The sequence below is a fragment of the Perognathus longimembris genome, chromosome 17 (genome assembly GCF_023159225.1).
Source record: "Perognathus longimembris pacificus isolate PPM17 chromosome 17, ASM2315922v1, whole genome shotgun sequence".
In the NCBI taxonomy this organism is placed as follows: Eukaryota; Metazoa; Chordata; class Mammalia; order Rodentia; family Heteromyidae; genus Perognathus; species Perognathus longimembris.
In genome coordinates, this window is record NC_063177.1 from 36,779,370 (window position 1) to 36,918,582 (window position 139,213).

The following is a 139,213-nucleotide window of genomic DNA, read 5'->3' on the forward strand; positions in this document are numbered from 1 at the left end:
ACAGTGCTCAGGCCCTGAGTCCAAGGCACAGGACTGGCAAAAAAAAGAAATGTATTCACTGCCTTATTATGTAATTGTATCCCCTTTGCACAACACCTTGTCAATAAAATTTAATTAAAAAATATGGATCAAGTGAATGAATAAATAAACAAGTAACTTTCAGAGCCTCACTTTCCTCATCTGGGAAATGGGGGGATGGCGCCTCACCAATCGGCTGTGATCTTCTAGGGAAAATTGTCTCACACAAATCCCCTTAAGCTGCTCAAATGCACACTCTGATTTTGTAGAATGGGCAGGTGGGTCTGAGTCATGCACTTCCAATGAATCCTAGGGAAGAAGCCCGAGTTTCCTGTCTGGGCACACTAGGAATTTCTTCTTCAGCTAGGAGAGTGTGAGGGTTGCTTCAAGATAGCATGTCCCCTCATTCTCTGGGGTCAAGGAGCCTCTTGCGATGCAGGGATTTCAGACTTCACACCAGGAGAGTTCTGGACCAGCCAGAACAATTTGGTTACCCTGATGGGAAAGAAAGGAAGGCTGTGTGAATTGAAAACCAAGCGAAGGTTTCGCTGAGTTCCCACTTTAGATCAATCAGCGTCAAGGTAACACCTCCCATTTCACAGAGGCACAAACAGGCCCAGGGAAGTTCAGTGACTTGGCCCATGTCACACAGTGACTCGTAGGCACTGCTGGAGTCAAAGCTCCTGCCTTCTGACTCTCCATTCAGCTCAGGACCTGCTCTGCAGTCCATATTGCCTTTTCCAACACATTTCTCTTTATTTGGCAAATGCAACGTGTTTATTTATAAACTGGCTCATTTTGAGCCTGAAATTTGGCTTCGCTGGTTTTGGCTGTGAGGAGTTCACATTTTTCTTCTATTTGTTTTGGTTTGTAAACCCATGTTTTGCGAGTTAAAAAAAAAAAAGCAATAAAAGCCCAAGGAAGCTGCTAAAGTTGTTCAAATGCAAAGCATCCAGAAATGTGACAGCATGAACTTAACTCTGATTTATTTTGTATCTCTAGATAGTAGATTAAAAATGCATGAGATTGCCTTCTAGGGATTTACAAGCCCAAGATAAGTCCACAGCTGGGGTTGCTTCCCTGGGTGTGGGGGGGTTCTTGTGGAGCTGGAGCAGGAGGTTTGGGGAGCCCCCTTGCTGAACCAGTATGGGGGTCCTTCCCCCTCCCAAGGACAGGTGATGACTTCAGAAAGTTGTCATCAGGACCAAGGCGTGTGCACCCCTGAATCCTTTGCTTTTTACTATACTCATAGCTGAGTACTCATAAAAGACTTGTTTCTTGTTTATTATTACCTCCGAACACTGACACAAACTATGGGCTTTATGTTTTAGCGAGGACAGCTAGAGTCTTGAAATCGCCAGATCCTTCCAGATGTGCTGGAGGTTCGGATAGGTTTCTGAAGATAAAGAGTGTCTTCCATCGGTGACATGAATTCTTCTGGTGTAAACTTTCATAGCCAGGGCATCCTGGTGCAGCCCCTTCACATTGCTTTGTGCCAGTCTGTGAGTCTGTTCTAGACCGAGGGAAGCGTCTTAGCCCTGCCCACAGTCAGGTGAATCGTTACCTCAAGTGGTGAACACCCTGCTTTTTAGAACAATATGGTTTGGCTGGCAACTTTTTCCCTTGTCTTTTAACAATCTAAGTTAATGACTGAGCACAGCTACAGTCTTTTCCAAGTGTTTTAGTGATCAAAGGCTACATATGTATGTATGTGTATACAGTAACATACAGGGACCCAGGACACAGAAGAACCTGGTAAAACATACACATTTAAAAATATGGTCTTTATAGGTTCACCAAGAATCTCTCCACATGACGGAAGTGCATTTTCAAGCTCAGGCTCCAGCCCAGATCTGAACAAGTGGCCTCTAGAGTCATAGGGCCTACTGGGGCTCATAGGGACATCTGATTATGGCCAAAGGGAGGCGGCCACCATTAAGTTCTCAAGTCAAGCTTGGCGAGCCTGTCTGTTGTGCCTAGGGTATTCCTGGATGACAGGGTTGACAGCTGGGCTCATGATGGTGGCAGAATCAGAAACCCCAGGGGCCTTACACAAAACCACAAATCTAGGAGGGATTAAATGAAGGAAACTGATTCAAGGTGTCCCCTTGTACTCAGTCTCTGCATTCTTCTTTATATTTCTGTTGTTTAGTTCTCAGAGCTTTCCCAAGACCTCTGTCTCTGAACAACAGAGAAAACTTCCCAGTTAGATTTCACAGAACTAAAGCTTCCTTCCCCCAGTGGTAACCTCCTCCCCCCAGAGAACGGAAAGGCCTGGAAGTCTAGTTGATGATACACAGTATGTGGGTATTTTTAGCCAGGCACAGAGGGACCCTCAGACCTGTGTCTCCAGATAGTTACACTTTTTTTCTTTTGTCTCAGGCCTGGGTGCTGTCTCTGAGCTCTTTTGCTAAGGCTAGTCCTCTACCACACTGAGACACAGTGCCACTTCCATTTTTCTTGTGGTTAATTGGAGATAAGAGTCTCATGGATTTTCCTGCTCCGGCTCGCTTTGAACTGTGATCCTTAGATCTCAGCCTCCTGAGTAGCTAGGATTGTGGGTGTGAGCTACCAGTGCCCACACTAGTCTTTTTTTTTTTTTTTTGGCTAGTCCTGGGGCTTGAACTCAGGACCTAGGCACTATCCCTGAGCTTTTTTTGCTTGACTAGTGCTCTGTCACTTGAGTCACAGGGCCACTTCCAGCTTTTTCTGTTTATGTAGTACAGAGGAATCGAACCCAGGGTTTCATGCATGCTAGGCAAGCACTCTACCACTAAGCCACATTCTCGGCCAGGGCTAGTCACTCTTTTTTTTTTTTCTGGCCTTTTTTTTTTTTTTTTTGCCAGTCCTGGCACTTGAGCTCAGGGCCTCAGCACTGTCCCTGGCTTCTTTTTGCTCAAGGCTAGCACTTCCGGCTTTTTCTATGTATGTGGTGCTGAGGAATTGAACCCAGGGCTTCATGTAGATGAGGCAAGCACTTTACCACTAGGCCATATTCCCAGCCCCTGCTAGTCACTCTTGAAGTACATCATTCACCATTGCTTCCCATCTGACCTGTTCTAAATCTTGGGGGTCAAACTCCAGATCTGTGAAGAAATACTTGTGTCACCAGAGAACCTAAGGATAATCAGGAACCAGAACTAACTACAAGATGCTTGGCTCTGTTTCTTGGGGAACTTCCCCATGGGCCATCTTAGACACAGGGGCCCTCCCTGTAGACTATGTTAGTTGGACTCCAGCAAAGATAGTGAGGGTTGGGTGTTTATCAAGCCCTTCCAGACTGTCTGTCTTCTGATGCTTGCAAAAATTCTATTCTGTTGCAGTGTCTGTTTTCTTTCCCGATCCTTCTTCCCCCTACCCCCAGCTCCGGTCCCCTAGCTGTCTCTTCTCTACTTAGCATCCCCACACAGATAAACTGCAGAGTGGCTGCCAAGCTGTCAGTCAAGGTTTGGGATGTGTCTGAGTATTTGAAGGCTGCCTTCTTGTCCTCAGACTAACTTTTCCTTTGCCGGTCCCTCATGACATGCACAAACGGGTGTGACTAAGTATAGAGACAGTGACTTGACATTTATTTGCTGCTGATATATTTTACTTGAAATGAAATGAACTCTAGATCTTAATTTTCAGTACCCTTCAGAAGCAGTCCTGGTTCAACAGCACTGGAACAGACAGAAGTTCCGTAAAACCAGGCTCGGTGTGGGAGCCCCGAACTTCCCCGCTTCCAATACTTCTTTCAGAGCTAGGGAGATAGAGGTGATGTTCTAGGTCAAGGTTGTGCGTAGAAAGTCCTTGCTTCCCATGCAAGCTTCCTCCGTCCCTACCTTTCTGGCAGGTATGCCTTAACAGGATCCGGCTGAAGCTCTCTGCTGGAGAGGGTCTCAGTGTGCCTTCTTGGTCTTTAATGACTAAAAAAAAAAATAATCCAGTTTGGTGGAGGAAAAATATGAACCAGGCAAGCTCTGCCTTTCAGAGATACCTACGGATGTCAACACCAGACTAGGCCAGTGAGTAAATCAGAGCCAGACAAGTCACCGGAGTCAGGAGCCCACGTCGTACGCATGGGTGCGCAGGGCCCAGATGACCAGGCAGAGGCTGGGCCGGAGGCAGGCCACATGTTACACATGATCCGCCCAACGGCTGGGAGCTTCCCAGATAAAAGGAACCCCTTCTTCAGCTTTCCAGAGCTGCAGGGGTTAGGGGCTAAGTAGGCCAATGCCATGGCCATGAGGACCAGCTCTTAAGTCCATAGATCTGGAGTGTAGCAGCCTTGACTTCAGTTAGCCAGTTAGTAACCCATGAGGGAGGCCTCCAGAGACCAGGAAGGGCATGAGGCCATCTCTAGAGAGAGGAGGCTGTGGAATGGCTATGGAGTAGATCACTGAAAGCCTTGGAAGGAAGGACCCTTGACATCCACATAGGAGATGAGGTGGTTACTATTCCTTTAAGAAACCCACATGGCTGCTTTTCTGTTGTACCCGCTTTGTCTGGGGTAGGAGGACTGGACTGTGGGTCTGGCACCATGAGCTGCTGTCTCATCTTCCTGGCCCAGGGCAAGCGAGAGGATGCCAGGAGAAGTCCCTTTTCCGCATGGCTGTGACTCATCTTTCTTGTCCGTCCCTGGGTCTCCTTGCTTGGTACTCTCAGCACTGCTCTGCCTCCACAAAGCCCTCCTTCTCGTGGCCGGAGGGCTCCACCTCTGTGTATGTGGAGTGGTTGGGGTGGTTGCGGAACTTCATGGCTGGCCAATGGTGAGGTCTCCGCTGCTGGGGGCACAGAGGCAAAGTCAGTGGACATGACTTTCCCATGGGGACCTCATCCCTGAGGGAAGGTACCCAAACTTTCTCTTACAAGGGTCCTAAGGCACTGGGGACTCACTAGTAGCCAACTAACAGGGCCAATGTCCTCCAAAAGACTTTCTACCCTCGTCGCTCAATCACTAGGGGAAAGCTGCCGGGAGCCAGGGTTTGGGAGGAATTTGTGTGGTCTGCAGGACTCAGCTAGATGCTTCAACAACAAAGAAGAGGCCTGAAACTCTGGAAAGAGAGTCAGCCAGTGATGGCTGAAATGATCTATGAAGCTCTGCAAATGCCAAGATAACCATCCAGAATGCAGATTCCAGGGTCCACTTGAAACCTCCCCCATCAGAATCTCTGGGTTTGAGGATCTGTAGCTCCTAGTTGATACCCAGGTAGGCTGTTTTTTTGTTTGTTTGTTTTTAACCTATGACAAGGACATATGCTCTGATACCTGTGCCATATAGGTGTTGTCAAGAAATTCACTTAGGTCAAGCGGCAGTGGCTCACACCTGTAATCCTAACTACTCAGGAGGCTGAGATCTGAGGATCCTTGTTCAAAGCCAGCCTGGGCAGGAAAGTCCATGAGACTCTTAGCTCCAGTACTGTATACCACTTAGAAGAAGCCAGAAGTGGGACTGGTGGCTTATGCCTATAATCCTTGCTACTCAGGAGGCTGAGACCTGAGGATTGGGGAAAGTCCATAAGACTGTTATCTCCAATTAACCACCAGAAAAGTGAACATGGAGCTGTAGCTTAAAGTGGTAGAGCACTAGCCTTGAGTGAAAAAGCTCAGGGACAGCGCCCAGGCCCTGAGTTCAAGCCCCATGACCTACCAAAAAAAAAAAAAACCACCCCAAAACAGAATATAACCCTCATTATCATTTTGACTTGTTGTCTGTCATCTTCTGAATAAGTCCTGAGCCTGAAAATTGGGCATGAGAGACCATAAATCTCTAAGGGATGGCTTCTTGTTGGTACTTGATAATGGTACTTTAGGCTTTTTCCCCCCTCCTTGGGATTTTCTAATTTTGTAAATCGGGGAAGGAAAACAACCTGTTCTACTGGGACAGGAGGATAATGTGCCCAAATCTCGAGAGACATGCCAGGATGGAGTTGGTGATGGCTTCTCAGGGATGTGATGGCTAAGGGAGGCGATGGGGAGAGGCGGGTACTGCCTGCAAAAGCAAGGCAGCAGCCGAGCTGAGGCCACATTTCACACGGACCTCAATAAAGAAGAGTGCAGCGTTGGAGTTGGGGTGGCCATTGATGTAGATCCCAGCCAGGATGATGGCTGCCACTAAGAGGACAGCCAGCACAATGCCCACAGTGGTGCCCAGGTGCACAGGGGGACCCTTTGTCTTGGGATCCAGGTTGTCCTGAAGGCCTGTGGAGACACCAGTAAGGCAGAAATGGGAGAGCGCAGAGGGATGGGCCACAGAATCTTAGATTCTGACAAAGTCCCGGAGATAAAAACCCACAGCACTTTTTGGGTCAACTTACCAAGTACATGGAAACATTGGGGTAGGAGTTGTGGAAATCATTATTCGTTTGGCACCTACCAGGTGTTTTCCAAAAATCAAAAATTAAAAGTTGCCCCAAGCCAGGCATCGGTGGCTCATGTCTGTAATCCTAGCTACTCAGGAGGCTGAGATCTGAGGGTCGTGGCAGTTCAAAGCCAGCCTGGGCAGGAAAGTCTGTGAGACTCTGATCTCCAATTAACCACTGGAAAACAGGAAGTGGTGCTGTGGCTCATGTGGTAGCTAGCCTTGAGCTGAAAGGCTCAGGGACAGCGCCCAGGCCCAGAGTTCAAGCCCCCCGACCAAACAAAAAGAAAATAAAAAAGTTGTCCAAAAGTCCAATAAGAATCCTCAGGAAAGCTCTCTCTGATACCTGGGCCACATAAATGCTTTTGAGGACTTCACAAAGGGCATTTGATGGTTAAGAATTTGGGACTTGGCCTGGGAATATGGCCTAGTGGCAGAGTGCTTGCTTTGCTCATACCCATAAAACCCTGGGTTCGATTCCCCAGCACCACATATATAGAAAATGGCCAGAAGTGGCGCTGTGGCTCAAGTGGCAGAGTGCTAGCCTTGAGCAAAAAGAAGCCAGGGACAGCACTCAGGCCCTGAGTTCAAGTCCCAGAACTGGCCAAAAAAAAAAAAAAAAAAAAGATTTTGGGATCTATGCCTAGCACCAGTGCCTCACTCCTGTAATCCTAGCAACTCAGGAGGCTGAGATTTGAGGATTATAGTTTGAATACAGCCTGGGTAGAAGTCTCACAGACTTTAGCCAGCAAAAATGCTGGAAGTGGAGGTGTGGCACAAGTGGCAGAGTCAGTCTTTTTTTTTTTTTTTTTTTCCCACACCAGGAGTTGAACCCTGGGTCGCCTGGGTGAAAACCAGGAATCCTAACCAGAGTCAGTCTTGAGTGAAAAAGCCAAGGGAGAGCACAAGGGTCTGAGTTCAAGCTCTAGTACTTGCATGCATACGCATGGGAGCGAGTGCACGCACACACACACACACGCGCACACACACACACACACACACACACACACAATTCGGAGCCTAGCAGCTGGCTATTTGGATTCAAATCTATATTCTGCCACTTCCTGGCTCTGTGACCTTGAACAAATCAACTTCTCTGGGTCTCTGTTAGTACTTCTGTAGAACAAGAATATTAATAATAACAACTACCTAAAGAGGAGTTATTGAAAGGGTTAAAATAAGACAAATCATGTCAATAAATATAAAAAAAAAACCCGGACATCTTGAAACTAACTCATCAATAAGTGTTAGCTCTTATGATAACAAATGACCACACTATAACTTGTCACTGTCCACCCTTGAGATTGAGACCTCCCGGAGGGGGCAGCAATGTCTTCCTCATCACGTCTTCAGATCTTAGAAAAAACAGGGAGTTCAGTGTTGGTCCTCACCTTGAATTCTAGGTCTTCTGGAAGTTCTTCAGTCAGCAGGCATTCTTTTTTTTTTTTTTTTTCCAGTTCTGGGGCTTGAACTCAAGGCCTAGGCACTGTCCCTGAGCTTCTTTTTGCTCAAGGCCAGCGCTCTATCGCTTGAGCCACAGTGCCCCTTCCGGCTCTTTCTGTATATGTGGTGCTGAAGAATCAAATCCAAGGCTTCGTGCATGCTAGGCAAGCACTCTACCACTGAACCAGGTTCCCAGCCCAGCATGCATTCTTGAGCACCCCAGAAGGAGACGGAATAGTCCTATAGTCTAGAGCTGGAAGCTCATCTATTTCCACACATAACTTGAATGAGGTAGTAGTGGACGCCCAGAAAGTTTAGGCTCAAGGACATACAAATTCAGTGCCAGCCTCCAAAAAGCCTAGGTCCCTGATATACTTGGGTGTGGCCATTGGCTTATTCCCTCTAACAGGAAGAAATGTGGGCAAAATAAAATAAACACCATAGATGTGCATGTCAGCAGCAGAAATACTGAATCCTTTTTATACAGCTAGTTAAATAGAAGGGGAGGCAACAGAGGGTAGGCACAAAAAATAGGACGTAGTATACATCAAAATTATTGTCCTCCCCATCCCTTTTCTCTTCTGGACACTCTGTAAGCAGAGGAAACTCAGAACAGAAACTATCCAGGGCACTCGAGTGCCTGGCTCGTACCTCCAATTGCCAAACAGTGAGAGGGCTGGGGTGATATTCCCCGGGCTAGCTTCCCTAGCCACCAGCCTGCTGTGACCCTGCAGATCTGAGGGGCAGGGCTGTGGCTGATGAGAAGGAAGGTAAGAAAAAGGGGCGCACAGCCTGGCTCCCCATCTCCAACCACACACACTCACGTCGCTCTCCAGGAAAGCCATGGCCCCACCTTCACTGGGAGATACACCAGACGTTAATAATTCGCCACTCCCACTGCACCCCTGAGAACATCCCGCCTGAAGCTGGAATGTGTTTCCACATCCACCCTTGACCATGGCCGCACAAAGGCCAAGCTGACTCTTGGCAAAGGGCGGGGACTTGGGGGGTGACAAGAGGGGCCCCTCCCCTGTCCAGAGAGATCATCCTCCCACACTGTCCAGAGACTGGGAGCATCCCACATCTGGTGATCCGCAAATCATGTATTCTTTGCGAACCCAGGGACGCTTCATGATGCCAAGGAGGAAGAAGGAGAGGCCATGGCCACACCCCTTACCCAAAGGCCTTGGCTCAGCCAAGTGAACACAGAGGGCTACAATCAGAAATGTATAGGGTCATGGTTCTTCAACCTAGGGACCTGTGCCAGGAGCCTCCATGCCCTCCCCCTGCTCACCCACCTTCCCCAGGGTGGGCCAAAGGCAGGAGTCTAATGAAGAATGGCCTGCAGTTCAGTACTCACCATCTCCTCCTGCATAGGGATTCAACTTGGTGTCATCTTCAAAGAGACAGATAAGAGGAACAAGATTAGTGGACTGGGTATAGTCTCTGTTACCCTGAGTGGGTCTGGAATTTAAGGAGTTTCAGTCCAACCTTTTTCTTCTTGTGCATGTCGATCCCAGGGCTTGAACTTGGGGCCTGGATGCTTAGCTTTTTTTTTTTTTTTTTGCTCAAGGCTGACATTCTACCACTTGAACCACAGCTCTATTTGGGGCTTTTTTTTTTTTTTTTTTTTTTTTTGGTGGTTAACTGGAGACAAAAGTCTCATGGATTTTTTTCCTGCCTGGGTTGACTTCAAACCATGATCCTCAGATCTCAGCCTACTAAGTAGCTAGGATTACAGGCATGAACCACCAGCACCCAGCTTCATTTTCCTTTCTTTCAGCATAGAGAAAGGCAGCAGGGTGTTGGGGAAAGATAGCTACTTTTGGTCTTCGCTATGTGAGCTTAGGCAAGTACTCCACCCCCTAAGTCTTGGTATTTTCATTATAAAATGGGTATAACTGTATCAAACCCCAAGATTGTTAGGAGAACTGGATGTTAATGCATGCGTGACTTTGCACTCCACCTGGCACAGACTCAGTTCCTCCATGCTGCTAGCTCTTTCCATCATTTGCTCATTCTCTAGGACTCCCTTTCCCATCAAAGCCACAGCCAGCCCCTGCTCTAGTCCTACATTTCCTTAGGGAATGTTCAGGCCAGGGACACCTCATGTAGCCCTGAGTACTAGAAGGGCTGGATCCAGCCCACAGAGTATCTATTTGCTCAAAACCTTCTTCCACTTCTCCCTGGCCAGTGAGCTAAGGCTCTCTGAGCTTGAGTCCCTCCTAGGAACAAGGGCAAGCAATACCAGTCCAGTGTCCCTGTGAGAACAGAGGGCCCCAGGCAGTAGCTCTTCCCAGGCCTCTCCCAGCCCCAAGGCTTATTAGGCCTTACCTTCTGTAGTGAGGCTGTCCAGGAGGAGAGAGGAGGAAGTAGAAGTGAGGTCCCTGTCAAAGGGGCTGAAGGAGCTGTCGGGGGAGGCTGAGTAGTGATCCTCATCCTGGAAGTCCTCGCATGTCCTTCCCTCTGCCTGCAAGAGAGACCTCAGCACTGCTCTCCAGACAGAGCTGGGCCCTGAATGCATTCAAAACTTCTACTTAGCTCCAGCAATTCAGGAGGATGATGTGGGAGGATTGATTGGCCCAGGAATTAAAGGTCAGCTTGAGCAATATGAGACTTCATCTTAACCACTCCCCCCCTCAAATTGAAAACAAAACAATAATTTACAGCTGGGTGCTGGTGGCTTGTGTTTGCAATCCTAGCTACTCAGGAGGCTGAGATCTGAGCGCCACAGTTCAAAGCCAGTCTGGGCAGTAAAGTCTGTGAGAGCCTTATCTCTAATTAAACACCAAAAAGAAGCTAGAAGTAAAGCTGTGGATCAAGTAGTAGAGTGCTAGCCTTGAGCAAAAAAAGCTCAGGGACAGTGCCCAGGCCCTAAGTTCAAGCCCCAAGACCAGCACACACACACACACACACACACACACACACACACACACACACACACACACACACCCCAAGATAAAATAAAAACAAGTATAGATTACACAGTGATATGTTTAGCACATATTATGTGCTTGTATTACAAGAAGAGAGAGCTGGAGCACAGTGGTAAACACCTGTAATCCTAGCACTCAGGAGCCTGAGGCAGGACCAAGCAGTACAGATGTTATAGATCCTTCTCAAAACTGTAACAGTCGGGGCTGGGAATATGGCCTAGTGGTAGACTGCTCGCCTCGCGTACATGAAGCTGTGGGTTTGATTCCTCAGCATTACATATATAGAAAAAAGCCAGAAGTGGCACTGTGGCTCAAATGGTGGAGTGCTAGCCTTGAGTAAAAGAAGCTCAGCGCCCAGGCCCTGAGTTCAAGCCCCAGGACTGGAGATGGAGACCCAAAGAATTGAGGTTTGAGGCCAGTTAGTGAGATGTCACCTCAATCAATATGCCAGGCCAAAGTATGAAGCTAGAGGATGCTCTTCATCCAGAATCAAAGTATTAAGTCTTTGGGACAATTCTAGTTGTTGATTTGTATGAGCCACTAAATGGGAGGTACCTGGAATAAGCCTCACCCTTAGAATGAACTCTTCCCTCAAAAACCAGAGAGTGAGAGTTGGAGCCTTGGCAGGGGCTTCATTGACAAGAGGCCCTATGCCCTCTGCAGAGACCAGAGGAATTCCTGGGAGTTGTTGGTTTGAGGCCAGTTGCTGGTGACACTAGTCTCAGGGACCCTCAGAGCCCCCAGAAAACCCTCCAAAGTGGGCTGATTGGCTTAGAGGAGTCTGAAAAATAAGGTCATTCAAGGCTAAAGACAACTTGAGAAGAGCTAACCATGGGAGGACTGCTGGTAGCCCTCTTCCCCTGCCTGGCATAGGAGCTGCCAAAGATCATGTGTGCATCTTACCTCCTGGGCACAGCCATAGGACAGCCATTCCTGGCGGTAGCGATCAAAGCCACTGGAGCACCTGCAGGGGGACCAAAAGGTTAAACATGTGAGGAACTTGGCAGTGCAGGGTAGTGGCACCAGGCAGCTCTGGCAACTGAGGTGGACCTTCCTGTCCTTCAGTCCTTCCTGGAAGAAGGAGAAGGTATTGGTGGCACCTGGCTACCAGACCAAGGCTTCATCTGCCCAGCTGTGTGTGTTCTGGCGACCTCTATCTGGGGGCTGACCTCTATCTGGGTCAGCACGTTCAGTCATTGTCTCCCAGTATGGTCACTACAGGCCAGAGGCTGGGAGACTAAAATGAGCTAATACGTGTCTCTGGAAAGGACTCTGCATCTTGGCTGCTCTGGAAGACACCAAGTGCCTATTTAGGGACAAGGTAGGGTACAGAATGTTCTCCAAGGCATCATATTCAAATTTCCATTCTTCCCTCTTCAAGGCTGGGGGAAGCCACCAAACTCTACTCAAGCTCAGGGGCATCTGCACTGGAAGAATAACAGCCCGAGCCTCCAAGGCAAGGGATAAATGAATTCTTAGCAAGTTAACTCAGCACCAGCAACCACCAGCTTACCTGCTGAGACCCAAGGGTACCTCTTTTGGGGGGCTCTCAGTCTGCTCTGAAAGGGCCTCTGCAGGCTCCGAGCTGTGTTTTCTGCTGCAGGGTGGCCAACGTGGGCCAGCCACAGGTTCCTTCTCAGGTCTTCTGTGCTCATGATTTTGGGGCCAATGGAGGATTTGGAAGCTGGGACTCAAGCTCTTTTTAGGTCAAGCCAATGGGTTAAAGATTGAGCCTTCAGGGCTGGGAATATGGCCTTGTGGTAGAGCGCTTGCCTCCTGTACATGAAGCCCTGGGTTCAATTCCTCAGCACCCCATATATATAAAAGGCCACAAGTGGCGATGTGGCTCAAGTGGTACAGTGCTAGCCTTGAGCAAAAGAAGCTCAGTGTCCAGGCCCTGAGTTCAAGCCCCAGGACTTACAAAAAAAAAAAAAAAAAAGATTGAGCCTTCAGTATAGGCCTGGTAGCATTACCTGTCAGGGCCCCAGCCAGTTGGCCCAAAGTGAAAGAAAAACATGAGAAAGGGCATAGCCTAAGGGTCTCCTGAATGTTCCAGCACCATCCTCATGGAACCTCACAGTGACACCAGGAGAGGCAGGATTGTGATCATCATTTCCTGAACTAACCCTGAGGCTAAGGTCACCCTTAGACTTTACAGTTGGCTCTGTGTGTGTATGTGTGTATGAGAGAGAGGTGGGGGGCAATATAGAATGACATGAAACCACCTTCCATGGTAAGTGAAATGGTCTAAATCAGACTTAGCACCAGAGCAGGGGAAGGACATCCCAAGAAGTTTCAGTGGAGAGGGATGGGGAGGAGAAGGGAAAGGGAGGAAGTACGGGAGGGGAAGAGAACTATGGGATACCACTGAACTCGTCCTGCTCTTTGGCTTTCTGGGGACTTGGAGTCAACTCTCATGTCGAGGAGACCTGGCCAGGAAAGGCATGGGCTGAAGTGAGTCCACAGGTGTGCGGGGGCAGGGGGTTCCTCCCCGAGTCAGCCTTGCCCCCTCTGATGGAGCATCCTTGTGCTGAGCTGACGGCTTCAGCAGGGGCCACCAGCCAGGCCCGGCCTTTCTCTAGCCAGGCTCTTCCTGTGGAAGGACTCTGTCCCCCATCACACTATCAGAGTGTCTGAGTTGGGGCATAGCCATTAACTAGGAGTGGTGGTGAATCAAGGGCTAGCATTCACTTGACCCATTTTCAGTTCCTATGGCTCAGTGACTCACGCTGTGGCAGCCAGCCCCAATATGTCAGGGCTCATCTGAGGCCATCTCAAGAATCTCCTCATTGTTAAGATAACGGGTTCTCAACTTGGAAAGCACGTGAGATGAAGCACTCCAAAACTCACACTCTTAGGGTGCTGTTGGTCCCAGGGACATGTTCTGTGGATATGTGTGTGTGTGTGTGTGTGTGTGTGCACACGTGTGCACGCATATGTGTACTGGGGCTTGAACTCAGCTTTAGCTTTGTTGTTCACTGCCAGCTGGCACGCTACAACTCTGAAGTATGACTCCAGTTCTGGCTTTTTACTGGTTCATTGGAGATTGAGGAGTCCCTGGGATTTGTCAGCCAGGGCTGGCTTTGAACCATGAGCCTTAGCTCTCAGCCTCCTGAGTAGCTAGAATTACAGGCATGAGCCACAGCTGGTGATTCTGAGAATCTCAGAGTCCACAATTGGCAGAACTCCATTCCAGAAAGAGCCAGCCCAGGGTCTACTTTGCCAACCCATTCAACAGCCCCTGCAGGCTTTGTTTAAATGCTATTTGGCATTTGAAGAGTTCAATTAACAGGGTGTTCCTCACCCACGTCTTCCTGAATCACATGGCCCCTGTCCGTTCTACAGAGTCAACCAACTGAGGTCCCAAGAGAGTGAGTACAAGCACAGCTGGTGGGAAGCACACCTGGGAGGCATATGAAGCCCCCCCCTAGCCCCCCCCCACCTTCCTGGCTACCAGTCCTATGTGCCTGCACTTCTATTTCTTCTCCCTGGCTTGGAAAGCAGCAAAGGAAACACTGACAGCTGCAGAACAGCTGCATGGGAGCGCGGAGCCTGTAATTTTGCAATTTGCCGGAAAGCTCTCAGCATTCTTAGGGCTTCCCATCCTCACGAGGGCACTAGTCCCCACAGGAATCCCTTTCTCTCCCGCTCCTGCCATTTGTTTATCTTGGACTGGAGAACAGAGCTTGCATTATGAGTCTAATCTGTGAGGAAATGATTTCAGAACAAGGAGTGGAAGATGAGTCGGGTTTAAGAACTTTATTCCTAACACTGGATGTCTCCCAGAATTCTCCGTGCTTCCACACTGAGCAAACACAGCTTTGTAGCCTCCCTTGTTTCCATGGTTACCTACCACATACACACTCCTGGTTTTCAGGAAACCTTGTTTCAGCCTGGGAAAGAGCTTGAGGCTGTGTTCTGGGGTCCGTGGCAATGGGTCTTTGCATCTCCCAGTGTTGCTAAGCTGGCAGTTCTCACACTGGCTTGCAAATGAGACACCCACAGTAAAAGGCAGGCCCAGGGGGCTCTCCAGACCCCAGTATCTACATGTCTATAAGAGCCCCTGTGGTTCTAGGATGCCCACAGCTGTGGCCTGCTGTTTATGAAGCCCTGCTCATAAAGGTTGGATTAGCCTTGGATTTACAGAGGCAGCTACAACATCTAGAGTCTTCCAGAATCTTCGCACCAACTAAAGCCCCACCCTATCACATGGACACCTTAATCAGGCAGAAGCCTCAGGGAGAAACTCACTTCGGTGACATCCCTACCCTAATCAGAGATAGCCTAATACTGACAGACTATGGGCAATGCGTGGGCCCTTGCTGCCTTCAGGCCCGTGGTTTGCCACTGGGACTCAGTGCAGAACCTGGGTACAGACCTCTGCAGGACATGGCACCAGCTGCAGTTGAAGGTCAGGTCCGAGGACATGCAGGCATCACAGCTCTGATGTTGTAGACAGGCTGCAAGAGAGGAAACAGCGGCCACTCAGCACCAGGAACTCTCCATGGTTCCAAAGAGAGAGGCTCCAGAATTCTGGGTTCTGGAACTATGGAGTCCCTGACTTAGCCAGGGGCTGTTGAGATTGTTACTGCCATCCTCACTTGAAGAGCAGAACTAAATTCCTTCCTTCTTTCCTTCTTTCCTTCCTCTCATCCTTCTTCCATCACAAAGGGGCCATCCCGGAGTTGGTGCTGGGGATCCCACCATTATGACCTGGTCCCTGCCCTCTGGGGCTTACAGTCATATGGGGAGACAGACATTAACCAGCTAATCAAGCAAAAACAACCCTAGAGTTCTGTGTCATGCAACCTCTGAAGAAAAATCACAGGGCCTGTGAAGGTGGGAAGTCAGAGAAGTCATGCTTCCGGATCGACTCCTACACACAGGTAGAAAGTGGCAGAAGCTGTTCATTTATGTCCAGGCCATGCTAGCTGGGAGTCCCTACTGTCCACTCCCGACATTGGGCCTCAGAAAAGGATTGCCACCAGAGTCCTGCTTGGGCTCGGTACCTCCTCTAGGGAAGTCTGGGCAAAGGGGGCATAGAGTGTCTCATTCCTTACTTCTAGCTCTCCTCTGGAAAATGAAGTACTCCTAAGGCACAGGGGTCATCATTGTTAGCATTTCCCTAGCCTCAGGTCCTCAGCTCCTCCCACTAGCCCCCAGATCCACCCATACCTAATGAGCCACCCCTACTCACTACCTAACTTCTTCCCCTTTACCCCCAGAGAGAGAGAAGCTGCCACCTGGATTAGGTGCAGACGCCATGTAGCTCCCTCTCCCATGGGAACTATGGCCCCACTAATAAACCTTATGAACCTTCTTCTCCTGCCTGTGATTATTTCCGCCTGGTCCTCTGGGATGGCCGATACCTATGCTTTCAGTCATGACCTCTGCTCTGCTGGAGTCTGACTTGGAAGGTTCTATCATCCCGCAGCTACCTCAGTAACTCATTAGTGAATAAGGGAGTATGCTAGCACCTGCCCTGGAGACTCACCTGTCATGAGTATAAAGTAAGGAGATAGGAAAGAACGCATGGTAAGTGCTCCTTGTTATAGATGGATTCATTTCTCTCAATAACCCTCAGAAGGTGGGCTGGGGATATAGCCTAGTGGGCTGGGGATATAGCCTAGTGGCAAGAGTGCCTGCCTCAGATACACGAGGCCCTAGGTTCGATTCCCCAGCACCACATATACAGAAAACGGCCAGAAGCGGCGCTGTGGCTCAAGTGGCAGAGTGCTAGCCTTGAGCGGGAAGAAGCCAGGGACGGTGCTTGGGCCCTGAGTCCAAGGCCCAGGACTGGCCAAAAAAAAATAAATAAATAACCCTCAGAAGGATTCCTTTTCCTGTTCGTTCATTGAACAAATACTGCTGGGTATGGTGGTGCGTGCCTGAAATCCTAGCACTTGGGAGGCAGAGGCAGGAGGGTTGAGAGTTTAAGGTCACCCTAGGGTACACAGTGAATTCTAGGCCATCCTGAGCTACAGCATAAGTCCGTATCTCAAAGAAGCAAAAACTGAACTGGCAGCCAGTGGCTCATGCCTGTAATCCTTGGATCCAGGTTCGATGAAGCCTGGGCAGGCAAGTCCATGAGACTCTTAATCTCCAATTAACCAGCAAAAAAAAAAATTATAATAATAATAAAAAGCTGGGAGTGGCTGCCATTTCCATGCTCAATTCGACCTAACAAGGCTGCCCTGGCCACAGTTTTGGAAGGGAGGTGGCATGAGGCCCAGGTTACAGATGAGAAATGGAGGCTTAGACCTGTGATTTGACCCCAGTGTGACTCCACTGTGTGTTCCAGAATAGCAGAATGCCCTTCCCTGGCAGGAAATCCCCTACTCACTTGGCAATGGGGTGAACTCTACGGCAGATGTGCTGGTGATCTTGCTGGAGTCCAGCTCCACACGGTGGTATTCAAAGATGGTCCTGCGCCGAGACTCTGAAACAGAAGCAGAACTTGTCATCAGGCGCAGGTCACAGCCAGGGGGCTCCGAGATCTGTACCCAGAGAGTATTATAATCTTCAACCTGTGCGACCACAGCACGAAGGCTGCAAGGGAGATCGGAGGACAGGAGGTGACCTGAGAGAACAGCATTCTCTGATGAGCAGGCTGAAATCCTCAGTGCAGAGGCCTGACTGCTCCTGGCTTCAGGACAGCGAGCATTTTCTGCCTTTTCATACCTCTGAGCCATCACAGCTGCTGTTTTCTTGATCTCCATGTTCTCCCACCTTTCTCTCCTTGTCTGATGCAGACAGGCTGAAGATCTAGCTGCAGTTCTACATCTTTTGATCGTCTCCCCTCAGCTAGCTCCTGGCTGTCCCCCTACTCAGTGCAGGTGCCCTCTGCCCATTGTATTCACCATACTGGCTCTGCACCAGGCTTTGCTAGGAGCGGGGTGGTGAGCACTTGGTCTTGAACCTGACCCACAAGGAGTGCTCTGCAGGTATCTGCAGACAGACAGACTGCCACCTGCGCATTCCTGACACGTTCCAGCTCTATTTTCCTTATGGAGGACCGGGCAAGGTTCAGGGCTGGGAGTCAACCTTAAGTCCTGCCTCAATCTCTGCAGAAACTTCCCTGGGGACCTCAGAATTGGGAAATCCTAGAATGGAGCCAAGTTCTGCCCCTGATTTGCTGGATAACCTTAGGCAAGGCTTTGGAGCCTCTGTGTCTTGTCTGTGAAATGGAAAGACAGAAACAATCTGCCACAAAAACACTGGCACTGTAGATGAAAGGGCTTGTCCTAAAATGGCACTCTCACGGGCTTCAATATTTCCGATTATCCCACCACACCCACCCAAGAACCATGACTCAGGTTGGTTTCCTTTGGCACAGAAAGGCAAGCAGCTGGCAGCTGGCTTTTGCCAATGAGTTTCCTCATAAGAGGAAAGGGCCACTTAGTGTGTGGTCTACCCAACAGCCCTTCCTTCTTCTGGAAAGAGTGTTCCCTTTGGGGGAACTGTGCCCAGTCTATTTCTACATGTAGACTCCTCTGGAGCTACCCTTTTCCCTGTTCCTGTCTCACAGTGATTGGTTTAGGGCTAGACAAATCAGAGAGCTTCCTTGAGATGTTCCAACTAGGATCCAGAAGCAATTTTACTCTCCTGTAACAGAGTTGAGAAGATGTAAGCTCAGAGCCTATAGTTCCAAGCTGAAGGGAAAAGCCAGGATGAGGCCATTTTGTAGAGATTAGCAGCAAGTGCTAGTGCTATTCCTTGTCTTCCCAGGTGGTTAGCTCTTCCTTTAACTCTTTGGGTTACTTCAGCATTCTCCCATGCTCTCTATACCCCTCTGTTTAAACTAGTTTCAGTTAGATTTTTTGACACACACACAAAAAAAACGTGGATTGGGCTGGGAATATGGCCTAGTGGCAAGAGTGCTTGCCTCCTACACATGAAGCTCTTGGTTCGATTCCCCAGCACCACATATATGGAAAATGGCCAGAAGGGGCGCTGTGGCTCAGGTGGCAGAGTGCTAGCCTTGAGCAAAAAAGAAGCCAGGGACAGTGCTCAGGCCCTGAGTCCAAGGCCCAGGACTGGCAAAAACAAAACAAAACAAAAAAACGTGGATTAAGCTGGGTGCCTGTGGCTCACACCTGTAATCCTTACTACTCAGGAGGCTGAGATCCAAAGTTCACAGTTCAAAGCCACCTTGGGCAGGAAAGCCCATGAGACTCTTATCTCCAATTAACTACCAAAAAAAAAAAAAAAAGCCAGAAGTGGGAGCTGTGGATCAAGTGGTAGAGCCTTGAGCACAAAAGCCCCCAGGCCCTGAATTCAAGCCCCAGAACCAGCACAAAAAGAAAGAAGGAAAGAAAGAGAGAGAGAGAGAGAAAGAAAGAAAGAAAGAAAGAAAGAAAGAAAGAAAGAAAGAAAGAAAGAAAGAAAGAAAGAAAGAAAGAAGAAAGAAAGAAAGAAAAGAAAAGAAAAGAAACAGGAAGTAGTAGATGGGGAAATAAGTTTCTCACTCAGCTGAAAGTTTGGAGAGAAATGTCCTAAGGTGTCAGCAGAAGTTAGCAGGGCATCCATGTAAGTGGTGGTGGTGTATGTGTGTGGCGGCGGGGGGGGGGGGGGTGTTCCTGTGTAACTGCTGGCTTCCCATCCCCCATCCCCCTCCACTGCTTAACGGAGTATCTCAGTTGTGGTCCGTCATGCACTTCTTCTCAACCTTGAAATTGTTCCCCCTACTTAACCCAAGGTTGAATCCCAGTTTGGTCTGGGCCCAAAGAATGCTATTTCTCACTGGATATTGTATATATGCTTACCTGAACTAGGGAAGGGATAGTAAAATGAGGGAGGATGTAATAAATATGACAAGAAATGTACTCACTACCTTATGTAACTGTACCCCCTCTATACAATACCTTGTCAGTAAAATTTAATTTAAGAAAACAGAATGCTGTTTCTCTGCCATGCCACACTGTTCTGCTTCAGGGTGGCAGTGGACAGACACCTCAGTCCCCCCCCCCACACCCAACATTCAAATCTACAGAATATTATTCCATACGCTGAGAAGGAAGCTTCTCTGTCCTGGAACAGGTCTTCTGGGGCTTAAAATGCCAGTGCTGCCTACTTTCTCGTCACTAGAGGTAGCTGGGAGCTCATGCCTATGATCCTACCCAGGAGGCTGAGGTCTGAAGATTTTGGTTTGAAGCCAGCCCCAGCAGATAAATTCACCAACAAAAAGCCAAAAGTGAAGGTGCTATTTAAGGGATAGGGTGTCAGCCATGAGGAAAAAGTTAAGCAAGAGTACAAGGCTCAGAGTTTGAGCTTCTGTATGAGAGAGAGAGAGAAAGAGAGAGAGAGAGAGAGACAGACAGAGACAGAGACAGAGAGAAAGAAGGAAGGAAGGAAGGAAGGAAGGAAGGAAGGAAGGAAGGAAGGAAGGAAGGAAGGAAGGAAGGAGAGAAGGAAGGAAGGAAGAAAGAAAGGAGCAAGCCAAGTGCTGGGGGCTCACGCCTATAACCCTAGCTATTCAGGAGGCTGAGATCTGAGAATCACAGTTCAAAGCTAGCCTGAGCAGAAAAGTCTGTGAGATTCTTATCTCCAACTAACCAGCAAAAAGTCAGAAGTAGAACTGTGGTTCAAGTGGTGGAATGCTAGTCTTGAGTGAAAAAAACAACAACTCAGGGATAGCACCAGGTCCTGAGTTCAAGACCCCAGAAGTGGTACAAAAAGAAAGGGAGGAGAGGAGGGGAGGGGAGGGGAAAAGAAAGGAGGGAAGAGGAGAAGAGGGGAGGAGAGGAGAGAGAGAAACTCTCAGTATCTATTTCTTGCTTTCCATGGGACCCAGTCTAATATCAACCTTTCTTCCCTGTTCTGTTTCCACCTTCAAGGTTCATTGTTCCCATTGTTGGGCAGAGCCAGTTGGTCCTCTTCTGAGCACCACAACCCCTGTGTAGTTTCCAGGGTCACCTGTCTAACTGCTAAGTCAACATCTAGTTTCCTGTCCAATCTCCCCCTTCTCCCCTACACACACACACACACACACACACACACACACACACACACACACACACACACACACCAGACTTGGAGCCCCTGAGGGATAGAACGCACAGACACAGTCCACCTGGTGCGTGGCTCTGCCCCCACAGCTCCTGGCACCGGGCCTTGAACAGGGTTTCAAGAAATGGCTGTAAATAAAAGAATGGGTTACAGATTCCTAAGAACCCCAGCAACCTATTCGAATGTGGGCCACAGCCCAGAGAGAGCACACCCTTCCTCCTCTCTCACCACACATGGGCCACAGAAAGCCAGCCAGACCTCTTTCTAAAGCTGGCTTTCGAGAGTTCTCCACCTGCAAGGATGCAGCCCTGAGCTCATCCTCCGTCCAAGGGAAGGTAGAATGCTAGGGACCAGGGACTGAAGTGCCTAAGGAGACATGTATTTGTCAGGGAAGTTGAGTGGTAGGAGAGAGATGTTGGCAGTCGGGGAAGAGAGGACTCCTGGGAGCCTCCTGCAAGGATCTAGGGTGGGGGCAGAGCTGGGACTATGCCCCAGGCATGGGTCTAAGCCAAAGATGGCCAGATGTTCCCAGAAAATAACCACGGGGCAGGGCAGATGAACGGTGGCCGGAAGCGGGGTGAGGCTGAGTATGTGGAATCTGTCTCTAATTAAAACTATTGGCTCACGTCAACTACCAACTTGTACTAGTTTGAGTATATGGCTTTGTCATGTTTTTATTGTTCCTAAACAGACTCCTCAATATCCCTGCTTCAGTTCTTTGCCTTTGGGTTATTTCAACAACATGTGGGGCTCACTCAGGGACAATGGCCTCCATCTGCACAGCCAGGAGATCTTTTCCAGATGTGGGACTAGAGCTGTCCCCAAGTTACATCTCTGGCAGTTTGAGATGCTGTTTTATCTCTATGCCCAGCCACCCAATATTCACAAACACTAAGGCCCAGAGAAGGAAAACCTGCTGGTCCAATGTATGAGGGCCATCTGAAGCCATTCTGGGGCCAACAAAGAGCAGCTTACAAGCTGGAACCCTTGATAATCAAATCCTCACTATCCAATTCTAATGCAGAATCTGTCAGTGTTGATGTTGGTTATGCTCAAGTTCCTTTTGTAGGGTGGGTGAAATGAAGAGTTTCTTAAGCTGATGACTAGAGGAAATGAGACTGATTTCTGGTGGGTTCTCCAGCCATATAAAGAGCAGTGAGGCCACCCATGTGTTAAGCAGACGATGCTAACTGTGCGTGGCTTTCTCTGCACACCGCTCAAAGCATGCATCATAACAGTTTCCATAAGGCAATGCTTAAGAAAACCTGATTGTTTTCAGCTCCTCTTCCCTCAACCCATGAAGTGTGAGAGGAGGAGGTGGGAGGAGCCTGGGAGAAGACAGAGCCTCCCCCCCTGCCCCCCCCAAAGGATTCTCTGGCTAGGAGAGTATCTTCACCAGTTGTGAGGAACCAAACTCTACTTCTCACGTCTCCTCAGGTAGGGAGGAGTCCCACTTGGATACAAGGGTACAGAGGATACCTAGTTCTGGGTTCCGTGTATCTCCTTGGTGATAAGAGGGTCTTCTCTCTGAGCTTCTCATTTAAGTCATGGTTATTTGGGGTTGACTGGTATTTGCAACTCAGCTTAATCCAAACAAATTCTCTGCTTGCTGGGTAGAAGAATATCAGACTAGAGGACTCTGACCCCTCCTGTAAGCAAGTCACAGCCCATTTTCTCCTATTTTATTTTTCCTATCCTAGAGATTAACCCCCAGGTCTTGCATACACAGTGTGATGCCATTTTAAAACCTAGTAAAGGCGGGAGATTCTATCCCACAAAAATGCATGAATTACATGTATGGTATTATTTATTCCATTTACAATGTCAAAGTTCCCAGATCTCTGCCGTTCCCTGGCCTAGTTGTCCAAGCTAAAACTTCTGACACAAAAGCATAGTTTCCAAAATACTCCCTTGCTGGGCACTGTTGGCTCACACCTGAAATCCTAGCTGGGCAGGAAAATCTATGAGACTCTTATCACAATAAACTACTCAAAAAGCCCGAAGTGGCACTGTGGCTCAAGTGGTAGAGTGCTAGCCTTGAACGCAAAAAGCTCAGGGATAGTGCCCAGACCTTCTGAGTTCAAGCCCCAGGACTGGCATTCACGCGCATGTGCGCGCACACGCATGCGCACACACACACATGCACGCACACACACACATCCCTCCCAAACTCAAGTGGTTCCAGGCTCTTGTTTTTACACTGAGTCAGAAGGAAGCAGAGGATGGGTCTCTGCTGTTCCTTTTGGTAGCATCCTGAACTCTATGATTGGATCCAGATCCTTGTACTAACATTCAGGACCCAAAGAACCCCCAGGGGATTCCCAACTCCACTGGGGTAGAGGCAGCTGAGGGTAGGAGATGCCAGCACCATGCTAGGGGGAGAGAAGAGGAAATAATTTTGCACTGGTTGATACACAGTTTGAGTTTGAGCCCTGGTCCTGGGGCTTGACCTCAGGGCCTGGGTACTGTCCCTGAGCTTTTTGCTCAAGGCTAGCACACCACCACTTGAGCCGCAGCACCATTTATGGCTTTTTCTGTTGATGTGGTATTGAGGAATTGAACCCAGGGCTTCATGCATGCTATGCAAATACTCTACCACTGAGCCCCATTCCCAGCCCCATGATATAGAGCTCTGAGCCTGCCCAATCAATCTCAGTGGTTAAACAGGAAACAAAGAGGAATGGGAGAGGAGAGGGATTTCCATCAGGGAACTATGTCACCAGGATATGGTCAGCCCTTGGCAGGTTGGGAGAACAGAGGGATACCTACACCAGGACTTGTACAGGCAGACAGGCTGCTGAAGGAAGGGTTTTGGTTTTGTTGTTGTTGTTTAATTGTGTCGGTACTGGACTTGAATTCAGGGTCTCAAGCTCTCTTTTCTCTCTCCTCTCTCTCTCTCTCTCTCTCTCTCTCTCTCTCTCTCTCTCTCTCTCTCTCTGCTGGCATTCAGATAGAGTCTCACAGATTTTTCTGCCTCAACTGGCTTTCAACTGCACTCCTGAATAGCTGGGATTATAAGTGTGAGCCACTGGCACTTGATGTAAAGGCAGGATTTAGATGCTGTGAAGTGTGAAGGGTCTCGAACACCACATAAAGATTTTGTCTGGATCCTGGAAAGCACTGACGAGCCAGAGAGGAACACCTCTGATCTTACAGAAGTGGAGGTTATGGAGGTTAAGAGGACTAGAGGCAGGAAGCCACAAGGTAGTGTCTGCCATTAGGCACAGACCTTTGTCAGCAGGTGGACTCAGCAGTACTTCTGTCCTCTGGATAGAAACACTGTAGGAGGACTGTCCCCAGGATGGGGCTATCTGCCCCATTGCATCTCAACTGGTCTGATGCACAGGACTTAGACTTTGGATCCTAGATAAATATGACATTTTCCTTAGTCCTATATTGCACAGAATGGTACCTGCCCCTCAGAAGGAGTCTTAGGGACTCTCATGCTTGTCCCCATCATGCCTGGCATGGCTAGGGAGGAGTTCAGAATGTCCCCAACCCAGCCGGGCACAAGTACGAGGGAGACAAGCAGACAAGGGCTTTTTCTCAGTCCTGAGTGATGTCCCCTAGATCACCTGATGGAATTTTTGCACATCCAGCTCCACAGAGATGGGAAGCCACAGGTGGCATGCTGGCAACCTTCCCAGAGGGGAGGCTCAAACACTGGGGGGCATGAGGTGGGGTTCTAAAGCAAAAGAAGGAAAGACTTGGGGTTCCTAAGTCATCAATGCAGGAGGAGGACTTTAGAGGAAGAAGTATCTCCAGCTACTACCTCCAGCTACTCCACCACTTTATAGCAGCCACTGAGACTGATTTACTGCAGGACAGAGTTCATGGCACGGCTGAGGCTAGACTGTAAGTCTCCTGACAGCCTGGGTGAGGGCCACTATGTTTACATTTTGGAAGACACATTATTATCCCTCACCTGACACCTTTGGAAGTTTTTTTTTTTCTCTTGTTTTGTCAATCATGAGGCTTGAACTCTGGACCTGGACGCTGTCCCTGAGGTCTTCAGCTCAAGGCTAGCGCTCTACCACTTGAGCCACAGCGCCACTTCCAGTTTTCTGGTGATTAATTAGAGATAAAAATCTTACCGATTCAAAGCCCAGGCAGGCTTTGAACTGTGATGCCCAGATCTCAGTCTCCTGAGTAGCTAGGATTACAGATGTGAGCCACCAGCGTCTGTCTGGAACTTTTCTAAATAGACCAAGTGCCGAGTGCAAGGACTCCAGCTGCCTTTCCCCTAAAACCAGTCCAGTGCTTCCCACTGAACACACTGGGGAAAATGGTGCTTCAGTGATCAAAAGGAAACTGGATGCTCCTAGCCCACTTCCTCCCTCAGCCCCCCTCCCCAGCCCACTGCCGTCCTCACTCTCCTGGGCTCTGGTGGAACTGGGTCTTCCCCTTGCACACTCACCTGGCACATCTGGAGATGGGTTGAGAATCATGAAGGCGTCTGACAGGCCTGCTTTCACAGGGTGCTGGGAAGAGCTGATTTCCAGGACAGCCATGGGGATCTACAACAGGAGAAGAGGCTCCGTGCACCCAGCAGCCTCTGCGGCCAGCCTACCTTCCCCTTGGAGCACCAGTTCCATGTGCCCTGCTTAGCTATGGAGGAGTACATTCTTTCCCAGGTCCAAGCCTTCCCCACACCTCCTTCCCCACATTTTCAACTCAGTGAACTGTACCTCCATGCAGACTAGAAACCCAGTCATTCTTGACCTCTTCCTTTCTTTCCTCTCTTTTCTCTCATTGCATACATCTCCAAATCCTTTTATTAGCCCAACGGCTCTCAAGTCTGTCTTTGCTTAAGCTGCCTCATCTTTCCTCTAAATAATTTTCTAGCCCTAAACCATCTGTTCTCTGCTCTGAAGCCAGAGTGGCCATTTTCATTTATTTGCATTTATTTATGCTCAGTTTATTCCCGTGCCATAAGTTTTTTGGTTTTTTTTTTCAGTTTCTTCTCCACAACTTCCTCTTCTGGTTTAGGAACAATTTGCTCTTTTCAGTGAGGACCATCTCTATGTAGCAGGGGAACTCATGTACCGGTTAATCGACTCATCTTGGGTACTTTGTTCACGTGGATGTGTTCTATGACCAAGGCGTCTACGTCTGAACCCTTCAGTTCAGCACGACTCTCTGCATTCTTAAGCATGTGCAGCAGAAATTCAGCACTCTTTTTGGGGCCACCAACCCTGTATCCAGCCCCACTGTTTGGCCTGGACACACCTGCCAACTCCACCATTGTAACACCAGAATGGCACACACTGCTTCTTTCAGATACTTGGTAACTTTTCAGATGTGCATACCCTTGATGGCCGGGGCTGTTTCTCTGGTCTTAAAGTGAACACGAAGATTTGAACTCCTTGACTTGCATGATTTTGTGGTGTTTTCTGGGTCAAGAGAGTAGCAAACCACTTTCACAGGTCACCCCAGGTCGCTTACAGGAAGAGCTAGAGTGGCCTTTTTCAAAGGCACACCTGCCTGTCTCTGGCGTCCTCCTGCCCCACCCCATCTCTCCAGCCATTCTTCCTCCAGTGATTTAAACTAGCCACACTCCATCCTGTCACTGGACTTTGTATGCACTGTTCTCTCTCCTGGAAATACTTATTTTCCTCTTTGCTTTCTTGACTTAGTCATTCTGTAGATCTCATTTTAAAAAAAAATTATTTCATTTCGTGCTAGTCCTGAGGCTGGAGCTCAGGGCCTATGCCCTGTCCCAGAGCTTTTTGCTCACTCTAACCACTTGAGCCAAAGTCCATTTATGGCTTTGGGGGGGTGGTTAATTGGAGATACAAATCTCACTGACTTTCCTGCCCAAGTTGGTTTTGAATTGCAATCTTTGGTTCTGTTTTTTGTGTTTTATTTGTTTGTTTTTGGCCAGTCCTGGAGCTTGGACTCAGGGCCTGAGCACTGTCCCTGGCTTCTTTCTGCTCAAGGCTAGCACTCTGCCACTTGAGCCACAGCGCCACTTCTAGCCGTTTTCTATATATGTGGTACTGGGGAATCGAACCCAGGGCTTCACATATACGAGGCAAGCACTCTTGCCACTAGGCCATATTCTCAGCCCTTGAATTGCAATCTTTGGATCTCAGCTTCCTGAGTAGCTAGGATTATTAGGTGGGAGCCATCAGTGTCTAGCTATGTTTGTTTTTGGTTTGGGGAGGTGTGTGTGTGTGTGTGTGTGTGTGTGTGTGTGTGTGTGTAATGGGACTTGTGTTCTGGCTTGGCCTTTTCATTTACACACTGCTGCTATACTACCACCTGAGCCACATCTACTCTGGCTTTTTTTTTTTTTTTTTTTGGCCAGTCCTGGGGCTTGAACTTAGGACCTGGGCACTGTCCTTGAGCTCTTTTTGCTCAAGGCTAGCGCTCTACCACTTGAGCCACAGTGCCACTTCTGGCTTTTTCTGTGTATGTGGTACCAAGGAGTCGAACTCGGGGCTTTATGCCTGCTAGGCAAGCACTCCACTTCTAGGCCAAACTCCTGCCCCTATTCTGGCTTTTTGATGGCCAACTGGAGATAAGAGTCCTTCAGATTTGTCTGCCCTGAGCTGGCTTCAAACTGTGATCTAGATTTCAGCCTCCTAAGTAGTTGGGATTACAGGTATGAGTCACAGGTGCTTGGCTCCGCTTTCAATTCTTTTCCTCAGATAAAACTCCTGGCCTCTGATAAGGAGTCCTACAACAGGCTCTGCTACCACCAGGTACCTCTACTTGGGAGCATTTGTCTCTGTCTGCCCCTGTAATTACTGTCCTCTAGACTTATGACTCTCCAAGAACAGGGCCTACAGGTAGGGCCTGCGGTTGTCTTCACACCAAGTCCTATGCCCTCACATTGCGGATTCTCTATATAAGTATTTGCTGACTAAAGGAAAAACTCTAAGGCTCAATTATCTCTGCAGCCAGCCCCCCTCACCTCTTTGTAGCCAAAGACAATGCGGCCACCGCGGTGCAGAGCCACCTGGAATGTGAAGCTGCCCTTGTCCTCCCGGCCTTGCAGGTAGACACGGTCCCACTGAACCACAAAGACAGTCCCTGAGGAGAAAAGCAGAGAGGGGCGGGGAGGTAGAGCAGGGAGCAGGACCCTGCAAAAATGGCAGCCAGAGAGGACTGGCTCTGGGTCAGGTCTATTCTGGATGATGGAAGTCGTTTGCAAATTTGAGACTGCAGTTGCTGTGCAGCTTGAAGACACTGCCTGGACCCAGAGCCAGAAGAGCCTGCTTCTGCACCAAGATCCCATACACCCCCCACACCCCTCTCTTTCTTACTGGTCCTGGGGCTTGACCTCAGGGCCTGGGCACTGTCCCTGAGCCTTTGTGCTCAAGGCTAGCACTCTCCTGAGTCTCTAAGATTACAGGTGTGAGCCACAGGTGCCCAGCTCTTATCTCTTGTTCTGCCCTTCCTCCTTGTATCCCCTGACCCCCACTAGAGATAAAAAGGAGGACAAACAAGGAGAACTGTGCAGTAACAGTTTCCATTTCATGTCTCATTAGACTCTGCTAGGCAGCAGGACATGCCATCCCCATCTTACTCATAAGTGGCTGTGTGCAAGTCCTTTGCCTTCCCTGGGCCTTGGGTACCGATTAAGGGATCAGACCACGGATCCCCTGTGCTGGGTTAACTTTCACACCGAAGCATGGTCTCACCATTGTCAAAGTATGTGACTGTGGAGTTGTCAGAGTAGCCGGGGTTGAAGTTGGCCATCAAGGGAGCCACGTACTGAGTAGCTGTGAGCATTCGATGGATCACGTCGCCCATGAAGATGAAGCCTAGGGTGAGAGATGTTCAGAGCAGTGACTACACGTGGCCTCTAGGGATGGCTTCTAGGCTTTTCCTCAAGGGTTCCCTTATCCCCCAACCCCACCTGCTTCTGGGCTCTGAGTCTGATGTATATGTACTTAAAGGGCCCTAGATTCAAGAAGGTTCTGGTGCCTCTAGGAAGGCACAGACTATAGAGGGAGGGGTGGGAAGAGGAGGTAACTCCCACCTCCCCCAGCCTTGGGAAAGTGGGACATGGGAATCAAACATGAACCCTGATATGGATGGGATCTCAAATTCCCAATGCTACCCCTCTGTCACCCCCTCTTTTAGAGAAATGCAGGAACCATGGGGTGTCCACACTGGCCAGGCTGGCCCAGAGAGACACATGTGGGTCTGATGATGTGATGGGAGTGGCCAGATATTCCCTGATTGAGAATGGGGCTCCCAAAAGAACCAAGTGTAGGTCCCTTCCCAGTCCACCTCTCTCCCCAGAACATCCCCTAAAGTGCAGGCTGAGATCTGCAACCTGCCTCCTTGCCAATTCTACCTCACCTCCTGTTGCTATGGTGATCTGCCGCAGAGGATGGCCATAGAACGGGAAATCAAAGGAGAGGACCACTCTCTGTAGGGAATAGGAAAGAGTTACCCAGGCTGAGCTGAAAGCCAAGAGCTGTTTGCCCACAGAGCTTCCTGCTTGTCTGAACACAGTAGGGGGTGGGGGTGGGGGAAAACATGTCCAGAGCAGGTCCCAAGGCCTCTAGAACAATTAGTAAGTACCCCCACTCTAGCCAAGAATCCCCCTGCCCCCACCAAGTTCCAGACCTCAGGCCACACTATGCCTGTTCCCAGACAGGATGGGCTAGTCCAGCCTCTAGCCTGGACCACCCTGCCCGGGACAGGAACACTCACCGAAGCCTGCCGGTGGGTGTTGGAGAGGATCCTGTGCACCTTCACTTGGCTCTGGTTTGCTGTGGTCACATCCACCCACAGCTCCCGGCTGCGGGGCTCATTGGGGCCATAGACACGGGACACGTAGTAGCTGTGGTTGTCTTCCTGTGGGCACAGAGGCAGCCCAAAGAGGTGTGAGGCAACGGTCAAGGCCAGGAGGCCCCCTCTGCCGCACCCCACCCAAATTTCTGCATACAAAAATACCCCTCTTTATTCCAGGGTGCTGGACCTGGGGCTCAGACAGTTGGCCTGTCCCCAACCACATCCACAGCCCTTACACTTGTCCTCCATCCTGCCACACCTACACACACCAGGAGGCTTATCCTGCAGCTGCTGAATGTGTCCAAGCATGACCAAGACCAGATGCAGCTTGGACCATGAGGGAGACATAGAACAGCCTCATGCAGAACCGTTGTTGTCTTCTTTTTGTGTCAGGCATGAGGCTTGAACTCAGGACCTGGGCGTGCTGTCATTGAGTTCTGGCACTCTACCACTTGGAACCACAGCACCACTTCTGGCTTTCTGGTGGTTCATTGGAGATAAGAGTCCCATGGACTTTCCTGCCCAGGCTGGCTTTGAACCATGATCCTCAGATCTCAGCCTCCTGAGTAGCTAGGATTACAGGTGTGAGCCACTGGCACCTGGCTTGGGAGCCTTTTATTTAAGAGAAAAAAACACATGGATCTTAAAATCCACCAGTCTAAAGAAGGAGGATGGGGCTGGGGATATGGCCTAGTGGCAAGAGTGCCTGCCTCATATACATGAGGCCCTGGGTTCAATTCCCCAGCACCACATATACAGAAAACAACCAGAAGTGGCGCTGTGGCTCAAGTGGCAGAGTGCTAGCCTTGAGCAAAAAGAAGCCAGGGACAGTGCTCAGGCCCTGAGTCCAAGCCCCAGGACTGACCCAAAAAAAAAAAAAAAGGAGGATGCCCCTCAACCTCTGAGATTTGCTCGTGTGAGGTAGGAGGCAGGGCATACTTGGATAGGCCATACCACAGAGACTCACAAGTGCAGCGTGGCAGAGCCCATGTGGTAGCCGCCGTGGGACTGGGAAGCGGCAAGTCCTATCCGTGCATACTTTTCTTCCTTACAGACATGATGGGGTCACAGTGGGCTGGGGTTTGTTCAGCAGTGTCTCCCGCAGAGGAGAATCTGGGGCCAGAGTTTCAAGGAGACTGGATACATGGTTGGCAGAAAGAACAGCAGAGAGAAGGAGAGGCTTTCTGGAGGCCTGGGGGTGGCAGCAGGGAGGCAGGGCCACAGGCTGGCTTGGCAGAGATGCCCTGGGCATCCTGGGTCATTAATCAGGCTTCCCAGTGGCAATAGCTGCAGACACAGCAAACCATGTTCTCCCTGCCAGGATGCCAGCTGTCCAGCCAGCCCTCGCCCTGGACCCAGCAGGAGCAGGGACAGGAGCTTCTGTTCTCCTCTGCCAGAAGGCAGGCTCTGTATTTCTGACAGGTGACACTTTCTTGGGACCGGAGGTCGGGGGGGGGACTGGGGGGAGGTGAGTGAAGAAACACAGGAGCTGAGTACCAGTGGCTCGCTCACACGTGTCATCTCAGCTACTCTGAAGCAGTTGAGATCTGAGGATTGAGATTCAAAGCCAATCCCTGGCCAGACAAATCCACAAGACTCTTACCTCCAGTGAACCAGCAAAAAGCTGGAATGGGAGGCATATCTCAAGTGGTAGAGCGTCAGTAGAGAGAGTACAAGGCCCTGAGTTTATGCACTGGTATCAGTGCATGTACACACACGCAGAGGAGGGTGAATTGCTCTGTGGCTCTGCCCCTGGTGCTGAATCAGCTGAGCTGATGCTTGGTGCCCACAGTCTCTGCCCTGCCCTGCCCTGCCCTGCCCTGCACTCCACAGGAGAGAGATACCAGTCTTTTCCTTCTTGAGCTCTGCTTCTTTTATCCCCTACCCATCCCTTATAGGGAGTCGTCCTTAACTAAAAACAAATAAGCAAAACAACTGTCAAGGCCTGTGCACACTGATCTATGCAGATAGGTGGACAAAGGCAGAGCTGCTGGCCCTCCTGGGATTTGCAAGTGAGCAGCTTTTATTCCATCTCCGAGCAGGGAGAAGCTATAGGGGGCCCTAAACAACATGCACAATGGGGCAGTCTGGACACCCCAACTTGGAAGCCCATATAGATTCTTCTGGAACCAACTGCTACGGCTGTGGCTAACCCTTGCCTCCTGCAACCCTCCATTTCAAACATGGTGGTCTGGATCTCCCCAGGACCTCCTCCTCGCTCCCTGTGCTCGGTGTTTCTTTAAGTTCCAGAAATCACGTAAGCATTTGTCTGCCTCTGGGCCTTTGTGCCTCTTGTCCTTAAAAATCTCTTCCCTCATCCTGTTCAGAGATCTCCAACTTCTTACCCATCAGGCCTCAGGATGAGGGTCACTACAAGGGGAGATGTCTCCCCAACCCCTCCCCACGATCACTGTCCTCTAATCATATCCTGAGTTCCCCCTGCCATGTCTTACACTCAGGACGACTGACTTGACTTTTATACCTGTTTCCTCTGTGTCTGTCTGTCCGTCCATTTGTCCTACAAGACTACAAGTTCCCCAAGAGCAGGGATGGCCTTTCCCTAGGGAGCTGGGGTAGGGGTGGGGTGGGGTGGGGGGATGACTTGGAATATTCTCTGCTCGCCCTGTTGGTTGGCTTGCTCTTTGCTCTTCCTCTGGTTGTTTTACTGCCACCTCCACACATTGTGGCTGCAGGATCCGGATCACTTTATGAAACAGCAGGCCACGGGAGGGTGTGGGGGGGGAGTGGAATAGATGCTCTCAGGGGCTCCGAGAACCCACGAGGCCCCTCCCACGGGGGTGCCTGAGCAGGGCAGTGCTGAAGAGAGCTATGTGAGGCTGGGGACGGGTGGGCTGTCCTCGGCTGCTTCTCAGCATTCCTGTGGCATGTGACAGAAGGCATGCTCTGCAGCTCTGACGCCCAAACAGACGCCGATGCATCTCTCCCTGCCTCAGCTCCAACGGCCTGGGCCAAGGGGGCTGGGAAGGAATGGAGCCAAGCCCACTGCTCTGAGTCCTGTGCACCACAAGGAGACAAAGGCTCTGCACCGTGCCCCTGCCAGCCTGGCTCTGCTGCCCATTTGACTGCCCAGTGCTGAGGTCCAAGGATGGGGGTGGGGGGGACTCATTCTTGGAGTTCTCAAGGGGCCCTGCAATGGCACCTCTTAGCTGACACAGGTTTGTGTCCCTTTGAACTCAAGGAGATTTAGAAAGGAGCTGTCCCCTCTAACAGTCTCGGGCCATTCCTGTGTCAACAATACACCAGTGCCAGCTGTGGTGGTTGAACACGAAGTTTGTTTTAGCCCATGGTTTTGCCCAAGTTTGATGGGCTACATTTCACAGTGGCCTTCTTGCTGGCAGAGCCCTGAGGGGACACAAGGAATGACAAAATCAATTCAAGGAACACGCTCATGTGTACATGACTGTGTGTCCATATTCCCTGGTCACATCCTCCTCTCTTAAAGCTACCAGGATTGACTCCTAAGGGCTCCAACCCATGAGATTAGCTTATCACAGTCGCCTCCCAGCCCCATTTTTCCCCCCAGTGCCGGGTCTTGAACTCTAGGCCAGGGCACTGTCTCTGAGCTCCTTTTACTCAAAGCAAGCACTCTTATCACTTGAGCCACAGCATCACTGCCAGCTTTTGTCTGTGATTAATAGGAGATAAGAGTCTCACAGACTTTCTTGCCTGGGCTGGCTTCAAACCATGATCTTCAGCCTCCTGAGTAACTAGGATTACAGGGGTGAGCCACTGGCCCATGGCCCAGCCCTACATTTTCATAGTGGGATTAGCTCTACACCCTCCCCACACTTCACAGTGGCGGTTCAAACCACATCCAAACCATAGCGAATCCCTGAAATCTGTACTAGCGTATCTCTTAAAAGATTGGGTCATGCATGATGAGTCACACCTATAACCCCAGCTACTTTGGAGGCTGAGGCAGGAGGATTTTGAGATTGAGACCAGTCTGGGCAACTTACTGAGAACCTATTTTAAAAGAAAAAGAAGGAAACGGTAGGAAGCCAGGTGTCAGTGGCTCATGTCTGTAATCCTAGCTACTCAGAAACTTGAGATCTGAGAACCTCCAATTAACTAGCAAAAGTTTGAAAGTAGAGGTGTAGCTCCAGGGGTAGAGTGCCAGTCCCAGGTGAAAAAACTAAGCAAAAGCTCAAGGCCCTGACTTCAAGGCTCCCATACTGGCAAACTTGCCTAGCTTACATGAGGCCCTGAGTTCCATCCCCAGTATCATACACACAATAATAATATAGTAATAATAATAATAGGAGGAGGAGGAGGAGACCATGCCTGGTGGTAAATCAGTCCCAGAAATTTCTCACAATCTGCTAACCCACCACAGAAACAGTGACAATAGTGGCTAAGGTTTCAGAGCATCCGCAGGATCTAGACAACTGGGTATATCTACTGGGTAATCCACATTCATTTTTCAGAAGCTACAAGATGTGAATTGCAAAGATTTTTGTCCATGAAATCCTTTCTACCAACAAATCTTCCATGGTAGCTCAGTATATAAATCATACCAAAGAAAAGTCACTCTCAGGGAAGGATTGAGCAGGGCCTGGGGCCCAATCTGCTTCTTTATCAATCTCCTTCCACCCCATAGAAGGCCATGAAGCATCTCTGGGAATCCCTACGGGTTCCATGGAACACCATTTGAAAACCACCACTCCCAGATCAGGCTAGGGTGGGCTATGGTGTCAGCCAGACCCAAGTTTAAACTCTGGCTCCCTTTCACAGTAGTTAGTATCAAGCATCCCTCCTTGGTCATCCATTCCCCCGCCCCGCCCGCACCCCCCCCCCACCTCGACAATCGGTAACCTTCCTTGCTGCATGCTTGAAAGGATTAGACAAAACAGATCAGCAGAAAGCTCATGGCCCAGTGCCTGGCCCACAGCGGGAATTATTACGATAATTTTGTTGGCCCTTCCTGGAAAAGTTCTTGATTATGGAGGTCTGCTTCCTCCAGACAACCCCAGCTCCATCCTAAACATCTGCGTGGAAATGTCTCTTCTGCCTCAATTATTCATGCCCTGAGACCCCGCAGGCCCTTGGTTTCTGACAGCAGGGCTGCATTTACCTTGGCTGAGCTCAGGCTGTTTCTGGGCAGGAACTCCAGCTAAGCTGTCACAATCAGCCTGTCACCTGCCAGCCAACTGGCAGGTGGAGATGCTGGCAAGAAACCAAGAGAGCCTTGCAGGCCCCACCAGAGAGTGTGCTGGCCAGGCTGGTCAGGATAGCACTGCAGACAGCTGAGTCCAAGCCAGGAAGCAGGAAGGGGGCAGAGGCACCCCAGCCTCTGCTGCCCCATTCCTTGGAAACCTTACAAGGCCAATGAGAACGTGCTGGAGGAGCAGAATCCCTAGTCCTCCAAGTGTGTTCCAGGGCTGGCTTGCAGCATCAGCACCCCTGAGGGGCTTGAAGGGGTCCCCAAGATCTCCAGGGCTGCTTTGGCTGAGAAAGTTTGAGAACCATGAACCTCAAAGAGCTCAGATTCTAAAGGCAGACAGACCTGGTTCTTGTCTGAGCTCTACCATTCAGTAGCTATGTGACCTTGGGTAGATGGCTTCACCTCTCTGTTCTGATGAAGTAGACTATTGGAACAGCTGCCTCACAGAGCAGCTGCTATAAAGCCCTAGAACAAGGTTGGCCCTCAGGAAGGGCTATAGTCACACCATCCATCCATCCATACTCTTTTCTCTCATCTCAAGCATCTGCATGTGATGGTTGGCCTTTTTGAGAAGCCCTATAGAGGGCTGGGAATGTGGCTTAGTGGTAAGAGTGTTTGCCTAGCATGCATGAAGCCCTGGGTTTGATTCCTCAGTACCACATAAATGGAAAAAGCCAGAAGTGGTGCAGTGGCTCAAGAGGTGGAGTGCTAGCCTTGAGCAAAAGAAGCTCAGGGACAGTGCCCAGACCCTGAGTTCAAGCCCCAGGACTGACAAAAAAAGAAGTCCTGTGGAAATTTGTTTCCCCATATAACAGTGTTGGGAGAGTGGTGGAACTTTTGTCAGGTGATCAGGTCATTGGGAGAGAGAATGCAGCTACTGTAGGCCTGGATTCCTTACCACAGAGCAGGTTGTTAGAAAGCAAGGCCATACCTTGTGCTTTCTTTCTTCTGCACACAGCTGATTGTTCTTCTGTGCTTTTTGTTTTTCTGCCATGTTATAATACAGCCCAAGACCCTCAGTGAATGCTGGGTCATGGCCTTCCAGCCCACAGAATTGTGAGCTAAGTAAACCTACATTCTTTATTCATTACTCAGCTTCAAGTATTCTATTACAGTAACAGAAAACAGATTATAACACCTCACACTAACTCCTAGGTGCTCTCTTCCAAACCTCAGGTTGAGCTAAAACCACACACAGGTTTGGGAGTATGGCCTAGTGGCAAGAGTGCTTGCCTCATATACATGAAGCCCTGGGTTCAATTCCCCAGCACCATATATATAGAAATGGCCAGAAGTGGCGCTGTAGCTCAAGTGGCAGAGTGCTAGCCTTGAGCAAAAAGAAGCCAGGGACTGTGCTCAGGCCCTGAGTCCAAGCCCCAGGACTGGTAGGAAAAAAAAAAAAAAGAAAGGCTAACTTATTTATGATTCCCACTCTAGCTAGGATGATAGACACATGTCATGCCTGGCTTTTTAAGAAAAAAAAAATAAAAATAAAACAAAAATAAAACCACATACAACACCTGAAACAAATTGCACAAATTGTCACAAAAGGCATTCATGGTACATTTGTGTGTATTTCTGTGTGTGTACCCCAGTACTAAGGCTTGAACTCAGGACCTCATGTTCTTGCTTGGTTTTTCTGCTCAAGACTGGCACTCTTTTGCCATACCTCTACTTCTGGCTTTGGTTGGTTAATTGGAGATGAGTCTCACAGACTTTCCTGCCCACGCTAGCTTCAAACCATATTCCTCAGATCCCATCCTCCTGAATAGCTAGGATTACAGGCGTGAGCCACCCGTACTGGGCTCACAACTTTCTTAACTATTTCCCTTTTCCTGGTCATTTGTGTAGTTTGCATTTTGTTGTTGTTGTTTTTAATACAGAGTCTCACTTTGTAGCCTTGAACTCAAGATCTTCCTGCCTCAGCCTCCCAAATGCCCGGATTATGGGTCAGTTTTCAGTCTTTTATAAATAATTCTGTGATAAACACATTGATGCATTTTCTGTATCCTGGATCATTGCTCCTACTTGAAAGCCTTTGGTAGAAAGCTTTGCTTCTCACTGTTGAGTACGATTATTAATTACGTGGGACTCAGACCTGATTCTGCAGGTCTGACAAGCTTTCAGGGGCTGCCAGTTGCCGCTGGCCCAGCCACACCAAGAGCACAGGAAGGACAGAGCCAGTGGCTGCCCAGCTAGGGTGCTTGCTTTCGTTACTGAGATCCTACCTCTGCACTTTCAGGTAAGATCGCAGAGGGACCTTTGTGGTCTATTTTCTCAAGCAATGAGCTTGGGAAAATTCTAAAGCATTATTTGCCCCCAAAGTTTCTGATGTGGAAACTGATTTGAGCCTGTTTAGGCTCCTATTTTTAAAAAGAAGGTACCTTAGGCAGAGTGACTAATCAATAAGAGAAATGTGTTGCCCATGGTTCTGCAGGCTGGACGGCAGATTCAGTGTGTGGTGAGGGTTTTACAGATGGCACTTGGTTAATGGGTTTTCACACAGCAAAGGAGCAGATAAGTTTTCTCAAAGCCAGTTGGTACTGGAGCTTGAACTCCAGGCCTGGGCGCTCCCCTTTAGCTTTTTCCCTTGAGGATTCTACCACTTGAGCCACAGCTCCACTTCTGGCTTTTGCTGGCTAATTGGAGATAAGAGTCTTATGGAACTGGGCACCAGTGGCTCACACCTGTCTTCCTAGCTACTCAGGAGGCTGAGAGCTGAGGATCGCTGTTCAAAGCCAGCCGGAGCAGAAAAGTCCCCATGAGACTCTTACCTCCAATCAACCACTCAAAAACTGGAAGTGGCGCTGTGGCTCAGAGTGGTAAAGTGCTAGCCTTGAACACAAAAAGACAGAGACTTATAGGCTGGCTTTAACTATGTTCCTCATATCCCAGCCTTCTGAGTAGCTAGGATTACAGGGGTGAGCCACCAGCATCCCACTTTCAACCCTCTTTTACAAGGGCATTCATCCCACTCCTGGGAGTTCTAGCTTACGATCCAATCACCTTCTGAATCTCTACCCCTAAATATGATTCCATTAGGGATTCCATTTTAACATATACAACTTGTGAGGGGACACAAGCTTTCAGAACATATGGGATGCATCCGATCTTACCTGGGGCCCACTTGGGTTTCAACTGGAGCTTAGAGCTATCCCCAGATACTGGCTATTCAGCACTAAACCCAAGACCGTTGTAGGCAAACCAGAATGGTTTGTCACCATGGATCAGAGCCTAACTCAGAGTCAGCCAGTGTTTATCAACCCTGGGCAAGGCACTTCATATGCATTACTGTACAACATCTTTACAGGAACGTGTAGGTAACAGCATCACCTGTTGACAGGAAAGACGTGGGCTCGGCTCAGAAGATCTAAGGAATGTTCCCAAGACAGATATCCCAGTTTTAAAATGAACAAAGATAAATAAATAGGCGAAGGATTTGAGGAAACTTTTCTCCAAAGAAGTTACACAGCCAACACATGCAGGGAAAGATCCCCAACATCATTATTCATAGGGGAAATGCAAATCAAAACCACAATGCAGTACCACTCACAAGCCACTAGGATGGTGAGGAAAAAAATACATTTAAAATAAAATACAAAAATAAATAAATAATAAAATACATTCACAGCCGGTGCTGGTGCTCACGCCTATAATCCTAGCTACTTAAGAGGTTGAGATCTGAGGGTCACAGTTTGAAGCCAGCCTGGACAGGAAAGCCCATGAGACTCTTTTTAAAAATTTTTTTATTTTATTTATGTGGTACCATGGAATCTAATGCAGGGCCTCATGCACGCTAGGCAAGCACATACCCAGCCTCAAAAGTCTTTTATCTCCAATTAATCAGCAAAAAGCCAGAAGTAGAGCTGTGGCTCAAGTGGTAGAACACTAACCTTGAGCAAAAAAGCTCAGAGAAGGTGCTCAGGCCCTGAGTTCAAGCCCAAGGATTAGAACCAAAAACAAACCAAAAACCAAACAATTACATATAGGTATATAACAGGACTATTCACAATAGCGAAAAGGTGGAAACAGCCCAAATGTCCATCAATAAATGAATGATTAAGTTATGGTATATCCATACAATGGAATATTACTTAGCCATAAAATGGATGAGACTCTTATCTGTAATTCCAGAACTCAAGAGGCTGAAGCAGGAGTATTGCAAATTTGAGGACAACTTGGACTTCATAGCCTGGGCTCAAAAACCCAGAAACAAAGCAGGGTACCAGTGACTAACCTCTGAGATTAGAAGGACTGTTCTTGATACCAGTCTGGGCAGAAAAGTTCACAAGACCTGAACCCAGTTGTGTGTGCTTGTCATCCCAGCTATGACAAGAAGCTTAAAACAGATGGATTACAGCCCAGGTGCATGCCCAGGCAGGAAGCAAGACACTCTCAGACATAAACAGGACCAGGTGCTGGTGGCTCACACCTATAATCCTAGCTATGCAGGAAGCTGAGATCTGAGGATAGTGGGTTTGACTCTTATTTCCAATTAATAACAGAAAAAGTCAGAAGCGGCTCTGTGGTTCAAGTGGTAGAGTGCTAGTCTTGAGCAAAAGGATCTCAGGAACAGTGATTGCCCAGGCCCAGAGGTCAAGCCTCAGGACCAGGGAAAAAAAGGGGTGGGCAGGGGGAAGCTGGAGGTATAGCTCTGTGGTAGAGTACCTGCCTAGCAGGCATAAAGTTCTGAATTAAAACCCCAGTACTCTTAAAACAGAACACAATCATACTAAGTGAAAGAAACCAGACACAAAAGGTTTGAACATATATTGTATGATACTTATTTATGTCCTACAAATAATGTTTGAGTACCAGTGACTGGTTCTGCATACAAATTTTGGGAAGACAGAAACATTCAGACTGATAAGTCCACAAAAATAGACTATGGATAGCCAAGTACTCCTGTAATCCTAGCTACTCAGGAAGCTAGCTATGGTCTGAGAACCACAGTTTGAAGCCAACCCAACAGGAAAGTCCATGAGCCTTTTTTTTGTTTTGTTTTTTTGTCAATCATGGGGCTTAAATTCAGGGTCTGGGTGTTCTCCCTGAGGTCTTTTTTTGCTCAAGGCTAGTGCTCTATCACTTTGAGCAATAGCACCACTTCTGATTTTCTGGTGGTTAAATGGAGATAAGACTTCCAAGGGCTTTCCTGCTGGGGTTTGCTTTGAACTGCAATCCTCAGATCTCAACCTCCTGAGTTGGTAAGATTATAGGTGTGAGACACCAGTGCCCAGCTTCCCTGAGACTCTTCTCTCTCTCTTTTTTTTTTCCAGTCCTGGACTTGAACTTAGGGTCTAAGCACTGTCCCTGGCTTCCTTTTGCTCAAGGCTAGCACTCTATCACTTGAGCCACAGTGCCACTTACGACTTTTTCTGTTTATGTGATGTGAGGTATCAAACCCAGGGCTTCATGCATGCTAGGCAAGCACTCTACCGCTAAGCCACATTCCCAGCCTCCCCGAGAGCCTTGTCTCATTGGTTAACAAAAGCCAGAAGTGGAAATGTGAGCACCAGCCTTGAGTGAAAAAAGACACAAACATGCATGTGTGCATACACACACACATACATGAAATAGAACAGAGACAGGGAAGGGCTAACAAAGAGGGCAAATGAGGATGAATGTGGTCATTATAGTTTGCTAGCATGTATGAATATGAAACAATGAAACCTATTGAAATTGCTTTCAGAAAGAAGAACGGAGGGCTGGGAATATGGCCTAATGGCAAGAGTGCTTGCCTTGTATACATGAAGCCCTAGGTTCGATTCCTCAGCACCACATATATAGAAAAAGCCAGAAGTGGCGCTGTGGCTCAAGTGGCAGAGTGCTAGCCTTGAGCAAAAAAGAAGTCAGGGACAGTGCTCAGGCCCTGAATCCAGCCCCAGGACTGCCAAAAACCAAAACAAAACACCCAGAAAGGAGAACGGAGTGGAGATAGTGCAGAGAGGGTGAAGTATATCAGGATACATTATATGCATGTGTGGAAATGTCACAATGAAACCCCCTCGCATAACTAATGCATGCTAATAAAGAAAAGAAAAAGGAACTACAACAGATTGGTAATCATCAGGGCCCACATGCGGGGTTGAGGGATGGAGAACCGCTTAATGCATACAGGGAATCCTTTCTGTGATGAAAATGTTTCGGAACTAGACAGATGTTGGCCACACAGCATTATGACTGTGTTAAATGTCAATGGATTGTTCACTTTAAAATGGTTCATTTTAGGGCTGGGAATGTGGCTTAGTAGTACAGTGCTTGCTTAGCACACATGAAGTCCTGGGTTTGATTCCTCAGTACCCCATGAACAGAAAAAGCTGGAAGCGGCGCAGTGGCTCAAATGGTAGAGCACTAGCCTTGAGCAAAAGAAGCTCAGGGACAGTGCCCAGGCCCTGAGTTCAAGCCCCAGGACTGGCAAAACAAAAACAAACAAACAAACAAAAAAACCCTGGGTTCCATCCCTAGCACCACCAAAAACAAATGATCGACAACAACATAATAATATTAATAATAATAAATAATAATGTGGATAATCTTAAGTTAGGCAGTGGCACACTTATAGTTCTAAATTCAGGAGACTGAGACAGAGGATTGATTAAGGCTAGGAATCTAGTTCACTTCACGTCATGTGAATCTCATTTCTATTTTTTCTTTTTTTTTTTTTTTTTTCCGGCCAGTCCTGGGGCTTGGACTCTGGGCCTGAGCACTGTCCCTGGCTTCTTTTTGCTCAAGGCTAGCACTCTGCCACTTGAGCCACTTCTGACCATTTTCTGTATATGTGGTGCTGGGGAATCGAACCCAGGGCCTCATGTATATGAGGCAGGCACTCTTGCCACTAGGCCATATCCCCAACCCATGTGAATCTCATTTCAACAAGAGTTCTGGAGGAAGGGAAGAATGGGAAAAGAAAGGGAGGAAAGGAAGGAAGAGTGGGAAGGGACCAACCCGCCCAAATTAAAAAGGAAAGAATCTACAGGAGGGACTAGAATGGGAGAGAAACCCAGCCTAAGCAGCTGGGCATGAAGGGAGGGGAGCACCACAGGGCTACTGGGAAGGAGGGGGCATCACTGGAATCATGAGCCCCCTGCCTCACATTTTGCTCTTCAGACTCAACCTGGATAAGTCCATATCTCCAACCCTCAGCTGAGAATTTTGTTGTTGTCTGTTTAGTTCCTTCCACTCTCCCTCCTTCTCCCTCCCTCCCTCCCTCCCTCCCTCCCTCCCTCCCTTCCTCCCTCCTCCCTCCCTTCCTCCCTTCCTCCCTTCTTCCCTTCCTCCCTCCCTTCCTTACTCCTTCCCTCCCTCCCTCCCTTCCTTATTTCTTCTGCTGGTCCTGGGGATGGAATTCAGGGCCTAGGTGCTGTCCCTGAGTTTCTTTGTGCTCAAGGCTAGCCTCTACCACTTGAGTCACAGCCCCACTTCTGGGTTTTCTGAGTAGTTATTTGAGGATAAGAGTGTCACAGACTTTCCTACCCGGGCTGGCTTTGAACTGCGATCCTCAGATCTTGGCCTCCTGAGAAGCTAGGATTACAGACGTGAGCCACCGGCGCCCAGCAACCCTGGAACTCTTGATCCTACTGCCTCAGACCTCTTAAGTGCTGGGATTACAGATATGTACCACCATGCTGGGCAGTGCATATTGGAAAAGTGAAGGGAGCAGGGGCTCCTAATGTCAGATTCATGAACTTAGGGGTTAAGTGTCCAGTCTGAGGCCGTGCAGCTGGGACATATCAGGATCAAGACAGAGAGCCAGGATTTCCAGATAGAGCTGGAGACCAAACATCTGGACTCCACCCTCCCCCTACCCCCTTGTTTCCCAAAAATTTGTCTTTATCTTCTCTCCAAAATTTGGATCTCGACTTTCCCCTCCCTCCTCCCACTCACACAGTTCCTTTAGGAATTGCCTTCTTTGGAAGGTTGTAGAAACCAAGCAGGCCTCATATTCACTATCTCCCCACCCCACCCCCACTGCTCTGGATAAGTGGCATCCTCCTGGCCATCGTGTCCCTTGCCATTCCTGCAGCCTGCCATGATATCTGAGCTCAGAAGCCATGCTTGAACCAGAGAGGAGAGGGGACTTCAGGGAAGCTGGGCTGGGAGAAGATTGGGGTGGGAGGCAGGGAGCCTTTCTATTATGAAGTTGAATTCGAACTGCCTTTCGCTGGGCTCCTCCCAAATCCTGGCCCCAGACCTGCACCAAGGAACCAAGCCCACCACTGGGCTGGAGTGTGGAGTGTGAGGTTGTGGTATGGCAGACTGCGTGTGGGGATGAACTCAGAGGCGGCGGCTCTGGCCAAGGGCCTCCAGGGGGTGCAGTTACGTACAAGCTGGATGCTGTAAGGGCTCCATAGCAAGGGGATCTCAGCCGGGGGAGCTTGTTTGCAGTAAGGTGGTCAGGTGAGGGGACTGGGCAGAGGGACTGGGCCTAAAGGATGCCTGTCAGCCAGGAGGGTGTCCTAAGGAACAACAGATAAAGTGGAGGGGGACCCTGAGGTGGGCTAAGGGTACAGAAAGAAGAAGGCAAGAGATGGATGCTCATCTGCCAGGCCCTTGTCTCCTTGAGATGGCCCCAGGGACAGAGGTCACTGAGTGTGGTTGGTATGGTACAAACCAGGCTGTGATACAAATGGACCATGAAATGTCTTCCTATGGAAACATTAGACAAGTCTGGAGCTGACCAAATTGAGCTTGTGTGTGAGCTTTCTGATTACACCTCATCTTGCCTCCTTCTTGCCACTAAGAGTTCTTAGGGCCCCAGGAGGCTGGCACAACCTGAATGGAGAACTCCCTCTGTCCCCTGTTGCCCCTGGAGAAGGGGCACCTGACATGGTCGGGCACCTGCCATGGTCTGGCACCTCACCGCAGCCTGGGCTCTCCGGGGGCTCCAGGAAAGAGCATACAAATACATACATCGTGCAGGAGGTGACACGTGATGTGGAAAAAAATTGGGTCTCTTCCCCCTGCCCCAGCTGCATCCCTGCAGCTATTAGAACCTTCAGCATTAGATCCCTGCAGCATCCAGAACCTTCTCTATACCAGGAAGTGGCCTAAATGCCTTCTGCCATCTCTCATGTCTCTTCACCATCCTGTTTCGGCCCCCTGGACAACTCTGGTCTTGGAGATAACCACCTCAAAATGGGACATGAGCCAAGAAACAGCCTGCAAAATCCCCAGAGACCTGGCCCGGCCCCCAGATTGTCACAGGTTGCCATGAACGCACCACTTCCCCATTTCAGTCCTTGGCAGCGGCTCCATGTGCCTGACTCATCCCAGCCCACGAGCAGTGAGGAGCCCGGAGTCTCTTTTCTCTGCAATGCTACTAACCTGCAGCTCTCCAAACTTAGCCTAGGATTCACAATTATCCAAGGTAGCTTCATCCTGTTTCCTCTGTGAGGAACTTTTTCTTTTTCCTAAATGGTATTAGACCTTGAAGTCAGGGCCTCATACTTGAGTTCTCTACCACTTGAGTCAAACCCCAGTCCTTTTGCTTTTAGGCTTTTCCTATTTTCTGCCTCCCAAGTAGCTGGGACTACAGGCATGTGCTTCCAAGCCCAGTTTATTTAAAAAAAATAAATAAGGTCTCAATAACTTTTGTGGGACTTGCCTCAAACGTTGATCCTATCTCACCACCTACCACACAGCTGGGATTATAAGCATGCATCGCTACACCTGACCCCACATGGGGAATTTCCACAGAAACAAATTCTCAGCCTCCATCTTCAGTACTTCTGAACTAGTCTATTCAGGGTGCAGGGAAAACCAAAATACGTGCTGTTGTTTTCGAAGCTCTGGTGTTATTGAATCCATGCTTATTCTCAATGGCCCCCACCGTCCTTCCTGAACACCCACAGACAATTGCTTCCAGAAGTTGTGTGTCTCTGTGGCTGTCTTCTGCCAGGTCTTCTTTGTACAGACTGGGATGAACTGGCCCTTCTGACGGTCATGCCTGGCCCTGAGCAGGTATCAGTTATTTAACCCAGGGCCCTGCAAAGCTGTGGGGTGGGGGACTAAGCTGCAAGGAATCCCTTCCTCAGGGAGCTCTCCAGCCCTGCCTGCCCACTCCATCTTTCCTCCATTCCTGGCCTGGCCTTTGCTCTGCAGAAGGCAGAACGCAGGGCCAAAGGAAGGCCAGTGGGGCCGTGTCCTGACGGTTGGGGCTGGGGTAGAGGGGGTGAGGCACTTACCTCAGGCACAATAGTCAGATGGCATCCAAAAGCTCAGGAATCAAGAAAAAGAACATTTCAGTGTGATCTTTTAAAAATCAAAATTAGTGCCCAAAACTGACATTTTGATGAATGAAGTCTCAAAATTTTAAATAAAGACAGAATTATTCATGGTGCCAAGTCACTTCAGAGCTTGAGGTAAAGGAAAATTCAGTAACAGAAATGATACAGAGATGGGGAAAAAACCCCAAACCCCAAACTTTGTTTTTCACCCATGCCAGAAGGTCAGGAGGCTTTAAATAAAGAAAAATAAGCCAGGCACCAGCTGCTCATGCTTGTAATCCTAGCTAAAGAGGAGGCTAAGATCTGAGGATCACAGTTTGAAGCCAGCGGGACAGAAAAGTCCTCATGATCCTCTTAGCTCCAATTAACCATTCAAAAACCAGAAGTGATGCTGGCTCAAGTGGTTGAGCACTAACCTTGAGCATAAAGTGGCTCAGGGACAGGGCCCAGGCCCTGATTTCAAACCCCACAACTGATAAAAAGTAATAATAAATAATAATAATTTTTAAATAAGATAAGTAATGCAAAAATAACCATAAAAACTCTTAGAAGCCAGGCACCTGTAGCTCATGGCTGTAATCCTAGCTACTCAGGAGACTTAGATCTGAGGACTGCAGATAGAAGTCAGCCCAAGCAGGAAGGTTCATGAGATGCTTATCTCCAATAAGTTACCCAAACGCCAGAAACAGCTGTGGCTCAAGTGGTGGGCCTTGAGCAAAAAGTTCAGGGACAGTGCCCAGGCCCTGAGTTCAAATCCCATGGCCAGCACCAAAAAAAAGGGGGGGATAGGGTGAGGGAATTAAAGCAGAAAAAAATTCCAGAACTGACTAATATGAGTCCCAAATTGAAACAGTTCCCCCAATGACCAACATGAGGAAAGGAAAAAGAGCCAAAGAAAGCAGTCATTGTGATTTCCAAAAGCTGGGTTCACAGAAACACCCCATAAACTTCCAGAGGTGTACAGAAAATTCAGAAATGTGACACCCAAGGTATTAAACTGACACTGGATGACAAGGCAACATGCCTTCAGGCTTTGAAAGAAAGCTTTTATTGTATGTATACCAGTCCTGGGGCTTGAACTCTGGGCATGGGTGCTGCCCCTGAGATTTTTTTGCTCAAAGCTAACGCTCTACCACTCTTTCAGCTTTTTTTGGGTAGTTAATTGGAAATAAGAGTCTCAGGGACTTTCCTGCCCACGCTGGCTTCAAACCACAGTTCTCAGATCTCAGCCTTCTGAGTAGCTAGGATTATTGATAGGCATGAGCCACCCAGCGCCTGGCTAGGAAATTCATTTATTTTTATTTTATTCTATTTTTTTGTCCATCTATGGGGCTTGAACTAGGGGCCTGGGCACTGCTCCTGAGCTTCTTTTTGCTCAAGGCTAGCCCTTTGAGCCACAGCACCACTTCTGGTTTTCTGGTGGTTGATTGGAGATAAGAGTCTCATGGACTTTCCTGCCCTGGCTGGCTTCGAACCATAACCCTCAGATCTCAGCATTCTGAGGAGCTAGGATTATAGGCATGACCCCCAGTACATGGCAAAGAAATTTATTTTTAATCCATATATCTATATTCAGCAAAACCATCAATCAAATTGAGAATAAAGGCATTTTCAGACTTTTAAGTTCGTCAGGAAGCACAATTGCCAAGGGTGGGGGGAAGCAGGAAAGAGAAGACCCAGGGCAGAGGGAACAAAGGAGAAACAACTGCCTGACAGGTTTCTGCGGGAAAGAAAGAGCTCACAGGCTTTATCACACTAAACATTATATTTGAAGCCAAAGGAGGATGTGTGAGAGAGAAGATGAGCCCTTGGTAAGCTCGGGAAAACTAAGCAGGGGTTGGGGGTGGGAGGGGCAGTAAGGATCCCGAAAAACGAAAGTTGTGCAAGCAAAGAAACAAGGACCCTATATCCTCTAGGATTCAGATAAAACTGTATTTACAGATGATTAAAACAAACAAGCAAACAGGTGGCTCATGCCAGTAATCAGGAGGCTGAGATCTGAAGACTGCTGTTTAAAGCCAGTTCTGGTAGAAGAGACTCTTATCTCCAATTAACCACTCAAAAACCAGAAGTGGTGCTGTAGCTCAAAGTGGGAGGTAGAGCACTAGCCTTGAGCAAAAAGAGCTCAGGGACAGTGCCCAGGCCCTAAGTTCAAGCCCCATGACAAAAAAAAGGCGGGGGGAGAGAGGGAATTATACAAAAAGATCAAAAGATAGAGCAAAATAATGCTGGTCAGGAATATAAATGTCAAATCTTTATCCACTACCACGGGCCGTCCACAGATTACATCCATCTAGAGCAACGGAGGGCATGGGGAAACGGAGGTGGAAGTCGGGATGGCTTGCCGGAACCATGCTAAGGAAAGGGAACGGGGCGGGGGAACAGTATGGAGGGATTATGGGTTGTTTTGGTTTGTTTTTGTGCTGATACTGGAGCTTGAACTCAAGGCCTGAGCACTGTCTCATAGCTTTTTCCACTCAAGGCTGGTGCTCTCCCACTTGAACAACAGCTCTACTTCTGGCTTTTTTGCTGGTTAATTGGAGATGAGAGTCTCTCAGCTTCGTCTGCCCAGGTTAGCTTTGAACCAGATCCTTAGACCTGAGCCTTTTGAGTAGCTATGATTACAGGGGTGAGCCACCAGCACCTGGCAACTCCTCTCTTGGATTGGCCCATTGGACGGATTGGCTGCACCTAGGCTATGGACTCTCAGAGTCCACTCTAATCTCCCGGGTCCACCCCAAAAGGCTGTGTGAGGCGTGCCTGACATGTGCACCTGGGGCACCTGGACAGCCCCCGCTTTCCATGCCCCCCACATTCACCCAGCACTTACCACCACCCTGGTCCTGTTGTCCGGCAGTGTGTCAATGGCTAAGGGGCCCCCACCCAGGTCCAGGCTTAGCTGGGTCCTGTCCGGCTTGGACAGCGGTCCGAGGCTTCCTCGAGCTGTCTGATTCCAGCCCGGTGTGGTCTCCTTCGCAGCCCATGCAGAGGCCTGGCCTTCATGGTGACCTGGGAGAAGGGACAGGAGATGGAGTGCCAGCAGCTCACAGTAAAGAACTAAGAGAGGGTTCAGTTATAACCAGGCTATGTGTCCTGATGGGGCCTCACCACCATGCCATCCAGCAGATACACAGCACGTCTCAAAAGCCATGTGCCCAATGCCACGCCGAACAGCTGGCAATACCATGCTTTCACCTCTCACCAATCCTCCACCAGACACAGATGCTCTGTTCTACAGGCAGGAATTGGGCTCAGAGGTTAGAGGTTACACCGAGAGCCAGAGAAAAGCTTCACAACCAGGTTGATCTGTTCCCAAAGGGGTTAAGTATTCTCAACTTCCGCCTGACTCTATTTTTAATTTTTTACAGAACTTCTATACTGTTGTTCATGTAAGATGACTGAGCCATTTTATATTCCCAAGAGAATTCAAGTTTTGGACCTTCTCTACCTCTTCGCCAAGACTTAGGTTCTGGGTTTGGAGAGTAGCTCTCCTGATGGCACCTTACTGTAGCCTCATTTGCATCTTGGTCTCCTCACTACCTGCAAGCCTTGATCTCGGCCAAATCACTTTCCACATAAAACAAGAGGCTTGGGGCTGGGAATGTGGCCTAGTGGTAGAGTGCTTGCCTAGCATGCATGAAGACCTGGGTTCGATACCTCAGCACCACATATACAGAAAAAGCCTGAAGTGGTGCTGTAGCTCAAGTGGTAGAGTGCTAGCCTTGAGCATAAGGAAGCCAGGGACAGTGCTCAGACCCTGAGTTCAAGCCCTGGGGCTGACAAAACAGAAAACCAAAAACTAAGGGGCTCAGGGACCAGCTGGCATGGTGAATAGTTTCATCTCAAATGCCTTCTCTAATTCATTAGTGACAGCCAGCAGCCGTAGGTGAAAGAATTCTGAAGCTTCATTTGGATTTCACAGGAGAGACTGACAGGATCAATTAGCAATGTCTACCACCAGCCCAAGATTGGAAAAGCCACACCCAGGCATCAACACTGAATGTTGTCTCTGGTTCCCTCAGCTTGTTAAGTCATTCTTCCCCCCTTAGGGCTGGGCATATGAGCATTTGAACTCAGGATCTCAATCTCTTGAGCCATACCTCCAGCCCTTTTTAGCTTTAGTGTTTTTGTAGATAAGGTGTCCCGTTTTTTTGCTCAAGAGCAGCCTCAATCCTATCTACATTCCGTTAGTAGCTGGGATTATAATTGTATAGAAGCTGGCACGTGTGGCTCTGGCCTATAATCCTAGCTACTCAGGAGGCTGAGATCTGAGGATTATGGTTAGAAGCCAGCCAGGGAAGAAAAGTTCCCTTGAGACTATTATCTCCAATTTTTTTTTCATTTCTTTATTGTTAAAGTGATGTACAGAGGGGTTACAGGAAGTGATGTACAGAGAGGTTACAGTTTCATACCTAAGGCAGTGAGTACATTTCTTATCCAACTTGTTATCTCCTCCCTCATTTCCCCTGCCTTCCCCCTCCCCATTTCTCTCTTCCCCTTTTTTATGTCCAATTAACCACTAAAAAAACAGAAGTGGCACTGTGGTTCAAGTAGTAGAGCACTAACTAGACTTGAGCAAAAAGAGGCTCCAGGATAGTGCCCAGGCCCTGAGTTCAAGGACCACAACCAACACACACACACACACACACACACACACACACACACACACAAATAGTTGTCTAGCATGACTATAGTTCCTTGGTTGAAATGTAGGTCTCTCAAACTTTTCTCCCCAGGGCTAGCCTCCATCCTTGATCCTCTCTATCTCCACCTCCAGAGCAGCTGTGTTTACGGACACAAAGCTGTCGGTGACCACCTGGGCCACTCACACCCAACCCCCAAATCCATTTAAAATGACACAAAAAGCATTTCATTTCCATTTCAGATGGACATTTTCATTCCAATTGTCCACCCACTCTGGGTGTATAAGCAACACAGCCCACCAGATAGATGGATGCCATGTCCCACCCCACTCCTGTGACCTTCATCAATGTCAGACCCATCCTGGGTCAAACGGGCTTCACCTCTGTTTCTGCCAGCCCCACCCCCCACCCCCCACCGCTGCCAAGGCTCCGGGATGTGGCTGTCATTCTCCTGAAGCCATCACTGATGCGACCATGTGCCTGTCTCCCTTGAGTTCCCCCAGGCCTGGCTCTGCCCTCTTCCAAGAAGACTGCTTGCAAACAGTAGGCACTCAATCACTGCCTAATTGAGGACAGGATGCGGGGAATTAACTCCTGGGAGCTAGCAAGGATAGAGGTAGAGGCAAGGCCTGGCCAGGACACTGCTGTGGGGCTCCGGTTTGTCATTAGACATTTTATCCAATTAAGTCATTCTTGGCTGCTGGTGCCTGCTGGATCTTTGCCGGCCCCTCTCACTTCTCTGCCCCTAATCATAACCAGATGCTCCTGGAGAAGGTGGGGAGAGGGGTGGTCCCCGACCCTCATCCTCAGGATACCCACTGGCTGCCCACAGATGGCACAGAGCCTGGGGCTAGGGAGCAGCTATCTCCTGCCCAGACCCACGCCAGGGCGGCCTGACCCCTCCCAGGCAGGGCCTGAAGCTGCCTCAGAGACAGAACTGTTTGTGCTGGGCTAGATCTGGGGCTTTCTGCAAGCCGCCAGGGGCCTGGGCAGAACCAGGCCTGGGCAGGAGCTGTAGGGAACAAGGAGATGAGCTGGATGATCACACCATCGGTGGCAACAGCCAAGGAAGACAGCAGAGGGAGGCAATGGATGGTGGGGGCCTGAGGCCTGGAAGAGGACAGGGAGATGACATGTGGGACTGCCCACTGACTGGAAGGTGCGGATCCTAATGGGCTGGAATAGAACATCACCCCTCAGCTCAAGACGGGAGCAACCACTGTGCCTGCATGCACAACCACACCCAGGAAGTCTGGCAGGAAGCCGCCATGCTCCCTGCTGGTGCTCAGGTGTGTGGCACACCTAGCCCATCCCCCACATCTTCTCCAGCACTCTTCCCCTGCCTTTGTGTGGGAAAGTGTCTCCTGAGGGGTTGGAGGCATGGCTCATGTGGTAGAGCGCCAGCCGATGAACAAAAGCCAGCTTCAGGTACTGAGTTGGGTCCTGGTCTCAGACAAAGAAAAGAAAGTGTCCCCTGCTCCCTGTATGTCAGGAAGTTTCTAGAACACAAGCTGTTCCTAGTGGTGGTCAGTCTAAGGACTGTTACCTCTATTTTTTTTTTTGCCAGTCCTGGGGCTTGAACTCAGGGCCTGAGCACTGTCCCTGACTTCTTTTTGCTCAAAGCCAGCACTTTACCACTTGAGCCACAGCGCCACTTCTGGCTTTTTCCATATATGTGGTGCTGAGGAATCAAACCCAGGGCTTCATGTATACGAGGGAAGCACTCTACCACTTGGCCATATTCCCAGCCCCACCTCTAATTCTTCTAGGCCACTACTGTAGAATGGCACTGCTCCAAAGGCTTTAAGCACATGAACTCATTTCACCTCCACATTAACCCCAGAAGATAGGTACTAGTAAATTCATTCATACATGGGGAGACCGAGGCACAAAGATGGTAAGAAATCTCTCAAGGTCATGCAATCAGTGGGTGACAGGATTTAAACCCAGGAAAGCTGGCTACTCAGGAGGCTGAGATTTATGGGTCCAGGTTCAAAGCCAGTCCAGGCAGGAAAAGCCCAAAAGACTCTTAGCATCCAATTAACCACAAAAAGCTAAAGAAGAGCTGTGGCTCGGTGGTAGAAGTCTAGCCTTGAGCAAAAGGATTCAGGGACAGCACCCAGACCCCGTTCAAGCCCTAGTTCTGTCTGACACACACACACACACACACACACACACACACACACACACACAAAACTGAAAAAAAGCCAGGTGCCGGTGGCTCACACCTGTAATTCTACCTACTTAGGAGGCTGAGGATTGCAGTTCAAAGCCAGCCCAGGCAGGAAAGGCCATGAGACTCTTATCTCTAGTTTACCACCTGAAGACCGGAAGTGGAGCTGTGGCTCAAGTGGTAGCCTTGAGCTGAAGAGCTCACGACAGTGCCCAGGCCCAGAGTTCAAGCCCCATAACCAACAAAAATACAAAATAAAACAAAATAAAAAGATACAGGGACAGGGCTGGCACTGGGCTGTGGAGGGTCCCTGCCATTGGTGCCATTGGCCCTAAACATGGGAGCTAACCTGGAGACACAGCCCCCTAGCACTGGCTCAGAGAGCCAGAGCTGTGGCCTGGGGGCTGCTAGGAGCTGCTCAGCTGCTCTTTCCTGACCACACAGGCTCCATCCTGGAGAAAGCCAGCCCAGCTAGAGACCATCTCCCAACCTGCCTCCTGAGTCCCTCCCCAAATCCAGCCTGCCTGAGAAAAAAAAACCAAAACACTGGATGGGGAGCCACAGCTGTCCCTGGCTTCTCCATAGCTTCTTCATGTCTAACCTGAATCTTGCCTGCTGCTGAGAAAGTGCATGCTTCTCCTTGGAACCTGTCAATGCTGAGAAAACAAGGTGTTCTCTGCTTAGCCGGGTTATCTCTGCCTGCCTCCTCCTGGCCTTCCTCAGTCTACCACCCTACCCTACTCTGACTCTGAGACAACAGAGCTCAGTCAGGCCTGGATCTGGCCCCTTCTTGCAGCTTGATTTCTCATCCCTTCCCTTCCTTTCCTTCTCCAGAAGTTCCACCCCTCATCAACCCATCGCAGTTCAATGCAGAAGATCAACCTGACTGGGGCAGCCAAAGATCTCAGCAATTAACCTGTCTAATCCCTTCCCAGTTACAATAGGTTTCCCCCCCCCCCAATTATTTGCCTCTCATTCATGTCTGGGAAGGAGCGACCATTATAAAAGTGGGTGGGGTGAGGGAAAGATCCTTCAAAATCCCACAACTACCAGTCAATGATTTTGCCTACAGCCTGGCTTTGTAAAGGGAGGAAAGCCCAGAGAGGTAAGCCGTTTTACACAAGGTCACACAGCAAATGGAACAGGCCTAGAAGCAGAGTCTCTGGTGCATTGGAAACTAGTAGTTCTGCACCTGCAGCCTCTGGACACATTCCTTCCACCACCCTCTGTCCACACCTCCCTCCCCACATACCTTCTCAACTGGGACCCAGGCTCTGCTACCCACTGGACCCATCAGTCACTGACACTGATGGCAAATCCCCTCCTCATTGTCCCATGGAGACCCCCCCTTCCCTCACCTGGGGGACACCTAGGCCAACGAGACAGAGATCTCTGGCTTCCCCAGAGAAAGTACAGGATGGGAATCCTGCCCATACCCAATCTAGAGGCAGAGCAGTGGAAAGCCAAAAGCCAGGAGGGCAGAACAGAGCAAGAGACCCCGGGGGACCCCTGATGCAGGGGATGGGGCACAAGTTGCATCTCCCCAGCCTCCTGCTTCTCTGCTGTCCCACGAAGGCTGTGGTGTTTAAGTTAGGCAGCTGTGCCCATGCCAGGGGAGAGAGGTGGATGAGGGTCCCCACCCCCCTGCAGGACTCAGACCCAGCCCTGGTCAGCTGGACTGGGGACCCCAAGTACCCTTTCCATCATAATTCAGCTTGACCCTCTAGAGCAGCCAAGGGGTCCCCCACATTCCCACTGTCCCCTTGGGGCTAGAGCCCACTGCCTTACAGAACCCCCGCTGCTAGGGTTCCCTCTAACGTCTTTCCAGGAGCAAGGAGGCGTCGCTGTCCAATGCAATGCCTTGCACCCCTTGTGTGTTTGGGAAAGTGGAGTCCCTTGCCGCCCCGCCCCCCGCCCGCCCCGAGTCTCGGCCACCCCGATCACGGACCTCCCCGTGAGGACCCGCATCTGCCTGCGCCCACCCCGCCGTCCAAGCGGCTCCTACCTGCTCGGGGCTGGGGGCTCAGCGCTATGGCCGCCCCCCTGAGCACCAGCACCAGGAACCAGAGATCACCCCGCATGGTGGGCATCGGGCTCGCCCCCAGCCGGCTGCTGGCGAGGGGACCGGGCCGGGCAGGGGCGCACCGAGCGCGGGGCGCACGGAGGCGAGCGGAGCGGCGGCGCTGCGGCCTGGGGAGCCGGAGTGCGAGCCGCGCCGGGGGAGAGGAGGGAGGCGGGGCCGGGAGGAGGACCCGACTTCCCCGCCTCCCCGGGGCTCCGAGGCGGGGCCGGGACGCGGGACTGAGCTGGGGACCCTCAGCCCGTGTCCCCCTCGGCGCGAGCTGCAGCGGCCGGCGCTGCACCCCTCCCCCGCTCCCCAGGGAAAGCAGGAGGAGGGCCCAGAGGGAGCCCCCCCCCATCCCGGCGCCCCCTCCTCCGGGCAGCGCGACTTTCGGAGCGGGCCCTCGGAGTTCTGACACGCCCCGGAACGACCCCACGGCCCGGAGCCCCCGCTGGGCCCCCCACGGCGGCCCGGGTCCGCTCCCCTCCCAAACCCTTCCCAGACCCGGGGTGGGGTGGGGGGGGGACCTGATCCGGATCGCCACCTACTCTTCAATTTCGGGGGCCCCTCCCAGCGCACCCCCTCACCACCAGGCCCTGGGGACGGAATAAAAATACCAGCCATTTAGGAGCTGTAATAGACGGCAGGCAATCAGGTCAGGGCGCGGAGGCGCCTCCGACCTACTTCGTGGGGGCGCCGGGGCGGGAGCTGGTGAGGGGCCCCGGGCTCCGGCCTTGCTGGGGGAGCGGACGTCCTCGGAAGGAGGGGTCCCGGGTGCGGAGAGGAGGGGGACAGCGCGAGCTGCACGAAGCAAACGGCCTGCACCGAGGTCCAAAGAAGGCCTGGGGACGGAAACAGAGTCTCCCTCGTCTCTCAGAGTCCCAGTCGTGCCCCCTCCCCCGGCCCCCTCCTCAGGACCCAGGGCCTCGGGAGGCCGTCCCCCTCCCCAGCCCCGAACCTCCGACGCCCCGAACTCCGGGACCAGCTCAGGTAGGGCGAGATGTCTAACTTAACGCCCCACGTGACCGCCTGCCGAGCTCAAACAGGCTCGGTTTCCAGCGGTGGCTTCCTACTGCCCCCCGGTGGACGCGCGGTGGGCCGCAGCGCCCGGCGTCGTGCAGCAGGGTCGCTTTTTTTTCCCGCGCGCGCGCGCGAGTGCGCGCCCCGGGTCTCTCCGTGTACCTTCCCGCCCGACCCGCTCACCGGGCTCCCCGGCCTGCGCAGGCGCGGTGCGCACCTCCAGCGAGCGCCCCGGGAGAGGGCAGGGGTGGGGGCCCACATCTCGCCCCGGCCTGGCACCTGCCTGCCTGGCGGGAGGCGAGAGGTCCCAGGATGGGCTTCCAGACCCGCACAGAGCCTCCGAGTCTGGGGTGCCCGAGGTCCATCTTCCCAGATCTCTTCGTGGGGCTCAGACTGTGTTTGCATCTGGGAAATCGTTCGGGGCAAATGACCTGCACGTGTTTTAAATGCGGCCCCTAGGGCGCGAGCTTCTTCAGAGTGCGCTGGCTGAATAAAACACATTTCCAGGTTTCTAGGAGACGTTTCATACCCATGTTTCCCAAGTCACAGGCACCACTCTAGAAATTCCCAGTCCAAGTCTGAAAGGGAAAAAAAGGGAGGGGGCACCCGGATTTGAACCGGGGACCTCTTGATCTGCAGTCAAATGCTCTACCACTGAGCTATACCCCCTCTGCCGGCGGCCGGCCGCCGGTAGCTCCTTAGTGCTATGCCTGCGCAGGCGCGATGCGCTCTTGCCCAAAGTCGATAGGACAGAGTCTCGGAGATTTTCAAGAAACGAGCTAGATAGTCGAGATGGCGCGCTTGGAAACCAGACCCGCTTCTTCTCGACGCTCGGAGCTGACGAAGCGAGGAAGACGCCATCGGAGAGCGTGGAGGTTTCCCGCCGGGCCGGGCTCTCCGGCTCCTCGGCGTCCCTTCCTCCCTTCCTCCAGCTCAGGCGGCCTCGCCGCTTCCCTTCCCCTTCCTCGGGGCATTCCCGGCCCCCAGAGACTTCGGCTTCTCTCTGAGGGGGAGCCGTGGGGTCACCCGCACTTGGGGTGCGCATGCCGGCACCCTGTGGGGCGCGTCCTCCCGAGCCGCGGCTCACCCGGACGGCGTGGCCCGGCTGGATGTGCACGGGCCGGGCGATTGCAAGCACGGGGTACCGGTCCCATCCACCCACCCACCCTCAAAAGAGAGGGTGGGCCAGGATCGCTCCCCTCCACCTTGCCTGACGACATCTAAGCGTGGCCTGGGGTGCTCCCACAAAACACTAAAACGTGTAGTCCCAGAGGGGGCACCCGGATTTGAACCGGGGACCTCTTGATCTGCAGTCAAATGCTCTACCACTGAGCTATACCCCCGCGGTGCTAGCTCGGCTCCGTTTGAATGCACTTTGGTAGGATGAGGGAGTGGTGCTAAGTTTTCCCTTTATGTTTTTTATCTGAAGATTCCTTCAAGAACAGTTTCTTGTTATCAGGCACCAATGCCCTTCCGCTTGAACCACCTCAGCCAGCTCCCTGGCTACACGATCCTTTGCAGCAGCCTCCCACCCGTATTCTGAGAGCTCTGTACAAAGACCTACAGTCAGTCTGAGGAACGGACAGGTAGAAAAGATGAGCAACGTTCAGTGGTATTTATTACTATATCCACATCTTTAAAAGATCTTAATGCAATGTAAAAGGAAAAAAAAAAAACCATGACACAAAGACAAAGTAAATAGTCCCCATAGAACCTGGGACCTTTGGGATGACTGGGGTTCTCAGGGAAGGACGCTAGGAGTGAAGGGATAGCACCAGGTGGCGCAAAGCTCAAGCCCTGTACTGTAGTCAGAGTAAGCATTTCAGAGGGGAGGGTAAAAGGGTGTGGAAGGTCCCTGTCTGGGCACCGGGATGCACTTTCCGATCCCCCAACACACCCAGCAGCTCCCCTGGGGTCAGAGTGGATGACAACTTTGCTGCAGCAACTTAGGGTCTAAGGGCCAGCGCCTCTGTGACAGTTGGCGATGACAACTGTCTACAGCTGCTCAGCTCCCACCAGTGAATCAGAGAAAAGCACAATAGGCACTTGGTTTCCCATCCACACTGACTGTGCAGATCGCCCATGGTTTCCAGGGCGCTCGGGCAGGCTGGGCCATCATTTAGCAGTGGCCTGAGACTGCATCCACTGGAGCCCAGCAGGCAGTCTGTGGAAAAGAACAAGGGGCAAGGATTAGCATTTCTGTAAGATGATGGCCTTGAAGGCTAAGGCCTTGGCCTGGAGCAGACTAAGGGAGCAGACAAGGGGACATCCAGTCATTTAAAACCCAAGAACAACTGACCTGAGTTCTTGTAATACATCAAGTCCCCACTGTGCCAGGGGCAGAGATTTTGGACATTAGGTGTCAAGCTAGTGCTCCAAGCAGTGAGTCCACAAACCATACTTCAATAATGGTGAAGAAAGAAATGCACCTGGGCCCCGGGGAGTCAGGGAGGGCTCCTTTGAGGAAGCAACCTGGAGGCCCACCTTGTTGAGTTCCTTAGCAATATTTCTGGGCAAGCCTCCTGGGTCTCTGTCTCAACTGCTGTTACTGATGACAGTGCAGGGTGACTTCAAATGCCGGGGAAGAAGCGTCACGAGCAAGTGAAGAGTAAGCAAGCCCAGGGCAAAATTGGATGCATCATTCCCAGGGCCTGGCATGTGTGTGTGTGGAGGGGGGGGGGAACTTAGGAAATACTGGTTGGATTGAATTGACTATGTGTCAGTTCGACTGACTATGGACATTCTTAACAGAGAGGGGGAAATATACTTCAGAAATCTGTGCCTCCGCCAGGCACTAGTGGCTCACACTTGTAATCCTAGCTACTCAGGGGCTGAGATCTGAGGATCATGGTACAAGATGGCCAGGACAGGAAAATCCATGAGACTCTTATCTGCAGCTAACCACCAGAAAACCAAAAGTGGCACTGTGGCTCAAAGTGCTAAAGCATTAACCTTGAGCAAAAGAGCTCAAGGACAGCACCCAGGCCCTGTGTTCAAGCCCCAGGACAGGAGCCAAAAAAATAAATAAAAATAAAAAGCTGTGGTTCCTTGGATTGACTAAAGTCTCTTCTTCAAAAAGGACTCTGGGGGTGATCAGGAGGCCGAGGCAGGAGGCTTTCCAATTTGGAGCCAGCGTAAACTACAGGAAGACCTGTCACCAAAAAGAAAGAAAACACTGGGTTCCTAGCTTGCTACCATTCTCTTCAAGAGGGCCAAGAAAAGGAAACTGCCCAGGCCCAAAGGAATGGACTTTTGGGGTGGCCCAACTGGTCTACACCCTGAAGGTATTTGTTGTGGCTATTATACTACTCTGCTCCTCTGACTTTCTGCCCAGCATAAGTGACCCCATTTCTTGAACAACTACTGTGTGCCAGGTATTTTTCCGGGAATTGGAAAAACACTGAAGAAATAGCTGCTCTCTCAGCAGCTTCCCTCTGCCATCTTCTCAAAAATGCAAAATCCCTAGCTCAGTGGTAAAGCCTGGGATCCTGTGGCCTCCATCTCCCCAGTGCTGGGATTACAGGTGGGCTGGAGTGGCATGTCACGAGGGGCGGGGCTATTTGTCTGCTTTGTTCACTGCTGCTTCTCCAATACCCAGCAAGATTTGATAAAGCAGCAGCACCATTTACTCTCTGCAGAAGCTGTAGAGATGGAGGATCAGAAAATTCCATGTCAGAAAAGTCAATGACTTCTGACTGGAAGGTTTGTCCCTCAGGTCTTTCCATGGTCATCGCCCTCGCTTCGTTGAGGTCTTGGCTCAAGGACAACCTTCCTGGGAGAGGTTATTGCTGCCCACCAGGATCCAATCAGACCAGTCCCTCGCTCCTCCATCATTCTTACCCACTTCCTTCTCTACACTTCCCAGCTCTCAAATGGTAGTTTTTCTGGAGAATGCTATCTCTCACCATTTCCAGACCCCAGACAGCAGAGACTTTCCTGCCCTGGGAGCAGCCACAGCATCTAGGCTGAGCACAAGTGTACATCTGACTCAGGCGAGAGCCAATAGGGAACCGGCTTCGGTTCCCTATGACAGAGGACATGACAGAGGACAAGATCCTGTGGTCTGTCATCCCTGGCTTGGGCCAGGTTCTGAGGGAGGGGGTTGCCACTGACCCTTCCCCCGTCAGAGCACAACAGCCTTGGATGTGCCACGGATGATCTTTGATGGCACTGAGAGAGAGGAACTGGGAGATCTCAGCCGTGGTCATGGAGTCCTTCACATCTTGCTTGTTGGCAAAGATCAGGACTGAAGCATCACGAAGTGCCTGTAGACAGAAAAGCCCTAGTCAAGGCCAGGCACCAAGTGGCTCACGCCTGTAATCCAAGCTATGCAGGAGGCGGAGATTTCAGGATCACTTTTCAAAGCCAGCCTGGGCAGGAAAGTCTGTAAGATTCTTATCTCCAATTAACCTTGAGAAAATGGGAACGGGAACTGTGGCTCAAAGTGGTAGAACCTTGGGCAAAAGGGCTCAGGGACAGTGCCAAGGCCCTGGGTTCAAGCCCCAAAAGAAGTGGGGGTCAGCTCAACTGAAGCAACTCTGGTTTCTGTGATCACTTGTGCTGAGGGCACGGCAATCTTTTCTCTGTGAAGATGAGATAGATGCTTTCAGACTAGGGCATTAGGAACAAAGCTGGGAGAGGCTATGTGATTGGACTAAGGACACACAGCTAGACCCACTGAGTCTTCTCCTGACTCCTTACCTCATGGGCCAGCATCTTGTACAACTCCTCTCGAGTAGTCAGCAGCCGATCCCGGTCCGAGCTGTCAATCACGAGGATGATAAACTGACCAGTGAAGGGAAGCCATGAGTGGTGGGGCTTTCTTTTTGGAGAACAGATTTCTACCCACATTGTTGCCCACTGACCTCTTCCCTGCCTGCATGCCAGCCCTACAGGAAAGGAGCCAGACAGCCTCAGGGTCTGTCTCATCAGCCTGATCCTCTTGTATCTGCCTTTTTGTCCAGACAGAATACACACACCTGACTGCGCACCTTGGGCTATGCTAAGCCCTGGAGATTCCTGGATCCATTTAGACTTCATCTCCATGGGGAATCGATATTATTATTACTCCCATTTTATAGACAAGAACAAGGCCCAGTGAGATGAAGTATCTTGCCCTGAGCCACATAGCTTGTGAGTGATAGTGCTGGAATTCAAATTGCTCTGTCCTACTCCAGGAGTTAAATCACAGACATCTGCCACAGAAGCAAAGGGCCTCTGCCATGCAGAACATCAAATAGAAAACTGCCAGAACCAGACAAAGCTACCAGGCTGGCCTAGAACTCACAATCATTCAGCTTCAGCCTCCCAACTAGCTGGGATACAGATATGCACCATCATGCCCCCACCTAGGATTCAAAAAATGTTAGCAGATGCTGCACTATGTTGAGTACTGGCACATACACATTAGCAATTGTCCTGTTGCTATTTAATTTCCATCACAACTTGGAGATGTTCTTAGGCCATTACTTCATAGGCAGCAGAATGGGCGTTCAGAGAGGGTGAGTGGCCGGCTAACATCACATCACACAGCTGCCTTGGAGATCACCCCCAGCCCCGGTGCCCTCCTTACCTCTGTGTTGGCATAGTAGGCATTCCAGCTGGAGCGCAGAGCCTCCTGCCCCCCAATGTCCCACACGAGGAAGTGGGTCTTTTGAAGAACAATCTCTTCCATGTTGCTACCGACGGTGGGACACGTGTGAACCACCTCATTAGTCAGGCTAGAGAGACACGGGAAGAATCAGCCCAGCTTGCTTCCAGCTCTGACCCCCAGCTCTCAACTTTCAAAGTGGGTAGCCTAGTTCAAGTCATAACATCTCAACCAAGCTCCACCAAGCACCTGCTGGGGAAGGTGGTGCAAGGGCCTGTGGTTGACCTGGGGAAAATGAAGGCAGAAGAGAGATCAAGTACTATGCAGGCTTGGACCCCAGACAGAGGAAAGTCTTTAGAGCAATCTCAATTTTTCATATGTAGGTGGATCACAGAGAAGCCTTGTAAAAATGCAGGTTTTAATCCAACATGTCTGAGCTGGCTTGGTGAGACAAGTTCTCATGTGCAGCCCATGCTGGCTTAAAACTGTAGATCCTCTCACTTGCACTTCCCGAGGGCTAGGATGGCAGATGTGTGGCCTCACTCTTGGCACCTCCTAAGCTCTTAGAGTTGTATGGGCTTGGGAAACAGATCTACATCAGTGCCATCAGAGAGATGCCCCATTCCCGGGGACGAGGAGATACCCCATTCTCGGGGTCGAGGAATACAAGCGGTCCTATGTGAAGATTGCTTCCAGCAGGCGCAGGTGCCTCATGTCTGTAATCTTGGCTACTCGGGAGATTGAGATCTAAAAGCCAATGCCTCAGCTACCCAGACTGCCTGAGCCAAGTAGCCAGAAAAGCCGGTGAGACTCTTATTTCAAATGAACCAGCAAAAAGACAAAAGTGGAGCTGTAGCTCAAGTGGAAGAGCACCAGGCTTGAGTGGAAAAGCTGAGGGACAGTGCCCAAACCCTGAGTCCAAGCTCCAGTGCACAATACCTACAAAAAGAATGCTTCTGAAGGTGTACAATGCTGGTTGTGAGGAGGAGAAAAACTGGGAGTGACAGGGCACAGTTGCTCTGTACTGCTTGAATTTCTCTGCCCTAATCTTATTTTGAGGCCCTAACTAGGTTTTGAACTCACTCTCGCTTGGCAGGGGCTCTAACCCTTGAGACACTCCCCTCAGCAGCTTTTCGATTTTTTTTTTCCTCAAAAATATTTACACATATTGCTTTTTCGGGATAAATTTTTGTTCTAGGTCAACAAAGTACAAGCTCTTTAAGGGGAGAGATGCAAGCGGGAGAGGGGGCGGGGAGGGGGCGGGGGGGGCGGGAGGGGAGGCTGCGAGCACTGAGCTGCAGCTCTGCAAGACCCGGAGCTGCAAGGCGAATCCTCCTCCTCCCCCGCCCCATCTCACCCCACCCCGGGGTGGGCGACCCGGGAGGGCTCTGGTAATTGGCCCACGCGCCCGTCCGTCTCCCGGGAGGCCCCGCCCTTCGCCCCGCCCCCTTCGCCCCGGCGGACCCTTACAAGCGGTAGAGAATGGTGGTCTTCCCCGCGTTGTCCAGTCCGAGGATGATGACTTTGTGTTCTGGGGGGGGGGGGGGGGGAGGGGTGCATCCGAGGGGAAGGCAGGGTCAGATTCAAACCCCAGCGGGAGGTGAGGTGCTCCGGGAGGGCTGGGGGACCTCGGCCCACCTCCCCCCCACGTCCTCCTTCCCGCCGGTGCGGCCCTGGGACGGCGGAGCCACCCGCGCTTCCAGCAAAGTGACTGGGGGGCCTGGGGCCGCCCGAAACTGACGGACGAGAAGTCACCGGCGCGGACAGCCGACAGCCATCCACCAGCCCAGCGGGGCCGTTCGGCTGGGGAAGAAGGAGGCTTTTCCAGCCTGGCACCCTGGGGCGCCGAAGCGCGGGGACGCGAGGGGAGGGCTGGGGCCAGGGTAAAGGAGACCCCCCCCCACCCCAAGCAAGACGGGGACTCCCACACAGGACACCAGAAGTTCAAGGTCCCCCAGCACGCCGGCCTCCCCGACCCTAAGTCGGGGGCCTCGGGAGACAGTGAGATCAGAGACCATTGGGGTGCCCCGTGCACCCCTTACCCTGGCTCCCAAAGATGCCCATCAACCTGGCGATCAGCTGTCCCATGGCACCTCCCAAACCAAGCAGCAGCGCGAGTCAATCGTCGCTCTACCCAGAGTCTCGCTGAAGTTTGGGGAGCCCCGCCCCTTTGCCTTTGAAATTGGGGAAACCTTCCTGTCCCGTCCCGGGCTCAACCTGGGAATCCCCTGGGAGAGGGGGGGCTGGCGTGGGGGGACATCATGGCGACCGCATGCTGTTTGACCTGAACCCTGGAGGTGCAAGGAAAATGGGGTCACACAGTTTAGAGCCTTCCCTCGCCCTAAGAAAACCGACGAGTTCTCTGGTCGTTCTGCTGCTTCACTGCAAATCAAGGAACATAGCACCGGACACCAAAGCTGACGCCAGCTCTCCCTCCCCGGAGAGCCACTGTTAGAGCAAAACCCGGGATGAGAGCAAAGACCCAGGCAACCCCAGGCACCTACCAGCTGTGAGAGACACAGGGGTCTCTGATCCTCTCTGATGTGGGAGACCATTCTAGCCTTAAGCAGGACTCTAGTTGTTTCATTTGTGGGGCCTTATGGCCTCCCCGGGGAAAGGGCAAGGTCCCTTCCCTACCTTCAGGTCCCGGGCATGGAGAAACCAAGGTCTCTTCTACATATCACTGACCAACTGTCTAGTCAGGCGTAAATGTCAAGAGTGATGTCTGAATTCAGACAGGGCTAGAATAAAGATCTCTGCAGAGAAGACCCAGGTACTAAAACCCAATGGAGGAGCTCACACCCATAAGCTCACACTCAGAAGGCTGAGACAGGAGGCTCTGGACTTCCAAATCTTCCCAGGCTACATAGCAAGACCCTTAAAAAAATGAAACTCATGCAACATACGGGCATGTTTATGTGGAGCCTAACACTATACCATTTGTGGATGACCTGCTGGGTTGGGTTTCCTTTGTGGCAGAGAAGCCCCCTTGCTGCGATGTATTGAAAGTCAGCCCTTGGGCTGAGAATATGGCCTAGTGGCAAGAGTGCTTGCCTTGTATACATGAAGCCCTAGGTTCGATTCCTCAGCACCACATATATAGAAAATGGCCAGAAGTGGTGCTGTGGCTCAAGTGGTAGAGTGCTACCCTCAGCAAAAAGAAGCCAGAGAGACAGTGCTCAGGCCCTGAGTTCAAGGCCCAGGACTGGCAAAAAAAAAAAAAATATATATATATATATATATATATCAATTGAAAGTCAGCCCTTGACATAATGGTTTGTTATAAGGAGAGGGGGGGAAACCACTAAATAGGCAATCATAAGGAAATAAATAAGAAAATCCAACATTTGGGATGGGGATTGTTTTTGTTTTCTTTCTTCCTTTTTATTTTTTCCTTTGAGAGAGTCTCACTACATAATTTCTTTTTTTTTGTTGTTGGTCAGAGGCTTGAAATCAGGACTGGCACTGTCCCTGAGATTTTTCCGCTCAAGGATGGTGCTCGTGCTCAACCACTTTAAGCCACAGCACCACTTCCATTTTTCTGGTGGTTAATTGGAGATGAGTCTTCCAGACTTTCCTGCCTGGGCTGGCTTTGAACTGTGAGCCTCAGATCTCAGCCTCCAGAGTAGCTGGGATTACAGGCATGAGCCACTGGTGCCCAGCTCACTATATATCTCAGGCTGGCCTACAGCTTGTTTGTAGCCTGACTTTGAACTTTGAACTGACATTGAACTCATGATCCCTCTGCTTCAGCCTCTAGAGTGCTGGGATTCTAGGTGTGAACCCCAATGTCTGGAGAGAAACATTTTTCTGTTGGTCTTTTGGTTGTAGTTTGGAGAGGGGTTGGTTATGTTGCCTAGACTCATCTCGAACTCCTGGACTCCAGGGATCCTGCCTCAGTTGCTTGATTATCTGGACCACAGGTACCAGAAGTAGAAGGGCTCATAAGAGGAACATAGGCCAAAAGAGAAACTAAAAGCCTGGTGATAAGAGGGAGAGAAAGAAAATGAAGGTTGTTGTTTGTTCATTTCCCTTTTTGCACAAACTGGAAAAACCCCAGAAAACAAAAGAGAAGTGGGAAAAACACAGCAATCCCAGACTGAGAAAAGTGGAGTCTCCGACTCTGTGCTGACTCTGTCACCTTAAGAAAACTCTGGAGTTCTCTGGGTGTGCTGCTCCTCTGCTTCAAGGCAGAGAGAGACTGTGCTCACCACACTCCACCTGGCTGTCGCTGTCCTCCTACAGCCCAGGATGGTTTTCTTCCACCAAAAAGCAATTTTTTAATGGGTCCTCCTGCGTTGTCCAGAGCTTCTTCTTCATGCCCTATTAGTATTCCCAAAGCAAAGGCCCAAGGACTGGGACTCCCCAGCTCATAAGCTTCCAATGACTGCCCATTGCCCCCTCGATTCAGAGCAGCCTCCTTGTCTCACAGTCGAGAGCCTCCGTGAACAGCCTCCACCTGCATTTGCACGTTTATCTCCCAGGCTCTGCATTCACTGGTGCTCTCCCACGCGGGCCCAGCTCTTCCAAATGTGCCTTTGCTTCTGCATTTCCTCCAGGTGCTCTGAAAGGGATTCCAGCTACCCTGTGTAAAAGCCACCTAATTCATACAAGCTTGGCTCTCCAGCCTCATGGAGCCACTTTATACAACAGGGCCTATGGCCTTCCCAGCCTGCTTCCTTCAACCTAGTGACTATTACTAAGGATTGTGTCTTTGAAATATTTATATGTTTGAATTTTTGAATGCTTTGGCATTCTGTGTATGTTGTGTGCGGGTACCAGGACTTGAATTCAAGGCCTAGTTCTCTGGCTTAGCTTTTTGCTTAGGGCTCTACCACTTGAGCCACAGGCTCCACTTCTGGCTTTTTGCTGGTTAAATGGAGATAAAAGAAACTCTTGCACTTGTCTGCCCAAGCTGCCTTTGAACTGGGATCTTCAGATCTCAGCCTCCCGCAGAGTTAGGATTACAGGCGTGAGCCACCAATGCCCGGGTGGGGTTTGTATCTTATTCATCAGTGCCTGTTCCCTCCCTGCCTGGCATAGAGTTAGAAATGTGTTGCTATTGGGTTGATTTAGAATGATGAAGCTGCAGTCTGAAAATATGCACTTGGAGTGTTAAGAAAAAAATGTGAACACAAATTTAAGAGGATGGAGGAAGAAGGGGAAGCGTGTGGAAGGAAAGCAGAGGGAACTGCTCACCCAGTAATGAATGTCCTCAGCTTGACTTCCAGAGCCCATGTAGGTGGATTCCATTTCAACCCTGGACTAGAACAAGCCGGGCTGGGGCAAAGAGTTAGGATGGGGCAGAGAAAGGTGCTGGTGGCAACAGCGGTGTTTTAAGCATTTCTGCAATCGTTTTTTTTTTTGGAGGTGGGAGAATGTTAAGAAAGACATGCACTGAGTATCTTCCACCAAATGCAGATTTGAAAGTGACACTCTGGCCTGCCTGGCCAGCTTGCGTACAAGCATGCATAAAGAGGGAGAAAAAAAGTGATGCACTGAAAGCAAGGAGCACATTCAATAGACAGACAGAAATAGCTATCTCCAGGTAGGTGCAGTGATATATAACTGAAACCCCAACCACTGAGAGACAGAGGCAGAATAATTAAACCATACCTGTAATCCTAGCTACTCAGGAAGCTGAGATCTGAGGATCTCAGTACAAAGCTAGCCCAGGCAGGAAAGTTTGTGAGACTCTTATCTCCAATTAACCACCAAAAAGCCAGAAATGGAGCTGTGGCTCAAGTGGTAGAGAGCTAGCTTTGAGCACAAAAAACTCAGGGACAGTGCTCAGGCCCTGAGTTCAAGTCTCATGATGACAAAAGTTTGAAGTCAGCCTAAGCTATAGTGAGACCTTATCTCAAGGGGGGAAAAAAGCCCAACTCTGCTGGGAGGCCTAGAACATAGCTCTTGGTGGTGGTGGGACGCTCATTTACTTATTTATTAATTTGACAATTTATGTACTCATTCATTCAGCAAATATGAGTCAGGAAACAGACCACATAGACAAAGCACCTGGACCAGAATTTAAGGTCTAGAAACAAACACACACACACACACACACACACACACACACACACACACACACACACACACACACGAGAGACAGCAGGTGGAAAGGACAGGTTTGGAAGGGAGGTGAGTCATTTCTCAAGGGAAGCAATCGCTGCAGCTGGCAGGCGACTTCTTTGTGGGTATTGGGAAGGGGCGCCCTTTGGACCTTGGGCCATGGAGGCCTTAGCTCAGTCTCACTCCATTTTAGGACAGTGACCTCAGGTCTGTGGCCTGCCCTACTTCTGCTCACTCTGGGGTAGAGTCCACCATAAACACAGAACCAGTTCAGGAGACAGGTCAAAGGGAAATACCAGCTAGGAAGAGTCCTCCATGCCTCTGTTCCTGAGTCCCAGCGGTGACTGTGGGAACCAGGCCAGCTGATGTCACAGCTATTGAGATTCTCACGTGTTGACAGCCACCAGCTTGCTGACTGAGCAACGAGAGTGGGTTGAGGGCTGTGGTTACCAAGAAACCAGGATCTCTCCCCATCTCTAGTGTCTCTACGTCAACTAGAAGTTGACGCTTGCAAGTTCTCGGTAACTGTAATTGCAGGTAGAGGCATATGAGGATCAGATAAACATATTCAGACACCTTCTTCCTCCCCAAGCCTCTACCCTCCTCTGACTTAGTGCATAGGAGGTGCTTAATAAATATTTGTTCGATGAAGAAACATTAACGCAAATAGAAAGGTAGTGGAAGAGCACTGTGCTGCGAGTCAGAGACCTGGCTCTTAGCAACTTGGCCATCAATCCCTTAGGGAGTTTGGGTCAGCCACCTGACCTCTGGTCAGTTCCTCTTCTCAGTGACATGCTGACTGCTCATCTGGAAGGCCTTAGAAGAGGTTTTCTGTGCAACACACACACACACAATTTTGCACTGGAGCATTGAGGAGGACCTAGGCACGTGCATCTTCCAGATCGCCTCAGAAATTAGAAAAAGACTAGATGCCAGTGCTCAAGCCTGTAATCCCAGCCACTCAGAAGGCTGAAACTTGAGGATCTTGGTTTGAAGCCAGCCTAAGGCCAAAAAGGCTGTGAGACAATTCTCTCCATTTAACCACCCCATAAGCCAGAAGTGCAGCTATGGCTCAAGTGGTAGAGGGCTAGCCTTGAGTGAAAGAAACAAAAGGACAGTGCCCAGACCCTGAGTTCCAGCCCCAGTATCAGCACTAAAGGAAGAAAAGAAACAAAACACAGTAAGTTAAGAAAGCTTGCAGCTGCTACATGAAGCAGGACACAGGTGACAGCAGCAGACGCTGTTAGAGGCCACATCCTGCCAGCTGGTGATGGCAGAGGGGCCAGCCACTTGATGGCTTTCTTCTCACCTCAAGCAGGCAGGCCTAGTGGGAGCCCCTAGTTTTCTCTGCACCCAAGGCGATCATCTTCCCTGCCTCAAAGCTGATTCACTTGGAGCTGGGCATGAGTGACGCAGGAAGCTCAGCCCCTCCCTCCACAAGCTGCTGGGGCTCCGTGAGGCCATAGCAGAAAAACAAGCACATGCTAGGCACTAGTGGATCTCTCCACCCCACCCCACCCCCCGTGGCACTTCAGTCCCCATTTCCCCAAGCTGTGCTGTGTGGGGGAGACAGGTAAAGGTCTGAGCTCGCAGCTGAATGGGGAGCGGAGACCAGCCACGCAGTTCCTGTCAGTCCTGCAGATGATGTGTCAGAAGCAGCAGAACCCTGCAAAACAACCCCAGCAGAGCTTCCTGCACCCACCCCCTTCCCACCCCGGCAAGTGGGCAGAGCTCCCACGTGCCTGGTGCGTGTGAGGCTGTTGAGCTGACAACCGTGCGTTGGGAACAAAGAGGCAAGCTCAGGAGGTGGCCGCAAAGGACAGGACGGCGGTTTTATATGTGGCAAAATATTTCTCCTACAGGAGTACAGACAAATAGACAGACAGATGGGGGGACAGGACGCCAGACAGGGGAAAGGTTGGGCAGTGGTGTCTTCTAACCAGTAAGTGAAAGCTGCACCCCGGCCCCCAGGCGAGGGTGGGACAACATTGGCACAGGAGGTGGTGAGACAGGCGTGCAGTACCCATCCCTGAGGTGGGCAGCCGGGCAGGGCCCAGTCCTCGTTGGCACAGTCGGCTCTCTCTGGCCCAGCTAGGATGCTGGGGAAGGGGCAGGGCTGCGGCGATGGAGGGATGTTGAGGCGGAGGGCACCCCAGGGGAGGGGGCTACCAAGGCCTCTCCTGGGGAAAGTGGACACTGGTAAAGGGCAGGATCACGAGAGGCAAGAACAGAGAAGCAGCAGCAGCCAAGTCCCCCAGGGGAGACCAGGTGGGTCCCCAGATGACCCCTGGGGTGGTGGTCACCTCTTGGGTACCAACCCATCGGTCCTCTCCCCTGAGGCTTCAGGGTGAATGACGGTGAACGAGTGTTTTTTGTTTTGGTTTGGTTTTGGTTTAGAATGAGGCGGACCACACTGTTCATGGTCTCCACACCCAAGTGGCACGGAGATGTGAGGGGGCTCAGATGCAGAGGGCCCCCTCCCTCCTTTTCTGATGGCAGCAGGCAGGAGAGGTTGTAGGCAAAGCTCATTCCTGGGTAGGCAAGGGCTGAAACAAGGAGGTGGGGTGGGTAGCAGCAGCTCAAGTTGCCCGGTCCTCTGAGTTCTCTGCCATGGGCTTTGCCGCTGTGGTCACGGAGGGCAGAGGGTCCACATCTGATGTCTGTGTTTCCACCCAGACCCCTCTCAGAGACAACACTCCCCATGGGTGTCCATGCTATAGCTTTCACCCACCAGGGAATACTGCCAGGAAGCTGGGGCAGGGGTGGACACGGTGACGGGCCTTGAGTCTTGGGTGTGGAGAGAGAGCCCCTCCATGAGGGAAGATTCTATGTTTTCCCCTCCAGCCAAACCACCCAACCCTTCCCAAGTACCCCAAGTTGAGAAAATAAGGAACCCCCGCCCCTCCTCATTTAGGACCTTCACTTCAAAGGCCCGGAGTAGAAAGATTAAGCAAGTGCACCTTTTCTCTTGGGAGAGGGGAGAGGAGAGGGCCCCCCCCTAAGATGGGGGGCATGGGCCAGTTCAGGAAGATGGGTATCTTGACAATCATCAACCACAAACAAGTAGGGAAGAACCTACAGTGGAGGCTTCGAGGCCTCCCAGGAGCTGGGATGATAACCACCAAAGAAACCCCAAACATTGAGCAAAGGCATCTGAAAGGAGGGAGGCAGCGCTCCCCTGGAGGCAGGACCCCCGCCAGGCGCCAGGCGGCGGGCCCTCTTCTCCATCCCTTCCCCGGGCCCGGGCCCCTCTCCCGCGGGTGCAGCCCCCGGCCTCAGCGGATGTAGACGCCTTGCCCCCAGCCCTCCAGCTCGTTCTTGTTCCGCCCCAGCACCGGACCCCCACTCTCCGCGCAGTAACGAGCCTTGTTCCGGGCCCGGTTCCGGTTGTCGGTCTGCTCTTCCTCATAGTCTTCCTCCTCCTCCCAGGAGCCCTGCCGGGCTGGGGGGGTGCCGCCCCCGGCAGGGTCTCCAGGCCCCGGCCCCTCCGAGGGGTCGGTCTCCATGTCCACACAGGAGTCTCCCGGCTCGGTGTAGGCAGAGTTTCGGCTGCCGGGGGTGTCGGCATCAAACGTGTCTTGGCGGGACAGTGCCCGCAGGGTGCCCGCCCGGCCTGGTGGGTGGCTGCCGGGGTAAAGGCCCGGGGGCTGGCCCAGTTCCCCCGGGTACTCGTGCACGCTGGCGTGCTCCCCGGTGGCCCGGTCCAGCGGCTGGTCCCCGGAGGCAAGGTAGGGTCCCTGGTTAGCAGACAGACGGCACACACCATGCAGATCAGGCAGGCAGGGGTGAGAAAAACACAACAAAGCAAGGCAGGTTAGTGACAGCACCACGACACCCAGCCTGGGTGAAGGAGGAGGGCACTGGCTCTGGGGAAGGGATACCCGGTACCTGGGTAAATGGCTCTAGAAGCCAGCCAGAGAATAAGGCTGGGCACACTCGCAGCACTGTTAGAGCTGGGGCAACCAACGTGGTGCTAAGTCAGGACTCACGAATTCTCATGGTAACCATGGTAAGGAAGCCCCTGAACAATTAGTCACCACTTCCTCAATGCATATCATTAATGTCTTGGGGTTAATCATCATGAACAGTTCATTAGTATTGCTGCCACTCACTGGTGGTTGGTTGGGTTAGTCAATCCCTCTACTTTTCCAAATACATCAAGAGATTTCACCTCAAACTCACTGACCCCTGCTTCTTCAGCCCACACCAGACTTCAATCACGGGCTTCTAGAACCCCACGCATCTCCTCCCATTCTCGACCTGAATGAGTCTCCAGGGCTGACAGCATCCCTCCCCTGCCCCAACAAGGATGCAAAGCAACCAGCTAGAAAAGGCTGCTGGGAGTGGGGCGTTGGTGGCTCACGCCTGTAATGCTAGCTACTCAGGAGGCTGAGCTCTGAGGATGGTGTTCAAAGCCAGCCCAGGCAGGAAAAGTGTATGAGACTCTTATCTCCAAGCAGAAAAACAGAAATGGCACTGTGGCTCGAGTGGTACAATGCTAGCCTTGAGCTGAAGAGCTTAGGGACAGTGCCCAGGCACAGAGTTCAAGCCCCACGACCGACAAAAAAGGAAAAAGGAAAGCCTGATGGGTCCCCCTTCCTCAACTGCCCCCCCCAAGATGGCTCAATGCTGTCATCACCAAATGCGCCATGAAGTTGAGCTGCTGATCATGAACGTTAGAGGTTTCCAGGTAGGTTGCCAAGAGAACCAGGTTCTACACACACCCTGCCACCTTGAATGGCGTGACTGTGTGACCCTGAGCAAAGGTTTCTGCTGTGTGACCCAGGTTTCTGGAGCTCTGGGAAGAGGAAGGGAGAGCACAGAACTGTTTCTGGGGTCTCAGTGGAGAAAGAGCACAGAAGTACTTATTGGAGGCCTGGTAAACAAAGTGGGTTCTGTTGCTGAAAACAGGCTTGGAAAATAGCGGTCTAGAAGGCTTCGTGGAGTCTGTCTGGCTCTACACTCAGAACCATATACTTAATGGTGTGATCTCAGATGATGGGTTATGGCTCCCACGGGAGGAGGGTGAGGCCCAGTGGACACCTACAGGAGGACCTTTCCCGGCACAGCACCAACTCAGAGAAGATGCTCATTCTGGGTTCTTCCTGAGGGACCAGGAAGCTAAGGTTCTGAGAGAGGAGCAACTTCTCTGGATTTAATGGTTCCTGCTCCGTGGGTCTAAAGTGGGTGTGGAGGAACTGGAGATGTGGCTCAAGTGGTAGAGTGTCAGCCATAAGACAAGTTAAAATGGGTGTGGAGTCCAGTGAGTGAATCTCTCTCCTATTTTCTTCATTAATCTCTGGTCTTATTAAGGGCCCAATCAGGTCTTAAATCCAATTGGCAAAACCAGGACCAGGGAGGCAGCACCAGCAAGCCCCAGCCCCACCAAAAACCACAGACACCAGAAATGTGCCGCTCAACCACATTTTTTACAAAATAAAAATCTTTCCTTCCTTCTCAGTGTTCCCTACACTCCATGCCTGGAGGGAAGACAGGAGGGGCACCTGCTACATGGCTTGCTCTTGCTGCTGGGCCACCGTGCTGCCGCCTCTCTGGGAGGCTTCCAGCCCGCCCCAGAAGCTGAGGTTTCTCCTGAGTGAGGTGAGCACCTGTACCTGGAGGTTGGAGACCGGGGCAGGACTGGCAGCCAGGGCTGCAGTAGCCATGGTGCGATTCAGCAGCGGATTGGGTGGCGTGCTGCTGGGTGGGTGTGTGGCCTTCCAGTAGGCTTCCAAGTATTCGGCCAGGTGCTCGCAGGCGTCCTCCAATTGGTTCTCGTCCAGGATGATGTCAAACATTTCCTGCGGAGGTGGGGGTTAGGGGCAGGGCTGGGATGAGCGGGGGCGTGTCCAAAGGGTTGAGGGTGTGGCCTGGGTGCAATGGGTGGAGCCAAGGGGGTTGAAGGACAAAGTTAACAAGAAGCCTGGCAGTGTGGCCTGGCCTGGCCAGTTGCAGGTGGCTCACTCCTAGCTACTCAGGAGGCTGACATCTGAGAATCATGGTTCAAAGCCAGACCAGACAGGAAAGTCCATAAGACTCTTATATCCAATAAATTAAAAAAAAAAAAAAGCCAGAAGTGAATCTGTAGCTCAAGTGGTAGAGCACTTCCTTGAGCAAAAGGTCAGGATCTGGCCCTAGGTCCTGAGTTCAAGCTCCAGGAACAGGGGGGAAATAAAAAAAGCATAGGGATGTGGTGTAGAGAATGGGAAAGAGGACTTGGCAGACCTGCCAGAGGTCTGCTAGTTCAACTCAGCCCAGCTACCGCTTTCTAGAAATGAGATAGCCATGACTAGGAGAAAGGGGGTTCTGCTCCCTGCTTGGGTCCTCCCTTTGCTTATCTTTCCCAAGATCAGTCTGCACCCATAGACCTTGGCCCTGGTGTTTCTGGTCACTTTCTTCAGTGCAGGCCGGAGGAAGGAAATACCAAATACCCTTCTCCCCTTCCTACCCCAGGTCTGGGCACTCACGGGGGGACACTGTGCCAGCTTCTCCGAGGCAGCTATTTGGACATTGAGGTGTTTGGACTGAGATTTCCCTCGAGATTTGATGAGCCTCTGAAGTACCTGGTTTGGGGAAAAGAGAAGGAGTTAGAGGCACCCAGGCGATGTACCAAGTCAGAAAGGCAGATTCTGCCTGGAGTCAGAGTGTAGAGCCAGTGTAAGGGCCATGGAATGTTCCATGACTCTCATCCCTGGGCACCTCCGCAAAAAATGACCTCATCGGGCCTGTGTCCACCCCACATGCATTCAGGCTCTCTATGTGAACGGCAGGTCTTGTCTATGCGCTTCATCCTTCAGATTCACGCCCTCCAACCCATGTTCACATTAGTCACTGTGCTTTTTATTGAGATAGCATCTTGCTAAGTTCACCCAGACTGACAGGTCAGAAAAGGTGATCTGGGGCTGGGAATATGGCCTAGTGGCAAGAGTGCTTGCCTCATATACATGAAGGGTTCAATTCCCCAGCACCACATATACAGAAAATGGCCAGAAGTGGCACTGTGGCTCAAGTGGCAGAGTGCTAGCCTTGAGCTAAAAGAAGCCAGGGACAGTGCTCAGGACCTGAGTTCAAGGCCCAGGACTGGCCAAGAAAAAAAAGAAGGTGATCTTCCTGTCTCAGTCTGATGAGTAGCTGGGACCACTATTAGTGAGGAGCATGCCACCTGATGCAACTGATTTACGCTTTCTCTACTCTCCATTCAGACCCAACAATAATCCCATTAGATAGTTACTATTATTGTTATCCTAATAATTATTATAATAAAATGCAACACTTAAAGGCAATCATATGGAAACATAAAACTCAAACTGAAGGACAGTCTACAAAATTACCTGATCTATACTAAGACATCATTGTCATGAAAGGCTAAAGAATTGTTCTACATTAAAGAAAACTGGGCTGTGCATTGGTGGTTCGTGCCTTTAATCCCAGCTCCTCAGGAGGCTGAGTAGCCAGCCCAGGCAATAAAGTCCATAAGACTCTTATCTCCAATTAACTACCAAAGAGCCAGAAAATGAAGCTTTCAAGGGGTAGGGCATCATCCTTGAGCAAAAAAATCTAAGCAAGAGTGCAAGGCTCTGAGCTCAAGCCCAAGAACTGGCACTCACATGGAAAACAAACAAACAAGCAAAAACAGAAATGGGCAGAGCACTTGTCCAGCAAGTACGAAGCCTTGAGCTCAATTCCCAATACTCACACACACACACGCACGCACGCACACAATAAGTATGCACATAGTACCTAATGGGTACCAGGCATCTTGCATGATCAGTCTATCTGCTTAATCTTCACTGGAAGATGCTCTTGTTACAGATGAGAAAACCAGGGCACTGAGATGTTAAGAAACTTGCTAAAGGGACACAGTGGTGGTAAGTGACAGCACTGGGTGGGAAACCCCTCCAGACGAGCTCCAGAGTGTCCCTACCATAACCTCTGTGGGCATCTGTTACTTTCTAGGTCACAAAATGTTTTTTGCGCCCATTACCTCATTTGATCTTTTCAACCTCCATACTCCCAAGTACTTACATTCCATCATTCCTTTTGTCTCACTGGAAACTTAAAGAAACTAGCTCTGGATTCTTAGCTCCCAAGATGCTACTGTAAAATGACAACAGTTACACTGGCAGCCATCATGAGTCAGACCATCCACTGGGATCTTTATATCTATCACCTCCAATTCTCCCAGAAATAACAGAGGCTGGGGATGTGGATTGATGGTAGGGTGTGTGGTTGACATGTTTGAGGCTTTGAGTTCTAGCCTCAGCATTAAAAATACAATCACACCAGAGAGGGAATGTCATTTTGTAGGTGAATTAGTTGAGGCTTAAGGACTAAGTAATTCCCCTCAAATCCCAAGCTTAATAAAAACAACAAACACCAACAAATAAATATGGAAATCAACAAAGATTTGAACCCCATGCTGCCTTCCAACACTAAAACCTTACAAGAGTAGGGGTGTGAATCTGATCTAAGCACATTATCTTTCAGCAGAGTGCTGGTAGCTTGTGCTTAGCTGCTCAGGAAGCTGAGATTTAGGGACTGAGGTTTGAAGCCAGCACTGGCAGACAAATCTGAGAGACTCATCTCCAATTAACTAGCGAAAGGCCAAAAGTGGAGATTTGGCTAAGGTGGTAAAGCACCAACCTTGAATGAAACAGCCAAGCAAGAGTGCAAGGCCCTAAGTCCAAGTCCTAGTACATACACACATACATACTATATGTATGTATGACATATCACAATGAGACCCCTTGTATAAAGCAAAAAACCCTAAGGCTGGGGATTGAGCTCAACAGTAGAATGCTTTACCTACCATACACAAGGCCCTGGTTGCTCCCCAACAACAGAAAAAAACAAACTGACTTCAAAACCTTCACCCTAAACTCCACATTGCTCAAGTACTCACTAACATCTAGACTGGAAAGTTCAAGGAGCTGCAACATGACAAAGAAGTAAATCAGGGGCTGGGGATATGGCCTAGTGGCAAGAACGCTTGCCTCGTATACATGAAGCCCTCGGTTCGATTCCCCAGCACCACATATACAGAAAATGGCCAGAAGTGGCGCTGTGGCTCAAGTGGCAGAGTGCTAGCCTTGAGCAAAAAGAAGCCAGGGACAGTGCTCAGGCCCTGAGTCCAAGGCCCAGGACTGGCAAAAAAAAAGAAGTAAATCAGCTTTCCTATCAGTACCCTCTCTATTCAAGTCCAAATGAGGACAGCACAACTGAAAAAAGGGCTGACATCAGGAGCCAGGAAAGAGCTCTCCACTGCCAAGTAGCTGAGTGACATTGGGACAAAAAGCAGAATGCTTTCAGTTATTTAGGCCAAGGATGGAGTCAACCAGAGTAGATACAGGAGACTAGATGCACATCCCTAATAATCACGTCAGTAATAGCTAGTGTATGATGAAGTGTGGGGTTCCAGGCCCTGTGCTGATGGATTGCTGTGAATTCACATGGGGTTGCATCTCCCTTGTGTCCACAGCCTGGGGTTTTACAGAGAGGGAAATTATGTGGTCACCCTGTTAGGGAGCAAGTGAACCCGTGCAGGCCAACTACGGAGCCCTCCTTGTGAACCATGCCATTCTGGTGAGGTCATGGCCCTACACCTACCTTGGGAGAGGTAATTTTGATGTAAACAATGATAGGGGCCAGCGAGGTCTTGGAGAGCTGGGCTGGGTGGTTGATGGTGTCAGCATCCAGGGCGACCAACTGAAGGGTCCGGGCCAGCTCAAAGATCCGCTCAATCTCACTCTGTACCTCAGCTGGGAACATGGAGTCATGAGGAGGGGGATGTAAGGAGGCAGTGGGAAGAGGGAAGCTTCTGGAGATTTCCCACCTTCCACCCCATGACCCAGAAGAGGAAACAGGGAGTAAAGAAGGTAGACAGCTTACCCAGGCTGGAACGGGTATTGGATCGCTCGATGATGATATGCTTGCTGGGGTTGTTGAGAACTGAGCGCTTGGCCAGGGAAATGTCAGCTGTCACTCGTGTGATGGAGATCCTGGGTGATGAGGCACAGGAGGGAATTGGGGGTCAGGGTGGACTAGAAGGCCCAGCCCAGGCCTCAGTCTCCAGGACTGCCTCTTGTCCCTCCATCCAAGACTCCTAGGCTTGTCCTTCTAGAGAGCCTGCTCATCTCTAAATGGGCTTGGGGAGTCAGCTCCCAGGGTCTTACCTTCCATCAAACCGATGTTTCAAGAAGTCAAATAAAGCTTTCTGCATCATGTCTGTAACCTGCCATTGAGAGTTGGGGGGGGGGGGAGAAGTCAAGAACTGAAAACCATGCTGGGGGTTGGCCTGATGGGCATCTGAACCCTCACATTCCGCCTTCTTTTGAAAGTGCTCAGATCACAGGGCCTGCTGTGGCGTGTCAGGGGGCGGAGGCCGTCCTTCTGGGGCTGGGACTCCAGTGCAGTTTGATTTCAAAGGTCCTTCTAGGTGGTATCTCGGGAGGGCTCTTTAGAGGTATTCTTGCAAGGACTGAGGCCTTCTGAAGGGGTCTCCTATGGGTCTCCTTCTAGGGGTTTTCTCTGGATTTCAGTGGCCCTCCGGGGAGGATACCTGGGGAACTAGACTCCTCATGGGGATTTCTCTGGGTCTGAGGATCTTTCTGTGGAATCTTTCTGGAGGTCTGGGTCCCTCTGGGTCCACTCCCCTCTAGGGCTCGTACCTCATAGCCCTTGAGCGACGGTCCCACCAGGATGATGGGCCTCATGGAAGGCACCACGTCATACGGGGGCACATGCTCTGTCTGGGGAGGGAAGCAGGGAAGGGAAACCCCAGAGTGGAGATGGCATTTCACCCTCTCTCTCAGCCTCCAGATTCCCCCATGCAGCCTTTCCTCCCCATGATCCCAGAGCCCAGATGTGAGGATCAAGTTGGGGTTGGGGAGGGATGCCCAGGGAGGACCAGGAAGGGTGGGGAAGAGAGGGTAGCTCTGGGAGTGGGTGTTAGAAGGTCACCCAGCTCATCCCAGGGGTGGAGAGGGGGACACAGAAAGCTGTGCTACTCACCGACTTCTGCTTCTGTTTGGCTGGGTCCAGAGATTGCCAGGAGAGGGGAGGGGAGGAGGAGAAAGGGGAGGGCACCCAGGCAGGGGCAAAGGGCAAGGAAGGAGCCAGGACCAGAGAGGGAAGGATAGCGGGCAGACGAGGAGAGATAACAGAGCATGCGTGTTAGTGACAGACAGAGCTAGAAAGGGAACGGGACCCCATGCCAAGGGGAAGCGAGAAGTGGCCTGGCCCAGGGCTGGAGGCTGGACTAGCCATCAGTCCAGTGGACCTGGGAATCGTTGGACAAGCCCTACCCCTCTTCCACCTCCTAGGCAACCCCTAATCTGGTGGGTCCCTTGACTGTCTTGCTCTGCAGCCAAGATACCCCACTCATGTGCCTACCCATAGAGTTGGAAAAGGGCAAAGAAGGGATGCCATCCCACTCCCCACTTCATGAGCCCAAATGGGGCACACACTGGAATATTCCATTGCACTGGTAGTGATCAAAGGTCATGTCTTATTACCACCATCCCTGCTTCCACAGGGTAGGCAGGATTCCAAGGGCAAGAGCCACCCCTTCCTGGTGAAGGGCCAAGGTGAGGTTGTATATGGAGAGGGATGTGCCCACCCCAGCCCTCCCTCCGGCTCAGTGGGAAGCCCTGAGCCCCCCATAAACCCATCTGACCACTCCAGCCCCCTCTCTCTGCCAAGAGTTGGGCCTTCACCACCCACCTTGCAGGAACCCAGCCCCAATTACCTTCTTAAAGAAGGGGATGCGCTTGCCATGAGGTGGCGGGGTGGTTACACTGCTAACGCTAGTCTTGGCAGAGCCGCTCTGCTCCCCAAACTCTGCCTCCTCATCCTCTAAGTCTAAGGGGTCTAGTTCAAAGGCTAAGTTAGTCATTTCATTACCTGGACCAAAGGTGAGATGGAAGGAGAGGGAGGTGAAGAGGAGAGGAGTGAGATGAGCACGGAGACGTAGAACAGAACACAGGGATGGGATGGGGAAAAAAGAAAGAAGAAGAGGTGAATGGAACAGGGCTGGGAGAAATGAATGGGGGGGGGGTCGAGGGGCAGGGAGGGGCAGGCAGAGAGATGGAGCTACCAAAGAAGAGGGAGAGGAGAGACACGACAGGTGCAGCTTGTTGGGGTACCCTATGCTTCATGGAGCTGATACTCATTACATGGGGGGACTCAAAATTGGAGTGACACCTGCTATAGGGAGGAGGGGCCAGGAAGAGGGGAGACCACCCCACCCAGGAGCACCTCCCACCCCTTAGTTTGGCAGCGAAACTCTTACCACTGGCAGGGGGTGTGGGGCGGCGGGTGCCAGTCACCACGTCTCCCAGACTAGAAGTGGAGTTGTCACCTGATTTGCTGTGTAGGCAGGGAGGCAAACAGAGCTGGGTGAGCCACGGGGTGGGTGCACAAGCAGGGAACCCAGGCCTGTTATATGCTGTGTCCTCAGAGGTCCTCCAGCACTCCACAAGCAGCTCTCTGGGGCCATCCCTGAGGCCTAGTCCTGGCTGGAGGCCTCCCCCAAGGTGGCAGGGCCCCCCCAACCCCTAGCCAGACACCTGGAGCTGAGGCGATTCTGGCGCATCGTCTGTTCCTGCAGCAGGCGCAGGCTGTCCAGTTTGACGGGGCTGGGGATGAAGCCAACCTCACAGCCCTCCTTCACCAGACGCCCGATCCACCAGTCATTATTGTATTTCTGCAAACAACAGCAGGTGGGGTGGAAGAGAGCGGGAGGTCTTGCACTGGAGGTGCAAGCCACAATGCCCCCTCCAGGGGAAACCACGGGATTGCTCACCTGGTACTCTAGGACCTCTACCCCAGCTCCAGCCTGTAGGCCCCCCCCCCACACACACCAGTCTCAAGACAATACCAGAATGGTCACCCTCTCTGGCCATGGCGCCCTTCCCTTAGACAGAAGAGGAGAGTCTTTCCTGTCTCTCTGGGGCCCAAGCTGCTAGAGGCAGGCAGGAGCAAATGCAGACAACTACACACTCTAAGCCCATCATCACTCTACCCACAGGCCACGTGACAAAGTGACCTAGGCACTACCACCCATTAACCAACCACAAATTAGAGGCTCGGAGAGGTCCAGAGGTTTGCCTATAACAGCTTGGCTTAGGAGACTTGTCCCCACAATAGCTTGGGCTGCAACTCTCTTGGCACCCACTCCCATCCCCCTTCCCAGTGCCAGGCACTCAGCCCACCTCCTTGATGTGCAGGAAGTCCTTAGGCTCAAAGGTAATGGCCACTCCTTGTACTGGCACCTCATCACCTGGAGATGGATTGTAGCCAACGTTTGTCCGCACAGCAAAAGCCACTGGCTTAGTCTAGGAGGTACACAAAAGGGGGAGGGTTGACACCAAAGGGCTGAAGCCTAACAATAATAATCATGGAGATGGTGGTTATCCAGATGTTTACTTTGTAAATAATTCATTAAAATGTACACTACAGCCAGGCACTGGTGGCTCATGCCTGTAATCCTAGCTACTCAGGAAGCTAAGCTCTAAGGATTGTGGTTCAAAGCCAACCTGGGAAGGAAAGTCCATGAGACTCTTATCTCCAATTAACTACCAGAAAAACAGGAGTGGTTCTGTGGCTCAAAGTGGTAGAGTGCAGGGCTGGGAATACATGAAGCCCTGGGTTCAATTCCTCAGCACCACATATATAGAAAAGGCCAGATGTGGTGCTGTGGCTCAAGTGGCAGAGTGCTAGCCTTGAGCAAAGAAGCCAGGGACAGTGCTCAGGCCCTGAGTTCATGGCCCAGGACTAGCAAAAAAAAAAAAAAAAAAAGTGTAGAGTGCTAGCCTTGAGCAAAAAGACCTCAGGGACAGCGCCCAGGCTCTGGATTCAAGCCCCATAACCAACAAAATGATGATGATGATGATGATAATAATAATAATAGTAATAATAACAATAATGTACACTAAATGGTTTATGTGGTTTCCTGTATGTTAAATTTACAATAAAAATGAAAGGCATTGTGGTGTGCACCTGTAATTCTAGATTCTCTAGAGGCATAGATAAGAGGATCTTAGTTCAAAGCTAGTCTGGGCAAAAAAATTAGAAGACCTTATCTCAAAAACAAACTAAATCTGAGGATGTGGCTCAAGTGGTAGAGCACTCAAGTTCAATCCCCAGAACTGCCTAAAAATTACAAGGAAAGCAATTAAAAAAGAAAGTTGGAGATCTGAGATTGATATTCAGAGCGTGCCACTCCAGGCCAGACTCTTTATCTCCAACAAAAGCTGGAAGGGGAACTCTGGCTCCAGTAGTAGAGCACCAACCCTGAGTAGAAAAGTTAAGGAATAGCACCCAGTCCAGAGTTCAAGCCACTATACGGGTACCAGAAAAATAAAAAGGAGCTGGATGCCAGTGGCTCATACCTATAATCCTAGCTACTCAGGGGGCTGAGATCTGAGGATTGCGCTTTGAAGCTAGCCTGGGCAGAAAAGTCCCAGAGACTCTTATCTCAAAACCAGAAGTGTCGCTGAGGCTCCAAGTGGCAGAGCACTAACCTTGAGCAAAAAAGCTCTGAGCTCTGGGACAGTGCCCAGGCCTTCAGTAAGTCCCAGGAGTGACAATAAACAAACAAACAAGTAGATAAATAGGAATTCAGGTCTCTTGGGGTGATGGGGAGTATGGATAAAGTAAGTATTGGAGGGAGAGAGGAAGGAACCTAGAATGACACCAGAAGGAATGACAATAACACTGCCAGCAGCTTCTGTTCATTGTGCTAGGAACTATCACAGGCTTCATGTGTCTCATTGATTTCTACAAAAATCCTATGAAGTTACATAGATTTTAATCTTCTTTGCATTTGCTTACGTATTTTGAAGTTTTAGCAGGGATTTGTTTTAATATAACAGGATAAAGAAAAAAAGAGAGAAATATTTCCTGCCACCCCCCATTCTGGAAATGGGAGTAAAAAACTCATATTTATCTATATTTATATGAGTACTGCATCCCTAGAAAAAGAATCCCAGGACTTTTTCCCTCCTGTGTGTTTCTGTCTTGCTTCTTCATGGTCCATGATGCCAGCTGAGGTTGTCAGTACAGTGAAATCAAACTGAGGGATGGGAGCAGTGTTCCACCCATTTTTCTCTTTTTCTCTTTATTTTTTTTTTATTTGAGTCAGGGTTTTGATATGCTGTCCAGGCTGGTCATCAACTTCTTGAGCTCAAATGATCTTCCTGTCTCAGCGTCTCAAATGGTTGGGGCAACTACTACTAAGTAGTTGCCATTTACCTAGATGTTTGAGCTGTTAATCATTCCACAGGTTTATCCTGTCTGTGAAGTACACAATTCCCAGCATCTCACTGAATGATGATTTCAAATTTGTCTAAGTAATCATGCTTCAGCACCCAAGATAGAAAACAATGATTTCAGAGCATGTCCTCCTAAAAACCTGGCCTTTATTCAGGTGTAGTAGTACACACCTGTAATCTCAACCACTCATGAGGCAGAGACAGAAGTATCAAGAGTTTGAGGCCAACCTCTGTAACATGGCAAAACCCGGTCTCAAAAATTTAAAAATAGTCTAGCACAGTGGCACACACCTATAATCCCAACTCTTGGAGGTAGAAGTAAGAGGATCATAAATCCTAGGCCAGGGCTATATAGCATAATAAAAAACAAAATGCAAGCAGTATAGCTCAGGAAAAGAATACTTGCCTAGAAAGTGCTAGGCCTGCTGGGTGCCAGTGGCTCACATCTGTAATCCTAGCTACTCAGGAGGCTGAGATCTGAGGATCGAGCTTGCCAGCCTGGTCAAGAGACTCCATGAGACTCTTACCTCCAATTAACTACCAGAAAACTGGAAGTGGCACTGTGGCTCAAAGTGGTAGAGAGATAGTCTTGAGCAAAAAAGCTCAAGGATAGCACCCAAGCCCTGAGTTCAAGCCCACAACCAATAAAACAACAACAAAAAAAAGAAAGAAAATGCTAAGCCCAGGGTTTAATTCCCAGTACTGACAAAAAAAAAAGAGGAATGGGGAGCTGGGAATGTGGCTCAGCCATAGACCACTCACCTAGCATGCATGAAGCCCTAGGTTTCAGTACCACATAAACAGAAAAAGCCAAAAGTGGTGCTGTGGCTCAAGTGGTAGAGTGCTAGCAAAAAGAAGCCACGGACAGTGCCCAGGCCCTGAGTTCAAACCCCAGGACTGGCAAAAAAAAAAAAAAAAAAAAATCAGTACTTCAATTCCAGCCTAGGCAATTTGATTCAGGAAGAAGTAGGCATTTTTAGTGCTTATCAGGCTCCTAGTATGTGTAGAAGCAGTACCTGGCACTTCTCATACCACCTATTGAGGCAGCCATTATGGTCCTTATTTTACAGGGGAAGGATGAGGTCAAGGATACACCACTGAAGTGATGGGCCAGGATTTGATTCTGGATCTGTTCAGGATCTCTTGGATCTGGAAATCTGTAGGGAAATCATGTCAGCAGTCCCCACCCACATCTCCCTCACCTTGGCTTTCTCAAGCTGAGCTAAGGCCTGACGTTCTGCCTCCTTTCTTAAGGCCTCCCGGTCCTCCTCCAGAGACACATCGGAGTCTGACGGCCGACTGGTATAGGACTCCGCTGAGCCCTGAAAGCAGAGGGGGCCAGCTCAGGGCCAGAGCTACCCCCCCTGGCTCCTGAGCCTTGAAGGAAGGCCTGGAGGTGCCACCCACCACAGCATCTCAAGCCCCAGGAAATCCAGCATGATGCCTAGGGGGAGGAAGAAGGGACTAGGGGTCTGGGTTTGCAGGCCTATGGGAAGACTGTGGCCCTGAGAATGACGGCAGCAGGCAGGGGGTTAAGGCAGGTCCAAGGACAGCTGCCTGGAGCCCTGGGAGGAGTGGGAACCCGATAGGGGCACAGGGCAGAGGAGGAGTGCCAGGGGACGAGTCCTGCTCCCTGCTCCTCCTTCATTGCCCGGCCACCGGCATCACTAAGGAGCCCAGTGGCATCTCTTCCAGGGACCACAGCCACCAGCTAAGGCCTAAGTCTCCGTGTTACTGCCACTGGGTAGCCTGCTCAGCATGACGGGGCCACCCAAACCAATGCTGTTTTCTGCTCAAGGGTGTAGGGAGTCAGAGTCCCACCCCTCCCACCCTTCTCATCGATATTCTTCCTGAATCAAGCCATACCACGCTTCTCTAGTGGACCAGACAGAAGTTTCAGGTTAAGAGCAGGACATGAGGATGGATTTTCCCCAACATTAGACTGCCAGATGCCTGGGTGAGGCAGGCTGAAAATCCTGGGTGTGCCAGGAAGCTAGTTTTGACCACACTGACCAACCCAGAGCACAAGGGACTCTCTCAGGGACACACTCAGATGTGGCATACGTGTGTACCTCACACAGACCTAGCAGTACAGGTCAAGAACATGCTGAATCATGTGTACATTTCAAGATCAATGGCCAAAAGTGCAGGGGTAGGGGGAGTCTATGGTGTCTGTGGACTGTGTGTGACTGAGTCATCCCGGGTACCCAGAGGTGTGGGTCCCCGAGGCTGGGCTCCCCCTGAGTTCAGGAGGCAGGAAGTGTCGGTTTCTGTGTGATTTCCAGGCTGGTGACCCACAGAGGTGGGAAGGAATGTGGGGAAGGATCATGACTGCAGGGAAGTGGGATCTTTCCTGATGGCGCACAAAGGCCACTGAGAAGGGAAGGCCCATTGGCCTGGCTTGGAAGCAGACCCTGGAAAGAGACAGCCAAGGCCCACTTCTCCCCAGAGGTCCCTGGTCATTAGCTGGGACAGGTGCCCACCCCTTTCCCACACAAATCATGAAAACAGGCTGGAATTGGAGGTCACTAGTAGAGGCTGGAAAAAAAAAAAAAAGATACAAAGCGAAGAGAAGGAAAAACAGTTTAGCCACTATCCTGCCCTCCTGCCAGAAGCACCAAGAGTGAACAAGACAGCCAGAGAGCCAGAGAAACAGATGCAGAGATGGACAGACAGAGGTGCTCACTGACCCCAACACCCACAGACACCAACACACACACACACACACCACACACACACACACACACACACACACACACACCCCAGAAACAGTGAGAGACAGGCAACAGTGAGGAGGTAGCCCCAGGCTGGATGGCAGCTTCACCAGCCTTCCCAGGGCTGCTCTACTCACCCACCACCTGCCCCATCCCCAGCTCACCACCACCAGGGTCCGGCTGGGCGCCTCCATCCCTGCACCCTCAGTGCCCAGCCCCACTGGCCTAGGGGGTGGCCCACGCTGCCCCGTTTCCCCCAACGGGCTCAGGTTACAAGCAGAGTTGCTACATGTGCAAACTGCTGGGGTATATTTAGCTCAGAGATGTGGCAAGGTCTACCCCCCCCACCACTCCTGCCACCTACTGGGGATAGGAGCTGTGGACTGAGAGGAGGAAGAATTAGAGGCTGGGGTCTGACCTCCTGGTTGGCAAATATGAATAAAAGGAATCAAGGTGCTTTCCTGCCAACAGGGATCACGACAGCGCACTATCCATCTTCCTAGTCCTAGCCCTGGCCCTGTTCTGCAACAGGAGGGATGAGGGAGTGATTGAAAAAAGGACTTCCCATCTGTTTGTGTACTTTGGAGACACTGGGATGAAGGCCTCCTTCCCGAAACTCCTCAGTCAAGCTTAAGCTCTCATGTGCCAAGTATACAGGCAGAAGAATCAAAAAGAAGATCTTGACTGCAATCTGTGGTGGATCATCTTGCCCTCTCTCCTGGCCCTGGGGAGAGAAGGGGCTCGTCCCTAGAAGCGTCCTCCCACCTGCGGTCCTCTGCCCTCACATGCCCTGCTGTGTCCTCTTTTATGTGTTCCTGGCCTTGTCTGATCCCAAGCTCCTCTCGCCTTTTCTGGGTACCAGGTTTTGCTGAGATGCTCAGTAGTCATAGCAACCACATGCCTCCTCACTGCCTCTCCCTGGGCCTAAGACGGCCCAGGGTTGAGAGTTGGAAGAGAAGCAAGTGGCAGCTTCCTGGCTGAGTGCAAGAGGCCCAGAAAACTACTCTCAGCACCCCTATCTTCAGAGAGGGATACAGGGCTCCCGTCTAAAATAAAATACCTCCTGCACACCCCGTCACACCTTCTCTGCATTTTCAACAGTCAGGATTGGATGGGGGAAATGTGTCTCCCTGACCCATACCTACCCAGGGCTCCTGGGACCTAAATGTCCCAGCTCCTCATTCTCTAGCACCTGCCTCCACCCCACCCTGTCATAGATTCTGGGGGAGGACACAGAAGCAGACAGCCGGCAGGGGGAGTGGGTGACAGCCCGAAGCAAGCCAGGAGGAGGCAGGCCAGGCTGTCCCTGAATGAGATGACGCAGGCAGGCAGGCGCAGGGGCTGGTGGTTGGTGCTTGGAGGAGGGGCTGGCGGGGGTGGGGGCTGAGGCAGTGGGTGCAGCTGACAGCATATCTAGGAGAGGTCACAGGGTGTCAGGGTGTTGGGGTGGTTCCAAGCAGGTGACAAATGGCATGGGGAAGGGTGCCTGGAGAAGGCTGCAGCCCAGCTCACCAAAGCTGGCCTCTGCCAACCAGCCACCTCCCACTCCCAGCCCAGCCTCCCCATTACCTGGCGGACAAAGCTGTTGGATGTTGTATCTGAGGATGTACTCCCATCTGACCGCTTAAACCGCCCTTTCCTCTTGCTGTATTTGCCCTGGAGAGGCCAGGAAGGAATAAGAGTGGAATCAGACAGGCCCTTTTCCTGCCCTCCTCCCACCAGGGCCAACGACACAGCCACACTGTGCTCAGCACAGCCCACTCCCACCCCTGCCTCTTCTAGCAGAGGTGGTACAGCCCGAAGGGAGGGAGGGTCTCTGATCTCACAGGGAGGGCTCAGACCATAACCACTGTAGGGAACAGTGAACAGCACCTCGGAGGCTCATACAGGGACCCCCCCCTCCACCCCCAAACCAAGCCACAGGCTGAGAAGGAGGAAGTCTGAGGAGCTGGAAGCTCATTAGGCAGCAAAGCTAATTAAGATGCTGGGCAGGCTGCAGAGGCCTCTGGGGAAGGGAGAGGCTGCCTGCAGTGCTGGGGGTGCAGAAAGAGAGAGAGAGAGATGGGAAAGTCCTCTCTTGCTTCCTCTCAGCTCCAGTTGAGTGTGCCTGGACTCCAGAGAGAGGAACGATTGAGGGACAACCCAGGGCCCAGCCTGGCTTCTCCCCTGAGCCCAACACTTCTCCTCTAGTGTATGCAGGGGATGGTGGCTCTGAGCTTTTGAAGACCCAAAGCTACATTTCTAGGGAAGCACCATGAATCCGTATCTGTAGATGGAATATGAAACCTCACCTCTGGCCTGGTGCCCTGGCAAGACATTTTCTCAGACCCTTCCTCATAATCACAGTGGCCATACTTCTCCCCAAGGGGACAAGAAGAACTCCCTATAATGTCCCCTCCCCCCCACTGCCCATGCCCCATCCCCAAAGTACTAACCCAGCTATATCAACCTAAAAGCCCCCTAGCTCCGCCCAAGCCAAGCCTAGGACACAGTCCCACAGGTCCTTGGTAAGCCGGCTGGCTCTCTGACGGGTCTCCTGGCTGAGGCGGATGGATGCTGCCTGAATTTCAGGCAGCCATAGGCTTCCGGTACCTCTAGGCCTCCAAAGGAGGAATTTCTTCTACATCCTCCCCTACACACACACACACACATACACACACTTGGCTTTCAATCAGTTCAGAATGTTAGATGACTGAGGCGTAGTTCCCCGAGTCCCTGCCCCAGCCTCCATCTCAGATTTCCTCTGACTAATGAACCTAGATGAGCCACAACCAGACTTAGGGCTCTGGCTCTGGTCCTCTAAGAGGACCTGGGTACGAGAAGGAGAATGGATAATGGGAGACTGAGGGAATCTTTCGACCCTTGTAGGGTCTTCCATCCCCTCCTCTTTTCTCAAACCAGACTTATTCCCAAAGTAGTTTTTAGGCTCCCTATAAACCTAGGACGGTCCCCACAGTGTGCTCCAGACTTTTTCACACCATCCACCCCACCCCACCCGGGGCAAAGGGAGTGGCGCTTAGAGGGACAGGGGACAGCTGAAAGGAAGGCCCCAGCCAGCTGCCTCCCGGGCTCCAAGGGGCCTGGGATGGAGGTAGGAAGTATTTTTAGGTTTGACCTGACCCCCCCCCCCCCCACTACACACCCATAACCACATTCTCCTAGCAGATAACAGTTGCTCAGGCTGGCCACAGCAATGCAAGAGTTAATGCTATCCTTGGAAAAGGACGTGTCTCAGAGAAATCCCCTGGCATGACTGCCCAAGACTGTGCTGGTCACTCTATGGGAACCCATCTTGCCCAAGAACGCCCCTATGGGAGCGCTAACTCAGGGGCCTAGGAAAAGTGTGAAGGGGGACAGCAGACCCCATTCAGGCAGAGAAACAGATTCCTCCCCTCCAGGACAGTGAGTTGGCATTAGTCCAACTTTCCAAACTTTGGAGGCGTTTTAGGGGGGCTGGGGAGAAGGGCAAGCCAACGTGGGCGTGGGAGGGGGAGGGAAACTAGTCCAAGATAGAGAGAAGAAAACCAGGTGGTTGGCAGGGGAGGGGGGGGATGCTGGCTCAAGACTGTCCCCCTTCTCCACCCTAGAAAGCCAGTGTCTGCAGCTTCGACGAAGGCCTTGTTGGCACCGCCCTCTGGCCATGGACTCGGCCACCTCCCCGTGCCACCCCCGCCCAGCGACCCCAGGCGTGCTCCGCGTCGCCCCCTTGCCTTGGCTCACCCTCGAAGGCCTGGATCTCTCCACCAGCACCCCCACTCTCAGCCCACCCAAGCCAGAGAAGCAGGGATGGTGGGGGGGGGCAAGGAAGGAGGCGGGAGTGACCGGCAGCCCACCCGGCCCCTCCGCGCCCGGCAACACCGCAGCCCAACTCCGGGCCAAGCGCCCATCGGTCATTCCCCTGCGAGAATGGGGGTCGCGCAGCACCCCCTCTCCCTCCGCGCGGCATAAATAACCCTTTGCTGCCCGGGACTCCTCGAGCCCACCCCGATGTCCACAGCCCACAGCCCCTGCCTGCCAGCCCGCCCGGCACGGAGCCTCACCTGTGGGCTGGGATCGAAGACCTCCATGGGGATCTCCTGGGAGGGTGGGTAGGAACCCCGGGACATGCTGCTCTTCTGGACCATGGAGAGGAGCCTCCCCTCCGGCCGCCGGCCCGGCCCAGCCAGGCGCCCTCAGCGCATGGGGGAGAGGCGGTCGGAAGGGACCGGAGCGGCGCGGCGTCGCGCAGCTTAACCCCCGAGCGCGGCCGGCCACCCAGCCGGGCCCCGGGCTGCCCGTCGCCGCCTGGCCTCCCTCCGCGCTCGCGCTCGCGCTCGCGTTCTCCCCCCGCCCGGCCGCCGCCGCCGCCGCCGCCGCCGCCGCCTCCGCCCCTGAGGCTCAGCATCTCCCCCCGCCCCCTCCGCTCCCACCGCCCCTCCCTCCCTCCCCCAGCCCCTCCCTCCCCGCCGGCCCCGCCCCGCGCAGCCCCTCCGCCCGCCGCGCGCAGACAATGCCAGCGCGGCCCCGGGGGGGGGGGGGGGGGGCCGGCCCCTGGGACGCGCCGCGGGGAGCGCGTCGCCGGCCTCCGGCTGGCCCCGGGGTGACGGCCACCCGCGAGGGTGAGGGGAAGGGAGTGAGGGTGTGGTGCGTGGCTGGGGGGGGGGGGCTGACCTGCCTGTGCCCCTGCACCGGTCGGCATGGCCGGCGCCGCCTCCTTTTCCGTCCTAAACCACTATTCCTGCGGGTCTCTCTGATTCCTGCCTCGGGGGGCCACCGGAACTTCCCGGTCCCCATGATCCTGGGCCCTGACTTTAACTCCTTTCTCTCCAGCTTGCCCCCCCCCCCCCCCCCGGCCACCTGGAACCGAGCAAAACTTTCTGCTTCTCCACGCTGGCTGCTGCGGGCTGGAGGCCGACGCTGGGGCGAGGGGAACCTCCAGGAGACACAGCCAGGAGAAGTCCCAGGGATCCCAGACATCTGCCCTGGGGGGTTCCTAGGGCCCTCCGCGATCTGTCCCTTAGTTGGGAAAGGAAAGAGGAGGAGGAGATGTGGAGCTGAGAGAGGTGAGACAGGCCAAACGTCAGATCTTGTCATCTTTGCCCTAGTTGCTCTCTCCCTTTATCCTTGATTTGGGAACGCGTATCCAAGGCCTGAACCACCCCTCACCATGACAGATGGAGAGGAGGAGTAAGGGAATCTAGCTTCTTGGGGTTAGCTCAGCTCAGGCGCTTTTCTGGTTGTATGGCAGTGGACAAATAACTGCATTTCTCTCGAAGCCTCAGTTTTCTTTCCTACAAAATGGGTTTTCTGGCACTGTGGTGATATGCTCGTTTGGGATAATGGGGAGGATAAGAGTGGGAAGATTGCTAGATTTTCTGGAGAGGCAGGGCAGGGTCATGACATGAGGGCTCATTTCCTTCCTACACCCCCACTTCTCCTGCCCCACAAAAAATTGGGAATATGGCCTAGTGGCAAGAATGCTCACCTCATATACATAAAGCCCTGGGTTCGATTCCTCAGCACCACATATATAGCGCCAGAAGTGGCGCTGTGGCTGAAGTGGTAGTGTGCTATCCTTGAACAAAGACAGTGTTCAGGCCCTGAGTTCAAGGCCCAGGATTGGCCAAACCAAAAAAAAAAAAAAAATAGATGAAGACTTTTCCAAGTCAACTGCCCCTAAAATAAGGCCAATGTAAAAGAGCAAAGCTTGTAGGATGTGTGGACTCCCCCCTCACCAGGTTTTTTTCTTTCTTTCTTTCGTGCCTGCCTTTCTTCTTTTTTTTTCTTTTCTTTCTTTTTTGTTTGTGCCATCCTGGCACTTGATTTCAGGACCTGGGCACTGTCCCTGAGCTTTTTTACTTAAGGTTAGCCCTCTACTACTTGAGCTACAGCTCCACTTCTAGCTTCTTGGCAATTAACTGGAAATAAGAATCTTACACACTTTCCTGACAGAGCTGGCTCCCAGCTGTGATCCTCAAAATCTCAGCATCCTGAGTAGATAGAATTACAGACCTGAACCACCTGTGCCTGGTTTTTTTCTTTCTTTCCTTGTGCCAGTGTTGGAGCTGAAAATCCAAACCTAGGCTCTCTTTGTTTCTGTTTTCTCAATCCCCAGTGGCACTTTACCACTTGAGCTATACCTCTCCTGGGGCTTAGACTCAGGGCCTGAGCATTGTCCCTGGCTTCTTTTTGCTCAAGGCTAGCACTCTGCCACTTGAGCCACAGCACCACTTCTGGCCGTTTTCTGTATATGTGGTGCTGGGGAATTGAACCCAGGACCTCATGTATACGAGGCAAGCACTCTTGCCACTAGGCCATATCCCCAGCCCCTCAGTATGGCTTTTTGATGATTAATTGGTGATAGAGTTTCATGGATTTGTTTTCCTGGACTGGTTTAGAACTGTGATCCTCAGCTGGGAGCTAGTGGCTCACGCCTGTAATCTTAGCTACTCAGGAGGCTGAGATCTGAAAATGGTGGTTCAAAGTCAGCCCAGGGAAGGAAAGCCTGTGAGACTTTTCAATGAACTTCCAAAAAGGTGGAAGTGGTACTGTGGCTCATGTGGTAGAAAGTTAGCCTCCTTGAGGAAAAAAAAAAAAGCTCAGGGACAATGCCCAGGCCCTGAGTTCAAGCCCCAGAACTGGCATCTAACAAAAAAAGAACTGTGACCATCGTATCTCAGCCACCTGAGTAGCTAGAATTTTAGGCATGGTCCATCCTAGATTTTTTTTTCTGCCAGTCCTGGGCCTTAAACTCAAGGCCTGGGCTCTGAGCTTCTTTTGCTCAAGGCTGGCACTCTACCACTTCATCCACAGCACCACTTCCAGCTTTTTCTGTTTATGTGGTACTGAGGAATCAAACCCAGGGCTTCATGGATTTTTATATTAAATTTTTTCTCTGATCAGACCAACTTGAGGAAGAACTGTGAGTAAGCATGAAGTCCAGTACTATATATTATACCAAGAATAGCTCCATCTATGGGCTGGGATTCCCATTTGCCCACTGGGGACAAGATTCCTGGCATGACCAGGAAGCCTGGGCTTTGAAAACTCAGACAGATCAGGTTTTCAATCTACCTCAGCAGTAAAATGAGGTTTTAAAAAAGTTGTATTGTTATGAGACAACAGCATAAACATTGCTGTTTTTTGGGGGTTTTCTTAGCTATAGTTTCCAGGAGAAGCTCAGATGAAGACAGCATGAAAATCTGTCATGGTGTTATAACATGTGTACATCTGTAATCCTAACATTGGAGGGGAAGTAGAAGCAGGAAGGTTGCAAAGTTTAAGGCCAACCTGGACAACATAGTACAACCATTTCTCAAAAACAGACAGGGGCTGGGAATGTGGCCTAGTGGTAGAGTGCTTATCTAGCATGCATGAAGCCCTGGGTTTGATTCCTCAGCACCACATACACAGAAAAAGCTGGAAGTGGTGCTGTGGCTCAAGTGGTAGAGTGTTAGCCTTGCACAAAAAGAAGCCAGGGAGAGTGCTCAGGCCCTGAGTCTAAGCCCCAGGACTGGCCAAAAAAAAAAAAAAAAAGCCAGCTTGAACCAAGCAACAACTGAAACCAGACCTCAAATCTGATTCTGTTTTTAAAGATTTCTTCCTTGGTACTGGGTATATGGCCTAGTAGTAGAGTGCTTGACTCATACATGAAGCCTTGGGTTCAATTCCTGAGCACCACATATATAGAAAAGGCCAGAAGTGGCTCAAGTAACAGAGCGCTACCCTTAAGCAAAAAGAAGCCAGGGACAGTGCTCAGGCCCAGAGTTCAAGCCCCACAACCAACCAAAAAAAGGAAAAAAAAAGAAAAGAAAAGAAATATTTGGGGCTGGGGATATGGCCTAGTGGCAAGAGTGCTTGCCTCCCATACATGAAGCCCTAGGTTCGATTCCCCAGCACCACATATACAGAAAATGGCCAGAAGTGGCGCTGTGGCTCAAGTGGCAGAGTGCTAGCCTTGAGCAAAAAGAAGCCAGGGACAGTGCTCAGGCCCTGAGTCCAAGGCCCAGGACCGGCCAAAAAAAAAAAAAAAAAAAAAAAGCCTCACACATTTTCCTGCCCCTGCTGCCTCCCAGCTGGAATCCTCACAATCTTAGCCTTCTCACAAAAATGGAGGAACAAAGGGTGAACAAATGTAGCAATGGTATTCACTGGACAATATATTGAAAATGAACTACATAACTTGTGGGTGGGATGGGAAAGCTGGGAGACAACAAAGGAAGGAGTGACATTGTCCAAAAAGAAATGTACTCTTAGCCAGGCTCCAGTGGCTCATGCCTATAATCCTAGCTACTCAAGACACTAGGATCTGAGGATCAAGGTTCAAAGCCAGACTGGGCAGGAAAATCCATGAAACTCTTATCTCCAATAGATTACTCAGAAAAAGCCAGAAGCAGCACTGTGGCTCAACTGGTAGAGCAGTAGCAGTAGCAGTGCCCAGGCCCAGAGTTCAAGCCCCAGAATAGGGCACCCCACCCCCCAAAAAAAAGGATGAGGAAAGAAAGAAAAGAGAAATGTAATCTCCCAGACTCATGTGACTGTAACCTCTTTGGACATCACCTTTATAATAACAATTAAATTTCAAAAAAAGATTAGCCTTCTGAATAACTATGATTACAGGCATACAGAGCCACTTGCCCTAGGTTCCCCATGTGATTCTTAAACCCAAAACAGGGCTAGAAATATGGCCTTGTGGTAGAGTGCTTGCCTCCTATACATGAAGCCCTGGGTTCTGATTCCTCAGTACCACATATATAGAAAAAGCCAGAAGTGGTGCTGTAGCTCAAGATACAGAGTGCTATCCTTGAGCAAAAAGAAACCAGGCACGGTGCTTAGGCTCTTAGTTCAAGCCCCAGAACTGGCAAAAATAAAATAAAATAATAATCATTAAAAAATTAAATTAAACCCAAAACACTCCCCCCTGGTGTTTTGCTTAGGTTCTCTAAAGCCACTGGATTTTTCCCCCCTTTGGTTTTCAGCAATTATCCAGCCAGTGCAGTGTTTCTCAGGTGTGTACTACTTGCTATGATGTGTGCATGCTGCATTACCCTGTGAGCCAAAGAAAAGACTGATTCCTGTTCTTAAGAAGCTTGCTGCTTGCCTCCTATACATGAAGCCCTGGGTTCGATTCCTCAGTACCACATATTTAGAAAAAGCCAGAAGTGGCACCATGGCTCAAGTGGTAGAGTGTTGGCCTTGAGCAAAAAGAAACCAGGGACAGTGCTCAGGCCCTGAGTTCAAGCCCCAGAACTGGCAAAATAAATAAATAAATAAATAAAAACCACAAACAGCTTGTTATCAGCGGGCACCTGTGGCTCACCGGTTCGAAGCCAGTCAGAGCAAGAAGTCTGTGCCTTTATCTCCAATTAATCACAAAAAAAGCTGGAAGTAGAGCTGGAGCTCTAGTAGTAGAGTGCTAGCTTGAGCTAAAGGAGTTCAGGGACAACACACACACACACACACACGCCTGCTGTCTTAATGTTTTCCTTTGCAAAGCTTACTTCATGTCACAGACATATTAGAATTAGGTCCACTTTACAGAGGAGGAAATGAAGGCACTCAGAGTCTAAGGATCTTCCAAGTGGTACAGAAACACTAAGTCTTTTGGTGATCGCTTGTGCTCCAGGAGCTCTCACGTGAATAAAAAGATGCCTCTGTTTGATATCTGTTATTATTCCCTCTCGCTTCGTTAACCACCTTTCCAGCTAATACTATATATCCTTCCACAGAAGGCTGGAACCAAACTACCTCGCTAGGCCGCGGGAACCAAATTCCTCCCTCCGCCTGCGTCACCTAGCTGACTTCCGGCCGTCCATTGCCCACGTGATCAAATATCCTTACCGCGCATGTGCATTGGGAAGTTGGGCTATACCATTTTGTCTTACGGGAGGGGTATATTTCCCATGTTTTTAAGTTTAAACCCGATTTCGGACAGTAGGCTTCTATTATTCCAGGCCGTTATAAAGGACACGAGTGTGTCTGGGCTTTCGGAGAGTGGATACTTCCACAGGGTAATGGGAACACAAGTGGGGATGGATTTGGGCTCTCCCCTTTACAGATAATGGGAGAAGCCGCTCCAGACCGAGTTCTTTCCTTTCGCTGCTGCGGCCGCAGCCATGAGGTGAGGCGGCGCGGGGCTCCGATCTGAACTGATCGGGGGTAGATGGGGTTGGCGGGGTCCCATAGCGTGGTCCCGGATAGAGAAGAGGAAATGCGGGCAATTCCGAGCCGGCGGGTCCGAGCACTTGGGGTGGAAGGAACACACTAGGCCCCGGCCTGTGGGAGCTGGGGGTGGGGAGCGTCGCCGGAACCGGAGTCCCGGAAAGGCCTGCCCTGGCGGCCGCGGCGCCCCACGCGGGTGGGGCAGGGCCGGCGGTGGCCATTAGACAGTGGGTAACCACCCCCCCCCCCCACACACACACACTGACCGCCGGCTCGCGGGGCGCCCCCGGGGCCGAGCAGATGCTCTGCTACCATGTGACGCGGGGCCGGCCTCGCGCGGGCCTGAGGCCCGGGGGTGGGGGGGGCGCCACGCGTAGCTCCCGAACGCCTTCCACCCTGTTGCTGGTGACAAAGCTCTGAAGGATGATCAGGTGTGGTGTGTGACCGTGGCAAAACTTGGGTCACGAGGCCAGAAAGCAAAGGAATACACCTAAGTCGATCGTACTAAATCCCAGCCGAATACCTTTCTGGTATGTACGGGGTAAACACCCCGTACTGTTTTTTGTTTTGTTTTGTTTTTTTAACATCAGAGCTAAAAACAGGTTTAGGGGTTAAATGCTTAGTTGTGAACTTAAAATTCTCCGATGTGGCATGCTAACACTGTCGGGGCTTTTAATAACGATTTCTGTGTGGGAATGATTGCCTTAAGAGATTTATTTCCCCTTAATATTAAGTGCATGTACTCTTAGTGATACGTGTGTGGGGATATTTTACTCACTTATGAGCTGTTTTGCTGTGTTGAAATATTTGGGGGGGATAGGGTTCTGTTTGGGAAGCCCATTCTTGAGTGCCAAGTGGCTTCAGGGCGTAATAGGGAATCTCTTGTGTCCCAGTATGCTCAGGCTGCAGAAGAGGCTTGCCTCTAGTGTCCTCCGTTGTGGCAAAAAGAAGGTCTGGTTGGACCCCAATGAGACCAATGAAATCGCCAATGCCAACTCTCGTGAGTATTTTTGTTCTCTGCCCCTTGTCCACCTATCCCCTGCTTTGTTTTACATCAAATAAATGTACAAACCTAAGAAAGCTCACAATCCCAAGTGACCTGTAAAAACGTGTGACTCAAAATACAGAACTAGGGGCTGGGAATGTGGCTTAGTGGAAGGGTGCTTTCCTAGCATGCATAAAGGCCTGGGTTCCATTCCTTAGCACCACATAAACAGAAAAGGCCAGAAGTGGTGCTGTGGCTCAAGTGGTAGAGTGCTAGCCTTGAGCAGAAAGAAACCAGAGACAGTGCTCAGGCCCTGAGTCCCAAGCCCCTGGACTGGCAAAAAAAAAAATAGAAAAAATACAGAACTATCAGAAGATCCCTGGAGGATAGAGGAAGTTAAGATAGGCATGTTTATTAAAAGGTAAAGAATCAAGTTGGGGGTATGACTCAAGTGGTACGATGCCTGCCTGCCTCTAGCATGAGTTCAGACTCAAGTAAAGGTCTCCCCACCCACCTCACTTCTGAGGTTTTAACTGGGTACTGTCTGAACCTTTTTTTCCCAAGGCTAGCTATCCACATTTGAGCCACATCTCCTCTTTGAGGAGTTGGAGATAGCTGAACTCTCATGGACTTTCCTGCCCAGGATGGCTTTAAACCATGACCATCAGATCTCAGCCTCCTGAGTAGTTAGGATTATAGGCAGTTACCAGCTCCCAATAAAGTTTAGACTACATGGTCTCAACTTGGTGATTGTGTTTGTACGCTTTCTCAGGTCAGCAGATCCGGAAGCTGATCAAAGATGGGTTGATCATCCGTAAGCCTGTGACTGTCCATTCCCGGGCTCGATGCCGGAAAAAACACCTTGGCTCGCCGAAAGGGCAGGCATATGGGCATAGGTAAGCATGGTTTTTCCTTTTCTCTATGACTTAAAGTGTACAGGGCTGGGGACATTGCTAGGTGCTAAAAAAATAAAAAGATTCAAACTAAACTACATTCAGGATCTTTCCATTTTGTCTTGTGTCCTTATCATTTGTCACGTTATTTGATTTGTTTTCTTTGCATATAAATACTGGCTTTGGAGTTGACAATATTCTTGGTAGAATCCCTGTGTTATGCTACAGTTTCTTCTAGGCACTTTAACAGTGGTTTTGTAGTGTCAGGATGCTTTAGGAAGAATGGTCACTTCCAGCTGCCCTGGTGTGTGTTCTGCCACACCCATATGACCCAGGAGGTAAGTGGAGAATAATGAGTCCAGTGTGGTGGCGTGCAACTTATAATTGGCCTCAGCACTGGAATGGGGACTTGACTTAGAATATCTAGTTCAAGGCCAGCCTGAGCTAAGACCCTGTCTCTGAAATTTTATCTTCATTTTTGGTGCTGGTCCTGGGGCTTGAACTTTGCCTGTCCCTGAATTTCTTGGCTTAAGGCTAGCATGCAATCACTTATGCTACAGCTCCACTTGTGGCTTTTTGGTGGTTAGAGAGGCATCTTAGAGACTGTCCTGTTTTGGCTGGATTTAAACTGTTGGGATAGGTAGCTAGGATTACAGGTGTGAGCCACTGGTGCTCACCTCCCCCCAAAAAAGAATTTTTTAGTTCCCTTTTGTTTCCTAAAATTTCAGGTAATTAAACTAGGGGTAGTGGTACCACCCCGGTGTTAGAGCACTTTTTTTTAATAAGGATAAGGTCTGTCAAAATATTTTTGGGTAAGTGAAAGAAGTTACATACTTAGCATCGTAAAATGGAAGTAGTACTGCTCAAATAAGACTGTGGATTGATTGTAGCCCCTTTGGGTGGCTCCAGTAGCTGGTGCTTCGGTGGGTCTGATTAACATCTGTAACATTTTTCTGACTCCCTTAACAGGGAAGCGGAAGGGTACAGCCAACGCGCGCATGCCAGAGAAGGTGACCTGGATGAGGAGGATGAGGATTCTGCGGAGGCTGCTGAGGAGATACCGAGAATCTAAGAAGATCGACCGCCACATGTGAGCTGCCCTCCAACCCAGACCCATTTGCTACTGTAATGGTTCAGTTTTTGTGCAGAGCTCTGTCTCAGTGGCCTTGGGAATGGAGCCTTTCCAAGAACACTTTCCCATTCTGGTCTGTTTTCCTTTGTTGTCTCATGCTATCATCTAACCTGAAATTGAATTTATTTGCAAAGCAAATTCTGTTTAGCAACTGTACTAAAAGTCTGAGTTTTGGCAACGTGATATAAAATAAACCTTGAAGCTTAGTGGCCTGGGACAGAGAAGCACTCAGAGGCCCATTTCTGGTGCCATTGCTGACCAGAACCTCTACTTACTGTGCCCTGTAGGTATCACAGCCTGTACCTGAAGGTAAAGGGGAACGTGTTCAAAAACAAGCGCATTCTCATGGAACACATTCACAAGCTGAAGGCAGACAAGGCCCGCAAGAAGCTCCTGGCGTAAGTTGAAGTCTTAAGGCTTACACTTCTGCATCTCCAGCAGTTCTTCCCAAACTAACCATCCTTTCTCTCCTCAGTGACCAGGCTGAGGCTCGCAGGTCTAAGACCAAGGAAGCCCGCAAGCGTCGTGAGGAGCGCCTTCAGGCCAAGAAGGAGGAGATCATCAAGACTCTCTCCAAGGAGGAAGAGACCAAGAAATGAAGCTCCCTTCTCAAGTCTGTACATAGTGGCCTCTGATTACACAGATCAGTCATTGAAATAAAACAAGCCTTTATCTTCACTGTTTCCTCTCTGCTGCTTGCAAAGTTTGTGGCTGCAATGAGTCTTCAGAGCCAATTTCATGTTCAGAGCTAGCCATACCGGACCTAAGTGGTAGTCTTTCCCAGCTATTCCATTTCTTTTTTTTTTTTTTTAATTATTGTCAACAAGTGATGTCCAGAGGGTTACAGTTTCGTACGTAAGGCCATGGGTACATTTCTTGTACTATTTGCTACCTCCTCCTACATCCCCCCTTCCCTTTTCCCTTTTCCCCCCATGAGGAGCCACAGCGCCGCTTCTGGCCGTTTTCTGTATATGTGGTGCTGGGGAATCGAACCTAGGGCCTCGTGTATCCGAGGCAGGCACTCTTGCCACTAGGCTATATCCCCAGCCCCTACACCAAATGGTTTTGCAAGTATTGCTTTTGGAGGCGTTTGTCTTTTTATCCTTTGTCTCTGGATTTTGATATTCCCTTTCACTTCAAAAGTATGGAACGCTTCATGAATTTGTGTGTCATCTTTGTGCAGGGGCCATGCTAATCTTCTCTGTATTGTTCCAATTTTAGTAAATGTGCTGCCGAAGCGGGCACTTCCATTTCTTTACAATAGGCTTTCAACCCTCAACTGCAAGAGGAACACCAACCACCACCCCAGTCTTGGGGCCTGAACTCAGGGCCTGGGCACTATCAGTGAGCTCTTTTTGCTCAAGGCTAGCACTCTACCACTTGAGCCACAGCTCCACTTTTGGCGTTTTCTGTATATGTGGTGTTGAATCAAACCCAGGGCAGGAATGCATGCTAGGCAAGCACTCGTAACACTAGACTGAACTCCTGGCCCCAAGAAATAACTTTTGCCTTCTTTGCTGGGATGCAGGACCATCTTTAGAAGGTATGGGAGGATTGGCTTTTTTATACCCAAACCTACAAAATGGAATGCTCAGGAATGCCCTGTGGCCAGTCATGGTTGTGCACACCTACAGTCTCAGCACTAGGGAGGCTGGGACAAGAGGAATATAATTGTGCCTAAGTGGTGCCTAGGAAATTGCTTCTTAACTGTATTCTAAGGTCTATACTTGAGATCTACTGTTCTAGGGTGCTCCTCACAGTGGGGGGTGGGGGGTATCTACTGCATTCACCCAGATAGGGACTACTTACAGTGTCTGCAGGTATAATTGAGATGCAACCAAACTTACAAACTTGTTTCTACCTAGAAGGTTTTTCTTATTTTAGGCCTTGGGTACTTGTACTGTTACCTCCTCCCTCATTCCCCTCTTCCCCCCACCTCCCTAAAAGGTTTTTCATCCTCCTTTGTTTTTGGTCATTCTGGGTTTTGAGCTTACTAGCCAGGTGCTGTACTAGAGCACTAATTTTTACTTCTAACCCTGGTTTTTAAGATGAAGTCATTTGGGCTTCGCTTGTATCTGGGATCACATTTGTGTACCACCATGCCCAGCTTTTTCTGTTAGGTCTCAAACTGGCTGTGGATGGTCTTGGACCACCTTTTCTGTTTCTATCTCCCAAGTAGCTAGGATTAACAGACTGGCCACCAGTGAGGTTACCCAGGAGTTTCATCCTTTTATCCTGGTTTATGACCAACATGTTGGGCACTAAAAGACTTCATCCAACAGGAATTGGTATACAGGCATAATATCCTTGTCAGCAGTTGCTGTGAGCTGCTTAATTTGTGTCTGTTTAATCAATTTTATCTGCTGTTAACAGGAAGTGTGTTTTATTTCCCCACTTAACTGGTAGTGATAACTGCCAATAGTTTTCTCAATAAAAATCTGGTTTGTGAGCCAAGTACTATTAGGTAACTTTACATCGATTTCCATCGATTCTACACTGAAGTAGGGTCATGCCTCCACTTGCAGATCGCTTAAGTTTCATAGTCTGGACTAAGGAGTGGAGTAGACACTGAAAGTGAAAGGCTCCAAACCTTGCAGGGCAAAGGCTAAAGTCTGTGGGGGTCGGGGGAGCTGGGATTAGAATTAGGATTTGGTGGTATAAGGGCCATATGCCTTCTGGAATGAGTATGAGGCAGCTACAGATGAACACTCTTGGACTGACTGGGAAAAAGTTGAGCCAAGGGTCAACAGCATTTCTTGACCCAGCCGGCCTATGCCTTTCCTGTTTACTTTTCCTGATGCCTACCTGCTCCTGCGGGGTGCTTAGAGTGAGCAGCAGCAGCCTTCAGAGATGTGCAGGGTAGATGGGAGAAGCGAGTATGAAGTAGCATTGGGACTAGCAGACTCAGCTCTGTAGTCCCCATCCAGTTCTAAGCGCCAGATAGGTGGGATCCAGAGGATCCACCCACACCCTACCCATGGACCTCAGAGCCTAGGGCAAGGAGACTGCCTTGTCCACTAAAACAGCCTGCGTACCCTTTATCCTCGGGCTCTTGATCTAAACCTTTCTAAGTGGAAACACAGAGGCCCAGAAGGGGAAAGGCAACATAACCCCATCTTGGTGTGAAAAAATGTGCTTCCCAGGCTTGGATCTGAGGGAAAGGGTGTTGGAGACGACCCTTCTCAGCCTCTCCAGTAGACAACAGGGAACTCCAAGTACTGGTCATTTACAGGCCCTGAGTTCATGGCCAGTTCCACCCTGGGCCAGGAGATGGTGCTGTTCACTCACAGGTCACCATGTAGGCAGGCCTCACTGGGGCTTTTTGTTTGGTTCATTAGTTGATTGGGTTTTTTTTGTTTGTTTGTTTATTTTTTGGAAGGTTTAGGGTGGGCTGTGTTGAGAGATCTGCCTCTCAGAAGCTTTGAGTCACTTCTGCTTCTATACATGAGTTCTCTCACTGAGTTAGCTACACCTTAGCCCCATGTTGCTTTTCTGAACCTTACCTACTGCTGGGTAGCCAGCACCTTAGGCCTAGAGAGTGCCCCTTCCCACAATATGGGCCTCCAATACCTTTCTAGGGCAGTGCCTTGAGTGGGGGGGGGGGAGTGTCCAAATCCCAGGAAGCCTCAAATAGAATGAACCCCTATAGTATAAGGCCTCTCTTCTAGAGCTTAGAGCTTTGTAAAAATCCAGTTGAAAGATGTAGCTGGGGCTAGGGTACTCAGTAGTAGAGTGTGTGCTTAGCACATACAAGGCTCTGCATTCTATGCCCAGTAAGTACACTACACCCCTCTCCTCAAAAAGGGTGTGTGTCTTGGGGGCTGGGAATATGGCCTAGTGGCAAAAAGTGCTTGTCTCGTGTACATGAAGCCCTGGGTTCGATTCCCCAGCACCACGTATATAGAAAAGGCCAGAAGTGGCGCTGTGGCTCAAGTGGCAGAGTGTTAGCCTTGAGCAAAAAGAAGCCAGGGACAGTGCTCAGGCCCTGAGTCCAAGCCCCAGGACTGGCAAAAAAAAAAAAAAAAAAAAAAAAAAAAAAGGTGTGTCTTTTCAAAAGCATAAACTGGCCTCATAATTCATATGCTTTTTAAGAGGTCCGTGATCCACCAGGAGACATTCCTTAAACAAGCCCAACTTCCATCTCAATGAGGAAAATGAGGCCCAGATGAGCCAATGACTCACCAGAGCTTCAGAGTTGCCTGACCACTAGTCTCTCCAGAGCCCAGCTCAGAGTCCCCAACTGTGGGAGAGTATGATTCAGAGTGGACATGGGGGAGGCATGAAGTTGGGCTGTGAGAGGGGAAAGGGCTATGAGGAACTTTGGCCTCCTTTCTAGTGCCTTCTGTAGCTGAGACAGGGACACGGGATTGAGGCTAAACATCCCTAGAGGAATTCCTTCAGCAGGTCCATTGCTGGCTCAAGCCCTGGGTGGCTAGGGGATAAGAAGGCCAAAGAAGCTGAAGGGAGCAGGCTATTAAGATAGATGGTAACTGGGTGCTGGTGGCTCACGCCTGTAACACTAGCTACTCAGGACGCTGAGATCTGAGGATTTTGATTTCAAGGCTATCCTGAGCTGAAAAGTCCTAGAGACTCCCATTTCCAGTTAACCAGCAAACAAAACAAAAGAAAAGCAGAGCTATGGCTCAAGTGGTAGAGTGACTGCCTTGAACAAAGAAAACTAGGTGAGAGTTTAGCTGAGTTCAAGCTCTAGTATTAGCACACACACAAGATGGATGGGGTTGCATGGAGGGGCTCCCTGTGCCTTGCTCTGCCTTATTATCTATCTGTCTCTGCCCTGCCTGGATTCGAGACTCTCCATTTTGCACTTCTACCTGAGCACGAGGATTGTGCATATGAGATGAAAATCAGGCTGAGGTGGAGGTGAAGGGCAAGCGGAGGTCAGAGAGCAGAGACAGAATGGCCCTGCCAGTGGGTTCCTGGACATCCTCTGCTTTAGGCCAGTGGCACTGTGGGTCCAGATCCCCAAGAGTAGGCACAGAGGCAGCAGGGACTGCTATGGGGACACCAGCTGTTCCCAGCCCTGAGGCTGGGAACATGCTGTCAGCCACCCGAAAAAGCTGCTGTGCTCAGCAGTGCAGCAAACAAGCTGGAGAGGAGGAGGGTCCAGACCAGCTGCCTGCTGGCTAGTGGCAGACTGGGCCAGCAGAGGCGTGACTACAAGATTTTCACTATTTCTAGTGAGGTGGAGGATCCATCCCTGGAGCCCTGCCTCCATTTCCGTCTTGGTGATTTAAGGCCTTGAAGGACTCAGGGCAGGGCAATAGCTGAACTGAGGGGGAAACGTGGTGTCGATTGACTGTCATAGCCAGGCACCTGTGTCTCAGGCCTGTAATCCTAGATCCTTAGGAGGCTGAGATCTGAGAATGGTGGTTCCAAGCCAGCCTGGGCAGTAAGTCTGTGAGATTCTTTATCTCCAATTAACTAGTAAAAAGCCAAAAGTGGAGCTGTGGCTCAAGTGGTAGCGTGCCAATCATAAACAGAAAAGCTGAGCAAGAAAGTGAAGCCCTAACTTCAGGTTAGCGCAACACACACACACACACACACACACACACACACACACACACACACACAGACTATGGTGACTACTGGTTTACTCTATGACAAGTCATTAGCTGGCTCTGAGCCTCAACTTCCTTGTGTTTGAAAATTGGAAAGCTTTGGATGAACAACCCACTTACCGTTTTTATGCCTTCGTGTTTTCACCTGTGAAGAGGGTTCAGCGAGGCTTTCCCAACGGAGTCACTACAATAAAACGCTGGAAGTGTTGGGCATGCTCCTTTCGGTACAGCAGGTGTCTTTATCTGAGTTCCCCTCTCTACAGGAGCCCCCTTTTTCTCTGTCCCAGTACTGGGACTTGAACTCTGAGCCTAGGGGTGGTCCTTTAGCTTTCTCTGCTCAAGGCTGGTGCTGTGCCTCTTGAGCCACAGAGCTACGTCCAGTTTTGCTGGCCAGTTGCAGATACACGTCTCATGGAATTTCTTGCCACGGCTGGCGTTGCACTGTGGCCCTCAGATGCCAGCCTCCCGAGAAACGTGAGCCACCCGTGCCCAGCCAGCTCTGTGAGCCTTTAATCTAGGTGAGTGACCCCCACCCCCTTTTTCCTTCTTCCATTCCCACAGCCAGGGATCTTAGAGAAGGAGAGGGGCTTCCCTCCTCTTCTGTCACCCACCCACCCCCATCCAATTTTTAGGTCCTTCTCTAGGTGAAGAGACCCAAAGAAAGCTCAAGGACAGGGAGTCCAAGTCGGGGGCCCCTCCTGCCCTACCTAACTCCGAGGGTGGGTTCTGGGACCCAGAGTGGGGTAGTGCAGGGAGGGGGGGGGTGGGTACTTGTCAGGAGAGGGAGCCCCTCCCCCTCTGCAGCCCGGCAGCGCCGCGGTGCCCTGGCACCCCCGCAAGCCCGCCTCGTGCTCCACCGCTCTCCCCTCGGCCTATAAATAGCCCAGGCCGTGCTGGCTGCGTTTGGTGACGCGGCTGCCCGGGAGGCGCAGGAGGCGGCCGTTCCACTGGAGCAGGTGGGCGACGGGCCGGGACTGCGCCAGGAGGGGCACGCGCTGTCCGCCCCGCCCCCTCCCCCTCCCCCCCCCCCCCCCGCCCAGGCCGGGCTCTGGATGACGGGGCACGCACGGCTGAGTCATCTCAGGGCCCCCATAGCCGCAACTGTCCCCTGTGCCAGCGTGCGCGCGGGTCCTGGGGACCGCGGGGTGGGGCTGATCTTGAGCCGGTACCGCACCTTCCCTGGCCCCGGGCGGGAGGGCCTAGGGTGGGAAGGGCGTCTCCAGATGGGCCAGTGTGACCCAGACACGGGAGGCAGAGGCGTGCCTCCCCCCCCCCCCACTCGCGACTGCAGCCCCGTGCCCTCCCTCCAACCTCCCCAAACCACCCTTCTCTTCAGGTTCTCTCCGCACCTCCCAGGCCCCACCCTCCGCCGGCTCCCCTGGGGAAGACACTGGGTGGTCGCCACACTAGCCCCGCCCTTTGCCCTTCCCAGCTCAGCTCTGGGCCCCTCCTCCATCTCAATCAGACGCAGACGCAGCGGCGAGAGGTCAGGCTGGGACAAGAAACATTTAATCAGGAGTCTGGGGGGGTTGGCAGTACCCCAGTAGACTCATCATGCAGCCTCATGTACAGTGGGCATTTGGGCCCACCCCGGGGGGTTGCGGGGGGCGGCCTCATGGCAGCAAACAGGGCAGTGTGGCTGGAGCCCCCCTCTGCTGGGGAGGAGTGGGGCAAGATCTGTGGGATACAGGAATCTGTGTCACTCTCGCTGGATGGAGGGTGTGACGGCGCCCAGGATGAGAGTGGCACTCTGCTGACACAACCAAGGGCACAAGAGGAGGCTCTGAGCTTGGGGGAAAGGGGGCTGGCACCAGACAAAAAGCAGCCTGAAAGGGAGAGGTTCTCTTCATACTGCCCCGCCCCACACGAGGGCCTCCTGCTTCTTCCCACCCCAGCCCAGCCATCAGTCTGAGCCTTCCAGCCTACCCTGTCGGTTCCAGAAAGTTTTCTCCCAGAAGTCTTTGTCCTTGACAAAGATGACCCAACAAGAGAGGCCCCAAACATCAGTTCTGTGCACTGCAGACTCCAGCAAGAGGGGCTAAGGAAAGTCAGTCCTTTGGGTGGGGCTTCTAGAGGGACTAAAACGAACAATCCCTCGGCTGGTTTTCCTGGTGACGGAGGGGGTAGAGTCCCGACAGTGAAATGGGTGTTGTCTTGACCAAGCATAGGGTCGGTATCTTGTTCTTCGTTGGGTTCGGTAGCCTGGCTGTTCTTGCACGCCCTTTCCCGGCACAGCGAGTTGGACCAGGCTGCTTTGTGGTGATAGGCTTCCTTGAAGAGACAGTCTCCTCTGTGTCACCCCCTCCCCAGACCTCAGGCCTTCCTGGTTCTGTCCACCCAGGTTTCAAGTAATGGGAGAGATTCCTGCAGAACTTTCCTGAGAATTGACGGAGTGATAGAGGTGGTGAGACCAAGAGATGGACTCATGGGGGCTGGGGATATGGCCTAGTGGCTAGAGTGCTTGCCTCCAAGAGATGGACTCAGGGCTCACCTATGGCCCTGAGTCAGGGTGGTGAGCTACGGGACAGGGAAAGGCCCCAGAGCCCCATGTGCAAAGGGGCAAAATACACATAGACCCAAGCGAAGGCTCTGTGGACAGAGGGCGGGTCAGGCATGCAAAGGCATGTGGACAGTGTCTGGAAGACACGGCAAGGGCCCTCCTTCCCCAGGGCAGGACTCAGCATTGCAATGGGACTGGGGCATATCTGGGCACTGGGTGGACCTACCTGAAATCTTATTCCCTCCCACTTTCTCCTCCCTGCCCCCAAGTCCCAGGGGATGAACATCCAAGGGCACCCTGCCCCAGAAATAAACCTTCCTCAGTGCAGAAGGCTCCTAAGCTGTGATGGGTGGCGCCTAGGAGAGAGGCAGAGGGAGGAAGGGCATGGCCAGGATGCCTGCTCCCCTCCTGGGCCAGAAGCGAGGGCCAGGGATGGGCAGGGGTGGCATCTGGGTTTTCTTGGCTCCCATCAGATCTCGGTCAGGGCGTCGGCTGGCACCAGGCCCCGCTTCTTGCCACTGCTGACGCGGATGAAGCCGTCAGCATCTTTGCTTCTGCCCACGCCCACACAGATCTGGATGGAAGACACACAGCTGATGCCTGGCAGGACCTGCGGCCCTGGCCCAAGCGCTGCCCATGGCCCCCGGGGGAACCATTCCTGAGGTCCACAGGCCCCATGGGAGATGTGGATGGCGTCTTCCGGGCTGATGGGAGCAGATCCCCTGAAGGTACAGGGTTCAGCATCAGGACCTGAGCCCAGTGCACACCAGAAAGCACTTCAAGGCTGACTCTGGACAACAGCTGGTCCAATGTTCCTCCACATCTCCATTTCTCAGAGGGAACAGGGCTCATCCACATCAGGCCAGAGGCAGAATCAGCATTCACACCCAGACTTCTGGGCTCCCCCCCCCCCCCCCGCATACCAGTATTGAGGCTTAAACTCAGGGTTTGGGGCTCTCATTTAGCTCTACCACTTGAGCCAAACTTTGGGGCTTTTGCTGCTTAACGAGAGATAAGAGTCTCATGGACTTTTCTGCCCTGGCTGGCTTTGAACTTTGACCCTCAGATTTCAGTTTCCTGTGTAGCCAGGATTATAGTTGTTTTGTTTGTTTTTGCCAGTCCTGGGCCTTGGACTCAGGGCCTGAGCACTGTCCCTGGCTTCCTTTTGCTCAAGGCTAGCACTCTGCCACTTGAGCCACAGCGCCACTTCTGGCCGTTTTCTCTATATGTGGTGCTGGGGAATCAAACCCAGGGCCTCATGTATACGAGGCAAGCTCTCTTGCCACTAGGCCATATCCCCAGCCCCCAGGATTATAGTTGTGAGCAACCGGCGCTCAACAAACTTCTGGACTCAACCCAGCACCCCTGCAATACCCCAATATCATTCAGTCCCCTGCTTCCGTCAACCACCAGCCCTCAATTCCCACAGGGCATGACGGAAGGAACCTGAAGTCCCTTCACTTCTAACCTGCTTTCCCTCCTATGCCAGGCTCCAAAACCTTTCCCAGGGCACTCTTCCCAGTCTCTGTGCCTCTCTCCTATGCTCTCAGCAGGGCTTAAGCTAGCACCCCAGGTACCTACCTGGTTCTCCTTCAGGCTCATGTAACCCTGTTCCTTGTTCCCGGAGAAGGGCTGGCAGCAGCGCCAAACATTCTCTCCTGGCCTCACCCGCTGTACAAAATTGGCTGGGAAGAAGCCAACCCGGTCGCCGATCTTGCCCTGGGGATGAGGTTGGCAGTGAGCCCCAGTGCCACCCCCACGACTTCTCTAGACCTAGTTCCCACTCATAGCCAATGCCACTGTCCTCCAGATCCTAGGTTGTCACACTTGCAATCCTTAGCTGGTGGCTTCTGAGATGGGAAGGGTAGGTGGGGATCAGGGGACAAAACGGAGGCAAAGAGAGTCAAACTGTCAGCAAGGCCTCAGGGTTGGTCCTAGGCTTGGCCAGGGCCTGTGGCTAGAAGGGAGGTTGGGTGGGCACGCATGGGGCTCACACCTGTAAACCCAGCTCCTCGGGAAGCTGAGATCCAAAGATCGGAGTTCAAAGTCAGCCCTGGCAGGAAAGTCCATGAGACTCTTATTGTCAGTTAGCCACAAAAAGCCAGAAAAAAGAACTGTGGCTCAAGGGGTAGAGCATCAGCCTTGAGCAAAAAAGTAAGGGACAGCACCCAGGCCCTAAACTGAATCCCTAGTACTGGCACAGACAAATGACAGAAACACACACACACACACACACACACGGAGAGAGGTCTCTTTGGGACCCTGAGAGAGGCGGGGGACAGAGCCTGCCAGACCCTCCATGCCCCACCCTGCCAAGTTACCTTCCACCAATCTTCATTAGAGTCATCCACCAGCATAATCCGGTCTCCAGGCCTGGGGAGGAGAGAGCTAGGGCAGCATTTGGGCACCTGGGCACTCTGCATGCCCCTCGGCTGGGAGAGGAATCTCAATGCTCTCTGAGTACACTGGGACCATGGGTACAGCGGGCATTTCTCCAGGACAGCCCAGAAAGGGGGCAGGAGATAGGGACAATGCATCAATCACTCTCAGACCCTAGGTAGCTTGGGTTCCTATCTGGGCTCAGTAGCCTCAAGTGTACAAGAAGGCAGGAAGTCCCCCTCCCCCTCACGTTCCAAGGATAGCAAGGAAGGGGAGGTAGAGGTCTGAGGCTGGAGTCTAGCAGCTGTGCCGTGTGACCCAATCACAATCAAGAAGACTTACTGCAGAGCCAGGTCATTGTTCTCCTGGGGCATAAACTTGTAGAGTGCCACATAGGAGTACATGGGGCCCACATCCTTCCGCAGGGGCGGCTTGGGGGGCTGTGGAAGAAGCTCTGGGTCAGCGGTAAGCAACACCCCGATTCTTCCCACTGTCCAGTTGCTCTGAGCATGCTTTCCCCAGTACTTATGAGGCAGGATGTGATGGTTACTAGGCCAGTGATAGAAGTAAGGTCCTCTAGCCAGGCCTTGGTGGCTCACATCTGTAATCTTAGCGACTCAGGAGGCTGAGATCTGAGGATCATGATTCAAAGCCAGCCCAGGCAGGAAAGTCCTGGTGAGACTTTTTTTTCTGGTCCTGGGGCTTGAACTGAGGGCCTGGGCACTGTCCCTGAGCCCTTCTGTGCTCAAGGCTAGCACTCTACCACTTAAGCCACAGTGCCACTACTGGCTTTTTCTGAATAATTTGTTCGAGATAAGAGTCTCACAGACTTTCCTACTGGGCTAGCTTTGAATCACAATACTCTGATCTCAGCTTCCTGAGTAGCTAGGATTACAGGCAAGTGCCTGTAATCTTATCTGTAGTTAACCATCAATAAATAAATAAATAAACAAATAAATAAATAAAATAAAAGCACTGAAAAAAGCTGGTAGGGGCTGGGAATGTGGTTTAGTAATAAAGTGATTGCCTAGCATGCATGAAGCCCTGGGTTCAATTCAGTACCACATAAAACAGAAAAAGCCAAAAGTGGTGCTGTGGCTCAAGTGGTAGAGTACTAGCCTTAAGCAAAGGAAGCTCAGGGACAATGCCTAGGCCCCGAGTTCAAGCCTCAAGAATGACCAAAAAGAAGAAGGAGGAGGAGGAGGAAGAGGAGGAGATCTTACATAGTAAGACCCTATGTCCAAAAGAAAAATAAAGCAAGCAAGCAAGCAAACTAGGGGTATGGCTCAAGTATTTAGAGGGCTTGTCTAGCATCTCCAAGGCCCTGGTTCAATCTCCAATACTAAACAAATAACAAAACCCCTTCTGCCTGCTATGCTTGTTCACTCTGGAAAGGATGGACTTGGCTAGAAAGAAAAGACACCTTCTGCATGCTCCACCCTAAAATGGCCTGCCCTTGTGGGAAGCAGGCAGGGTCGGTGGTGAGAAGGGTCTCCTCCACTTCCTGTGACTCTAACTTTGACGTTGCCTGTCCCTGAGGACTTAAGGTAAGTGAGGGGGAAGTGAATGTTCTTCCCATCTATGGACCAATGACAAGAATGACATTGGCAATGCCAACAATGACACCCACTCCCACTGATGGGGCTCCGGGCCAGCCTGGGCTCACCTGCTGTCCAGGGCTCTTCTCCTCTGGTCCTGACCCTTCGCTTTCGGCTGGAGCTGAAAATACTAGACATACCAGTTTGGGGCCAAGGTGTAAGATGTAGGGGGAAGGGAAGCACCCTCCTTCCTGCCCCTCTGTCCTTTCCACCCCAGCTCACTCACCACTGTCCCCAGCTCCCTCCTCGGAGCTGCGAATGCTGCCTTCTCCATCCTCAGCCAGCTCATCTCGCTCACTCTGGGGACAGAGGGAAGAGAAGGCTCAGTCATGGGGTCTACTATTCATGTTCAGACGTTCCCTCCTCCTAGGCTCTCCTGTGCCCACCATACCAGGCTCCGCGTGGGGGACTCAGATGTGCTGCTGAAGCTGGAGCGGTTCATCAGTGCCAGGGAGGTGCCATAGCGCAGGGTCTCATAGACGGGGTCCACCTTTCCACTGGTCCCTGTAGAGCATGCACCCTCAAAGGCCTGGCGCCAAGCTGCCAGGCTGGCTCCACTCGGAAGCCTGCACTCCTGGTCTCGGTTGCCTGGTCAGGCTGTCTAGCTTAGCATGTTCCAGGCTGCCGTGCCCACGCCTCCAGGCCCTCCTCATCGCGGTGGTACCGTGTCCTCCCACGGTGCCCATGCAGAAATCAGAAGCCTCCTTTACTCCTAACCCTTAGGAGTCACAGCTATGTCAGCCCCTAATCCCACATCCTGAGACTCTGCCCACATCTCTCCATCACCGCTGCCTCTAGCCCAACGGAGCTTACCGGACTCTCCTGACAACGTCCATCGCTTCTAACCCAACTCCCGGCCTCCACGCCAGCCCCTCCCATCTACCCGGCAGCCAGAGGCTCACCCTAAAAACACGATTCCTCTTAGACGAGAGATCCAAAGACGATACTAAAATGGACCACAAGGCCTGGCACCCTCCGCCCTTCTTTCATGACCTCTTGCCGTCTGCCTAAGGCCTCCTCTGCTCTCCTGCCTTCCCCAGAACCTCATTGTTCACATATCCAGGAAGTCTTCCCAGACTGTAGATGGGCACAGAATGCCTTTAGTGCTCGTTATTCCCTATTCTCATTTGAGGCACTCGTAGGATGATGAGCAATAGATGATGGGTAGGGTTGTCTATTTCATGTCTAATTCCTTTGTGGTTCATAAACTCCACCTTCTTCAGAGCTGTGTCCCAGTGTCTAGCATGGTGGCATTCAGCACAAGGGCAGCCACAGAAGGGACATGGTAAGAATGCCAAGCACATAGCAGCCCGTGGGACTCTGGCACCCATCTGAAGAATATATAGATTTCTTATCATACTACTCCCTAGCAGGGGCCACACAGGGGACACTTACCTGTAGGTGGGGACTCTCTACTCATGGCACAGGATGGGGGTGGCTCGTGCACCAGGAGGGGGGAACTGAAGTTACGGCGGAAGGAGGTGGACTGCGGTAAAAGGCAGAGAGAAGGCATGAAGAAGTCATGGCGTCTGGAGAACTTGGCCCTTCCCACACCCAGGGACAGCCTCCCAGGAAGAACCCACCTTGAGGGGTTTGTTCACGTATGCCTCCTCCTGAGGCTCCCCGTGCCCCCAACTTACTGTCTTGCCTGGGCATTGCTGGTGAGAGATCTCCTCGGAGCACCACAGATGGACACTGACTTTGCAGGTCTTACATCGTAAGCCTTGCTTCGAGTTTCCTGGGAAGAGTTTGAGTTCAGAGAGAAGGGTTGGGCAAGGAGCACAGATGGCCAGTGAGGGCATGAGGACAGAGCAGAGGTTGGGCGCTGTCATGCCTGTCTTGGAGCTCTGCCTCAAACAGTGTATAAAGTAACACACGAAGCCAAGATATCTACGAACACAGAGCCACACTGGACACACAGTCACCTCTCTGGACAATGCACTGATTTATCTTACGCCACTGGGGATGGAACCCAGAGCCTTATGCATACTATGCACTAAGCTACCCCCCACCCCCAGGGTTGTGAAGGTGGCTTAGTGGTAGAGTGCTTGCCTAGCATGCATGAAGTCCTGGGTTTGATTCCTCAGTACCACATACACCAAAAAAAAGCTGGAAGTGGTACTGTGGCTCAAGTGGTAGAGTGCTAGCCTTGAGCAAAAAAAAAACAACAACAAAGCTCAGGGACAGTGCCCAGGCCCTGAGTTCAAGCCCCAGGACTGGCAAAAAAAAAAAAAAAAAGCTACCCCCCCACCCCACCCAGCCCTTCACGATGCACATAGAGAGTCACAGTCAACACAGTGCTGGGAGGGAGGGGTCTGTGTAGCACGACTCCAAGACCAGACTGCTCTACTCCCCACATGCCACTGATCACCTCCCTTTGCCCACCTCAGGGCCCAGGTGCCTACCTACGATGAGTTGGTGGCACAGCTCACAAGGGCTGGCTCTCTTGAAGACATGTTCCTGGAAGCTGTGCAGCCTTACTGGCTTGAGTGGTGCCAGGGGGCGTGGGACCGGGCACGGGGACGGCGCTGGAGTAGGCAGACCCCTGTCCGAGGATGCGGGTGGTGGGGAAGGAGGGGGCAGTGGGGTCGGGGGTGTCAGCAGCACCTCGGTCGGGCACTTGAGCTCAGAGCCCGAGCGAAGGAAGAAGTTCTCCACACTCTTACTGCGGAGGATGGTCTTGAGAGAGAGGGAGCGCTTGAATCGCTGGAGCTGCGAGAAGAGGAGGAGCGGTGAGTGGGAAGCCACTGGGGGCTGCCCATGGCAGGATTCCTGCAGGGTGTCCCAGGAAGCAGCCAGCAGTGTGGGCCGGTGTGTGTGTGTGGAGGGGGAGGCCTAGAGCCACTAATTGAGGCTCCTCTGTTCCGGCTTGCTAGGCAGGTAACCTTCAGGAATCTTTAAGGGAGTCTGGCCAGGTGGGTACCCAATCAAGAGTGGTGGGGACTGTGGCAAACCTAGGGCTAGGGAATAGTGCCTGGTGTCCTCCAGCCAGCTGAGGCTGGCCAGGTTTACCCCCGTTTTCAAAAGAAATGCTTTAGACTTAGCCAAGTATGGTGATACATGCCTGTCATCACAATACCCAGGAGGCTGGGGCAGGAGGATCGAGAGTTAGAGGTCAGCATGGGATACATACAAGACGCCGTCTCAAATGCAAAGCAAAACAAAAACCTATTATTGAAATTGGATAGAAACAATTTAAAAGATCTTCTTTGCCCTTAGCAGAAAATAGAATAATACCTTACTTTTTAATGTAATTCTGGAAATCATTCTACTACAAATGCATAAGGAGCTCCATCAGGTTTTTTTTTTTTTTTTTTTTTTTGGCCACATATCATTTCATTGTCTGAGTGAACTATTTAGTCAAGTTCAAATAAAACACAGCCAGGCACACACAGCTCCTGTGGATCAAGGCCAATTACTATCCTCTCTCTATTTTTTGTTTTGACAGTCCTGGGGCTTGAACTCAGGGCCTGGGCTCTGTCCTTAAGCTTCTTTTGTTCAAGGCTAGCCCTGTATCACTTGAGTCATAGCACCACTTCTGGCTTTTTTTGTCTCTGGGTACTGAGGAATCAAACCCAGGGCTTCATGCATGCTAGGCAAGCAGTCTATCACTAAGCCACAATTACTATCCTCTTTATCTACCCAATACCCTCCCTCTCTGGCAAGCCTGCTTTTCTGTAGGAAGTCCATGAAAGAATCCACTTCCTCCTGTGACTACTGCACCTACTCCAGGACCAACCTGAATTACAGCTCCAATCAGGTGGTTCTTGTTCCCTCTGGAAACTGTGAGCTCCTCAAGGGCAGGCACGCAAGTCCCTATACAGGACCTCAACAGAGAGTAAGGGTTCAGTGTGCCTCTAATGAATACTAGATGAGCAAGTGGCTGCTTACCACTGTGTGTGTGCATGTGCATGTGTGCACACACGTGTGTGGCTAGGGTTTGAACTCAGGGCCTTAGTTTTTTTGCTCAAGGCTCATGCTCTACCATTTGAGTCACATCTCCACTTATAGCATTTTGTTGATTAATCGGAGATACAAGTTTCACAGACTTTCCTGCCCAGGCTGGTTTTGAACTATGATCTTCAGATCTCCCCCTTGTGAGTAGCTAGGATGACAGGTGTGAGCTACTAGCATCTGACTCAAGTGGCTTGAATCTTTTTTTTTTTTGCCAGTCCTAGGGGTTGGACTCAGGACCTAAGCACTGTCCTTGGCTTCTTTTTGTTCAAGGCTAGCACTCTGCCACTTGAGCCACAGCGCCACTTCTGGCCTTTTCTATATATGTGGTGCTGAGGAATCAAATCCAGGGCTTCGTGTGTATACGTGGCAAGCACTCTTGCCACTAGGCCATAGTCCCAGCCCCAGCTTGAATCTTAAATGCAGTTCATGTGACTAGATTTCTGGGTGAATTCTACAGTGAACCTAGCATTCTTTCCAGTGCTTACCCCCACACACCCTTATTGAGTCTGCCCAGAATGAGATGTGGAGGCCTTCCTTTCCAGAGTTCACTCCTCTTTCTTCCTGTTGGAAGCTGTCTCACCCCTTGCCCACCAGGGATAGAAAAGCAGGGGGTGGGGAATGGGGGACAACACAGGTTTGGATGTAGGCAGGGAGTCTTTTTTTTGTTTTCTTGCCAGTCCTGGGGGTTGAACTCAGGGCCTGAGCACTGTCTCTGGCTTCTTTTTGCTCATGGCTAGCACTCTACCACTTGAGCCACAGCCCCCTTTCATGGCCTTTTCTATGTATGTGGTGCTGAGGAATTGAACCCAGGGCTTAATGTATATGAGCCAAGTACTCTACCACTAGGCCATATTCCTAGCCCCAGACAGGGAGTCTTGGCTAGGGTTTCCAATTGGCATGCCAGGCAGCCTGTGTGTTATGGCTGCCTGCCTAGTACCTGTGCCAAAGAGATGGAAGTTGTGGCCCCTCCAGCGTCTGGGAGGCCAGTAGGCAGCAAGATGGAGGGGAAGCAGAGGGGATGTTTGGACACAAGGCAGGCCCTGGTGTGCCAGCTGGGAGACCAGGGCCCTGGGGTGTCTGGCACACTCAATTACTCATCTCCTTCCAAGCCCAGCTTCCTGGGCAGCACTGTGGGTTTCTTTGTGCATCTGTGAGAAGCAGGGCCCAGAGCCCCAGATGCCTGGGCACTGGAGTAGAGACAAAGGGCCAGAGAGACAATTAAAGAGACCACAAATGCCAGTCCAGGATAGGCTGTGGCCATCTAGGACCACATGCAGCTTTAGGGCTCTGATGGGCCCCAGGAGGCCGGCGAATCCCCCATTGTTCTGTCCAAGGGTCTTGGGAGATAAGACTAGGGAGATATGCTGAGGGGACAATGAGACAAAGCAACCTGTTTCCCAAACGTAAATCACTTTACTTTCTTTCTATGAACCTCAGTTTCCCCATGTCCAAGAAGGAGGGGGGAGGATGAGATATTCTCTGCGCAATGCAAAACTCTGAATTCAAACAAATAAACCCAGAAAATGTATTCATGAGAGGCTGTCTTTGTCAGATCATTAGAGTTGAGCTAGAACTTTCTATACAGCATCCCATTAATCTTTATTTTATTTTTTGCCAGTCCTGGGGCTTGGACTCAGGGCCTGAGCACTGTTCCTGGCTTCTTTTTGCTCAAGGCTAGCACTCTGCCGCTTGAGCCACAGCACCACTTCCAGCTTTTTCTGTTTATGTGGTGCTGAGGAATTGAACCCAGGGCTTCATGCACACAAGGCAAGCACTCTACCCCTAAGCCATATTCCCAGCCATCCCATTAATCTTGATGCTCTTTGTGTGTGTGTGGGGGGGGGGGGCTTGAATTCAAGGCCTGGATGCTACCACTTAGCTATTTTTTTTCTTAAGTCTAGCACCCTGCCACTTGAGCCTCACCTCCACATCTGGCTTTTAGTGGGTTAACTAAAGATAAGAGAAGTCTTGAGGATTTTTATGCCTGGGCTGATGTCAAACTGTGATGCTCACAGATCTCATCCCCTTGGGTAGCTAGAATTATAGGCATGAGCCACCAGTGCCAGGCTGATGCTACCCTCTGAAGTAATGACCATTATTGCCCCACTTTTCAGATGAGCAGCAGAGGCTCAGAGGGCTTAAATCACTTATACATGACTTCTCTGGTAACCACTGGAGTCAGAACTGGAATTTTCACATGGCTCTGGGTGTTGACCTCAAATGATCAAGAGCATCTGTCTGCTCTGGGCTCCACCTGCCATGCCTGCTCTCAGCTGTGCTGTGGGCTTGTCCATGAGGTCCATGAAGGCATTTAGGGCTAGAAGGGGCTTGTGGGCATGTCCCTCACCCCACCATGTTGCAATGCTCTGACCACATCTCCTTTGGGTGGCTGTTGGTCACTTCTTGAACACCCTCTCTTGGGATGGTCATTCCACCTTTGGGAAGCTACAATCTCTGGAAAACACAGGGATGAACACAATCCCCTTGTGACTTTGGACAAACAGCTGTCACTCCTCTCTTGGCTCCAGCAACGATGACTCCCTTTTAGACCTATCAGCCCCTCTGATACATGAAGACAGCAATCTATTTCCCTTCCCAAGGCCATTACTTCCACTGTGATTGTTGTAGGATGAGTTTTTTTTTTTTTGCCAGTTCTCAGTCTTGAACTCAGGGCCTGAGCACTGTCCCTGGCTTCTTTTTGCTCAAGGCTAGCACTCTGCCACTTGAACCACAGCGCCCACTTCTGGCTTTTTCTGTTTATGTGGTGCTGAGGAATCAAACCCAGGGCATCTTGCAAGCTAGGCAAGCACTCTACCTTAAGCCACATTCCCAGCTCTGTAGGATGAGATTGTCAGCACTTTCCAGCCTGTGCTCTTTCCTGGTATACCCCTCCCTGGGTCTCAGTGCCAACAGCCACCTCTGCAGGGTACCAGAGGCCTCTGGAACAGAATGTTCCCCAGCACTAGGGCAGTCTCAACTCTGCCTGCCCATTCTCTGGCTCAGCTGTGGGCCCTACATCCCAGGAGGGCAGAGAAGGGAAAGAATGGCATGCCACCTGGGGTGGCTGGCAGTTGTCAAGCAGTATGGCCTGAAGGCAGAACAGGGACACCTCAGCCAGGTGGCTTGGTGCTTGCCCACTTCAGTGGTATCTGACTTGGCAACTCTGCTAAACCTGGGTCTCTTAGTCCTGAAGGGGATCTTTCCCCATCTTTCCACTAGCGATCTGTGTGTGTGTGTGTGTGTGTGTGTGTGTGTGTGTGTGTGTGTGTGTGTATGCACAGGCACATGTGCTAGTACTGGAGCTTGAACTCAGGAACTTGCATTGTCACTTAGTTCTTCTGTCCCCTGCCATTTGGGCCACAGCTCTAGTTCCGGCATTTTTCTGGTTCATGGAAGATAAGCTTCAACAGCAATCCTCAGATCTCAGTGGTATGAGTAGCTAGGACTTCAGGTATGAGGCACCAGTGCCGGGCTTCCGCTATCTTTTCAGTACCTCCACTGTCCCGGGATCCATTCCTTGGCATGTACCCTGGCAGCCTGGCCTGCACAGACCCTATTTCCTCATACTGCACCCACAGCCTGTCTGACTTGGAGCCTGGGCCACTGGGTCTGTTCTTCTGAGCCTCCTCCAGAGCCAGGGGCTGGCCTCGTCTTCCCTACCTCCTCACTCCTTGAAGGCCCCTTCTTTCCTCAATTTCCCACAGCTTCTCCAGAAAGGGCACTAGGCAGCTTGCAGTGGGCGGTGGCGGATGTGGCGCAAGCTGACTCAGATGACAGAGCTGGCATGGCAGGGTCCTCTCAGGGATGGTATCAAAAAGGGTGGTGAGCTGGCCCGGTGTAGTAAGATGGCTGGAGACCCCAATTGGAGGGGGATCCACTACGAAGACCCCTGAACTGGGAGGGTACAGGGCTGCAACCCAGACTTAGGGTTAGGCAGAGGTTGGGCTTAGGCTGGCAAGAAATGCCCCGTGGTACCACACTAATAAACAAGCCTGGAATGTGGCTTCCCTGCCTCACGGCATCGGCTCTCTTGTACCCCCTTCACGTTTGAGCAGGGAGGGTGGAAACCATGCCCTTTCTCTTCCATCTCTCTGTCCCTAGAGTCTGGGGATGCAAACCTCTGAGGGCCTGGCTGGGGTAGGGGCATGAACAGGGCCAACAAGGCCCTGATTTCTCTCCCTGTCCAGCTCTGCCCTGCTGAATAGCTTCTCCTTATGCTCCCACAGCCCAGTGTGGTATGTGTGTGTGTGTGTATGTGTGTGTGTGTGTGTACACTAGTCCTGGTAGTCTTAAGGGCTTGAACTCAGGACCTAGGCACTGTCCCTGAACCTGTCACCCCCCCCCCCCACCTTCTCTCTCCGTTAGCGCTCTACTACTTGAGCCTCAGCTCCACTTCTGGCTTTCTGGTGGTTAATTGGAGATAGGAGTCTCATGGGCTTTCTGCCCAGGGCTAGCTTTGAACTATAGTCCTCAGATCTCAGCCTCCTTAGCTAGGATTATAGGCATGAGCCATAGGTACCTGGCTTGTCATTTTTTTTAAATCTTTCCTATGGGTGAAGGGAGTACAAAGAGCCAAGGCTCCAACTGGCCTGGCATAGAGGGGGGTCAGGTCAAGCATGCAATCCCTCTCCTCCTCTGTTCCTTGGACCTCTGAGCTGATGACACTGGAGGGTACCTGTGCTGGGAGGAGTGAGGCAGGGATCTGCCAGGCCCTGACCCCCGCCTCCCCACACTGCTGAGCTTGCAGCCTGCAGGACTGCTGAGGTGGCATTGCATTCCTGCCTGCTTGCCCTGGGGAGCTCCTGAGGGGCCTGAGGAGGCAGGACCTTGGAATGGGGAGCTCTGTGTGGCCCCAAGTATCTGGGAAGCAAGCAGGGGATCGCACGTGTCTGCCCAGGGTGACTACAGGGCAGCCAAAGAGGTCAGGGATACTGGAACTAAGGGTGTGGCTCAGCTCCAAGGATTATGCTTGACAGAAGCTGTCACACATAACCAGAAAATTACAATCCCTCCAGAAAAACTTCCTTCCTGTCCCAGGAGAGATGTGGCTGGGGGGGGGGGGGGCTTAATTGTCAATGGCCAGAGTCTCATTTTGAGAAGGCAGCGAAGGTCAAGGGTGCCTTGAAGACTTGAGCTTGGAGACCCATTGGGTCCCCTTGTTCAGGGATAGGAGGAAATGGAGAGGCCTCAGCCAGACACAACGGTAGCCCAGTTCACCACTCCTAGGTCACACTCCTTTGGTGACCTTGACCTTGAATTAACCTCCTATTGTGAGTAGGAGTGAGGAGGAAAGGGCCTCAAGAAGCTGAGCTAGATAAGCTAGTGGTGATGGCCAGCTCAGGACCCCACCCATTTCTGGTCCTCAAGGCTCCTTTCCTCTGGGTACCCAGAGCAGGATGAGAAGACACCAGGAAAGGAGGAAGGAGGTCTGAGGTCTTGGCCTGAAATCTGGGGTGGGTGTTACTGTGGAGGGGGAGCCCTGGACACAGCCTCTGCTCTTTTCCGTCCCCAGCCCCGCTGAGGTTGCTTCCTGCAGAACTTCTTGGGTACCTAGAACTTGGGGAGGGATTAGACAGATTAAAGAGGAGTGGGACTGAATGTGAGCATCAGCCTCGCCACCCACCCCCCCACCAGTCCTCCCCCACTGACTTTCAATGCTTGGAGTCTGGGCCCAGCCCGTCTTCACTGGGGAATAATTTATTCATTGCGACTCCCGCAGGAGTAACAATCATACATAATTAGGGTTAATTATGACATTCATTAATTAGGATGACTTCTCCTTTTGCTGCTGCCCGCCCCCCTCCCCTCTCCCAGCTCCCGGGGTGGGGGGTGGGGCTGCTCTTCTGGCGGCGGCGGCTCCGTAGCCGCAACGACACCCCGGGTCCCTGGCCTGCGACGGCCTGCCCGCGCTGCCCTGCGGCAGCCTGGCGAGCTGCGCACCCGGGCCCCCCGACCCCCGACCCCGCCGGGGAGCGGGGATCCGAGCCCGCGGCGGGCGCGCGGGGACTCGGCGAGAGGCACGTAGGGCCGCGGGGGGGAAACCGCGCGAGCCGCTCGCAGAGGACGCCAGGGCAGGGACAGACGGTTGTAGAGACGATTCCCGGAGACGCGACTAAGCGAGGGAGCCGCAGACAGGGGTGGCGGCCCGGGAGGGGGTGCGTCTCGCACGCACACCAGCGCGCGTACACCGGCCCACGCCCGCTACACACGGCTACACTCGCGGCGCCTCCGCCGCGCCGCTTCCCTCCAACAAAGCCGAGCGGCGGCCGCCCGGGAGGGGGCGAGGCGCGTCCGCTGCTCCGCTCCTCCTCCGCGCGCCCCGGGTCGTGGGGTCGGGGTGGTGATGGTGTGTGTGGGGGGGGGGAGAGGGTCCTCCACTCCCCGCGTGGTGACCCCACCTCCCTCCTCCTCCTCCTCCCCCGCCCCCGGCCGCGGTTCGCAGTCTTCGGGATCACGCGGGCTTCCGTGACCCCAAGGCTCCCGAGAGCCCACGGCGGCCAGCGCATCCCGGAGGAGAGCCAGCCCGGCCAGGGGGCGACCCGGGCCGGGGGTGGGGTGGGGGCCAGGCCCGCGGCGCGTCCCCCTCCGCCGACTTGCCTTGGTTTCCTGGAGGGAGGAGACGGTCCCCGGCGGGGTGTGGGTGGCCGCGTCATCCGGCTCGTTCTCCTTCTCGCTCATTTCGGTCATGGTTGTCGGGGGACTGGAGAATCGAGGGTGCGGAGACCCGACGGCCGGCCGGCGGAGGGCAGGGTGCGGGCGAGGGGCGTCTCTACGGGACTCTGAAGCCTTCCTCCAGAGGCCGCCCCCCAAGGAACCCCGGGAGAAACGCGCCGCGGCAGGGCAGCCCCTCCAGCCCCGGGTGCTGGTGGAGAAAGTTGCCGAGGTGGCGCGTGCGGGGAGCCGCGGGAGCCGGACGACCCCCGGGCGAGAGGACCGAGGGTCCGCAGAGGAGGCTGCTCGCCGCCGGAGGAGCGGGGAAGCGGGGATGCGGGGATGAGCCGAAGCACGGAGCGACGGAGCTGTCCGTGTCCGGCCCGCTCCGCCGTCCTCTGCGCCCGCCCCCCATCCTCCGCCCCCCCCACCACCCCCCCCCCCGCTCCCCGCCGGCCCCAGCCCCGCACCCCGCGGCCCCTCCGCCCAGTCCTCGCCTCCCAACTTTGATTTAGGAGGTCGACTGGTCCCTCCCCCTGCCTCCGCCGCGCCCCCGCGCCGCTATGCAAATCAGGGAGCACAGCCATTGGCTGCCGCGGTGGCCAGGAGGGCTTGGTGGGCGGGGCCTGGGGGGGGCTCGACAAGACGGGGCGGGGCTTGGAGGAAAGGGAAGGGGTGGGGGCTGTTTCACCACGGACGCCCCCCCCCTCCCCCCGCGTCCCCGAGATCGCCGGTGGGCGCAGGTAACGGGACGGGCAGGAAGGCCGGGGTCTGGATGGGGCGGGCGAAGGGGGAAGGCAGGAAATAGATACGGAGGTTTGGAGGCTGCCGCAGAAGAGCTGAGAGCGAGATCGAAGTCAGTACTTCCTGATAGCGCGGGGGGGAAGATGCTGCCCCGCGGAACTGAAGGAAGGATAGGGAATCATCCACCCACATTAACTTGATGCCTGCCTGCCCTGGAGAGAAACTTCCAGAGACCTGTACTAGAGCATAGCGTCCATTGAAGAAAAGAGTGGTTTTGGTTTTTGTTTTATGAGGCAGAGTTTTACTATATAACCCAGGCTGGCCAGATTCTCCTGCCTTCCTTGTCCCTAGAGCTAGGATTATAGGCATGTACCACAACACCCCTCCAATGGACACCGTAAGGGGTTGGAGATGTGGCTTGGTTGGTAGAGTGCTAGCCAATGAACAAAACCATCAAGTACTGAGTTTGAGTCTTGGACCTAAAAAAAAAAGACGACGACAATGTAAATTGGCATAGGTGGGTCTTGCCTGTAATCCTTGGCTCCTCAGGAAGCCAAGATCTGGAGGATCAAAGTTTGAAGCCAGCCTGTGCAGAAGACTCTGTTGCCAAAATAATCAGCAATGGATGCATGGCACAAGCAGTAGAGTGTCAGCCAAGCAAGTATGAGTCCTTGAGTTCAAATCTCAACAGAAAAGAACAAGATAAAACAAAATTTAATGAGCCAAAAGCCAAGCTTGGCAATGTTTCCTCGTGGAAATCAGGACAACTACAATCCTTTCCATTCTTGGTGTCTGAATTTTAGCAGAGCTGGGACTTCCATCCTCAAACCCGTGGTCTTTGTTGTTGTTGTTCCTGTCCTGGGGCTGGAACTCAAGTCCTGGGTGCTGTCCCTAAGCTTCTTTTTGCTTAAGGCTGGCACTCTACTACTCGAGTCACACCTCCACTTCTGGTTTATTTTTATTTTTTGTAGTTTATTGGAGATAAGAGTCTCATGGGCTGACTTCAAACTGTGATCCTCCAATCTCAGCTTCTTGGGTAGCTAGGATTACAGTGCCCAGCTCAAGTCAGAAGCCTCTCTAAGATGCACCTTCCTAAAGATCCTGGAAATAACTGGAGTTAGATCAGAAATAGGGGAGAGGAGGAAGCTATTGCACTCAAAGGTGCCCTCTCCCACCTGGTCTGAAGATGCTTCCTCTAACACGTGGTGACAATCTGACATGGATTTTCCCAAGTCTCCCCTCACCTCTAGCCCTTTCAGGCCCCAACCAATAGATCTAGCTTCATCTCTTGGCCTGTCCAAGGAAAGAGAGATGAGTTGGGTGTGGGTGGAGAGGTTTCTGGGTTTAAGTCTGCCTCTTCCTTTGCCACATATGGGGGTGGTGGCAGCCGGGAACCTGTGGCGATACTTTCCTGTTATGTGTGAGCTCTGAAGGACAGAGCGGTTAGCCATCTGCAGGGTCCTTGGCCTCTCAAGCATGAGCTCATCATTGGAGCACTGCTCAGGTTACTGTGTCCAGGAACAGAGACTTATTTGCTAGAGGAAGAAGTAGGACAAGGACAGAGAGTGAGTGTTCAATGGTGTGGGGGCTTGGTCCCCTCACCCTCCAGATCTAGTGCCCCAGCCGTCTCCCTCTGATGCCTGGCTTTCTGGAAAGGAGCTGGGGTGGAGCCTGAGCTAAGTTCACAAGCTCCACCCACAAATCCATCTCACCAAAGACCCACTTACGACCAGCTGTCTAAGAACCCTCATTTCCTCTGAAAGCTTTCTCTCTCTCTCTCTCTTTTGGAGTGGGGGGTGTCCGTCCTGGAAACTCAGGGACTGAGCACCGTCCCTGGCTTCTTTTTGCTCAATTGCTCAAGGTTAGCACTCTGCCACTTGAGCCACAGTGCTTTTTCTGTTTGTGTGGAGCTGAGGAATCGAACCCAGGGTTTCATGCATGCTAGTCAAGCACTCTACCACTAAGCCACATTCCCAGCCTCTTCCTCTCTTCTGCCAGCCAGCCTAGCCCAATATCCCCTCTCTTGGAAATCTCTGGATACTTAGAGCACCCTGACCTAGGGTCATGAACATTTCACCCCTCCCAGGTTGAACAGTCAGGGGCTTCTTCAATGTTTGGAGATTTTCTGGAGATAGTACTCTGTTTATCCTCAAAGAATTAGGGCCTTGATTCTTTAGAGTCTAAAACTTAGACTCTAGGTTGGCTGTGTAACCACGTCTTTTAGACCCTGATTTGGTAATCTGCAAGATGGTGACTATGGCGCTGTCTGCCATCCAGTCCTTGCTATTGGAGAATTCAGGAGAGCACTCAGTACGACACTTGGCCCAGGCAAGACCCTCAAGGAGACTTCATTTACTTTTTTGTCCCTCTTCTCTTTGTTTTTTCCCTTCTTATTTTGCTTCTTATGTAAAATTGTAGATTTTGTTATGACATTTCTGTACATGTGTATAATGTACTTGGATCATATTTACACCTTGCCCATTATCCCAGCCCCTTCCTTGAGGCAGAAAGGAGAAAAAAAAAAACAGCCCCCCCGCCCCCCACTTTCCTTGGCCATTTGGAAGCTGGTATTCTATTGGGGTGGGGGTGGGGGACTGACCAAGAAGTAGCTATCCATGGACAAAGAAATTCTGACTCATCAGGGAGAGAATACTCAGGGGGGCAGTGGTACCAGTGGCGAAGGAGAGCCAGGAAAGTAGGGGCCTCCATCTAGCCTGGGCCTCAGTGGGCTCTGGGGCCAGTGTGGAGGAGGCAGGGGGTTGGAGCCCATGACCTCTGGATGTCCTTTCTGACTGCAGCCTTTGTGTCTCAGAGCTGGTCTTTCATGAACTCAGTCTGAGTCATTGCTCTCTGTGCCGACAACTCCCACTGCAGTGGCTCAGAGACAGGGCCGAAGCAGCCAGGCCAGCTTCTCTTGGGGAGGGAGGACCCTCCTCTCTGCTCAGACTTGGAGGGCAGGAATGAGGAGCTGATACAGTAAGGCCAGGCACGCCAGGATGGTAAAGGGCTGTGGTGCCTTGCAGGGCCACTCGGGAGTGGCAGTTGGACTGTTGGGTATCTTTTACTAGAGTGCCATGAGCCCCCGGGACCCTGGAGGGGCAGAGCAGATGACTCCAGCTCCTTGTGCGGTGTGATGTCCATCCTCTGTTCTTGTTCCTCTTTTGCCCTTATTGTTATTGTTTGTTCTAGTATGGATCTGGAACTCAGAGCCTCGAGCTTTCGTTCAGTTTTTCTGCTCACAAGTTGAGGTACTCTTGCTTGAGCCATGCCTCTACTTCCAGCTTTTTACTGATTACGGGAGATAAAAGTCTCTTAGAACTGGAGCGGGTGGCTCACACCTGTAATCCTAGCTACTCGGGAGGCTGAGATCTGAGGGTCGCAGTTTGAAGACAGCCTGTGCAGAAAAGTCCCCACGAGGCTATTTCCAATTAACCACTCCAAAGCAAGAAGTGGCACTGTAGTTCAAGTGGTAGAGTGCTAGCCTTGAGTACAAAGAGGATCAGGGACAGTGCCCAGGCCCTGACTTCAAGCCCCACCACTGACAAAAAAAAAGCCTGTTAGATTTGTCTATCAAGGATGGTTTTGAACTGATTTTAGCCTCCTGAGTAGCTAGGACTATAGGTGTGAACTATAGGTGTTTGGTTCTGCCTCTCTAGTTTTATGACTCTTGGCAGAGACTTGTTTGTCTCTAGAAGGACTTTGGGTTTCTTCGATGGACATAATTGGATTAGACGGGGCTGAGGTGAGGAATGTGATCATAGTAGAGGCTATAAGATTGTATCTCTTAGTATTCTTTTGAGAATTAAATCCAACATATGTAAAGAGCCAGGCTGAGTAGGAAAACAAGAAATGGATAATTTTATTGTTATTCTTGGGGATTCTTAAGTTTGGACTTGTGGTTGAGCTCTGAACTACTTAAAGCTGAGTACGATTTTGGAAGATAAGAAGCATTTCCTGGGAAGAGAATATTCAGTGTTCAATGGGCAGTTTACCTGCCTGGAACTCAGAGCTTTTCTTTGCTCTGGAGAATCTGAGATCCCCAAAAGATTAAGAACTACAAAAAATTGGTCATGGTAGTATACTGTAATCCCAGCATTTGGGTGTCTGAGACAGAAGGATTTTTTAATTTGAGGACAGCTTGAGCTACATAGTGAGACTCAAAAAATCAAGAAGAGCTGCTGGTGGCTCATCTCTATAATGCCTATAATAGCTACTTAGGCGGCTGAGATCTGAGAATCTCAATTCAAAGCCAGCCCAGCTAGGAAAGTCTATAAGATTCTTATCTCCATTTAACCACCAAAAATCCATACATAGCGCCATGGCTCAAGCGGTAGAGCACGAGCCTTGAGCAAAAAAAGCTCAAGTCCAAGCCCAAAGACCATCTCTCTCTCTCTCTCTCTCACACACACACACACACACACACACACACACACACACACAATCAAAAAGAACGTTAGGGGGCTGGGGATATAGCCTAGTGGCAAGAGTGCCTGCCTCGGATACACGAGGCCCTAGGTTCGATTCCCCAGCACCACATATACAGAAAACGGCCAGAAGCGGCGCTGTGGCTCAAGTGGCAGAGTACTAGCCTTGAGCGGGAAGAAGCCAGGGACAGTGCTCAGGCCCTGAGTCCAAGGCCCAGGACTGGCCAAAAAAAAAAAAAAAAAAAAGAATGTTAGGGGCTGGGGATATGGCCTAGTGGCAAGACAGCTTGCCTCGTATACATGAGGCCCTGGGTTCGATTCCCCAGCACCACATATACAGAAAACGGCCAGAAGTGGCGCTGTGGCTCAAGTGGCAGAGTGCTAGCCTTGAGCAAAAGGAAGCCAGGGACAGTGCTCAGGCCCTGAGTCCAAGGCCCAGGACTGGCCAAAAAAAAAAAAAAAAAAAAAAAAGAATGTTAGGGCTGGGAATATGGCCTAGTGGCAAGAGTGCTTGCCTCACTTACATGAAGCCCTGGGTTCGATTCCCCAGCACCACATATATAGAAAATGGCCAGAAGTGGTGCTGTGGCTCGAGTGGCAGAGCGCTAGCCTTGAGCAAAAAGAAGCCAGGGACAGTGCTCAGGCCCTGAGTCCAAGGCCCAGGACTGGCCAAAAACAAAACAAAACAAAACAAGAATGTTAGACACTGGTGGCTCATACCTGTAATCCTAGCTACTCAGGAGGCTGAGATCTGAGGATTGAGATCTGAAGTCAACCTGGGCCAAAAAGTCTGTGGGTCTATTACTGCCAATTAACCACTAAAAAAAATAAAAATAAATCCAGATGTTGAGGAATGTCTCAAGGGGTAGAGCACCAGCCTTGAATAAAAAAGCCAAGGGAGACCATTAGGCTTACATACTGACTGGCACAAACACACACACAGACACAGACACACACACACACACACAATCAATCAAGAAAAAAAGAGGGGGCTGGGAATATGACTTAGTGTTAGAGTGCTTCCCTAGCATTCATGAAGCCCTGGGTTCGATTCCTCAGTACCACATACACAGAAAACAGCCAGAAGTGGTGCTGTGGTTCAAGTGGTAGAGCCACCAACCTTGAGCAAAAGCAGCTAAGGGATAGTGCCCAGACCATGAGTCAAAGCCCCAGGACTGGCAAAATAAACAGGAACCACTTAAGGGTGGTGTGAGCCTTATGAGCTAGCTGTCCCTCCACTCTTAGTGGGGTTCTCTGACATGAAGAGTTGCTCCTTTTTCAATAAGAACGGACATATTTGCTGATAGAAATGCCTCTAGTCCTAGTTCATCCTGCAGCCGCCTCTGCCCCGTGGGGTCAGTCACCAAGGACAGCCCAGGTGAACATGCGTGGCTGGCCTGTCTCTCCAGCATTAGTTAGCATGGGGCTCCTGGCTGGAAGCAGCCTCTGGCTTTGCATCTCCCAGCTGGGGTGTCAGGGATGCAGAGCACAGTGAGTTACCTGCACTCACCCCAGTGTCCCCTCACCCCATTTTCTCCTACCTCCCACACTGGCTCCTTTGGGGCCTCAGGGGTAGATACCATTCTAGTGAGCTAAGGTTCAGGGCAGGCCACGGTAATTATAATTTAATGGAAATACAGAAGGTTCTTACGCAAGTGCCTGACATGCTTCCCGACTGTGGCATCTGGGACAGCCAGGTCCCCAGGGGCTCGAGGAGAGCCTCCCCCTGCCACCACCAGCCTCTGGCACTCAGGACCCTGGCACAGAGCCACCCTCTCACTGCCCATGGCACTGTCCCGAGCTTGCCCTGAGTGAGCTGTTCTGTCCTCTCTGTATCCCAGGCTTCCTGGAGGGGATCAACATGGACTCCAGTGTGTGCAATCCCTCCCGCCCTCCTCCCTATGACCCACCCCCCCCCACCAAAGCTGAGGACTCCTCAGGAGATCTATTCTCTGTAAGAGGGGATAATGGATTTGGGGGTGTTTCCTTTCTTTCCGGAAAGATAGCCTGTGGTTTCTTTTCTCCTTGTGGCTGGGGACACAGCGCTGGGGTGCCCACCTTGTCCCCTTTTGTGGTTTTGCTGAACCACAAAACCACAGCTTTCTCCAGTCCAACCCACCCCTCTCAACAATGCATGTTACCAAGGTAACAGAACTGCCATTGGTTTGGGGGTGAGGGAGGGGGTAGAGGCCTGCGGGGGGGGTGGTAGTTGGGGCTTGGAACTTTGTGAGCACTGTGGCCCCCCCAAATCTCCATGGAGTACCTGGATCTTGTGCTGGAGAAGGGGCCAGCACAGACTGAGGTTGAGGCCGTAGCTGAGAGCAAGGACGTTTGGGTGCCGCTAATGAGGGGTGAGGAGGGGAATCAGGAGCATGGTGAAGTTGAGGAGAGACGTTGAGGCAGAGATGGTCCTGCCTTCACCTCCTCCCTCTGGAGGAGGAGTTGGAGGGCTTCCAGCTCCCGGGAGGAGGTTTTGTGTCTGGCAGGGTCTAGGCCCAGCTGCAAACAATCTAGAAGGCTGGGACCAGCATGTGGCCCACATTGCCCCCTACCGATCACACGGGAGGCATCTCCGGATGCCCCCAGGAAGGGAGTCTAGGTGTTCCAGGGTCTACAATGAGACCTCGAAGGGGTGAGGTCCTACTAAGTGCTTAGCGTGCTTCTGGCCACCAGATGTCTGCATGCAAGGCCATTCTGGAAACCCTGATCCAGAAAGCACGAACATCTAGAGACTTCTCTGAGGGCCACCCTGGGCTACACTTGAGCTGGAAGGCAGAGGGGACCAGACTATTCTAGAAAGAGGGAGCAGCTTAGGCAAAGGTAGGGAAGTGAAACAGAGCAGCCTGTCTAGGAAGCTGCTGGTAAGCAACGAGGTGGGTTGGGGGTGGGAAAACTTGAAAGGCAGAAAACCTGCCTTGATTGCTGAGCCAGGAAGCAGATTTTCCTGCACAAAAGGGGTTTCTCCAACTCACTAGAGCCCAATTGAGCAGTTCAAGGGGTGCCATGGTGGGCAGGGGAGCAGGGAAGGGCAAAGGGACTGAAAAGGAATTTAAAGCCAAGCTGGGCACTGGTCGGTGACATCTGCAATCCTGGCTACTCTGGAGGCTGAGCTCTGAGGATCACAGTGGAAACCAGTCCAAACTGGAAAGCCCATGAGCCTCTTATCTCCAATTAACCACCAAAACGGTCAAAGTGGAAGTGTGATGCAAGTGGTAGAGCACCAGCCTTGAATGAAAAAGCTGAGGGACAGTGCTCAAGCTCTGAGTTCAAGCTCTAATAACAGCACACACACACACACACACACACACACACACACACACACACACACACACACAGTTAAAGCTCTAGCTCAGTGGTATAGCAACCACTTAATCCTGAGTTCAATCTCCAGCACTGTAAAAGAAGGTGGCTCTATATAGCAAATTATTTTTTCCCCAGTCCTGGGGCTTGAATTTAGGACCTGGGCTCTGTCCCTGAGCTGCATGTTTTTTTTTTTTTTTTTTTTTTTTTTTTTTTTTTTTGGCCAGTCCTGGGCCTTGGACTCAGGGCCTGAGCACTGTCCCTGGCTTCTTTTTTTTTTTTTTTTTTGCTCAAGGCTAGCACTCTGCCACTTGAGCCACAGCGCCACTTCTGGCTGTTTTCTATATATGTGGTGCTGGGGAATCAAATCCAGGGCTTCATGCATGCTAGGCAAGCACTTTACCGCTAAGCCACATTCCCAGCCCTCTATAGCAAATCTTTTTTTTTGTTTGTTTGTTTTTTGTTTTTTTTTGACCAGTCCTGGGCCTTGCACTCAGGGACTGAGCACTGTCCCTGGCTTCTTCCCGCTCAAGGCTTAGCACTCTGCCACCTGAGCCACAGCGCCCCCTCTGGCCGTTTTCCATATACGTGGTGCTGGGGAATCGAACCTAGGGCTTCATGTATGGGAGGCAAGCTCTCTTGCCACTAGGCCATATCCCCAGCCCTCTATAGCAAATCTTGATGCAAGCCTTACATTGACTCCTAAGGATGTCATTGTTGATTTTCCTACCCGAATGGTCTTAGTTTTTGAGAGAGTATGTATCCAGACATTTATTGAGCTTTCAATTCTCTAGTTGCAGCCTTTCAAGAAACTGGGGTTACAGACATGTGCTACTGAGCCTGCCCCTCCAAAAACAAAACAAAAGCAAACAACTGATCTTAAGCAACCCCTATGTCTAAACCACAGATGTCTCAGAAGATGGCCATGGGCATCCAGCCCCATTTGGGGAAGGCTGGAGGAAGCCACTGAGGAGTCCTGTGTGACCACAGAATTCCATCCAACCTCCATTGTCCCATGAAGGAGGCCTTGCCTCAACTTGACCCTGGAGGAATTCGGTTCTGAAATATGGAGAGGTGTAACTGGGCAGTGCCCTGGCCTCCTGGGGCCGGAGACTCCTGGGCCTCTATATTGTGTCTGGGTGCAGAGGAAGTGTAGGTGTAGTCTATGGCCTGCTGAGTTCCATTGACCTCAAGCCTGGAGTTGGGGGTCAAAGAAAACTGGGACCAAGCAGTAGTTCCTGGAGGAAGAGAGACAGCCAGAGATTCTGAGAGTCTGAGGAGAGAGAGGCAGAAACCTTGGAGGTGGAGGGCAAGTCAGCAGGGGCAAGGGAGTTCTAGAATTGGGGTCCTACTCTCCTGCTGGCTCTTGGTGGTGTCCTGGAAGGGTACCCAGGTAAGTCTGTTTCTGCCCTTGCTGCTTCTACCAGCATGACAAGTCTCTCCCCTTGTGCCCATCCCCCTGCCCATCCAGACCAGAGCCAGGTCCCTCGAGGCTAGTCATACTTCCTCTGCCTTTCTTGGGATCCCTTCTTTTTTTATTGTTGGTGGTGGTCATGGGGCTTGAACTTGGGGCTTGAGCAATGTCCCTGAGCTCTTCTTCTCAAGGCTAGCACTCTACCGCTTTGAACCATAGCGCCATTTCTGGTTTTCTGGTGGTTAACTGGAGGTAGGTGTCTTGTGGACTTTCCTATTTGGGCTGGCTTTGGACTGCCACCCTCAGATCTCAGCCTCCTGAGTAGTTAGGATGGCAGGCGTGAGCCACCAGCGCTTAGCTCCTGTGTGACATTCCTTGGAGGCTTGAGGGTGCCTCCTGGACTAGAAGCCAACTTCAAGCCAGAGTTCAGTTCTCACAGTCTTGGGGATAACTTCTAAAGGGGGTCGTTTGGTCTCTCATGGCTCCTCTTATTCTCACTGCCTCCTTACCGCCTGGCCTCCTGGAAGGAAAAAGGTCTTTTCCCAAGGACCCTGGTGCCTGGAAATGGAGGTGCCAGCACAGGGAGGGGTTCTCTGTAGCCTTTTCTCTTCCCCAGATTCTTAGAACACATGAGACCAGGGCTCATGTTTAGAGCCCTAGCTGCTCTCTGCAAGGGCCTAGGTCAGTTCATACCAAACATAGTGTGTGTGTGTGTGTGTGTGTGTGTGTGTGTGTGTGTGTGTGTGTGGTGGGGGTGCTCAATGGACCAGGGCTCTGTGTATGGCGACAACAGGGCTGCCAGTAAGAAAAGGAGCCTGGTCTAAGCAGGCTGTATTTGTTCATAAACATAGCCCGCTTTCAGGGCAGTGTTGGTGCAAGGACGTGTGGTGTAGGCTGGGGCACACACATTTCCAGAGCACATTCCTACACCCCCCTCCCCCGGCCCCTCTCCCCTGGTTCCATAGCAAGCTCCCAGGGGCAGGGGCCCAGCCACCACTGGGCCTCTGTGTGTATAGCTGGGCGGAGGAAGGGCAGTGAGGATCCCGGGTCCTCTGTGGGTTCATGAGATGTGGCATCTGCTTGTCCTGTCCTTCCATAGGGTTACAAGAGGGTCCTGGGTCTACAGGGCTCCACAGGGTATGTGGGTCTGAGGTCTATCTTTGAGCCTCTCACTTCCTGAGCCTCTTTAGGACCAGTAGACTGAGTAACCACCTTGTACCTTTGTTTTAATTCTCTGCCTTCTTTCCCGGTTAATAATTGGTGGGACATCAGGTCTTGATTTCCTTCAACTTGAGCTGTCCCAAAGGTCCTGAGTCTCCAGTAGCCCTCGGTGTGCAGCCAGCAGGAGGCCCCAGGCCATGCACCCTCTTGTGAATTTACCGTATGTAAAGGCTGAGGCCGACATAGGGGGTCCAGAGCGCCCAGCTCAACCCTGTGCCAAGCTCCAAGATGCTGTTTTGGCACAAGTAGCCAGAGCACTTTTGGCTCATTCCTGGGAAACTGTTCCCCATGGCCTCCAGGCAGCCTGCTCAGCAAGGGCCAAATCTCCTACCCCAAAGGCCTTGGCTGGAATTTGGGGCAAAAAAAAAAAAAAAAAAAAGGTACCCATTTCAAACCAAGAGAATTGGCTCTCTGTTCTTGAGTTAGGTATGGAAATAATCAAATGTGCTTGGAGTTTATTGAGTCTCGGGACAGGCTGTCAGGCAAGCTTTAGCATGACAAGCTCAGGTAATTAATGCCACATGCATGTGTGTATATGCATAGGTACATGTACACGCTGATACCGGGGTTTGAACCTAGGTTCTTTGTGCTGTCCCCTAGCTAGCTTTCTTTCTTTCTTTCTTTCTTTCTTTTTTGTTGGTGGGGCTTGAACTCTGGGCCTGGGTACTGTCCTTGGGCTCTGCAGCTCAATGCTAGCACTCTTCCACTTGAGCCACAGCACCACTTCTGGTTTCTTGTGGTTAATTGGAGATAAGATTCTCACAGACTTTCCTGTCCAGGTTGGCTTTGAACCATGATCCTCAGATCTCAACCTCCTGAGTAGCTGGGATTACAGGTGTGAGCCACCGGCACCCTGCTCACCCTTAGCTTCTTTTCTTTGCTCAAGGCTAGCACTCTACCACTTGAGCCACAGCTTCACTAGCAGTGTGGTGGAGGGTAATTGGAGGGTAGAGTCTCATGGACTTTTATGCCTGAGCTGGCTTTGAGCTGCAGTCCTCAAATCTGTCTCCTGAGCAGCTAGGATTACAGGTGTGAGCCACTAGTCCTGGGCTGATGCCAGCCACATAATCTCGAGGCCAAGGAGCTGGGGGAGGGAGGGTGCCTGTTGCTGAGGTGTTATAGGATCCTTGGAGGGTCTGGTAAAAAGAGAGCACCTCTGGGGACAGGATGGATGGGGCAGAAAACAGGTTGTGTCTTCTCTCCAGAAGGGAGCCCCTGCCTTTGCCCTACTTGAAGCAGGAGGAGCTGAGCTGCTGGGCAGCCCAGCGCATAGCCACCCTACCCAGTGTTCCAGTATGCGCTGCTCCGTGTGGCTTCCTCACTGGCCAAGCAGCAGCAGGAGGGAGGGGCCACAATGGGGCCCAATGTCACTCTTTCCCTTTAGAATGGGACTCCTGTCCCCTTCATATCTTCCAAGCCAGTCTGAGGAGGTACCGATGGTGATGTCACTCAGCGCCTCCAGTGGTTGAGGTAGGTATAGCCCCTCCCCAGAAGTGGCACCGGGTTTGACTGTCCCTGGGCGGGAAGGAAGCCAATCTCACCATTTTGATGTGGTGGTGGTCAAGTAGAGCCTTCTCAGGTCCATTATATAATCTGACCCTCCAACAGCTCAGTGGTGTGCAGGAACTGTTGAGGAAACATTGAGTGTTTTCTCAAGGACACAGAGCTGGTAAGTGGCAGAATTGAGATTTAGAAATACATAGTATTATACACAGGAACATTTCTAAACAAATGACCTATTTAACCCCCATTTTGTGCTAATCAGTGTTATGGGAGCTAGTCAGACGGCCTGTCTTCTATACACACAAATGATATGCTGGGTGCCGATGGGTAATACTTGTAATCCTAGCTACTCAGGAGGTTGAGATCTGAGGATTACAGTTCAAAGCCAAGTCAGGCAAGAAACTCTGTGAGACTCTAGTCTCCACTTAACCATCAGAAAGCCAGAAGTGGAGGTGTGGCTCAAGTGGTAGAGTGCCAGCTTTGAGCATAAAAGCTAATCAAGAGTGCAAGGAAGGGGCTGGGAATGTGGAATAGAGGTAGAGTGCTTGCCTAGCATGCATGAAGCCCTGGGTTCAATTCCTCAGTACCACATAAGCTGAAAAAGCTAGAAGTGGGACTGTGGCTCAAGTGGTGGAGTGCTAGCCTTGAGCAAAAGAAGCTGAGATTTGAGAATTGTGGTTCAAAGCCAGTCTGGGCTCCAATTGACCACTGAAAAACCGGAAGTGGAGCTGTGACTCAAGTGGTAAAGTGTTAACCTTGAGCAAAAGAGCTCAGGGACATTGCCTAGGCCCTGAGTTCAAGCCCCATGACCAAAAAAAAAAAAAAAAAAGTGCAAGGAAATGTACACATTACCTGAATTATGAAATTGTAACCCCTCTTTATGCACTTTGATAATAATAAAGTTATTAAAAAGTGCAGGGCATTTTTAATCCATTTTATTTCTCGCATTTAACTGCTGTATTCATTATATAGTAGTTGTATGCGTACCTCGGGGAAATATCTTTATACTGATTCCCTTTTAGTGTCAGAGAGCAATATGAAGCAATAGCCTTAAAAAAGAAAACGTAAAATAATGGAGAGAGGGAAAAACTGGGAGAGCACAATGGAAGGGGTGACAGTGTACTCTTTACCTGTAACCCCTCTGTACCTCACCTTTATAATAACAACAAAAAAGTAAATTAAAAAGTTGAAGAGTGCAAGTCCCCGAGTTGTTCTAGCAGACAACGGGACTGGCTCCCTGAGATTTTCCCGCCACTGGGAGGCAGAGGGTGGTGGGCGTGGCCAGCAGCAGCAGCAGCTGGATGGGTGGCCAGGGAGCCGGCCAGGGGTCAGCAAGGAGACAGTGCCAGAGCCCTTCAAGTCAGCTTTCTGGCTGGCTTGGAAGTCTTGAGGAAGTAGATGTCATGACTCAGGTGTAGGTAAACAAAACTTCCGGCTAGAGCTCTATGTGGGGAGCCATGAGAGGTGTTGGGGCTATGCTTAGGCTGGCTGGGTGAGTCACTGTGTTCCCACAGGGAAGGGAGATCAACCCCACATGTAGACTTGCATGGTCTCCTCAAAGCGCTTCAACGCCAGGGTTAGGAACCTTATTTCTCATGAGTAGTCACATGGAGCCACTGAAGATTGTGTGTGTGTGTGTGGGGGGGGGGTGGTCCTGGGGCTTGAACTCAGGGCCTTGTGTTCTCACTTGGCTCTTTTGTATTCCAGTGGTAGCAGGTACGGAAAGGGCCACTGAAGCTTTCTTGTCACCTTCCCTTCCCCTCGTGGAGCCCAAAGGAGCTGACTAGAGATTGAAAACAGATGGTGAGAAGATAAACAGCCTTAAAGCCTGAAAGAGATTGCCTGTGAGAGTACTGTCTTCCCGAAGGTGGGCCATCAGGGTTTTAAGGGAGCAAAGCAGCTAGGCAGAGGCGGCTCACACCTGTCATCCTAGCTACTCAGGAGGCTGGGATCTGAGGATCACAGTTCAAAGCCAGCATGGGCAGGAAAGTCTGTGAGACTCTTATCTCCAATTAACCACCTGTAAACCAGAAGTGGTTCTGTGGCTCAAAGTGGTGGAGTGCTAGGTTGGAGCAGAAAAAGCTCAGGGGCAGTGCACAGGCCCTGAGTTCAAGCCCCACGGCTGAATAAAAGAAACAAAAGGAAGAGAGAGAGAGCAGAGACCCTCACTTCCCAATAAGGGGGCACTGAGGCCTCAGAGGTGGGATGCCCCAGGAGTTTCAGCCTCTGTGATCCACTCTGGCCTGCCCTCCCATGTTTCTAGAAGTTGACCCCTCCCATCTGCCCTGGGTCCTGGGTCCTGTTTCTCAGGCTCCATTCTCAATCCCCAGTCCCCTGGCTGGTTTGACTCTTCCTTTGGATTGAAGGTCAATCAATTTGTCAGGATTTTTTTTTTCCTAAGGCAGGGACCAAATTGGGTCCTTGATCAGCCCTTATGAATAAAGGAGAAAGCAGAAAGCAGAAAGCCACAACTGCTGTTGTACGATCCAGGCCAAGTTTGCTGCCTGTGTATCCACTATAGCGCTCACCGTGGCCTGAGCCCACTGCGCGGCCCCTGTGGCTTCTTAGCATTTCCGACTCTGACCTTCCCCCATGCTTGCAAGCTCCTGTCCCCAGAGGGGTGAGTGGGAGACACCTGTGTCAACCTCTCGGTGCAAAAGCAGCAAAGGGCTCCTCATGCCGGGCCTGGGGCAGGGGCAGGGATGAGGACCCCTGAGACTTGATGGAGGAGTATGTTGTTTGGGGTCAGGCCAGGTGGTGGAGGGGAGGAGACTGGCTACACAGCTCTGCAGAATTCTTCAACTTCTGCTCTTTCTCCCAGATTCTCTTCCTCACCACCATTTGCTTTGGACACTGGGGGTACAGGTCAGCGGAGGCAGGATGTCACTAACTGCCCCACTTCTGTCCCAAGTCCTTTGAGGCTTCATCTCACTCTCCAGAAAGGGTGCTCCTGCCCCCTGGTGGTTGTATGTGGTATGGCTACAGGTTGTAACAACCTGACAAGACCTTGCAGGAGTCCTGTCTCCCAGTCCACAGGCCCACCTGAACCCTGGACCTTCATCTCAGACAGAGTGGTGTTTGCATAGGCACCAGTTGTCTAGCTGCTGCTGGATGCTGGCCAACTTTTGGTGTTGGTGAGGCCTGGCAGGACCAGACCTGTGACTGAGGTGACTGAGAATAAGACAGGCAGGAAGCCTTGCCTTTGTATGAGCTGGTTGTTCACCTTACTTTTATTGAAGACTAAGTTACTTGACATTGTGTTAGGCTCTTCGCATGCATCATCTCATATAGCTTATACACTCTCCAAGACCCAGAGAGGTTGAATAATGTGCCTAAGGATCTACAAGGGTCATCTGTAGAGTAGTGGACTTTGAGGTTTGCCTCCTCTCTCTTCTCCCAATCTGGCCTTGTCTTGACTGCAGGCACTGATCTGCTGAAGCTTCGAAATAGCCAGGCTCTTGTGCAGATATGTGGGGTTGCAAATGGAATCTGCCATTCCAATACTTTATAGAGCCAGGTGCTGGGCACTGCTACCCATGGTCCCCATCCTGCTGTAGTGGCTCTTATCAATTCAACTAGCAGGTGTTTTATACAATATTTGAGCCCAAAGGCTTCTTTAAAAAAAACAACACAACACTTTGGGGGCTGGGAATGTGGCCTAGTGGTTGAGTGCTTGCCAAGCATGCATGAAGCCCTGGGTTCAATTCCTCAGCACCACATAAACAGAAAAAGCTGGAAGTGGCGCTGTGGCTCATACGGTTGAGCAAAAAGAAGCCAGGGACAGTGCTCAGGCCCTAAGTTCAAGCCCCAGGACTGGCAAAAAAAATTGTGTGTGCTGGTTTTAGGTGAGCTTTTGTATTCAGGGCTAGCCCTCTACCACTTGAGCCACTTCCAGTTTTTGTGGTGTTTAATTGAAGAATCTTACAAACTTTCCTGCCTGGGCTGGTTCCAACAGTGATCCTCAGATCTCAGCCTTCTGAGTAGCAATTATAGGCCTGAGCCACCAATGCCAGGTGTACTAATATATTTTTTGTTAGTACTGGGGTTTGAACTCAGGGCTTGTATTTGGCAAGACATGTAGGTAGGCTACCACTTGAGCCACACTCCAGCCTGAATTTTCTCTGAAGAAGAAACTCAGGCCCACGGATACTGACCAGTCCAAAGTCCCAGAGAAAGGCTAGCGGGGCTGGATTGAAATATTAGGCTTGGGCTATGGCTGTAGCTCACTGGTAGAGCCCATGCTTAGCACTTATGAGGGCGTGGATTCAAGACTTAGCATAAAAAGAAATAAAAGGCTTCTGACACCTTTCTGTATCCACTCGATCTGCATCATTATGGGGGATAGAGAGGCTTCTCTTACTTTTCTCTCTCTACATCCCAGTAATCATTAAGTGCCTGCTTGGTGGCTTCCTTTCCTAGGAAGGCTGGAGTCTCTCCTAGGCTTGGGGGCTTAGAAATGGGAAGTGACTTAGGTCAGACATGAAGAACTAGTACAGACTGTTTTCCTGGCCCAGGCCTATCTGTCACAGACTGGTTTTAAATGTGGCCCCAGAGGCCTCTAGGCAAGAAAATGAGGTTCCTAAGAATCCTGACCCAGGTGAGGTTCTTGCCTCGCTCCAGAAGACAAGAAATGTGGGTGTGACTGAATGAAACCTCCTCTGGTCCAGGAAGAGGGGTGCCCCACCACTCCTACTACTTGCGATGCCTTGCCTAGCATTCTCCATCTTCCAGGATCAGACCTCACCTTCCAGGATGGCTTTGTGTCTCTATTCCACCAAGTTCCACTCTCTTTGCTCAGCTGGAGCTCTGTTATGTGGGATAAAATCGCATTATTGTACCGGCTCTAGTCATTCACATGTGGCTACTCTCTCTAAGTGTGTGTGTGGGGGGCTCTCCTCAACTTAGGCCCCCTAAGGGTAATGATTTCCACCTTTTCCTAGACTCTGGCCCCTAGGGCCCCCTTACCCACTGACTCCTCCTCCTTTGCTCCGCTGTTCCTCCCCCACCCCCGGTTTTTATTAAGAGAGATCTCTGGGTGGACTGTGTTATAGCGATGTTGAGAAAACTGGCTGAGCTTCTCACCCTCCCAGTTGGCCAGACCCACTGCCTTTTCCATGAAGACCCTAGGGGCAGGGCGGGGCGGGGCGGGGGCTCATCCTCATTCTTCTGAGACCAGGTAGGTAAGCAGGTCTTGCTCACTCCACTGTTTTCGACACAGCTTTTTCTCCTTACCCTGGCTTACGGTTTGGCTCCAAGGACCGAAGTACCTTCTTGGCTCCTTTGGCATTAACAGGTGGTCCAGAACCTTAAGGATGAACCTTTAGGCTGGAGATAATGGCCCACGCCTGTAATCCAGCACACCCTCCCCTCCCCCCCCCCCCCCCCCCCGAGAAACAAACCCAAATCCACTTAAAAAAAAAAAAAAAAGGTTGACTTTGTAGGGAGAGAGGTGGAGGGTAGGAACTTACCTCCTATGACTGGTATCGTTTTATTGATCTCAGTGCAGAATCCAGAAGGCTACTATTTGTGATGTAGGTCCAGGGAAGCTTCGCCATTAAAGGAGCGTTGGACTGTCTGCTTCCTGGCATGTGCCAGAAGCCTTGTTAAATGGCTCAGCGGACGCCCCAAGATCCAGGTGAAGAGTCAAGCCATCTTGTGTCTTAACCCTGAGAGGGCTTCCAGTCTTACTTTGCCTTGATAGTTCAAATTTATGTCATTATTCTTTTTCTGTTGGTCACTGGGGCTTGAACTTGGGGCCTGGGTGCTGTCCCTGAGCTCTTTTGCTCAAGGCTAGTGATCTACCACTTGAGCCACAGTCCCACTTCCAGTTTTCTGGTGGCTAATTGGAGATAAGCATCTCATGGGGACTTTCCTGCCTGGGCTTGGCTTCAATCTGTGATCCTCAGATCTTAGCCTCCTGAGTAACCAGGTATGAGTCACCAGCACCTGGCATGTGTCCTTATATTTGTATTTGACACCCAAGAAATGCCAAGCCGTATCTAACATCATGGGCCAGTACCCCAAGCCCATCCTACGCATTTTCAACACTTTAAAGTTTAGTTCTGCCTTTTCACTTGCAGGTCTATAATTCATCTAAAGTGGAAATATAACATGCACTGAGAAGGGAGACCAAGGTGCCTTATTAAAAATACTTGCAAAACTATTTACTAGGGCTGGGGATATGGCCTAGTGGCAAGAGTGCTTGCCTTGTATACATGGCCCTGGGTTCGATTCCCAAGCACCACATACACAGAAAATGGCCAGAAGTGGTGCTGTGGCTCAAGTGGCAGAGCGCTAGCCTTGAGCAAAAAGAAGCCTGGGACAGTGCTCAGGCCCTGAG

At 51.3% G+C, this 139,213-nt stretch overlaps 5 protein-coding genes and 3 non-coding genes across 13 annotated transcripts; 1 reads left to right on the top strand and 7 right to left on the bottom strand.

The window, feature by feature from the left end:
* Positions 1-3,570: 3,570 nt before the first annotated feature.
* Plxdc1 (plexin domain containing 1) lies at positions 3,571-53,882 on the bottom strand. Its single transcript, XM_048366442.1, has 14 exons — positions 53,732-53,882; positions 47,741-47,919; positions 29,419-29,562; positions 29,062-29,131; positions 28,395-28,517; positions 27,665-27,783; positions 25,163-25,262; positions 17,081-17,176; positions 15,116-15,197; positions 11,641-11,701; positions 10,136-10,271; positions 9,162-9,197; positions 6,038-6,198; positions 3,571-4,778 (listed from the first exon to the last, which is right to left on the bottom strand). The coding sequence occupies exons 1-14, from the start codon at positions 53,814-53,816 to the stop codon at positions 4,659-4,661; spliced, it is 1,512 nt and encodes a 503-aa protein (XP_048222399.1). The 5' UTR covers positions 53,817-53,882; the 3' UTR covers positions 3,571-4,658.
* A 1,523-nt stretch (positions 53,883-55,405) lies between these two features.
* Positions 55,406-55,477, bottom strand: Trnac-gca. Its single transcript has one exon. It is a non-coding gene; the product is annotated as a tRNA-Cys (tRNA).
* A 602-nt stretch (positions 55,478-56,079) lies between these two features.
* On the bottom strand, positions 56,080-56,151 carry Trnac-gca. The gene has a single exon. It is a non-coding gene; the product is annotated as a tRNA-Cys (tRNA).
* Positions 56,152-56,496: 345 nt separating this feature from the next.
* Positions 56,497-62,526, bottom strand: Arl5c (ADP ribosylation factor like GTPase 5C). Of its 4 annotated transcripts, XM_048365957.1 has the most exons (6): positions 62,441-62,526; positions 61,869-61,929; positions 60,381-60,528; positions 59,510-59,593; positions 58,922-59,073; positions 56,497-56,972 (listed from the first exon to the last, which is right to left on the bottom strand). In XM_048365957.1, the coding sequence occupies exons 1-6, from the start codon at positions 62,484-62,486 to the stop codon at positions 56,924-56,926; spliced, it is 540 nt and encodes a 179-aa protein (XP_048221914.1). In that variant the 5' UTR covers positions 62,487-62,526; the 3' UTR covers positions 56,497-56,923. The 4 variants fall into 4 exon arrangements, with proteins under 4 accessions (XP_048221914.1, XP_048221913.1, XP_048221912.1 ...); XM_048365955.1 differs by lacking the exon at positions 56,497-56,972 and having other exon boundaries at positions 58,558-59,073; XM_048365956.1 differs by lacking the exons at positions 60,381-60,528; positions 61,869-61,929; positions 62,441-62,526 and having other exon boundaries at positions 59,510-60,023.
* Positions 62,527-68,181: 5,655 nt separating this feature from the next.
* Positions 68,182-88,768, bottom strand: Cacnb1 (calcium voltage-gated channel auxiliary subunit beta 1). 3 transcript variants are annotated; one of them, XM_048366052.1, is made up of 14 exons: positions 88,494-88,768; positions 86,023-86,109; positions 82,942-83,061; positions 79,679-79,801; positions 79,034-79,170; positions 78,757-78,833; positions 78,214-78,368; positions 77,135-77,215; positions 76,640-76,698; positions 76,356-76,465; positions 76,074-76,225; positions 72,935-73,030; positions 72,083-72,268; positions 68,182-70,204 (listed from the first exon to the last, which is right to left on the bottom strand). In XM_048366052.1, exons 1-14 carry the CDS (start codon positions 88,575-88,577, stop codon positions 69,743-69,745), a joined length of 1,929 nt encoding a protein of 642 aa, XP_048222009.1. In that variant the 5' UTR covers positions 88,578-88,768; the 3' UTR covers positions 68,182-69,742. The 3 variants fall into 3 exon arrangements, with proteins under 3 accessions (XP_048222009.1, XP_048222010.1, XP_048222011.1); XM_048366053.1 differs by lacking the exons at positions 86,023-86,109; positions 88,494-88,768 and adding an exon at positions 84,618-84,718; XM_048366054.1 differs by lacking the exons at positions 68,182-70,204; positions 86,023-86,109; positions 88,494-88,768 and adding an exon at positions 84,618-84,714 and having other exon boundaries at positions 71,878-72,268.
* Positions 88,769-94,427: 5,659 nt separating this feature from the next.
* On the top strand, positions 94,428-98,279 carry Rpl19 (ribosomal protein L19). The gene is given in 7 exon segments (XM_048365964.1): positions 94,428-94,552; positions 95,487-95,593; positions 96,351-96,430; positions 96,432-96,474; positions 97,441-97,561; positions 97,891-98,001; positions 98,079-98,279. Coding segments are annotated over 7 exon segments (591 nt in total). The 5' UTR covers positions 94,428-94,547; the 3' UTR covers positions 98,203-98,279.
* Positions 98,280-98,741: 462 nt separating this feature from the next.
* Positions 98,742-98,848, bottom strand: LOC125366649. Its single transcript, XR_007213936.1, has one exon. It is a non-coding gene; the product is annotated as a U6 spliceosomal RNA (small nuclear RNA).
* A 5,834-nt stretch (positions 98,849-104,682) lies between these two features.
* Stac2 (SH3 and cysteine rich domain 2) lies at positions 104,683-120,674 on the bottom strand. The gene is made up of 11 exons (XM_048365963.1): positions 120,214-120,674; positions 112,065-112,371; positions 111,300-111,397; positions 111,055-111,145; positions 110,051-110,163; positions 109,886-109,958; positions 109,728-109,789; positions 108,404-108,501; positions 108,004-108,055; positions 107,264-107,401; positions 104,683-106,256 (listed from the first exon to the last, which is right to left on the bottom strand). The coding sequence occupies exons 1-11, from the start codon at positions 120,301-120,303 to the stop codon at positions 106,152-106,154; spliced, it is 1,227 nt and encodes a 408-aa protein (XP_048221920.1). The 5' UTR covers positions 120,304-120,674; the 3' UTR covers positions 104,683-106,151.
* Between the last annotated feature and the right edge of the window lie 18,539 nt (positions 120,675-139,213).

Coding starts and splice junctions, on each gene's coding strand:
- Plxdc1 (XM_048366442.1), bottom strand. CDS start 53,816: ATGCCCACCATGCGGGGTGATCTCTGGTTCCTGGTGCTGGTGCTCAGG. Junction 47,920..53,731: donor GAGCCCCCAGCCCCGAGCAG/GTAGGAGCCGCT, acceptor CCCTTCTCCCAG/GTCACCATGAAGGCCAGGCC. Junction 27,784..28,394: donor AGTCACATACTTTGACAATG/GTGAGACCATGC, acceptor TTTTCTCCTCAG/GGACTGTCTTTGTGGTTCAG.
- Arl5c (XM_048365954.1), bottom strand. CDS start 59,854: ATGGAGATGAAGTCTAAATGGATCCAGGAATCTCCAGGGCTTAGCATA. Junction 59,074..59,509: donor ACAAGATGCTGGCCCATGAG/GTAAGGAGTCAG, acceptor TTCTGTCTACAG/GCACTTCGTGATGCTTCAGT.
- Cacnb1 (XM_048366052.1), bottom strand. CDS start 88,577: ATGGTCCAGAAGAGCAGCATGTCCCGGGGTTCCTACCCACCCTCCCAG. Junction 79,171..79,678: donor ACTTCCTGCACATCAAGGAG/GTGGGCTGAGTG, acceptor TGTTGTTTGCAG/AAATACAATAATGACTGGTG. Junction 78,369..78,756: donor CCCCACACCCCCTGCCAGTG/GTAAGAGTTTCG, acceptor CCTTTGGTCCAG/GTAATGAAATGACTAACTTA.
- Stac2 (XM_048365963.1), bottom strand. CDS start 120,303: ATGACCGAAATGAGCGAGAAGGAGAACGAGCCGGATGACGCGGCCACC. Junction 110,164..111,054: donor TAGAGAGTCCCCACCTACAG/GTAAGTGTCCCC, acceptor CATGCTCTACAG/GGACCAGTGGAAAGGTGGAC. Junction 108,502..109,727: donor AGAAGAGCCCTGGACAGCAG/GTGAGCCCAGGC, acceptor CTTCTTCCACAG/CCCCCCAAGCCGCCCCTGCG.